Genomic DNA, 144,179 nt, shown 5'->3' on the forward strand with positions numbered 1-144,179 from the left:
TCTCTTGATTAGAGTTGAGTACATTCGGACACAATTTTGGTGAGAGACTGCATTGCCTCAAAGTTTATGCATAATAATTGGAGGGTATATCTCCATTATCATCAGAAATAATATCAATTCTTTAGGCAGAGTCATTAGATACATATACCTAATTCTTGCTTTTAAAAAGCACCTAAAGGATTTTTCATGCTTACTTCTTGCCATCTGCAGACTTAGTGAACTTTTTTTTTCAAAGACGGTTGTTTTTATGTATTTTGGTGTTTTTTCTTCAATTCCATTTGCTAACAACCTTTGACACAGCATTTTCTTATATGGGTTCAAAATCGAAAAAGAAAAAAGTTTATGAATAATAATTGGAGGGTATATCTCCATTATCATCAGAAATAATATCAATTCTTTAGGCAGAGTCATTAGACACATATACCTAATTCTTGCTTTTAAAAAGCACCTAAAGGATTGTTCATGCTTACTTCTTGCCATCTGCAGACTTAGTGAACTTTTTTTTCAAAGGCGGTTGTTTTTTATGTATTTTGGTGGGTTTTTTTTTCAATTCCATTTGCTAACAACCTTTGACACATCATTTTCTTATATGGGTTCAAAATCGAAAAAGAAAACAATCATAGGAAATGTACTTGAAAAAAAAGTATGGCAATTATCTTCCCGCAAAAGAGCTTTAAGTTTTTACAATTATGAGCTTGTTGAGGCGGGAGAAAAAACAAAACAAACAATTTTCATGGATAATTAAAATTTATATATCTTTTCAAATCTATACGAGCTTTTAATAGGTTTTAAAGGAAACAAAATGTAATTTATTACGTAAGCTATAAGAAGGGCCATATTCAGGTGGGGCGAGGGAATAAGGTGGATATCAGGCATGTTCATATGATCCATTTTCTTTTCTTTGGGCTTAATCTTTTGAAGTTAAGAAAAACTGAAGGAGTAAAAACGTAGATGTATAATAAGGAAAATGATAAAATTTTGAGATGATAAGATCTAGGAGAATTTGGAGGAGGCACGCGTCCAACGTCCTTTTGCATATGTACCTGAACTAAATTATCAGCTGGGGAAAGAGAAAGAGTTCAAGGCAAAACAATATTGGTTAAAATAATTTTGCTGCCGGGTATGGTAGATCCATAAAATACCACAGTTATGTATCACCTCTCATAGATACTACTCGGGAAAGAGAGGAAATAATGCGACAGAAACATGAAAGAGGAAAAGTTTGAGATAAGAGGGTGTGTTTTCCAAAAATATTAGCAAATTCTTGGGAATTATGAACCTCCTCTTGATCAGAATGTAGTAGTGGAAGAAGCTAAGATTATGGGTGCCCATCCATTTGCTGTACGCATGCTCGATAGTTTTCTTTTTAAAAGATCTCAGTGTGTCCAATTCCCTGATCATGAACCATCTGGATTTATAGATATTTCTTGCGGTTCACCACAAGGGACTAAATTATACCCACTTCCTTTTCTCATTGTTTTTAATCGTATCTTAGCAACAATTTGCGAGCGTTTAAACTTACTGTCTTTATACTACAACTAAGCCCTCCGACTGCCGGACAGTCTGACTTGACGAGAATCTCTGATGAACTAAAAGCTGAATTAAGACAGGTGAAACTGACGCTCAGTGAAACTAAGAGCTCTTATATGACTTTTTCCATCTTAAAGTTTGACGACCACTCTTCTCTTAATTCTGCTAACAAAGCTTAATACAAAGCTTAATACTGTTAACAAAGAAAGCTGTTAAAATGCTTGAACTACTTTTGGATGAAGGTTAAAGATGGAACTCTCGGGTTGACTATCTGACTAAAAAAGTCGCCTAACTTTCACATTTATTTTCCAACCTAAAGAGATTGGGTATACCAACTAAGGTCTTAAGTCGGTATGCTGCAGCTATGTTAGACCTTCTCTTGAGTATGCATGTCCGGCTTGGCATCTGGGTTTGACAAAAGATCAATCAGGTAGACTTGAAACGATAAGAGCTGTAAAAATCATGCTTGAACACAACTACTCAACATATGATGATGCACTGAAACAACTCAATTTTAGTTCACTTGATAGTCGTAGAAAGAATCGACATATTGATTTGCACTAAATTGTTTGAATTTCCTTAGTCATCGTGGTTGCACTACCCAGCCTTGAGAGCCCCCCTACTGAGTGACCAGTCACTAGACTCCGAAAATACAATAGAATTGTCCACAGTTAATGACTTACCCAGCCTTTAGTTCCGTGAGGTATTTCAAATCATTTATCCCTTACTTTACTCGGTATTTTAATAATATTACCTTGACAAATATTTAATATTTGATACACTCTAGTTCGAGTTTTACCTTTGAGTGCTTTTGAATGTACCAACCATTTATATTTTTTATATTTTTGTTACCTCTGTATAAAAAGGTCACTATTTTAGCCATGAAAATTGACTCTTGACGTTTTTTAAATTTTATTTAATCTTATTTATGACTCATTTTAATTTATTTACCTTGAACCAGCACATACTGCTTTAATACTTTGTGTAGCTATTTATTTGTTTTTGTTTTTGATTCTTGTTTTGTATCTTCATTGTTTTTTTAGTCATGACATGCTCATGTTAGCTCCAGCTATGGTAGTGAATAAATACATTCTATCAAACAGTTCGTGGTAACGAACTGTAGTAAGGAGCGACCCGGCTCAATAGTAAACGAAACTTCAAAAAACGGAATTTCGATGCTAAAAGATAAATCGAAAGAATCGAATTTCCAAAAGTCATAAAAGTCATAGAATCTTAACGAAAATCAAACCACCGCATTCAGCGTATCAGACAACCCTATAGCAAAAATTTCAAGCTCCTATCTACAAAAATGTGGAATTTCGTATTTTTTGCCAGAAGACAAATCACGGGTGCGTGTTTATTTGTTTGTTTTTTTTTTTATCCCAGGGGTCATCGTATCGACCAATTGGTCCTAGAATGTCGCAATAGGGCTCATTCTAACGGAAATGAAAAGTTCTAGTGCCCTTTTTAAGTGACCAAAAAAATTAGAGGGCACCTAGGCCCCCTCCCACTCTCATTTTTTCCCAAATTCAACGGATCAAAATTTGAGATAGCTATTTTGTTCCGCATAGATGAAAACCATAATAACTATGTCTTTGGGGATGAATTACTCCCCCACAGTCCTTGGGGGAGGGGCTGCAAGTTACAAACTTTGACCAGTGTTTACATACAGTAATGGTTATTGGGAAATGTACAGACGTTTTCAGGGGATTTTTTTGGTTCGGGGGTTGGGTTAAGGGGAGGGGGATATGTAGGAGGATCTTTCCTTGGAGGAATATGCCATGGGGGAATAGACATTCAATGAACAGTGCGCGGGATTTTTTAGCATTACTATAAAAAAAACAATGAAAAAACAAACATGAAAAAGTTTTTTTTCTTTTTTTTTTAAGAACTCTCTTTATTAACTACTAATTACAAAAACTATAAATACACACAACCGCCCAGGGGAAGGCTCAAAGAGCCTGATGTTGGACGGCTGCAATCCTCTGATTCTCAACCTAAATTAATAAGAAAAAAAAAAAAAAAAACAGAAACTAAAAAACGGAAACGAAAGAAGGACAAAACACTCTCACTCAATTACTCATTAATACCAGAATATAAATAAATAAAAGCTAACAATAATTAAAAAAAAGAAGAAAAAGAAAAAAAAAGAATTATCTCCCCACTTCCAATAAATGTTTTTTTAAATTTACTTTAAACAACCCAATATGTTCCGCCTCCCTAATGCCAGCTGGGATATCATTCCAAATAGCCGGAGCTAAATACCTAATTCCGAAAGCTGCACGTGTGGTGTCTCGGTACTCAACAATAAAATTATCTGCCTCTCTAGTCTCATACCCATGGAGTGAACGATTTACTCGAAAAAAGCTGGTAAAAACTGGAGGACATACATCATTGCAACATCGATACGCAAAAACAGCAGCTTGATAATCTCGAATCTGACCAATGTTAAGCACTCGTAATTTCTTAAAACATGACGCGGTATCATTCACATTTTCTACATAATTACCAAGAAGACGTACTGTTTTATTTTGTAGGATCTGCACTCTTTTAAAATTTGCATAGAAATTACTAGACCAAAGGACACAACCATAAGAAATATAAGGCGCAACAATGGTGTGGTATAATAATAAAAGAACTGATAATGGTAAAACATGCTTTAATCGACGCAAAATTCCCAAACCTCTAGCAACTTTAGCTGCAACAAGATCACTTTGGTTCTTCCAAGATAGATTACAATCAAGCTGGAACCCCTAATAACGCACTTCATGCAGTTGTGACAGAGGCCTGCCGTTAAAAAATATCTTTTTATCAACACATGGAGGCTTACCAACTCTCCTATAAATCATAAAATTAGTTTTATAACGTTTACTGACAAAAGGCTCAAACTTGTAAATACAAAAAATGCCTTTAATACCCTATTAACTTTCAACAACAAATCATCGACAGATTGACTAGACATAGTTAAAGCTGTATCATCCGCAAAAGTCGTAATACAACACTCAGGTAAGTAGAAACACATTGAGTCAACATACACAAGGTACAGAAGTGGTCCCAAAACAGACCCCTGAGGTACACCACACCTCACTTGAAAAGGAGAAGAAAACACATCATTTAATACAACTTGAATAGATCTACCACTTAAAAAACTATTAAACCACTTTAAACAATTACCACGAACTCCAAGTGATTGTAGACGTTTGAGTAGTATATTAAAATCCACTGTATCGAATGCTTTTCTAAAATCGATGAAAACGGTCAAAGGGATTTCACCACGTTCAAAGCATTTATTTACGGTATCACAAAGGGAATGCACGGCATCCGACGTCGAGTGACCTTTCCTAAAGCCAAACTGGTTTTCACTTAACATCCCCGTTTTCATAAGGTGATCATAAAGCCTTTTATGCACAATTTTTTCAAATATTTTCGAAAACAAGGGTAGGATTGATATGGGTCTATAATTTTCAATTTTTAGCTTAGAGCCACCTTTGTGAAGAGGGGTTACTTTTGCCCTTTTAAGCGCATCAGGGAATATACAAGTTTGGAGGGAAAGATTGATGATATGGACTAGACATGGCATTAAATAACACATCACTGACTTAAAAGTTTTCAGATTAATGCCATCAATCCCTGCTGAATTCGATTTGATTGTTTTCACAACCTTCAGAATTTCATCTCCAGTACAAGGCTGAAATTCAATTTCATTTCCGATTCCTCTATCATCCACAAATTCATCTTTCATTAAATCATTATTAAAGTTCACCAACCCTTGCGCCTGTACGTTTTGCCCAACACTTGAAAAAAACTCAGCAAATTTAGTCGTGATACTTATTTCATCATTAACAAATTCACCTTGAATCAGTAGCGAATTAGGTGGAGCTTCTTTCTCCCCTCCCAATAGGTCATTAATAACTTTCCAAATTCTTTTAGTATTATCCTTATTTAAACTCAATTGGTTGGCAAAGTATTCTTTTTTAGCCTTTCTTCTCATAGAGTTTACTTTGTTGCGTATTATTTTGAATTTTTCCAGTTTAATGGCACATCCACTATTTAAATATTCAACATACGCTTGATTTCTCAAATCTGACACTTTAAGAATTTCAATAGTTATCCAGGGCTTCCTGGGTTCACGCTTACGGGGTTTCAAGAATTTCACTGGGCAAGTCTTATCATAAATTGGCTGTACGACCCCCATCATACGATCAAATGCACCAGAAGCGTTATCTTTCATAACCATAATCTCACTAAAATCAATGGTACTCAACTCTTCACCAAACCTCTGTAAATTCACCTTTTTCAATGACCTAGTCATTACTTTTTTTATTTTATTTCTTTTTATTCGACCACAAGGTACCGCTCCAACAACTGGGAAATGGTCCGAACAAGGGTATAGAACCACATCGGCATAACTACGGTCCAGATACTTAGAACCAACAAAAATATTATCAATAATAGTGGCTGAATGACTCGTAACATTTGTTGGAATACTTACTATGGGGAAAAGATCATGAGCAACCATCAAATTAAGAAAATCAAAATTCGCTCCATTCAATGTAAGCAGATTAAAGTTGAAATCACCCATACAAATAAAATCTAAACCTCTCCGAGACACCTCACAAGCAAGCTGATCAAACCCACGTTCAAAATCTTCCCAGCTAGCACTTGGTGGCTTATACACAACACTAATCAAAAATTTACTACTTCCCATATCTAATTCCAGGCTAAAACTTTCAAATTTACCCTCTATCCAAACATCAATATCATTTCTAACATGGTATGTCAACGACTTAGAAATCAAACACGCAATTCCCCCTCTATAAAGTGACGTCCGGTTTTTAATCTCCAAATTATAATCTGGAAAAGAATACAATGAGACAGAGTGTTCCTGACTCAAAAAACTTTCGCAAATACCAATAAAACTAACTTTACCTTGAGAATCCGAGAGAAATTGCAACACATCCTCATAACACGTGGTTAGGTGGCAATTCCAGGCACATAAACTCAGTAAATCAGATTCCACAGGGTTTATCTGCGAACATTGAACATAAACATTGCCTGTTTAAATTTAACTTGGTTCATACACGGTTCAATATCATTTGCTATTTGTGCCGACAAAACCTGTTCAAGGAGAAAAGGTCGGCTCATTAAATCATTCAGTATAGACGCAGCGAGAGTAAATGAAATCTCATACCAAAACAAATCGCTCTAAATGGAAAAAAAAGCAAGAAAGAAAAAATACACATAAAAAACCTTACAAAAAAATAAACAAATGTAAAAAAAACACTAATCATAACATATGAAACAAAGTAACTAAATACAGTCGGTAATAGAACGGATTTTCATGACTGTTGACCCTGCACTAGGCTTTGCCAAAATTTGACCCTGATCTGACCAGGCATTTCGTTGACCATACTTGTCTTTCGCTGCGTTCAAAATGTCCCGGCGACGTTTAGTTAGAGACTCTGATACAAAAACACCAGTTGAAGCAACTTTAGCTTTTGCTTTAAACACTCTACGGGCCACAACTTTGCGAGAAAATTTAACAACGATCGGAGCAACTCTAATAGACCTTCCTTCATGCTGTGTAGTCGGATTATTCAATCGGAGACGGTATACATTAATCAAATCAGAAGAGGAGACATCTGTCACAGACATTTTGCTATTTATAATGCGAGATATTGTCGTACGAGTGTCTACACCAGGTAACTGCTTTACCCCATGAAAAACAAGACTATCGAGTAAGGATTCTTGATCATAATCATCAAGCTTTTTTTTCTATTCTACTAATCCTCTCCTCCAAATTTTCAATTTGATTTCTCAGACTACTTAGAGTCTGCTCAATTTTTACAAACTTTGGATTAAACTCGAGTGTTACTGAGTCAAAAACCTGGCTGACTATCAGTTCAGTAGCCTCTTTCAGTGACCTTGGGTCTTTAAACTTTTCAGTCACTTTCTTTGTTATATTATGAAGCAGATCACTTTTTGTCTTCTCTAGTTGGGCTTCAGTTGCAACTAATTTGTCATAAATTGGGGCAATACTTGAAGAAACTGAGTTAGACCCTAATTTATCACTTGCTTTCAGGGCTAAAAAAGTCTTAGAAAGAGTTTTATAAACTTCAGGGGTATTATCAAGTTCAACAATGCTTTTTTGACAGCAGGTGTGGATGAATCTATCGTTTTAGGGTTATATTCTTGAAGATTCACTTCTATTAGCCTAAATTCATCATGACTACCGTAACAAAAGACCAGATAAGTGGGCTTTCCGTACGAATCCTTTCCTATTTGCAAAATTCTCACAGGCCATAGGGGGTAGTTCTTGAATTTAGCTAGCGCAACATCAAACTGTTTGAAACGCTGCATCTTTAATAGTATCTTATTTTTAGAAATCGATAAACAGAGCAAAAAGACTTATCTTTATGTGAGGGCCGAGCCTCCCTATTGCATCCAAGTGGATTCAAATCTAACCTGTATAAAGTCGGCCTAAAAGACTTTCCTTCGTATCAGTGAGCAGTGCACTTTCCAAAGAAGGCCCACAATTTGCCAATTCCAAAATAAATAATCCTCCAAAAAATTTCAGTCCCAATTTGCAAAACTTATTTCAGGAATTGCAAGTTACTTCGTAACAGCACATTTAATTCAAAGCAGTAGCTAGCTCAGATTCAATTGAAAGTAAGGAGTAGCATTAAAACTTAAAACGAACAGAGATTATTACGCATGAATGGTTCTAAAAAATACTTTAACATAAAGAGCGAGGTATTTAGGAGGAGATAAATACCTCGCTCTTTATGCTAAAGTATTTCTAGTAATTTCAACTATTTATTCTACGGCCTTTCTGATTCAGGGATCATTCTTAAACAACTGGGACAAAACTTAAGATTTAGTGTAAAGAGCAAGGTATTAACGAGGGGACAAACCCCCTTATATTCATAATAAAAATATAAGAATATAAAAGTCTGTTACGTAAGTTAATTCTTAAGTTACATATATTTTTACTAATAAAAACGTTCGTTAAAAATTAAAAGTTCTAGTTGTCTTTTTAAGTAACCAAAAAATTGGAGGGCAACTAGGCCTCCTTCCCACCCCTTTTTTCTCAAAATTGTCTGATCAAAACTAAGAAAAAGCCATTTAGCCAAAAAAGAGATAATATACAAATTTCATTTGTATAATTTATGTGCGGAGAGCCAAAATCAAACATGCATTAATTCAAAAACGTTCAGAAATTAAATAAAAAACTAGTTTTTTTAACTGAAAAAAAGGTGCGACATTAAAACTTAAAACGAACAGAAATTACTCCTTATATGAAATGGGTTGTCCCCTCCGCAATCCCTCGCTCTTTACGCTAAAGTTTGACTCTTTGCCACAATTCTACTTTTTAAAACAATTAAAAACTTTAGCGTAAAGAGGGAGGAATTGCGGAGGGGACAACCCATTTCATATACGGAGTAATTTCTGTTCGTTTTAAGTTTTAATGTCGCTCCTTACTTTCAGTTAAAAAAACTAGTTTTTTTTATTTAATATTCTAAAAGATACTATGTGCATCCAGGTTGTTAAAATGGTGTGTACAGTATCTCACGAGCCATAAGTGCATTAATTCAAAATTTCAAGGAATGGTGAGAGAAATTCGTAACATATCACAAGAGATTACTTGCATCCATGTTGTAAAAAGGGCATAATTGATATATCTCAAGAATGGCTAGGATACAACTAAAGGAGAGAGAATAATGAGGACTTTTTTTTCCCAAGACAGTGAACCAACAAAACCTATTTGAATATTTCGGCCCTATATCTAAGGGCCGTCTTCAGCAAAGAAAATAATAAACAATAAAACACTTACAATAAAAGTTTTCGGCTAAAAATCCATTCTTTTTTTTAAATAGCCTTGCCATCAATACTTCTTAACGAAAAGTTCAGCCAAGACTGTGTGATAAAACCAAACATTTTACAAGCTAAAAAGGTTCATTCATTGAACTAACTGTATTTATTAAAAAATGGAATAATCTCTTATTGTTGTTCTATTGTAATTCTAAAAAATTAGAAAAAATGAGGTATTTTTGACTTGAGAAAGATTGATCGTATCTGAATGAAATTTCATATTTAGGAGGACCTCGAAACACAGATCTCTTATTTTAAATCCCGACCGGACCCAGTGTCATTAGGGGGGGATATCTAGGAAAACGCTTAAAGCGGAGAGATCAGGATGAAACTTGGTGGAAAGAATAAGCAAAAGTCCAAGATAGGTGACTGACATAACCGGACTGGATAAGCTCTCTTTGGTGGAGTGGGGGGTAATTCGGAAAAATTAGAAAAATTGAGGTATTTGTAACTTACGAACGGGTGATCGGATCTTAATGAATCTTGATATTTAGAAGGACTTCGTGACTCAGAGGTCTTATTTTCCCGACTGGCATTAAGCCTCTGATTTTCCTTTTAAAGCAATCTATTGATTCCTAGAATTTTGCTAGAGCTCATACCATATGAGCTCTTGGCTTTTGGCTCTTTCGACCTCGTCACAAGTGCCTTATGAGCTCTTAGCTCTTGTTATTCTAAACTCTTACACACAAGGATTAGCAAATCTGCAATTATAATAATAAGAAATTGCGATATTTGCCTTCTCTGCAGCTAATCTTGCAGTTCTTTTGGGATTGGGCTTGTTTTTATTCGTTCCTATTTTTGTTTTATTTTGAATTATATTATTTTCTGCAATTAATTTTGTGCATATAGGGTTGAGTGTGTATTCACCCAAGTCTCTATTTAGGGATGTATTATTATTTAAGTTTGGTTTGATTTCGATTGTCTCGCGGACAGTTTGTTTGATTCCTAGGTCATTGCTAATTAGAATCGTTTCGTCAAATAGAAAAATTGTTTGGATTTTCAAAAATATGATTGCTTAAAGCTGAATCGAAAGATATGTTGTTATTTCTAGATTTTAATGCTTTTTCAATACTTTCTTTGTGTTGCTGTAATCTTGTTCCTAAATTTTGGTGGGTTCGGCCAATGTAATAATTTCCACAACTAAATGGTATTTGATACACCCCTCTTAGACGAGTAAGTGGGGTTTTATCCTTACCAGAATTGAGAAGATTCATTATACTTAAATTACTTGTGAATAGAGCACGTAAATTGTTTTTTAAACGAACTTTTTTTTCAGTTTTGAAGTAATTTTCGGAATATAAGATAGGTAAACCGTGCTTGTGGGATTATTTGAATTGTTTTCTGGTGAGGGATTTAAGGCTTTAGAAGGAATACATCTTTAATCTTTGAGCAATAACAGTATTTATGAGAGAAATTGGGTACCCGTTGCCAAAAAGTATGTCTGCAATAAAATTTAATTCTTTTTTAATATATGGCTCTGAACAGATATTAAGTACTCTATCCACAAGAGATATTACCACACCTCTTTTAACCCGTGGAGGATGGTTAGATTTGAAGTGAAGGTATCTATTATTATGCGTAGGTTTTCTGTAAACCGTAAAATCAAGTTTATTCACACTGCGTATTATCAATACATCTAAAAAAGGTATTTTTCCATCTGTTTCGGTCTCCAGAGTAAATTGCAGGTTTCTATCGTAAGTATTTAAATGTTCTAGAAAACCTTTAAGTTCACTTTCGCCATAATTCCAAACTGGAATTACATCGTCCATGAAACGTCCCCAAAACACATGATTAAGAAAATTCGAATCCAGGGCCCAATTTTCAAGATTTTCGACGAAAATATTTGCGAGTAGGCTTGATAGAGGTGCTCCCATAGGAAGGCCCCTTACCTGTTAGTAATATGAATCTCGAAACTGGAAGTGCATGGAATATGTGTTATATAACTTAACCAAATGCATGAGAACATTAATGTCTAGACCTATCGCTGACTCTTCGATTAGGTGATAATTGTTTTCCAGTTTATTTTGTAATAATTGCTCAGATTTTAAAACATCAATATTAGTATACATGGAAACTCTGTCAAAGCTGCTTAATATGGAATTTTCAGAAATGTCTATTTGTTTCAATTTTTCTACAAGATCAACTGAATTATTTGTATAAGATTTTTGGGAGTGAAGCAATGTTTTAAATGCAGTGCACAGCCATTTTCCAATGTTTGAGGCAGGTGATTTTGTACTAGCTACAATGAGTCTTAGAGGAATGCCTTGTTTGTGCAATTTTGGTAATCCATAAACTGTGAGCAAAAAACACCTCGAGGGAGAAATTTATTGTACAATTGTGGAGTGATTCTGCCATTTTCTTTAAGAGTTTTTAGTTCTTTTATAAATTTTTGAGCAAATTGATCAGTCTGGTCATGAGTTGATGTAACATAAGTGTTTGTATCAATTAAAAGTGACTGAATTTTACTATCATAATCTGTTATATTCATTATTACTAAGGAGTTGCTTTTATCGGCTTTAGTGATTATTATTGAGGAATCATTACAGAGTTTGTTCAAAACTTTTGTGTTATATGATTTTTCTATTGCATTATTGGGAAAATTAGGAAGCTTTAATGAAGTGTTGTAAAGAGTATTAATCAAACAAGATCTAACTGTATAGAGTACTACATTTGTGGAGAGAGAATTCTAAAGATGCTACCAAGTCTGCAACTGGAACCTGTTTCGGTAAAAATGAAAGTTTTGGCCCCTGTTCTAAGACATTTTCTTCAACATAGCTAAGCTTTTTAGATGAAATATATACAATCGCAGGTCCACGACTTATCTTAGGATTGTAAACTGGGTTGACCATTCGAGACTCATATTTCAACTTTGTGAACTTATTAGTGAGTCTCTCTTTTGACACACAGAAATCATGGTGGAATAAATTCCTTTCCATCCTAACAATCTGCAAAAAATCATCGGTTGACAAATTCTGGGACAGAAAATTTTCGAGTGATTTTCGTTCTGAGGAAATTACAAGTCTTCTGTGTTTTTGTCCTTAATATATGATTCAACGTTTTTAGCTGTAATTTATGTGTGAACTGTGACTCTCGTAAAAAGTTTAAGTGAAATTTATGCCTTAAGGATTTAGGAATAATTTTATTCCTTCTGTAAGACTCCAGAAACGTTTGTTGATTAATAACGTTCGCGTATTTTTTCCCTAAACTAATAAATGAAAAATATCTTTGGTCACATGCTCCCCATAAGCGTAACGTAAATAATAACGAAGACCACACTGCCTTTCCATAATACAACTACAGAAGAGAGAATAATGAGGACTTTTTTTTCCCAAGACAGTGAACCAACAAAACCTATTTTAATACTGGATTATGTTATTTTCATACCAAAGCAAAGAAGTACTCACGCAAAAGTCACAAATAAAAGAGTTTAAAAGGTCAAGACACAAACAGAGATGGATGATTCCTCTGATATATGTTCATTCGTTCAGTTCATTTTAATTCATATGCAATATTTTGAACATTCTCCCATGATTCAAAATATTAGTTCAATAACCGTTCCAAACCTTCATTTGAAACGAAACTATATAATAATTATTTTGAATACAATCAAAGCCAACGCTCAGGTCACAAATTACAACTCAGAAACTTAAATTAGAATAAGTTATTTTAATTCTTCATTCGAAGACTGGAAAACTGGAGACATTATATTAACCAACAATAAAACTTTAGCAATAAAAATAAACAGAAATTAAATTCGAAAAATTTCTTAAAGAAGTTTTTCAAAAAAAAGTCAAGAACCATACTAAAGTTAAGACGAGCAGAAATAACTGTTCTATAACACTAAAACCTAAAACGGCCAGAAATTACTACCAAAAATAAATTAAACCTAAAACGAACAGGAATTGAAATAAATAATCTAACATTAAGATAACAGCTACTGATATAGATGAATAAATAAATCCTAAAACGAGTAGAAAGTAAATTTAACACTCGAGTCAGACCAAAAACGAACAAAATACTAGTAATATAGTCAACAAAATACAGTAATGGTTATTGGGAAGCGTAGAGACGTTTTCAGTGGGATTATTTTGGTTTGGGGGTGGGGTTGAGGGGAGGGGGCTATGTGGGAGGATTTTTCCTTGGAGGAATATGTCCTGGGGGAATAGAAATTCAATGAAAAGGGCGCGGGATTTTCTAGCATTACTATAAAAAAACAATGAAAAAATAAACATGAAAAAGTTTTTTTCAATTGAAAGTAAGGAGTAGCATTAAGACTTAAAACGAACAGAGATTATTACGCATATGAGGGGTTCTAAAAATACTTTAGCATAAAGAGTGAGGTATTTAGGAGAAGATAAATACCTTGATCTATAAGCTAAAGAATTTTTAGTAATTTAAACTATTTATTCTACGGTCTTTCTGATTCAGGGGTTATTCTTAAAGAATTGCGACAAAACTTGAGATTTAGTGTAAAGAGCGAGGTATTAACGAGGGGACAAACCCCCTCATATACATGATATAAATATAAGAATATAAAAGTTGGTTACGTAAGTTAATTCTCAAGTTACACATTTTTTTTTACTAATAAAAACGTTCGTTAAAAATTAAAAGTTCTAGTTGCCTTTTTAAGTAACCGAAAAATTGGAGGGCAACTAGGCCTCCTTCCTCACCCCTTATTTCTCAAAACCTTCTTATCAAAACTAAGAGAAAGTCATTTAGCCAAAAAAAGAAGTTAATATACGAATTTCATTTTAATAATTTATGCGCGGAGAGCCAAAATCAAACATGCATTAATTCAAAAACGTTCACAAACTAAATAAAAAAAACTAGTTTTTTTACTGAACGTAAGGAGCGACATTAAGACTTAAAACGAACATAAATCACTCCGTATATGAAATGGGTTGTCCCCTCCCGCAATCCCTCGCTCTTTACACTAAAATTTGACTCTTTGCCACAGTTTTACTTTTTAAAACAATTAAAAACTTTAGCGTAAAGAGTGAGGGATTGCGGAGGGGACAACCCATTTCATATACGGAGTAATTTCTGTTCGTTTTAAGTAAAAAACTAAGTTTCTGTTCGTAAAAAACTAGTTTTTTTATTTATTTCTTTGAAAGACCTGTTTTTTATTGCTTTTTTTGTTTATTAGAAATAAATAATAAGATACATGCTAACCATGCAAAAAAAGCGTTTTCCCTGTTTTTCAAGATGAGAATGCCCAAGGCCTCAAGAAGACGACTATAAATCATGAAAAATCAGTGGGCTGTCTTGGGACTAGCTTTTCCCTGCATTTTGAATCTACTTCGGCCGAAATTGGTGTCTTGTGGCAAGATGACACAATCGACACAATTGGTATCAAGATTAGAATGCCCAAGGCCTCAAGAAGACGACTATAAATCATGAAAAATCAATGGTCTGTCTTGAGACTGGTTTTTCCCCGCATTTTGAATCTACTTGGGCCAAAATTGGTTTCCTATGGCACAAAATATCAGGAAAAGCAACTTTCTTGTAGCACGTTTTTATTTTGTTTTTGTTACTTAACAAGGTCAACATCCACTAGGAATTAATTAAAATCTTGGTGATCTCTACGGCATCCATACCATTGTCAGCTAACAATTTATGAATAAGCATATACCTTACCAAGGCATTCTCGTCAAACTTTTCAGCCTGTTTGTTAAGATAGATGACTCAGAATCACCTGCTTAGAGTTTTAGACGAAATTTCCAGTACCTGACATTTTTAACCTTTTTTGGCAGAAATTAATGTTGTGTGGCACAAGACGGAAAATGCCACTTTGTTTTTCATTCGTCAAGATGTGGAGTTCATTATGCCCTCTTTAGGGTTTTAGATGCAAAAACATCCACTGGCTATCTTTCAATTTCCATTATTTGGCAATTTGACCCTCTTTGAACTAAAATTGATCTTTTATGGCACAAAACTACTTTGCTGTGGCCATATCTCTTTTGCTACTTAAGTCTTCATTAGATAAGGTGTTTTTTTTTAATGAACCATCTTTCTAAACATTATTAGACCACTAGTTCGATATGATTACCGCTGAGATAGAAATAAAAGGAGAAACACCAATGCTTTCCATAAAAAAGTGATTTTCCTTGTTGTTCGAGGTGGGAGACTGTAATTGTCCTTTGTAGGAGTTTCAAAGACTGCAACTCCAGTGGTGCACTTTTTTTCATCCAACACTATTTTGACAGTTTTTCTGATCTGTTGCGAAGTTTGCATAAATTCTATCCTTTAAAAGTTTTACTGTTAAGTTTAATCGAAACAATAGCTACTAATCCTGAACCAGCTTCAAGTGACAATATTTTTCACTATACAGTTTATTTTTTTCAAAATACATATTAAAATATCCAGTTGCTACGGCCAATCGTTCACTTCTTGCTAGGTTGCGACTATTTCTGAAATGGAGGACTGTTGTAGTAAATCAATAAAGAAAAAAAATTACCCCTCTTTTAAAAGTAAAAAGACAATGAAATTATAACCTATGAAAATATGAATAATTACATGGTTGCGGAAATACCAAATACCTTCAGTGAAGCCATGAGAACTCAGAACTGGTTCTTTTTTAAAGTTTTTAACATTATTTTTCATCCTCTGAAAGAACTTTTTTGGGGGAATCGTACACGTTTTTTTTTTAAATTTAATATCATCATATTCATGTTCTATCAGTGAATGAATTGTTGCCTATGGAGAAAACTTATTCTCCCAAAAATCTGATAGCCCAGTTATTTTTTATCTGCTAATATATAAGAAGTATTTGCATAAATGTGGCATCAAGTAGCTTGTTTATTTTGATAAGACCCGAAATTTCCTCCAAAAAGTGGCGTTCAGTCTAGGCACGTGACTCAGTTAATAATGTTTTTGGACTAATCAGTCAAGATTCAATCATTTTAGTTTCAGTTTGAGTCCTTCTTCCGAAGTTCAAAGTTTGAACACCGTTTGTGTCCATGACTTTATTTGCCCTTTTCTGACAAAGTCAGAAATGTACCCAAACAAAAGAAGACATTGAAAGTCTTTTCCCTTGTGTTCTTTTACTTGTCCGATGGGATTTCCACTTATCAGGGTTTAACCCCTAAAAGATAACAACAAATACTAATCAGGCCACGTGTCACGTGTAACAGCACAAATAACAACATTTTTCACATGTAAAATAGCCTATATTATTACTTTAATGCTATGTGAAGTTCTGACAAGGAAGAGGCTGGGGCTTCGGGCCTGTTTCTAATTTTACAGGCAAATACACCTTCAGCAATTATTTCAGTGCTGGGTAGCCTAATACAATTTGTGTGGCCAGAAGTTTAATTGTAAGATTGCCAATTGTGGTTGTCATTTGCCTTTTTTTAGTCATTCCATTCAAGATGCTTTGTATATTTTTTATTGTTATAAATTGTCTTAATGCTCTGAAAAGGGAAAAATATTTCAATTGCATAGGACAGGAAAATTTCAGTAGGCTAATCAATTTAAAGTCCTAAATTAGCCAGGGAAGTGTTTTTTCCACTAAACTATCACCACCTTCTTTGAAATCCAATTTTATAGCCCTGTTTTTGGCCCCCTTAAGCCAGTATCCAGTTCCTGATTGTCATTTACACTAAATTTCACTTTTTCTGTTACTCATTTCTTATGTATATATAGCTTTTTTGCTACTTATTCTTCTCTGATTATATACTGCTTGATGTGGTATAAGCCAAGAGAAGGACCTGTAGACCTATAGAAGAAAACCAGTTAAAAAAAGATGATCCTTCATAATTTACATAATAATTATAGCTAACACATTCTGCATGCAGCCCTGCTCTATTTTAGCCCCAACCCTCCTAATATGGAAATCTATAGCTGAAATTACATATTTTCTATTGATTCTGCCAATCTATCCCTCAACCCTAGTAGCCTACCTGTTAATTGAAGCAACTGTGGCAAAACAAGAACTGTAAAAACAAGTAAAAGGTGGCAGAAAACATTGGAAATATATAATTTGGGCTATATATTTGCAAATTAGGCATGTTAGGGATAAATTTTTTGTTGTTCATATTTTGACTTACAAATAAAGTGAATATTATGTTCTTTACAAATATAATAATTGCTTATATTGCTAGTTCAAGTTTAAGCACTTTTTGACCTTACTTAACCTAACAAATTTTGGCAGTGAAAAACATACATTATTTTGTCAAAAATGACCAAAAACACATACTTCAATTGAAAATTTGGCATCAAAGAAGAAGAAAAACAGCATAATATTGTAAAATTTATTAATCCAACTTAATTGTGGAAAATCAGTGCTCATAGATTATACAACATTTAAAAAATGGATTAACAATGAAACAGTAAGTTTGAGACCAATGTTTTAAGCTTTTTTATACCCAAAAACTGTTTGGGTAAATTTTGGTCATTTCAAGAGCTCAAAAACTTGCAATTGAAGCACTTATTATGTTTGTAAAGAACATAAAAAAGGCATCAAGGGGCATGTTCACTTTATTTGTAAATAAAAAATATGAACAACAAAAAATTTACCAATTATTAGTATAGCTGCACGATTTTCCCTTGGGTATGCAGGCTAAGTGGTAGGTCACTTATACCTGATCCTGTTTCTACTGTTTTTACTTGGTTGAAAAAAATCCAAAGAAAGTTCCCATTGAAAAGGAAAGAGACCAAAAGTGAGATTGAATTTGTAATTGCTTGGAGGTTTACCCCTTCAGTCTGTTTAAAGAAAACAGATTCATAATTGAAGCTCTGTTCATTTCAATCTTAGGGATGATCTATATTTGTTACACTTCATTAAATGGTTGTAAAGGGATACTTTTATTTATTTGTCTTGTTTGTTTTCTACATGATTTTTTTAATCTTTAAATTGATATACATTTCTTACAAATTGATTACTCATACCACAGTTCCATTTGCAAGTTTTGACCTACTTCGTAACCCTGGTCTCAAAATTGCATATAAATTTGTTGAAGCTAGGAAACATAGAACTCCTCTCTGTTTAAAAGAAAATGGATGGAGATAAGTAGGTTTTAATACACTAAAGTCCTAGGGCCATGGCAATTAAAACAAAACAATGAAGATTAACTTTAAAATGCTTGACATTACATAAATATAACATTCACAAAGAAAAACCATTCACAAAATTTTGCTTTTGTGCTCAGTTGCCAACCTGAGCAATTGCCCTAAATTTTTAAACCTTGTAAAACATTCACCAGCCACCTCTTATGACCTACACTCTTGTCTGTACATCAAAAATTCATTGAAAAGGAAGGACCACCTTACTGGCATTTCTTCCTTTGTACTTGTATTTAATGGGTTTTCACCCATTAAATCCCCAATTACATTAATGGGTTTTCCCCAATGGGTTTTCAACATTCACCCCAATTACATTCACAAGCTATCTCTCATGACCCACACTCTTGTCCATACATCCACATTTCAGGGAATAGAAGGACCATCATACTGGTATTCTTCATTTTTACTTATATTTAATGGGTTTGAAAGAAAGTTTCTATGGCTGAGTCAGAAGCCCAGTAAAGAACCAGGTGGTCCTTTAGCCAGGAAGTGCAATAGGAAGCTAGGGGCCAGTCATCCTATGCTTTTGCATGCCCTTCCTGCTTACTGACCCCAGATTTCTCTAGATAACCTGTTAAGTTTGGGCCAATTCTGGCTGAACTTACACAGTCACATCACTGACCTTTGTCCCAAAACAAATAAACTGCTAATGCCAGGAATTAAACCTGTGCCCATTGAATAAAGGATTCTCAACCTAGAGTGCCAGCCACTTAGGAAGGAACACAAATGTCACCAGAGAACAAAAATTATTTGGAAAAGGAAAATATTGAAAAAAAACAACTCAAGTCATAGTTACTCCCATTTTTTACTGCTGTCCCACAAACAATATGTATTTTATTTAGACAAATAAATTTTAAGACAGGTATCAACAAAACTCCATCAGGGATTGTATTTACTTAAGATATAATCAGCAATATGAATGCTTAGTTTTGTGATGTTCTAGTCTTAAAATAATAAAAAAAGAGAAATTATATGTTCTGTTTGTTTTCCATTAGAGAAAAATCATTTGTGACAACAATGTACCCATGGTTGGCTCAGAATCTCTCTAAAATGCTTTAAACAGAAGGAATTTTAAAAACAATTAAACTGATCAGCACAAAGAATATTAACATAACTCTCTAAACTTGGCACTGTTTTAGACAATTCTTAGCAAGGAAAATACAAAACTTTAATGATGTCCTATGTCATCTAAAAAAAACAACAAAAAACATTAAAATGTGTCAGATATATTTTGATATAAGATGCCTCAAAGACTTTTAGTTGAATCTATAAAATGAAGGGCCAGGTATTCCTTTACATTTTATACAATATATAAAAAGAAAAACAGTTCATTTTTTTTTTCACAAAAGAAGAAGCTTGATGTAAAAAAATCAATGTAATTTCAACAGAAAGCAATTGACATCAATGAAATCAAATGAAACAAAAATTCATGGAGAATAAATAATATAAGCCATATATTTAACCTATAATGAGGTGGCATAAAAGATTATTTCTAAAATTAGAAAAAAACCAGTGTTATGGCTTAAAGTTCTGTTTAATCAATAGGAATTGTCTTTTCAGAACTAAGGCCAGAGAAAAAGAAACTGATAACCAAAAAATAAGGCACCCAAAAATTTCAGGGCCCTCTAGAGGGAAAAGAAGTAGAAGTAGGTACTTCAAAATACCTTCCTGGGACATACTTTAGCCTGTAGACACATCCCTGAAAGTTTCATTTTCCTAGCCTAACTTCTTTCAAAGATAGCCAAAGTAAAATTTTACCCCTACTTTACCTTAAAAATCCAGTTTAAATAGCAATCTCAACAAATATAGACTATATAAAAGGCTATAGGTATTGGCCTAATAATTCTAAATTTTTTTTCAACTAAAAATTATAGGATGGTTTAGAAACTAGGCCTGTTTGATATAGTAATATTTGACTAACTCACCAATGTGATAGCTGCCTTCCTAAGAACCAACCTTTTTAATAACCAAAAAACTTTTCTTCTGACTCCTTATGAAGCTTAGCCTATGCAAGACGGGCCTAAAACACCAAAAAACCTTTAGACGCTAAGGAATATGCATAAGATTACTTACAGGTCACTAAAGAGCTAAGATAATTTCCACTATTTAGAGTTTCCTTGTCTTTTCTCTAGACTTAATTATTTAGGAATTAACGACGCTTATTGACTACTAAGGTCCCTGCGTCGGCCCTGCAGTGCATTCCTGCACAGGGCTGCCAAATTTTTTTTAAGGATTGTGTCATATTTTTTCCGAAAATGTGCTTTTTGTGTCATCTCAAATTCCATAATGTGTCACAAAATGTGTCATTTTTTTTGCTACAAGTGGTATCATATTTAATTGTCAAATCTTTATTTGGAGTTTTTAATATGTAATCTTTTCCAAATCAGTTTAAAAAGGAGTAAACTTAATCTTAAACTATTATCTTGGGATCGAGACGTTCTTATGACGTCATGAAAGTAATAGGAACAATCGTTTAAATTAATGTTACACACCATGGATTTGTGTTTGGGCGGCCAACAAGGCAAGTTTACATTTATAAAAGTTTTAGGGACAATCATTTCCAACTGTAAATTAAAGACTTTTCGCATGACGTCACAACCGTATTCGGCTAAGCTTTAGTTGACACCTTCGAAAATGGAAAAATATAAGACCACAGTAGGTGCGTTTGAGCTTTTTAGTTTGCGAGCATAAAACTTGTCCAAGACCTGGATTCAATTGGGAAGAAATCCGTAAAAATGAAGTATAATACCTGAACACGCTTCTTCTTGTTTTAACATGCTTTGTGCCTACTCTTATTCTCTTGTACAGTATGTCACTTTGACTCGGCAATCGGAACTTAGTTCCCAGAAAAAAACATTTCCAAATTTCTGTCTATCAATTTGTCTGTGGTTCATTGTGCCCTCATTGAAGCTTAGCTTAAACCAACAATACTACTGAGCCGTCTTCCTGTTTTAATGGTTACAATAGCACATCTAATGGACCTAGAGGTCGAGGAAAAATGTAAGCCAAAATCAATCGTATATTTGTACTAAAAATTACAGACGAATATCAGATATATAAGCACTGAACAACTTGGTAACATCTCACACACAGACCCCCCCCCCCTCCCCAGAACTTCAAGTATATTCGACCCTGGTTATATCTAGGGTTCATTGGTCTCTTCTTCTTTCTCCTTGTACCAGGCCATAAAATTCCTCCGTATATTGGAAGGAATTTCCCAGTCATGGACGGTTCCTGAGGTACGAGAGACCAGCTGCTTTGCATGCATCAGGGAGTCTATGGTGTCGAGAAGTAGACTGTTCCTGAGTTTGGTTTTTATATTTGATAGAACTGAAAATTGACGTTCTGCAGCTGCACTGGAATGTGGGAGAGCACATAGATTTAGCATGAAAAGGGACAGTTCTTTGAACTGTGGCTTGCCTTGAGCATCTTTCATATTCAATAACGTCTTCCAAAAGATCAAAGGAGACAATTCAGTTCCCATGGTTCTGATAATATCATCTCTGTGCTCACTCATCAAGATCCACTGAGTCTCTATTACATTCCTTGACCTTTCCACTTCACCTTCATGTTTCCCAAGTAAGCTGCTGAACCGACCAGTCAGTCCCACTAGAGTGTCAACTTTTCTGCTCAAAGCAGTCACTGGGTCTAAACAAGCCAGAGCTTTTAAAGTGGGATCAGAATGATCAATTCTTTTCCTCATTTGTGTGATAACTTCTACAAGGAGATTTCAAGCAGTTCAGCCTAAACTATTTGAGATCATTCAAGGGAATCACATCCTTGTATTTCAACAAGTGTATTTTGGTATTTGGACCAAAAGAAATGTCGGATATGTCCTTGAAACAGCCTGAGATCATGGGTACGTCAAAAGCATCGTCATTCTCAAAGATGTCAGTTTTGATAAAAGACTTCATGATAGACTTCATGGTTGCCTTTGAGCTGGAAAGGAGTTTGTGAATGCGAGTGTCAGTACTCTGGAACTCCAAATTCAAGCAATTTATCTTGTTGAGCGTAAATGCAAGGAAATGAAAGAATGCCTTAGTCAAGGGCTCCTTCATGTAAGACAAGATTTTTGCAGCTTTATTTCGTGAACTCTTGTCCCCAGCTGCATCTCCAAGACCGTGATTGGTGAAAAACATCACAAGGGCATTCCATTGCTCAAGAACACGAGAAATTGCCTGTTCCATCGAAAGCCACCGAGTATTTGATATTTGAAGCATCCGGTGTACCTTCAGTTCTAGGAATTGTTGAATTTGCTTCAGCTCAACAATACGTTTGGGGCTGTTAGCAACATAGTTGATCAAATCTCTCAGCATAGGCTCAAGGCCTTCTGGCAGTTGCTTGCTTGCATGACTAGCAACTAGGGCAAGAGAATGACTGGTACATCCAAGAACAAATAGCTCAGGTAGTTTATCATCAACCATCCCCCCCGTACTTCCAGCAATAAGCAGTGCCCCAAGTCCAGCTCGAACTCCCGTGTTAAGAGAAGCATTGTCAAAGCCAATACCGATCATCCGATTCAGTGGTATGCCAAGCTTTTTCAAATAGTTCATGATTAAAGTTTTCTGTCCAAGGCTGCTTGAATCTTCAACCTCCAGAATTTCTAAGAATTCTTCTTTGACTGCTTGAGTATTGGGGTGTTTGTACTTCACAATAATCACTAAAGATTTGATAGTCCCTCTATCTGTTGTTTCATCAACGACCAAGGAGTAAAAGCTTCTGCTCAAGTCACGAGAAAGTCTGCTCTGTTCATATGGGGCAAGAACATTCTTCAGAATCCCTGTGATCTTCGTCCATTTCATCTGGACACTCTTCAGCACTGCAGAGTCTGGTGCTCATGCTTTCAAAACAGGGATAAGTGTATTGGCTTTAATGAAAGGTATGTCTTCTGAGGCAAACCATGCTGATAAGCGGATTTCTGCATTGGTTTCCTTCTGCCTAACAGACATCATCACTCTGGATGTAGCTGCAGCTCCTGCTTCTTTGCAACTATCAATGTGACTCTTTGATTTTGTATGCGTCAAAATATTCCTTTTTGACCCCTTCAAAATCCGATGGCAGAACTTGCACCATGGCTTTTCTTTATTGTTGGGGGCTCTAGTTAAAAAATGGCTGAGTTGCTTGTCATCCTCCCAGGCTTTAACAAAACCTTGTTTTGGTTTCTTCTTGGTTTTTCTTCCTATTTTGCTGGCTTTTGCTGTTTTTGTCTCAGTATTGCTGCTTTCACTGTCACTCACACAAGTATTAGCTGGTTCCTTTCCTACACCTTCACTTATAATTCCTACACCTTCACTAATTTGAGACATTTCACTTTCTGAGTAGTTGTCACTCAGTTCTAGATTGTCGGAAGCCATCTTTCTCTTTTTCTTGGTTTTCTGTTCTGTGCTTAGACCTCCACTATTTTCAGGCTCACTGTCAGTACCACTGCTCAGTTGATATGTACGTTTGGACTTATTAATGCTTCCTGCCACATTTTCAGTATCAAGAACAGATCTCTGCTTACTTTTCCCTGACATTACCACTGCAGGACCACCAAAAGGATTGTTGTTTTTAAGCAAAACTGTCTCTCGGTTTCTTAGACTGGTTTCAATAGCACTATGTTCACCAACCATTTTGTCTGAAGTAATAGGAACATCAATGACAACTCTCTTGTCACTTGCCACCTGCTTGCTTTCTTCACTTATTCTTCCCTGTCTTTCAGTGCACTCTATTCCTTCTTCCTTCTTCTTCTTTTTTTTTGAGAAAAAAGTCTAGTATCTGACTCTGCACCCGTTTTTTCGGTAAATTCTTGGTTTCTTCCATACTAGAAGCCAAATAATTTCAATTTTCAGAGAATTTATCTGCATAGTAAATCAGAATCTTTAATATCCTTCTATTGCAGAATCAATGCTTTCTGACTTTACATAGCTTGATTAGTAATCATCTACTAGTTGAGTAACCACAGACAGACAAACTATTAAGTTAGATCATCCAGAGGTTGTAAAAATCATCATCAATTACCTTCCCATGTTTCATTTTAGGGAAGCAAATCATATCATATTCACAACTAGGCCCATATCTCTAAGTTTTAGATTATTTCAGAACATGCTTGAACATTAACACCTACTTAGTAGTAGGTATTAATTAACACCTACTACTAGGCATTAACAGCCTAACATCAAATAGGCATTTGTACCATTTTTATTCAAGTAGAAACAGAACCTAAAACTCAAAGTTCCTTAAAATCAAGATGAAAGATCGTTTTGCATAAGCTTATTGACTATGATTTTAACAAAAATTTAGTAGAAACAGCACCAGAAAATCAATACTATACATTAGAATCAAGAGGAACTACTGTATTGCCTAAACTCATTGCTTGGCTCTCACAGATAATACTGAGTTGTTTTTTGCAGTTTCTATTCCATATCTGTGACACTGTAATTCCTGGGAGAGTATCAGAGGATCAAGCTCTGAGTTTTGGGAAGTAGGACTTCTCCTCTTTTATTTAATACAGCAGAGGTTTGCTATGTGAACATTTGTTGATGGTAAACTTTGCCATTTTCCTGCACTTGTTGTGTCTAAATCGAACTATAAGTTAGGGAAAGTAGGTAATACATGGTATCTGAAAAGATCTTTATAGGTGTTTTGGAACTTCATTTTACCATTTACCCCAAAACTGCCCTGTTCACATTAATGTAATTGTTCACCTCTACCTATACTGCATACAACTCAGAGTATTTGGTTTTCTTTTCAGTGTTTTCAGAAAAATGTTACCAGTTTTCAGGTGTGGCATATCCCTAAAATAGGATGTGGGTACTTTCGAGATTACTCCTAAAAGTGGTAACCTATCTGAAAACAGGGTTTTAGGGACCTATTTTGAGGAGTACATTAGAGGTGTTCTTATTTGAATGTTTGGTCAAATCTAAGCTTTTGAAGATCAGAATGTGATTCTCCTATATTTAAGCTTTGATTTGAGGCCAAAATCATCTCTATCTTGCCTCTAAGAATTTTAAATCTTTTTTAGAAAACAATATCAACTGTTGACTTTAGGGTTTTGTCTATCTAGTAGCCAAATTGGAACTATGTGCTTCAATGAAATTCTCTGACACTGGGTGGTTTTGAGCTGGTTTGGGTGCATGGGGAACCCCAGCAAGTGAGTTAGATGGGAAAGTGTTAATATGATCATCAAGGTTATAGTCTAATAGACCTATTATTGCTGTAGGATGCTGAATTTTCCTCCTTAGTATCAGTAAATTTTTGTAGGCAAGTTCAGTCACTTTTTTAAATTGAAAATTAAGAAATAACATTAAATAGCTAGGTTAGGGGAGTCTGGCATAATAAAACACAATTTTGTCCTGAATACAATGGTATTTTTAAAATGTTTTTTACAGATGTCTTAGACCTGTAAAACTGAAAAGGAAAATTCACAGCAATTCATGCTTCTATTACAAAAAATTGCCAATTTTCGCCACTAGGTGTTTGTGTGGCTACCCTAACAAAAGTCAATTACAAGTTAGCCAAAGTAACTAAAGACAACCCCTGAAAAACCTTGGAATAGACATTTTGGATCTTTATTCTACTATTTGGACAAAAAGAGCAAAAAAAAACAGTGTTCAAATCTAAGTAACTAAGTACATAAATAGCCTAACCATAATAAGCTTATCCCTATCCACAGGAGGGGTACCTGACCTTGTTTTTACACTACCTCAATTTTTGCCATGGAAATGTTAAAATAATATGTACAAGCTGTCCTGACAGTCCAGAGGCAAAATAGCCTATTACTTTTCTCAAAGTCAGGTACCCAAAAATTATTCAAATTCTGTGTCTTTCAATATGTAATACATTCAACTAGCTTCAATCTAGTATTTTAGTCATATTTGTTGGTGCCTTTTTAGCCAGATATATTATTCTGAAGGAGACTTCTCTACAAATTTGTAATCTTGTCCAACGTGGGATATCCCTCCTGTATTCCTAAAAATGGGAGCTGCTATTTATACATACAGCTTTAGTAAACTGCATGCTGTTTACTTTTCACCATTAAATACTTACCAGTTGGTTACATCACATACTCAATCAAAAAGCTAAGATATTAGCGTGCATTTTGATTTGAAATTTATGCCTATGACTGTTTTATTCGCGTGGTTTAAATTGGTGGTGGCATCTGTCCACCGCACTGTTTGTACACTACTGACACCTCTAGGTAGCGCTATTCCTTCCGTTAATTTGTAGCTTTTCTGGTAGAAAACTGAAATTTTACTTTTCTTTTATTACCATTTAAAAAACAAGACTTGGATGACAAAAATGTGTCATTTTTTTTGAAAAATGTGTCGTATTCACCGATTGTGTCATTTTTTATTGAAAAATGTGTCATTTTCGTTGATTGTGTCATAATTTCGACTGAATGTGTCATTGTGTCACGCAACATCAAATTGTGTCATTTTGACACAAAATGTGTCAATTTGGCAGCCCTGTTCCTGCAGCGTGATTCGATCTCTGGGTCCCGTATTACCAAGCTAAGGTCAAATCCACTGCGCCACAACAGGACTTTTCTACAGTGTTGCCAACGCTTCGGAAGAAAAAGTACCACAAAACGCTCCAAAATTGTACCACTGATTAAAAAATTGTACCATATCTATTTTTTTGCGTGTCGTGCTATGGGCAAGACGAAATTTTTTTTTGCGCTACGCACAAAACGTGGACGATCGGAAAATTACATTAGAATAAAGAGAACAAAGTATCACATATCTTCTTTCAAAGATATTTGGGAGACCTCCTTTCCCCTGCAGAGACCATTTTGGTGTCACTCCTCCAAATACCTATTTTATCTCCTCACCTATTTTGTGCTTTCCCTACAGATGGCTCTACTGCTTCACGCTATATTATGACCGCAAGAGGCCAAAAACAGGCACTTAAATAAATGTGTAAAGGAAAACTTAAAACTCTAGAAGAGAAAACAAATAAAAACTACAATTGACTGGGCGTCCTGACGCCCAGTCAAATCTTATTGTACCATATTGTACCACATTTTGTAAAATGTACCAGTAAATTTTTGGTTGTACCAGAATGTACCTTTAGAGGTGAAATGTACCAAAATCGTACAATTGTACCGCTGTTGGCAACACTGCTTCTCTAGACAACGATTTCACGTGTTTATCCATTTAAAAAAATATGTAACATTGACGTCACTTGTCGTCAATAATCTTTTTTTTGGGGTTAGAAAGTGCAAGCTCACGGACAAGTAATCGTGAGCGTTCGAGGACGCTCACGTCGTGTGCGTAAAACGTCGTGTGCGTCTCATAAAATGCTTGGATTAGTCAGATAAGTAATCGGACAAGTAAAAGAAAACGGGGTTCAATTTATTTTACAACCACAGCAGCAGCGAATAGCAAGGAATATTGGAGAGAGGGAAATTAAAATTCACTGGCTAAGTCAAGTTGTTCCCCAGCAATAGCTTACTTTTAATTTTATTCATGGAATCAGATTTAGGAAATGGTGAGATTGAATAAATCAAATTGGTTGCTGCCTGTGTGACTAATTAGTAGCCTAGACATCCTTAGGCTAATGAGCTCAAATTGTTACAGGCTAAACACATTTATGTTGAAAAGTTGGGGTAGAATCCTAGTTTAAGTACTTTCTGCTATCTTGGAAAAGGACTAGGCTAGTAAAAATGGAACTTTCAATAATGAATCCAGGGCCAAAAGCATACTATTAAAAGATATAGCCAAGCTTCTATGTTAACCCTATTCTGATTTCTAATTGTAAGAAATTTGCTTTCTTGTCAGGTCTATATCTATTTATTTTGACAGAACAACATTTTACCTTAATTCTCATTTATCAGTTTATTTTTCTCTGGTTTTAGTTCTGAAAACACTATTTCTGTTATTTTGATAGAATTTTAAGCCATAGGCTATTAATTTGTTTTTTCTAAATTAAAAAAATTGTATGTTTAGATTTTTTAATCTTCATAAATTGTGAATCAAAGTTGTGAAGCTCAAAACAATTTTGGGTAAAATTCTAGTTAATTGACTTTTTACTATATTAGAAAGGGTTTAGGTTAGGAAAATGAAACTTTCAGGGATGGGTCTACAGGCTAAACTATGTCCCGGGAAGGTATTTTAAAGTACCCACCTCCACTCCTCTGGCTAGAGGGCCCTGAAATTTGCCTACATGACAGGTCTATTGAAATTTTGACAAAACAACATTTTACCTTAATTTTCAGTTACTAGTTGCTTTTTCTCTGCCTTTAGTTCTGAAATCGCAATTCCTGTTATTTGAGTAGAATTTTGAGCCATATCAATGTTTTTTTTTTTGAAATTTAGGAAATGTATTTGCATATCTTTAAAACCTTATAAAAAGGAATTGAGCAAAGTTATGAAGCTGAAAACAATTTTGTTGTACTTCAATTAAGCAGAAGATCAATTTTGCAAGGTTTCACTTTTATAACACACATATTTTTCAAGGTCATCAAAGGTCAGGGCCCTCCAGAGGGAGAAGGAGTGGAGGTAGTTGCTTCAAAATACCTTCCCAGGATATACTTTAGTCTGTAGATTCATCTCTGAAAGTTTCATTTTCCTAACCTAAACCCTTTCTGAGATAGCAAGAAGTCAATTAACTAGAATTTTACCCAATTTTCTTGTGCTTCTGTTAAGCAGAAGATAAATTTTACAAGGTTTCACTTTTATAAAACAAAAATTTGGTAATTGTTTAGTTTTATCACAAGCTGTTGAAAATGTGCATTACTGCATATAGCAAGACTCTGATGATTGCATATTGTTTCTTTGTCATTATCAAAGAAGCATGTCCATTTTTTAGCTTTCTAAAATCCCCTTCCAACAAGACTAAAAATGTGTAAAGTGGGCATGGTTTTGAAGCCAAGAGAAATGTTGAGGTTGGGCAATATGAATGAATAATGACATAAAAACAATGTGCAATCATCAGAGTCTAGCTATATTCAGTAATTAAAAGAAATAAAAAAAAATCACAAAAAACTAAAATATCCTGCCATCAAGCCTTTAGCACCACAGATTCTTCCCTTGACTACCCCCAATTTTTGGCAATAGTAGGGTTACAATAATAAAACATCATGAAGATAGCAAACAAGCCTTAACCAATCAGCAAAAAGTAAGTCATAGACATCAACTAACAATTTGACCTATCAGAATACAGACCTTTCCCTTGCCTTCCCAACTTCTCCCTCAGCTTAAAAACCCTGCCCACTTCACACATTTTTAGTTTGCCCCATGGAGAATAAACCAGAAATGGATTTGCTTCTACAGTTAGCATTTCTAAGTACTATAGTATAGAAGCTATACTGCTTGTGCAGCACCCCTTTCAAAGTTAGCAAAAAGTAGCTAAATTAGCCAAAAAAAATTCCAAAGTTGATAGGGCTATAAAAACTTTGCTAGCAGACTTCCAATTTACTGGCCAATATCTTATTGGCATTCTATCTACCACTGGCAAGCTAAGAGAAACAATAACTTAGCACTCATCTCCTTTAGCTTCTGTATCCTTGCCTAATTTGAAGATACTCAAACACTTTAGTACTCATACCCTTGGAATTCAGAAAAAAACAATTGTTTTCTCATAATTTGAATGATTTGAAACAAGGGAATATAATAAGGAAATTTTGTATGATGGAAAGACAGTGTAGCCTAGTTGTTTTCAGTAATGACCTATGGGTTATTTTTGTGTTGGGCACATTCATTTTTAGTTTGTTAAATTTCTCCTACATAAATAACTTTTTTTTTTTTTTGTTACAGAGAACTCCACCAAAACAAAATTTCTGGAACCATATTTGATCAGTTCATTTTGTGAACTACCAATTTATAAAAACTAGTCCTTCACTTCCCTCAAGAACCTCATCTTCATCCTTATTACTCATCCTTTCTTCTTGCTTATGAGGTGTCTTAGCTTTATTTTTATGTGCTGTGATCTTTGGTTTCTTTAAAATTTTACTTTGAGTTTGCACTTCAAACTCATTTTTTGGGGGATTATCTGCAAGGATTCTGGTCCTACCATGTTTTCTAGCACCCCCAACTGACATATAACAGTAGATTTTGGGTATTGTCTTACTGTTTGATCTTTCTTGGGTTGTTGGTCTTATAGCATCCTGTCCCTCTTGTGGCTGAGCTATGTCAGTCATAGATGCTGGGAGGATATCAGACTCAGAAAATACATCTGGATTTAATAACCATATGGCTGTCTTTACAACCCCATGGGTATGTTCTGAGGACTCATCTTTTGAAAGTAGTGAGACTTCATGCACAAATACCCTTTGGACATAGCTTTGTTGATGCTTTGACATGTCTCTTTAAAGACTTGTCAAAGACTCTTTGACAGCTTATTTCAAAGGACTATAAACTGACATGTTCAAGTGAGAAGATGGATCCATTTTTGCTTACAAACATGATGCTTTGGATTGAAACTTTGCTTTCAGAATTGTCAAGCAACAATAGAAAATGATTTTCTAAAGTCGCATTATTTGTTTTTGAAAATATTTAATTAACAAGTAGAAATTTTTTGCTGTCATCCAACCACTCCTATGTGCAAGATCAATATATCCAGGGGTCCATTTTGAAACATTCTTTCAAGGGCTTTAATGCAAGGAAAGACATACACTGGGGAAGCTGTGTGTGCACTTGTGCCTACAAAACACAGTAAGGTGACATTCTTGCCTGTTTTGACTGACACAGTTTGTTGAACATGTTTTGCTCCTTTCTTAGCAACAATACATGGGGCTTTAACAGTAGAAATCCCAAATCAGTGAGAAAAATAAAGTGAACTCAAGTTCTTGAAAAACTGTATGCCAATTGCAGCATTAAATTCAGCCACTTTTGCTTGACTGTTGTTTCTTAGCTTTCTGTGTTGAAAGCTCAGAGATCTGCTGCATAAAGCTTTTAAACCATTCCAAGGCAGCCATCTCATCTTTATCCCAATTTTTGGGGACTATAATGGACAGTATCAGTACCCAATTTTAAACCAACTTTCAGACAGTTATAGGAGTCAGAGTGTGGTTTATTAAACCTCTTAGACTGCTACATCTTGTGCATTGGCTGTTTCAACCCCTTCAGTTTTGATTCCACAAAAATATTTACAGCATTAAACACTTGTCTTTTTTAGGCCAAACTCTTCAGAAGCTTTGCCAAAGGTTAACCTTTTTTGCCAACATAAACTCCAAAGATTTGAATTACCAAAAACATCAAAGTCAGCATATTTTTTATCTACTGGACTGATCTTAGGTCTATTCATATGTAGAAACGGTCATTTTCTTAGATTTTTCTTGTGCTTGTTCCAAAATTATGAGACATGCTCAGAAGAAGAGTTCTTTTAAAAACGAAAATGCCCTTTCCATCCTTATTTCCATTAAGGGCAGGTAATATTATAGAATCAAAAGTAACTCTTTGATTCTGATAAACCAGCAGTTTATTTGGCATAAACAAGCCAATCCATTCTTCAGATTTTGAAACTCTATTCTAGAATCCTATTCCTTGACCACTCGATTTTTGAATGTCCATTCATCAAGCAAGAAGTAGTCAATAATAGGAAGATCCTCAGCAAGGCAAACCTCTAGCCTGACATGAATGTTTTGCTGCTCTCATGCCTACCACTTAACACTGAAAGACAATTATACAGAAGTATCACCAATTTCCAACAGCACAATAATAGTTGCAAGTAGATTAGATGGATAAAAGCAAGACTATTTCTGACCCATTATCATCTGCAGATGAAAAATCGCTGTGAAGCCACAAGGAGACCAAAGTGGAATCTGGAACGCTTGGTATTTCCAGAAAACAAAGTTGAAATTCTTGTAGATGCACTAAATTTTGTCAGAGTTGTCTCCCAGAACAATGAAATAAATATGCTAAACTAATTTATTAAATCTTAGAGTGTTTTTTGATATTAAAATTCAAGTATTATCATTCTGTTCTGTCCCAAAGAAACTCTTGATAGAAACATATAGCCCTAATTATATATTTGTTTGTTGATCTTTCCATTGGTTGATCTGTTGCAATGCTGGCTATGCTGTGTAGATTTGTGGGTAAATATTTTGCGTTTCATATTTTTGATGTATGGATAAAGTGAACATACCACTAGATGTCTTTTTTATGCTCTCTGCAAGTATAATAAATGCTTTTCTTGCAAATCAGCATTAAGCCCTTTTTTGAACTCTTGAAAATAATAATTTCATTCTATATTTTTTGGATATAAAAATGGGTTATAACATTTTTTTGAACTTACTATTTCATTATACAATCCGTTTTGTTAAAGTTATGTTATCTACATGCATTGATTTCTGCTTTTTCTGTCAGTCTTTTTGTTAGACAAAAAAAAATGCTTTTTCTTATTAAAAATCAAACATTATCAATCCACTCTGTCCCAAAGATAACTATTTCCTTCAAAGGACAGGCATTGCTTATCCTTTGCCCATCCTATCCATCGCCTCTTTACCTGTTTGGTGTCACATGCAATTAGCTTGCTTTGTTGATAATTCACTTTTTTTTTTTAATTTAGTGCCAAATACTACCAATCACTGAATAAATGCGCAACTATCTCCTGGTACCTTTTAGAGCTGGTTTGACTCAGACTGAGCTTACAGAGTCATGCCACTTACCCCTGTTCAAACCATCAACACCAGAACTCAAGCCTCTGTCCTTAAAAACAGAGGGTCTCAAGTTTAGCATTCTAACCACTCCCTTGACTATGACTTCCAGCATGTAAAACCTGTGCAGTTGGCAAATAAGATGTGTTGTACACATGAAGATACAGGGAATAGATGTGTTAGGTTGGTTGAAGCAAATGGTTGGTTGGTTGGCAAATGAGTTGTACACATGAAGATGCAGGGCATAGATGTGACAGGTTGGTTGAAGCAAGTGGTTGGTTGGTTTGCAAATGAGATGTGTTGTACACATGAAGATACTGGGAATAGATATGTTAGGTTGGTTGAAGCAAATGGTTGGTTGGTTGGCAAATGAGTTGTACACATGAAGATGCATGGCATAGATGTGATAGGTTGGTTGAAGCAAGTGGTTGGTTGGTTTGGCAAATGAGATGTGTTGTACACATGAAGATACAGGGAATAGATGTGTTCGGTTGGTTGAGGAAAATGGTTGGTTGGTTGGCAAATGAGATGTGTTTTATACATGAAGATACAGGGAATAGATATGTTAGGTTGGTTGGTTGGCAAATGAGATGTGTTGTACACATGAAGATACTGGGAATAGATGTGTTAGTTTGGTTGAGGAAAATGGTTAGTTGGTTGGCAAATGAGATGTGTTGTACACATGAAGATACAGGGAATAGATGTGTTAGGTTGGTTGAGGAAAATGGTTGGTTGGTTGGCAAATGAGATGTGTTTTATACATGAAGATACAGGGAATAGATATGTTAGGTTGGTTGGTTGGCAAATGAGATATGTTGTACACATGAAGATACAGGGAATAGATGTGTTAGGTTGGTTGAAGCAAATGGTTGGTTGGTTGGCAAATGAGATGTGTTCTACACATGAAGATACAGGGAATAGATGTGTTAGGTTGGTTGAAGCAAATGGTTGGTTGGTTGGCAAATGAGATGTGTTCTACACATGAAGATACAGGGAATAGATGTGTTAGGTTGGTTGAAGCAAATGGTTGGTTGGTTTGCAAATGAGATGTGTTCTACAAATGAAGATACAGGGAATAGATGTGTTAGGTTCGTTGAAGCTTAAAGACTTTACAGTTTAAATGACAAAACTTTCCTGAAAATTCGTATCCTAAATACAAGGAAGCACGAAGCCCCCCTTTCAACTCTCCCACTCTTTTCACACTTCAAAGGATAATAATTTGGATTCTCGAACGTGCACTGTTTATCACTGCACTTCGAGAATTGCAGTAGGCTATTGCAATACGAGAATCGCATTAGACTATATTTGTCATATTGTTATAAGTTTTGTGATAAATGTCCCATTGAGAAAAGGCAGGGTATAAAAATCTTTGATTGTTCTGATATTGTAAGATGGCTTGGGGACTCTAATCTGTCATAAGATCCTTCCTATGTCCCTGTACCCTGAAAAGGAACCATGCTTGGATGGTCTCATAATGGTTTTGGGGTTGCTCTTTGTTTTTTTCTTCTGTTAATTCTGCATAATTCAGAATGAAGATATATATGTATTATAGAGTTTATGGTGAGATAGATACTGCTGACAATTCATTTTAATACGTTGGAAAATCCTGAAGCTGAACCCCTTCCCCCTCCAAATCACTACTTAATAATGATTTTTTTTTAATGGTGAATAAAACGTTGAAGATTAAAAGAAAATAACACATTTGATGCTAGAATTAATATCCATTTGTAGCCATTATGGATATTATCTCAACTTCTTATTGCGAAATATTTTTAGATACACCAAAAACAGATGAAAATTCTCCTACAGAGGTAATTGATTCCAAGAAACCAAGTGACATATTAGGAACAATCACAGAAGTGGCCAAGAATGGTGACCCTAAATATGCTTGGTCACATTTGAAGCCAATCCTTAAAGAAAGAATAGAAGGTGTTTTAACTACACTACAGGAGACAACTCCAGAAGTCCCTGCTGTTAGAAATGTAGAACCATTTGTGTTTGAAGAGCTGAAAAGCAAGATTCTTTCTAATTTGGATTCTTTTAACAGGTAAGTGAACATTAACAAGTTCAAGGTCAAACACCCTCAAAGGTTAAACAAGGTCTTACAAGGTTAAACAACCAAAAAATAGTAACTGTTTTATATCTACTTTTAAACAGTAAATTTTTTACTGTTTTATAAAGTAGAATTGAGAAAAAGAGTAAAACTTTAGCGTAAAGAGTGGGGCGTTGAGGAGAGAACAGCCCCTCTCACACTTGGAGTGATTTTTGTTGGTTTTAAGTTTTAATGTTGCTCCTTACTTTTAGTTAAAAAAAACTTGTTTTATTTTATTTAATCAAACAGTTTGTGCTAACAAACTGTAGTAAGGAGCGACCCGGCTCAATAGTAACCAAAACTCTAAAAAATGGAATTTTGATACCAATAGTTACATCAGAAGAATCGCATTTTAATGCTAATTTTAAATATACAAGTTTCATCAAGATCAGTTATACCCGTCAAAAGTTGCGAGCCTGAGAAAATTTGTCTCAGTTTAGAAAATAGGGGGAAACACCCCTACAAGTCATACAATCTTAACGAAAATCACGCCATCAGATTCAGCGTATCAGAGAACCTTATTGTAGAGGTTTCAAGCTCCTATCTACAAAAATGTGGAATTTCGCATTTTTTGCCAGAAGACAGATTACAGATGCGTATTTATTTGTTTTCTTGTTTTTTTGTTTGTTTTTTTTTTCCCCAGGGGTGATCGTATCGACTGAGTGGTCCTAGAATCTTGCGAGAGGGCTCATTCTAATGGAAATTAAAAGTTTTAGTGCCCTTTTTAAGTGACCCAAAAAATTGGAGGGCACCTAGGCCCCCTCCCACGCTCATTTTTTCCCTAAAGTCACCAGATCAAAATTCTGAGACAGCTATTTTATTCATCATAGTCGAAAAACCTAATAACTATGTCTTTAGGGACGACTTACTCCCCTGCATTCCCTGTGGGAGGGGCTGCAAGTTGAAAACTTTGACCTGTGTTTACATATAGTAATGGTTACTGGGAAGTGTACAGACCTTTTCAGGGGGATTTTTTTGGTTTAGGGGGGAGAGTTGAGGGGGGTGGGGTTACGTGGGAGGATATTTCCATTGAGAGACTTCTCATGGTAAAAGAGAATTTCAATGAAGGGAGCGCAGAATTTTCTAGCTTTATAAGAAAAAATAAATATGAAAAGTTTTTTCTACTGAAAGTAAGGAGCAGCATTAAAACGAACAAAAATTATTACGCACATGAGGGGTTTACCTCCTCGTTATACCTCACTCTTTCCGCTAAAGTATTTTTAGTAATTTCAACTATTTATTCTATGGCCTTTGTGATCCAGAGGTCATTCTTAAGGATTTGGGACACAATCTAAACTTTTGAGTGAGGTATCGACGAGGGTTGAATCCCCTCATATACGCAATAAAAACATACGAATATAGAAGTTCATTACGTAAGTTAATTCGTAAGTTACGTATATTTTTACCAATAAAAACGTTTGTAAAAAATTAAAAGTTCTAGTTGCTTTTTCAAGTAATCAAAAACTTGGAGGGCAACTAGGTCTCCTCCTTCGCTTCTTTTTTCTCAAAAATCTTCCGATTAATTGCAATTAATTAATATGCAAATTTTGTTTTAATTATTTATGTGTGGAGAGCCAAGATCAAAACATGCATTAATTCAAAAACGTCCAGAAATTAAATAAAAAAAAACAAGTTTTTTTCAGCTGAAAGTAAGGAGCGACATTAAAACTTAAAACGAACAGAAATTACTTCGTATATGAAAGGGGCTGCTTCCTCCTCAACGCCCCGCTCTTTACGCTAAAGTTTTTTACTGTTTTGAAATACAGAGTTAAGAGAAAGAGTCGAACTTTAGCGTAAAGAGCGAGGCATTGAGGAGGAAGCAGCCCCTTTCATATACGAAGTAATTTCTGTTCGTTTTAAGTTTTAATGTCGCTCCTTACATTCAGCTAAAAAAAACTTGTTTTTTTTTATTTAATTCCTAATAAGAGCAAATAAAAATGGTATATAGAAGTTATGACATGTAGCCTACAAATAATGTTTGAATAAAATGGAATATAAATAGAAAATGATTAAAGTTGACCACAAATGCAAAGTTTCTTTTGAAGTGTTCTTTGGGGAGGGATTGGGTAATATTGTATTTAAAAAACAATCATTGCAAACTATAAGATCCAATTTTGCACCACTGAGTCCAAATTGCACCACTGGTGCAATTTTGCACCACTGAGTCCATTTTTGCACCACTGAGATCCAATTTTGCACCACTGATCAGGTTAACACAGTGCAATATTATTGCTTTCAGAGGTAGAAAGTATGTGCACCTGCAGAGGTAAGAAGCAGTTATTCCTATCAAGAACTATTTTTTTGTCATAAAATATAGAGACATGTAAACTGGAAATGGGTCTGGTGTGGTGAAAGCACAGCTTAGATACCAATATACAGTTATGAAAACTCGATTTATTTTTGGGACACAGTGCGTGGTAGCGATGCTAGCGGCTGGAGACAGGAAACTGCTATTTTTGTCTAATTGATAACAGGAAACTGGTATTGGTATCTAAGCTGTGTATGCAACAAAACAAAATTGCGTTCCCGCCTATGGTGTTATAGTATGATCTGCACGTCGGAGCGTGGGCTTGGAGGAGGTGCCAAGTTGAGAGCTCTCTATCAAAACCTTCTCATGGGCAAGATAGGAGTTTTCATAACTGTATTGGTATCTAAGCTGTGGGTGAAAGAGAAAACAAATCAAGTAGTCAAACAGCTGGTACTAACAAACTGTAAGTACGGAGCTACTCGGCCCAATGATATTCAAAATTCTAAAAAAAGGGATTTTTGATTACAATCAATGTATCAAAAGAATTGGCTTTTTTATGCTGATTCCAAATATGTAAAATTCATTAAGTTCAGTGTTGCCCATTAAAAGCTATTAGCCTGAGAAAATTTGCCTGTTTTTCGAAAAAGGAGGTAACATCCCTAAAAAGTCAGGTGATCATGAAGAAAATCATACTACCAGGTTCATTATATCAGAGAACCCCCAGTGTAGAGGTTTCAATTTCCTATCTACAAAAACGTGAAATTTTCAATTTTTTGCTAGAAGAAAGATTATGTATACATGTTTATTTGTTGTTTTTTTTTCAGGGATGATCACATCAAAATACTTTTCCTTGAAGATTGAGAGAGGGCTCAGCCAAACTAAAAGTTTTAAAATTAAAGTAGTTAGAAAAAACTACTAAAGTTAGAAGGGCAACTAGCCCTCCCCCTCCCAAACTACACTCCTTATTTCTTCAAAGACATTCAATCAAAAGTTTGGGATAGCCATTTGGCTCAGCATAGTTTAAAGGTATAATAAATATGCCTCCGGGGATAACACTACCCCCCAAAACCTCTGTAGAAAAGGCGTAAGTTATGCAGTTTGCCCATTGTTTACATATAGTTTTTGTTATTGCGAAATCTATGGAAATAAATCGGGTGGAATTTTCTGCAGGAGGAGGAAGGATTTTACAGGGAGAATTTTCCTTTGGGAGGGATGTACGCTCGAATATATTTTGTTTGAGGCACACTTTTAAACAATTGATTAAAAAGCAACTCACAAGCTATATAAAAACATATTTAAAATGAAAATCGTGAAATTTTGATATTGTAGAAAAGCGTTGTTCCATAAAAGTTCTGATGCTTGGAGGGATTGTAGACAAGTGTTGGTCCATAAAAGTTCTGATGCTCAGAGGGGTTGGGATTAGCCAATGGTCCTAGAAGATCGGGAGAGATCTCATTCAAACGGAAATCAAAAGTTCTAATGCCCTTTTTAAGTGACTAAAAAGATTGGAGGACACCAAGTCCCCCTCCCACGCCCATTTCCCCCCAAAGACATCCAATCAAAATTTGCTCCTTTCCTCAACCCTCTCTCTTAAAGTGAAAGTTTGACTTTTGTCCTGGTTCCTTAGGAGAAACTACCTAAACACAAGGACTTTAGCGAGGGTTAAGGAAGGGATGGCTCCCCACATTTACGGAATGATGTCTATACAGAATGTTGCTCCTTACTTTCAGTTGAAGAAAAGCCTTCTTTTTTTATTTAATTGTAAACAGAATCTCTTCAATTGTAACTATACAAAACAATTAGTAGTTGGGAATGTTCTTCAGCGTTGTTGGTCAGCCCTGGGTTTGACATCCTCTGCATAAGTAGTTGCAGTAAAGTTAAACGTTTGTGTAGTGATAATTTTTTTTATTTATTAATTAATAGATTTTAATCAAACGTAAATGTAAATGCGAAAACAAGATATTTGAAAAACGAATAAACATATATATCAATGAACAACCAATGAGTTAAGAAGGGTCGTGTTATAAAACAGACAATTAGGCTCAGATTCCTATTTATAGAGAGATCATGAGGTGACTGATTATATTTTGTATCAATTTATGGGGGAGGGGGCGAGCACCAGAAATATTGATAAAAGATGATTTACACGACCAAATATCTTTTGTCTAGAAGAATCACTGTAGTTATTAATCCCCCTTTTAAGACAATAATTAATGGAGGTAATAAGTTAGTTATGATTCATATAATTCTGTTATATAAAAGAGCCCTAGTGTGCCCTCTTCTAAAACCCAAGAATAGGGATACAGTATTAGAGTTTGCTTAATGTTCCCAAACCCGGGCTTGAACTATTTTATTGATATTGTTTTCTTATTTTAGTGCCCCATTCACGATTCAGCGTGTGTGTGAATTGCTTTTACATCCGGAGAAACACTATAAGCGTATAGACAAGTTTATGAGAGGCCTTGAGAAAAATTTGCTTGTTGTTGGTACTGTTGAACCAGGAATAAGGTAATTTATGTAATATGTAATATTACATTTTAATATTTTTACATTTTAATATTAAATTTATGTAATATTTAAGGTAATTTATGTATGCAAACATAAAGGTTTGATAGTATCCCCCTCGTTTGTTACTTTTATTAGAATTTCGAAAGCACCTGCTCAGTATGTTTATTTGTTTTATTTTTTTCTAAAATTGTATATCACTAATGTAAATGTGAAGATTGCTATCTTGCAGTATCGTCTTATTCCACTTTCTGTCGACATTGTATTTTTTAGATAACTTCGAAGACCACACTGCCTTTCCATGACGAAAGTCATGGACCTCACCTCACCTAAGAGCTATGGCCTCTGTCCACGTAATATGTCAGATAAATCTAATGAACCGGAACCGAAAAGGTCAAAGAGATTTGCCTCCGCTGTTGCATTGAAAAAAATAAGAGCAATAAACTATATGTACATTAGTTTAGTAGGTATACATTTTGTTTGTTTTTATTGATGTCTTTTAGTTTTACTGCTGATTATGAACACTGTATATGTGTTCGAAATACCCAGCTAAAAATTGTATATCTGTTCACTGTCAATTAAAAGGTTTCATCTCTATTTTGAACTGTTATAGTTTCGTCAGTGTATTTTTTCTTGTGTTTTGCTACTCCACCATTCTAAGGGGGGTTGTAAATAAATTAATTAAGTAGTAGAAAAGAAAATTAGTTGCTGATTAAGATTGATTTTTTCTTGTTAATTTTTTTTTGATCATTTTCTGATTATTTTCTTTTTATTGAAATCGGTAAAGTGGACAACAGGAAATCATTTCTTTTTTAATATAACAGAAGTAGGCTGGTGAAAATATATTCTTAGAATGGCAACTTTACAGTAAGAACTTCGTACTGAAAACTTTATAGTAAGAAGGTAGGCATGGGGAATCAAGTTGGTGGACTATGATGAAAACGTTAAGAGCCATGGCTAATTGGAGGAAAAGCCAAGACAGAAAGTCTGAGTGAGAGGTAAAGCTGACATATGCCATACGGTTAACTTGTAAAAGACTGGCTAGAGGTAACTGCTAGAGGCTAGAGGTAAAGCTGGCATATGCCGGTTAGAATTGGCACCACACAGGGATTTTCAGTCAGTATTTTTAGAGGTATAAGTCGGGCCTCCAACACTGACCCTAACCTTTTCCTTACTTTTTCTATTCAAAAAGTTGCGCAAGGATTTTCAGTGTATATTATTGTTGGCTTGGAGTGAGTCTGTGGTCCATCCAACAACTAAACATTAAAAATAAACCTAAGTTGCATCAAGATTAAGCATCAATTCAATGTATACATACTCTGGATAATAAAAATATATTCGTAAAGATAACTAGAGAAGTAAAACATGAAAAAAAAAGAGAAAAGGAAAAACACGAAAAGGGTATTATGAATTAGGTGGTTTTATCGACTTCAACCAAAAGTTAACGATAGTTCTCTAGTGTTTTTAACTTTTTTAAAATAGATAATTGATTATTTTTATTTAACAAACATAAAAAAACAAGACGAACAATAGGAAATCATTTTCGTAAGACAGTGGAAATCTAATTTGAATGAATATTTCTGCCCTATGTCCAAGGGCCGTCCTAAGCAAAACATAAATATGTAGAAGAAGAAAAACTTGCAACAGCATACGACCAATAAAACTAAAATGAATTTTTTTTTTAAACAGATGTGAATTGATTTTCTATTAATCTCCCTTTGCTCATCGTCATCACTAGTAATACAAGGTTCAGTTATTGATTCAAGCGACCGAAGACTAAGTGTAAGTGCCCAATTTGAAAAGTCAATGTCTTTGAAACTTTCGTCTCATTACGCTTCAAAGTGGATCAGAGAATTCCGTAATAGTAATTATAAAAACTTTGAGTTTTGTGCGAAACGTATTTTTAATTAACAGAACAACTATATTTATAAAGTATTAGGATATATTTTTGAAATAGGTTGAAACTACAAATATAATTATGATTGTATTATATATAGTTAAGCAAATTTTACCAATTAAGCAACTATTGAGTTTCTAAATGACTCAGTCGGCAAAATTGACAATTTAAAAATTATTGGAAATAATTAATATATTAGAAGCTATTTGATATCATAAATAAGCAGGATGAATTTTGTTAAATTGGGTATTTATACAAGGATACGGGGCTCTGGGCTCGTAATCAGGGTTTTTCCTTTTTTCTAATAATTTCTTTTAAATCCCCAATAGTTCGCCTATTTTTGTGATTTCTCAAAATGCTGCCCCTCCCTTTAAACGTAGTCCCTCCGAAATTTATTGTAATATGTTCACTCACCGCAATAGCTTTCACTAAATAATTAAAAAAAAGTATTACAAAAAGAAGTGCAAAAAACTACAAAACAGCAATTACATAATCGAAAGCAGTAAGTGCTACTTCAAGGTCAACACAATAAGATACAAGGTGGCCTTGAATAGGCTCCTGTGCACTTATTTAAATAGGGTCTTTGCCATGTTAAACCTTTCCTGCCTGAGATTTTGTTGAATTCTGTTCCTTTTGCCACCTCTACTTAGATTGAACTTATTTCCCTGACAGTCTGCCTTACTTAAGTGCTATTAATTGAATGAAAACCATGGTTATCCTTGATATTTCAATTTCTATAACCTCCATTCTTGTCACAACCAAAGAGCTTAGATTTGAGGTATTCATTTATAATGCTAGCCAAGTAAAATTTAATCGAATTTTCTTTTAATTACAAGAAAAACAAAAATCTACATAGACACTCAAATTAGCACAAAATATGGTGATTTTCCCTTGACAGTCATGAACAGTATGAAAATTAGCCTCATTGCTTTACCTATACCTAGTCACCTGAAACTCGGGTTAAATAACCCAGATGAGCAGTGGGCATAATCTTGGAAGATAGGAACAAAAAAAAACTCTTTTTAGCCATCTGCACGTTCCTTTTCTTAGTGGATAAAATGTGGAGAGTTAGTGGGGATATAAATGCGACCCTGGGGAAGGCATATGTTCAAGAAAGGTTTATTGGCAGGCACTTTTCCCAAGTAAGATTAGGGTGGGATTGAAAATACTGACATGGAGTTTTTTCATGATGAGGAGGTATGGTGGGTTAGATATGAGAAATCATCAAGTAAGAATATAAAAGCAATTAAAATGGGTCAAAGCAGAACAAGTCGACATAAAGTGTAATGTTCCATAGTGTGCTTCTTTTTCTTATTGTTAGGTGAATTCTATATTTTTGTTGCATTTGTTATGACAACGATTCATCCGTTTTCCTAGTACAGTGTGACACAAAAATAATAGAAGCTGTTTCTGAATGAAATGGCGAAAATGCGTATAATCATGATTCTCTTTTTCTGATTACTTGGCCTCTTTTTTACTTTCTTTTTTTTTAGGGAAAACGTCTATAATCTTACGAATAAAAGTTCAAGTGGGGATAAGTCCTTTTATTAGACAGTGTTTCGCAAAATCTGGATATGTCTACCACATACACCAGTGGTGGTCATCAGAAGAAAAACTAAAGCATTTTTTTTTGGGGGGGGGAGATTGGACAGCTTAGCTGTCTTATAAAAGTTGTTTAAAGATATATTTAGTAAACTAATGTTTGTTAGGCATCATATAAATGTGACAAGCCGAGCTACTTTCTGTTGAATGATATGGAAAAACCTTCAAAGCAACCAGAGTCACGAGCAGATACTATTTTCCCATTTTCTTTGGACAAGAACGTCCAGGCTCCAGAAATCTCCTTTGATTTGGGACTGCTCAAGGAAAAAGTCCAGCAAGAACTTGAAAAGAAGTTTCCTCATGATTTGGATCGGTTCATTTTTTGATCTTATCCCTTCTTCTAAATTGGACAATATTAATAACAAAGTTATTACTTCATTCAATTCCAAAAATATCAATTCATCAGAATTTTTAGACACATCCTGTTCAAATACTCACCCCCCCCCCCCTCCCTATATGGTTTTTGTTTCCCGGCACTAGTGTAAGTTTCCACTCTTATAAGTTACTTATAGTCTTTGGGATAAACAATACTTATTAAAACTGATGGCTAGACGGGTTGCCCTAATTTTTTAGCAACCCCTGACCTCCTGAAATTTGGATAGCTTAATCAGCTAGAGCTACTTTCATATGAAGTAGAATATGATATGGATACTACTTACGGGTCACAAATAATTCCCAGTTCATTCACTAGATCTGTCTGAGAGAGTTCATTAACAGGGTTTATTCAAAGTCTTGAGTTGTAGATTTTCTTCTTTGATATTGCCTAAATGTAAGTTGAATTCCTAATAAAGGTGGTGCAAACTTCTTTCAATTTAGTTTGGTTTTAAAAAAAATGCCTAATTTAAAGTATTACGTGGAAAATAAGTTAATAGTGTGTTAGTTGTTCCCATATCCTCTTACACCTAATTACAGATCCTCAGCTGTCTACACTTCCAAGATTTATGATTTCTAAGTTATGCTTTCCTAAAATATGACAGAATTCAACATTTTTTTTTTTGTAAAACCATACAATGACTGAATCTTTTATTTTAAATAAAAATATGAGAGCTACTTCAAAGTCTAATAGATGGTTAGTCTTTTTTTTATATATTTTTTAACATTATTATTTGAAGTCTCTCTAGTTCTTGGCTTATGTGTAATTGAATCAAGTAAAATCGCTTGCATATTTCTAGTTACAAGACGGCAGACGAGGAAAAACGTTACGAGCTTATGAATGGCATTAATGATGACAAAATATCTCCAACTCCGTTTGCTTTTCAAGAAGGAAACGTTCATTCCGCTGAGGAGTCTCTGACAGGAGATGTTGTCACTCATTTTCCAGTGGAAAAAGATACAAATGGATCTCTTTCTTCATCTGATACCAGTTCTGACGGTACGTCTTTCTTTATGATTTACCTAAGCATTTACTCCGATTCTTCTTCTCTTAGTCAAGTAATCTGATCGGTTGTAGGAGATGCCCTGAAGAGTCTTTGAATGGAGAAGTTACCACTCATTCTCGGGTAAATGAAGAAACAAATGTATCTCTTTCTTCTTCTGATACCGGTTCTGACGGTATGTCTTTCTTTATGATTTATCTAAGAATTTACTCCGATTTTTCTTCTCTTAGTCAAGTAATCTGATCGATAGTGGGATATACCCTGAAGAATCGCTGAATGGAGAAGTTGTCACTCATTTTCCAGTGGAAAAAGAAACAAATGGATCTCTTTCTTCTTCTGATACCAGTTCTGACGGTATGTCTTTCTTTATGATTTGTCTAAGAATTTACTCCGATTCTTCTTCTCTTAGTCAAGTAATCTGATCGGTAGTAGGAGATGCCCTGAAGAGTCTTTGAATGGAGAAGTTACCACTCATTCTCGGGTAAATGAAGAAACAAATGGATCTCTTTCTTCTTCTGATACCAGTTCTGACTGTATGTCTTTCTTTATGATTTATCTAAGAATTTACTCCGATTTTTCTTCTCTTAGTCAAGTAATCTGATCGGTAGTAGGAGATTCCCTGAAGAGTCTTTGAATGGAGAAGTTACCACTCATTCTCGGGTAAATGAAGATACAAATGGATACCTTTCTTCTTCCGATACCAGTTTCGACGGTATGTCTTTGCATATGACCTATCTAAGACTTCACTCCAATTCTGTTTCTTTTAGTCAAGTACTCGGATCAGCAGTGGGATATACCCTGAAAGTCTCTGAATGGAGATGTTGAAATTCATTCTCAGGTGGATGAAGATACAAATGGATATATTTCCTCCACCAATATCAGTCCCAGGGGTATGTCTTTATTTTGGTTCTTGTATCGACTTTATTGGAAACTGTATCAATGTACTAATCTATAGTAGTATCGTAGCATAGATATACTGGTTGATTAGGCGATACTAATCGATACTACTGCACAAATTTTCGTCATTTCTTAGTTAAGTACTCTAGTTGGAATAAGGAGTCATGCTGAAAAATATTTAACTAGAGATCAAAGAGTATTAAGAACTTAAACGAGTAAAAACGAGTACTAATTCGACAAAAAAAACATAACGCTATCTAGTGTTAGGTGTCTTTGGTCATTTTTTCAAGTGTTGTAATCGTTTTTTCTGTCCGAAACAGAGATCAGACGCTTATCAAGATGCTTATTTTACCAATTTCATCATTTAAATTATCTGGTCTTATTAAGTAATGCCAAGGGCTAGATGACAATAAGTCTTCTGTTAACACTAGTGCCAGTTTCTTCTCTTAAGTTACCCATCCTCTTTGCTGGGAATGAAGAGACTCCATTGTAAAGTCTGACTGGAGATGTGGCAGTGCCGCAGATGCTGTCAGTCATTTTCCAGTGGAGAAAGAAACAAACGGATATCTATCTTCTACTGATACATGTTCTGAGGGCATGGCCTAGTCACTATTGCTGAAAGAATTTACCTAGACTCTGCTACACCAATTTCTCTCTTTTCTTGTTCAAGCACTTTGATTGATCTGGCGTGACAAAGTCTGCCAACGTCTGTAGTTCTGGTATCGATGTTAGTCTAACCTTTGTTAGCTGCATTACAATAATCATGTAACAATAATAAAAATCTTAATATAACAAAAATTTAGTAAATTTTATATTTGCATTGGACTTTGAACGGTGCTTCCAGCTTAACTGTATACCTCCCCCTCCCGCTCCATGGACTGGATATAGCACTGTCACCACAGTTACCTGGAAAGTCGCACATAGAAAGCACAAAACAACAAATAGAAAGCAAAAAACACAAATGATGGTTTTATACAAACAAATGTATAAACATAAGAGACGCACAAATGTAATTAAAGCTTGGTTTTTTTACTTACATTTTGAAGAGAGAGTTATCGAATAATTTGTGTTTTAATAAATCTCTGCAACCTACAACTATTGAGGGGAGCTTGATCCCAGGCCCCTACGCCTCTAAATGAGCATTTGGGCCTACAAGTGAATTTTGGTTGTTGTTCTTGGCTACCAGGTCAATTATTGCTGGCTTTTATGTTAACTTAATGTAGCCTCGGAGAAACTTTAAATTTAAAATCTTGTTCCATTGTGATTAAAAAAAAGATCAAAGGTAACGTAATCCAAACAAACGTAAAAGAAATGTAGACAGTGCTTCTTCTGAGAAGTATAAATAAAGGTAAAGGAAAAAAGTAATGAGAAAAGTAAAAAAAAGAAAAAGTAAAGAAATAAGGCAAAAAACCTAAAAAAAATACGGTTGTTAAACCTTCCGATAGATTTTATTTAGCGATTGCAGTGCTCTACTTCTACATTTTTGTGTTCATAGCAACATGTCTGATAAAAACATTTCTGTTTCAAAAATAATATTTTTGTATTCATGGCTATTACTTGTGCTGTAAACTCTTCTTTTCTTGTTTGTGACAAATAAATACGCTTTGACAAGAACGAGAAGAACAATTGGGAATTTCTCAAGACAGTGGGAAACAAATTAGAATGAATATTTCGGTCCTATGTCCAAGGGCCGTCCTCAGCAATACAAAAATATATAGGAAGAAACAACTTACAACAGGATAAGCTAAATAAAACTAAAATGAAAAAAATTTCAAAACAGTCCCAGCATCCTTACCTCTGCGAAGTTCAAGCAGGACTTCGTCGCTATTGACAAGAACAACGAGAAATCTAAGGCCTTAGTTGGTCTATATTCCACTTGAGCAAGAATGTTGGCTGTTTCAGCTTTGGTATGGCTGTTAGTCTCGGTTGGGGAATAGATAATTATCTACTGGATATCTCGTTATCCAATCTAAAGCACAAGAATTATTAAAGGCTATAAAGGTCTACTTTGTGTAAGTCTGATAAACTCTGCTTTATGAAGCTATTTTGCGAGTATATATATATATATATATACTGGCTGTTGGGGTGGCGCTTCGCGCCACCCCAACACCTAGTTGGTGGGGCGCTTCGCGCCCCCCCAAGCCCCCCCGCGCGCGTAAGTCGTTACGCGCCATATTAGTTATGCGCCATTGTAGTTGTGTCCCTGTGTCCCACCTGTGAATATAGATAGATTTATATATGTGTTTCAAACTACGCAAAAATTGCGAATAAACAACATTCTTGGCTTTCCCATTGTCTGTGCATATGCAAAGCCGTATGTACTAATAATGACGTCATATACAAACGCTCTTTTTACAAACAAACAAACATGCATCCACATAACTCGTTTTTATATAGATAGATACAATACAAATTAACTGCGTAAAACTTGCGAATAAACAACATTCTTCGCTGTCCAATTGTCGCTGCATATAAATACATTGTCTGGTTTACCGACCCTCGAACATGCAACGTACAATTGTCCATGGGAAAAACAATCAGGATTAAGATCTATACCACATTTTTCTAATGATTGACCTTGAGCTTTGTTAATGGTGATTGCAAATACTAATCGAATTGGGAATTGCAATCTTTTAAATTGAAAAAGCAGATCCGTTGGAATCATGGGAATGCGAGGAATAAGAACAGCCTCACCCTCATAAGGCCCTGTCAAGATTGTGGCCTCTATTAGGTTTTCCATTGTTTTTTTTTACGGCAAGTCGCGTGCCATTGCAAAGCTTTGGTGGGTTGATATTTCTTAAAAGTATTATTGGTACGCCTATTTTTAGTTGTAGCACGTGTGGTGGAAACCCTGAAGGATCTATGGAATTTAAAAATTCAGATGGATAATTAACCGCTTCATTTGGTTCCAAAACTGTGTCGACTTTTTGGAATGATATTAAGTATTATTTTTCAGGCCAACTTGAGAAGTTATAAAATTAAATTAAAAAATACTGTTCGTGTCAGAATTAAAAATTGTTGAGAAGTTTCTCCAACATACAAATTGCAACCCATATTATGGATTCTTATAGAAGAAAACTGAAAAGATATACAATACTTATACAATACTTTTTCTTCCATGAAAAAGACTATGTCAATAAAAAACTAACAGGAATTAATTTAAAAAACTTTTTCCACGAGACATGTTTTTTAAAGAAAAGTAAAGAGTACCATTCAGCCAAGAATGAGCAAAAATAAAGTCAAGTAATCTTCCAAGCGTAAAACTATCAATAAATCAATTAAACTCAAAACGAAAACGAGCAAAAATTAACATGAGTAGGACTAATAACCCCTATGCCTTCTCAAGACCAGGACAAAATTGGCGCTCTACTGAAAACAAAATACAATTGAATTGTTTTCACCTTTCTTACTTTCATAAGTTTAAAATTATCAAAACCTTAACGAAGAGATGTCAGTATATGTCAATCCAACTGACAATCTACGGTCATTTGTTTGTTTGTTTTACTTATGCGTAAAATTATCGGAGATTTTCATGCATAAAAAAGTTGATATTAAACTGCTTAAAGAGCAAAAAATAGGGCGATTGCAAATATATTTGTATATATTTTGACAAGGAATTACAACAATTTAAAAGCCTTAAAAAAGAAAACCTAAAGTTTGATGCGTAGTAGAAATCTTTGTTAGAAATCGGACTTGCTTCAATAATCAAATATCTTTCAAAAGAGAGTAGTATGAAAAGACATCAAATTGCGTAAAAAGTAAAAAATTGGTAATTGCAAAAATATTTGTATATATTTTAACAAGGGATTACAATATTTCAAAAACCTTTAAAAAGAAAACTAAAAGTTTGAAGCTTAGTAGAAAATCAGGGTTAGAAAAACATCATTACTGAATTTCTTTTCTTATAAGTATAAGCAATGTCTTTTTAATACATGAAAGAAAGTACAAAAATCCTTTAAGTTCTATTCAGAATCGCTAAAAGTTATTATGTAAACTGCAAAAGTATTTGCGGCGCCTGAGCAATAAGTTTAATCTTTTAATTCAAACTAGAAAAATACCTGAAAATTTTAAAATTACTTTGTTTTTTGTTAGACAAAATCCATTCGCTACGTGATCAAGCTTACAGGTTTGAACGCAACCAGTTCTATAATGTCAGTAGGAAGTGCCAAAAAACGAAAATTTGCAATTATTACAAATGGCGATTCTCTATTTTGACAAGGGATTATAACAATTCGGAAACCTTAAAAAAGAAAACCAAAGCCTTAAACCTTAGTACATTTCGTTGTTAGATATAGGACTAGCTTCAATAATAAAATATTTTTGAAAAGCCTGCAATATCAAATGACATAAAATTAAGTAAAGACCAAATATTTGCTCATATTTTAACAAGGGATCACAAAAATTCAAAACTTTAAAAAAGAAGACCAAAAGTTTGGAGCTTAGCGAACCCACCGTGCTCCCGCGTACTATATATATGTATATACATATAGTTAATCATCTTCATTTATTATTTATATATGTGCCTAATATATAAACCTATTCGCACTAGCCGAGTGGTTGGCGTGCTGGACTAGCAATCCAGTATCCCTAAGGGGAGGGGTTCGAGTCCTGCTGTCGCTGATTGCTCGGATTGGGACGGGGGTCAATGATGAGATTCTGTAAGCTCAGTCAGAATCAATCCAGCTCCGAATCGGTACATGGAGTAATTTGGAGAGGGGATTAATGTAAGAGTTGGATGATTTACCCCCCAACCGAGAATAGTACTCCCGACCAAGGGCAGGGAATCGGTACCCGCGCGATACTTTTTTTTTTGTTCAATCATAGCATAAAAGAATTAGAGGTGTGAGAGAACATTATAATATATTATGTCAATAATTTAGTTTGCTGTAGGTTTTTCCTTAGGTGTTTTACGTAATGCTTACGAAATGTCAATTAGTTTGTATTAGTTCATCCTTTTAGTCTTTATTATAAGAAATTACAAATATTTTAAAGACAAATATGCACAATTTAAAGCATGACAAAAAGAAGAAGCACTTTTTATTAAAGAAAGATGTATTCGTTAAACTCTATATATACATACAGATGAACTATTGAAACCAATGCAACTGGTGATTATATTGAGGAAAATGGGCTCGAAGTACCATATAAATTGGTACTAGACTGGGATATTGTCAAAGACTAGATTTAGAAAGCGGTTGACACCAAGCGATCCACATGCGTCTTTTCTTTCCAATGCGCCTTGTAAAACTAATAGAGGTTTCATATTTATATAATTTTTAGCCAATGTGTATTGCAGAAAACCCTCTTAGCCGAACTTGCATATTCGGCCAGTGTGAAATTTAAATAATCTCAGACTTCTTAACATAATTTTTCCGATATTTGGAGTGTATTAACGGACGCTTTGAGCCTGTAAAAACGAAGTGTAAAGTCCAAATTTATCTTATAGATTCTGCTGCTGAACTTTCTCCCGATGAAAAAGAAGAAGCAGAACCTCACGTTCGTGAAGATTTAGAAAGTGAACCAGACACAGTAATCCAGCAATTAAAGCCTTTAAAATCTATTGAAGAGGGTTTGGAAATACACCCAGAAGAAACCTTGTCCATCGTAACTGAAGTGCACCAGCCTACTGGAGAGCCTGTTCTTTTTGAAAAGGATTTGCCAGCCCCTGGCACAGAAACGCTGTTGCAACCATTACCATCAGATATCGTCGAATCTCCTGTTAATGTACTAGCTGATGAAATCCCTCCTACGATAGAAGCCATCACCACCTCTGTTATAACAGAAGTTAAAGAAGAAGTTTTAATTAAAGTAACTGAAAAGTCTGCAATAAAGGAGGAATTAGTTATGACTGTTGATACTGTGTCATCAGTTAACGAGGTGGTGTCGTCAGTAAGTGAGACGGTGTCGTCAGTAACTGAAATGGTGTCATTGGTAACTGAGACGGTGTCGTCGGAAAATGAAACGGGGTTGTCTGTAGCGGAGACGGATGTGGTTAAAGTTAGTGAGAATATGGTCGAAGAAAGAGGGGTAAAGCGTAGTCTTGAAGAAGGAGAGGAAGGAATAATCAAAGAGAAATTGCCAAGATTAGTAAGCCCGGAAAAGGCAGTTCAGGTTTGTTTTCTTAATTTTAGCTCCTAAATTTGCGTTAATGTCATAGTGGCTCCCAATTAATTTGCAGCAGGATATATAGCCGTCCTGGCCGAGTTGGTTGGTGCGCTGGATTCAGGATCCTTCGTCTGAGAGGACGCGGGTTCGAATCCCAGTGTACCCAATTCTTCAGTTTGGGACGGGGGTCAGTGGCGTGACTCTGTAAACTTAGCCAGAGTCGATCCAGCTTTAAATGGGTACCTGGAGAAATCTGGGGAAGGTAAACAAGAAGGGTGTGCGAAAGCACAGGATGGCTGGCCCCCCACCCCCCATTGCGCTTCCTGGCTGAAGGGCCAAGAAACGGAGATCAGCACCGCCGGTAGGGACTGTAAAGTCTAATGCCGTATCCTTTACCTTTTTACCTTTATTTCCTACCCACTTACAAAAGGGATAAGTGAAGAACAAGGAGAAAAACAAAGAACTACAAATAACACAAATACAAGAAAAAGAAATAACAATTTAGAAAAAGATACGGATAAGATGATTGTTAGGACCAAGACGTATTGGCGCTTCATCAATTAATTTTGAACTTGATTTTCCAATGAGAGAACAATGTCCGTTGCCTGATATTTACTACTTAACCTTTTGAGAGTTAGGAGATATCCCAACTCTCGTGAAAAAAATAAAAAGCAGTTGGAATCAAGCTCGGGCAGGTATTTAATTTCATTTGAATCCTTGAAAAAAACTTTATTCCTGGTTGCTAGATTTGAAAAGACAGATTCCCTCGTGAAGCATCATGTAAGATATCTATCATGAAAAGAGAAATCACCAATGCAACAGCACAAACACATAAAAAAAATAAAAATAAAAAATAAAAAAAAGAGAGAGAAGGAGAAAAGAAAGACTGTTTTCCTAAATTAGTGATTAATATAGACCAGTACTTGAATGAGGCCTTAACCCTACTCATCCATACAATCACATAGGTCAAACAGCATAGCCATACACAATCAACCATAAAGAATAATCCATGGACAGGCAGTCATGTCGTCAATAAGTATAAGTCGTCATTTACCAAACAATAGAAACAATAAAGACAAATAATTCAGAGGCAACAACCCAACACAAGGGCTCATCAGGAGAATACACTTGCCTATAGGGTTTCGGCACTTTAAATTCTCTACCCAGTCAAGTGTTGTGCCTACCACAGAATATCCATGGCATCCCCGTGTCAGGTATCACCCCCAAAATACATGCCTATGAAAAAAAACAGAAAATGTAGAACAACCAAGTAACACCAAAACAAGCTTATGATGTTTATATATTCCTCTTTTTAGCAACAATAGGTAAACTAAATATGATAAATTTTACCAAATCACAAATATTAACACTTTGCAAAAAACCTGAATGAACTAACAATTATAGAATTCATCTTTACCATGTGGCTATTTAAAAAAAAAAATCGCTCTATTAGAAACACAATTCAAAATAAATGGCGCTGCATCATCTATTCGCGAACCTCCGAAATTAGCCGAAAATTTCTTTAAGTATTTCCAGATAATTCTTTTGGTATTTATTTAAAAGTTCGTTATAATGAAAACTAAATTTTTTAAATTGCCAAGTTAATTTATTTGCAGAAAAACCTCTTAATATCAATTTTTGGACTAAGATTTTACATCTATTTTTAAAATCAATATAATTACTACAAATCCTTGCATAACGAAGTAACTGTGAGAAAAACGCCGAATATGTGATATTTGAGTGTATATTACTTTCAGGGAATGGGAAACTAATCACTTCAAAATCAAAATCATCCGTTTTATTATACATTTTAAAACTTAATTTATTATTATCAGAAATATTAATATTTAAATCTAAGAAATGATCTTCATGACCAGCGCCATGACTAGGTTCAAAACTAAGCTCTGATGGATATATATTTTTAGAAATATCAATAAAATCCTTACAATTTAAGACCAAAATATCATCTAAATATCTTTTATTATTTGACAAAACATGTTTTAAATTATTTGGATTATTTTTATCCATCATATATTTATATTCTAGTTGACTTAAAAACAAGTCAGCTATAAATGGGCTGGCATTCCCCCCCCCCCATGGGAATTCCCACGATTAAAAATAAGTTGTCTGTCTGTCTGTCGAGTGACGTCGTGTTTGTCCGCATATGACGTCTGAATTATTTCATCATATACCAATTCAAAAACGAATGTTTCAAGCCGATGTAGCTGAGTTGGTAAGGCGTTATGTTCCAGGTTCTAGGTTCAAGAGGTTCCAGGTTCGAACCTTGGCTTAAAAAAAGGTAAAAACTACAAAAAAAACTAAAAACTAATAAAAAAAGCTAAAAAAACTTAAAAAAATAAAAAAAAGGTAAAAAACTACAAAAACTAAAAAAGGAAAAAAAACTAAAAAATAAAGGAGAAAAAGGAAACTAAAAAAATAAATAAAAATAAAAAAAAACTAAAAAAAGGTAAAAACTAAAAAAAACTAAAAAGAAAAAAACTAAAAAAGCTAAAAAAAAGGTAAAAACCAAAAAAAAAACTAAAAAGAAAAAAAGGAAAAAAAACTAAAAATTTATTTCATCATATACCAATTCAAAAACGAATGTATATACAGACCGGGACACCGGGACACAAATGACGACCGGGACACAGGGATATATATAACCGCATAACGTCTGAATTATTTCATCATATAACATTTCAAAAACGAATGTATTCAAGCCGATGTAGCTGAGTTGGTAAGGCGTTATGTTCCAGGTTCTAGTAAGTAAATAATTATAAAAAGGATGCAAGGTAAATAATTTTAATCTCCAATCCACCAAAATTTTGTGCACGATAAGCTCCTATAGGAATTATAATCTATGTAAAGTACCAAGGTAAATCTAAAGACACCAGATGTTGTGACGGTAAAAAAAATAGTGATTCTGCAATATATGGGGAACGGTTAAGGGTATCAAGTTGAAAATATCAAGGAGTGTTCAGGGGGTGAAAGGGGTAAGGCAAGTGGATGCTGAATGTTGACTTTGAAGGAGAGGTAGGGCTAGATTAAAATACACCGCGTACCCAGGTTATCAAAATACCGTATCTGCATTAGTGACAGATAATGTCGAGGAAGGAAGGAAGTAGTCGCAAGTGAATTCAAATTTTGAGTCTTGGGGAGGGACTAAACAGGTCAAATTTTGTTTTCTCCGATCGGTGTGAAACTCCCAATGTATGTAAACTATGCCAAGGAGACCTTAGCAAGGACAAAAAGATTTGAAAAAATAAAAAATGCTGTTGTATCAATTCTTAGCGAAAAAAGGGATTTTTCAACGTAGATCTGGTTTAAAATTTTTGGCCATATGGGCACCTCAATTAAGATTTGAAGAACAGATCGGGCTAGATTTGAAGCTAAAAAATCAGGTTTTGTTCATTTGTGATTGATTGTTATATTAGACAATTACAGAGTTCTTTAATAAATTACTTTGACATTTATTATTTAAACAGACTAACAATTATAACAAAATATAATGAAGAAATCTTGTAATAAATTAAGTGGATTAAGATGCGTGTATCCTCACGGATAGGTCCACCTACTTGATGGAGGTGAGGATGCCTTCTGTCATGTAGAAAACCAAAAATTATCTAGTCTTAATTCCTGTAAATAAATATCCTCCTTCCTGTCCTCCTGAATTTCTAATAGTATTCTGTAGCAAATTCTAAAAGTAAAGAAATAGCAAATATTGCTATTTTTCATATTTTTACTATATTTAACTCTTAAGCAGAAATTTTAATCTTTATGCAGAAGAACTGAAAAGGGAAAATTTGTAAATTTTTTTTAATATTAAGCAATATTAAAACTATGATCAGTTAAAAGTTAAATAATTGCAAGAATTAATTATTAGTTTTTCAAAGAAAAGTAAAGAGTTACACTAAAACGTAAGAGAAGTGGAATAAAGTCCTATAATAATTCAAGCTTAAAATGAACAGAAATTAGTAGAAATGAAGCCAAAAACTAACTGAAAATAAAATAAATAATGTCATCAAACACAAAGATAACAGTTTCTCCTACAGATGAGTAAATGAATCCTGAAACGAACAGAAATTTTAGTAATTAATCAAGACAAGCTTAAAATGAACAGAAATTAGTAATGAATTAAAACTAACAGAAAATAAAATGAATAATCTCATCAAACATAAAGATAACAAGTTCCACTACAGATGAGTAAATGAATCCTAAAACAAACAGAAATTTCAGTAAATAATCAAGACAAACTTAAATGAACTGATATTAGTTGGAATGATAAAATGAAACCCAAAACTAACAGAAAAATGAATAATCCTATCAAACATTAAGATAACAGGCTCTCCTAAATATGAGTAAGTGAATCCTGAAGCGAACGGAAATTTCAGTAAATAATCAAGACAATCATAAAATGAACAGAACTTAGTAGCAATGAATAAAATGAAACCCAAACGAACAAAAAATAAAATGAATAATCTCACCAAATTTAAATATAACAGGTTTTCCTACAGATGAGTAAGTAAATCCTGGAACGAACAGAAATTATAGTGAATAATCAAGACAAGCTTAAAATGAATAGAAATCACTAGCAATGAATAAAATGATACCCAAAAGGAATAGGAACGATTAGAGTGAAACCCAAAACTAACTGAAAATAAAATGAGTAATCTCATCAAACATAAAGATAACAGGTTCTCCTGTAGATGAGTAAATAATTCCCGAAATGAACAGAAATTACAATAAACTGTCTAGACAATCTTAAAACCAACGGAAATTACCGCAAAGAGAAGTAAGGCTACTACCCTCTAAAGCTTCAGACGGTTATTAAATAAAAAAAACAAGTTTTTTTTAACGGGAAGTAAGGAGCGACATTAAAACTTAAAACGAACAGAAATTACTTCGCACATGAAATGGGCTGCTTCCTCATCAACGCCCCGCTCTTTACGCCAAAGTTTGACTCTTTCTCTTAACTCTAATTTTTAAAACAGTAAAAAACTTTAGCGTAAAGAGCGGGGCGTTGATGAGGAAGCAGCCCATTTCATATATGAAGTAATTTTTGTTCGTTTTAAGTTTTAATGTCGCTCCTTACTTTCTGTTTAAAAAAAATTGTTGTTTTTTTTTTATTTAATTTCTGAACGTTTTTGAATTAATGCATGTTTTGATTTTGGCTCTCCACAGATGAATAATTAAAACGAAATTCGCATATTTATTCTTTTGGCTAAATGGCTTTCTCATAGTTTTGATCGAATGATTTTGTGAAAAAAGGAGCGGAAGAGGAGGCCTAGTTGCCCTCCGATTTTTTGGTTACTTAAAAAGGCAACTAGAACTTTTAATTTTTATGAATGTTTTTATTAGTAAAAGATATACATAACTTACAAATTAGCTTACGTAAGGAACTTCTGTATTCTCATGTTTTTATTACGTATATGAAAGGGTTTACCCCTCGTTGGTACCTCGCTCTTTACATTAAAGCTTAAATTTTGTCCCGATTTCTTAAGAATAACCCCTGACTCACAAAAGCCGGAGAATAAATAGTTGAAATTACTAAAAATACTTTAGCGTAAAGAGCGAGGTATTAGGAGGAGGTGAGCCCATCATATGTGTAATAATTTTTGTTCGTTTTAAGTTTTAATGCTTCTCCTTACTTTCAGTTGCAAAAACTTTTTCATATTTATTTTTTCATTGCTTTTTTTTAATAATGCTAGAAAATCCTGCGCTCCCTTCATTGAAATTGTCTTCCCCCATGACAAATTCCTCCATGGAAAGTTCCCGTAACACATCCCTCTTTTCTCAACCCTCTCCCAACCTACAAGTCCCCTTGAAGACGTCTGTACACTTCCAAATAACCATTACTATATGTAAGCATTGGTCAAAGTTTGTAACTTGTGGCCCCTCCCATGGGGACTTTGGGGGAGTAAGTCGTCCCCAAAGACATAGTTATAAAGTTTTTTGACTACGCTGAATAAAAGGGCTATCTCAGAATTTTGATCCGGTGACTTTGGAAAATAATTAGCTTGGGAGGGTGCCTAGGTGCCCTCCAACTTTTTTGGTCACTTTAAAGGGGCACTAGAACTTTTCATTTCTATTAGAATGAGCCCTCTCGCAAGATTCTAGAAACACTGGGTCGATACGATCACCCCTGGGGAAAAAACAAACAAGTAAACACGCATCCGTGATCTGCCTTCTGGCAAAAAATACAAAATTCCATATTTTTGTAGATAGGAGTTTGAAACTTCTACATTAGGTTTCTCTGATACGCTGAATCTGATGGTGTGCTTTTCGTTACGATTCTAATACTTGTAGGGGTTGTTTCCTCCTATTTTCTAAAATAAGGCACATTTTCTCAGGCTCGTAACTTTTGATGGTAAGACTAAACTTGGTGAAACTTATATATTTAAAATCAGCATTAAAATGCGATTCTTTTGATGTAGCTATTGGTATCAAAATTCCATTTTTTAGAGTTTTGGTTGCTATTGAGCCAGGTCGCACCTTACTACAGTTCGTTGCCACGAACTGTTTGATAGCGTCATTTCCACTTTAAAGAAAACAAAATGCGTTTTAGACCTTTTCTTTTTTATAATTATAACACTAGAAAATCAAAACTGCTGAGATTTCCCGGTAGACCATCATATATCAAACGATTAGTCTACTTTGAACAGTTTTTTTCCAGTAATCACTATTATCATCATAATCTTCTCTTTTTTTCCTGATGATGTTTCGAGAAAAACCAACACTGCTCAGAATACATATAATTTTCACTAAAACGCAAATGACACTCATGCCTTTGACAGGGAGGGGAGGGTTAGCTCGACTTATTTGTAGACATAGATTAGCCTTCTTGTAAAGTTTTTGTTTTATTGTATTTTTGTTTTTTTTTTATTTTTTGTTTTTTGTATGTTATTGTTGATGTGACGATGAATAGAAACACTGCTTGAAATTTTCTCAGTAAAGTGTAAATGACATTCAAGTTCAAACCACCACATGTCTTCATATCTGATTGTCCTAGGTTTTAGACCTCTTAACTTTTCGTTGAAAAATTTCGTTTTCAGAAGACATTTGACTGAAATTAATTAATAAAAGAGAGTATAAAGGCTGAAATATCATAAACTACTTTTTTTCAATGTCTATCATTACTCAGACCCTCTTTTCAGCTTAAAAATGAAAGTAAAAATTCAGGATTGGCTTGACAGTTTTTGAGAAATGATTGAGGGATCTAGCTTACCTAGAAAGCTTACCTAGCTTACCTGCTTTCTATTCCTAGCTTACCTAGGAATCTAGCTTACCTAGAAATAGGCTTTGACTCAGATACACCATGTTGATCAGTTTATCATTTGAGAAGCAGCATTGAGATGGGTGGAGGGGGGGGGTCTACCCTGCAATTAAAGCCATCCATCAATAATGGTAAGGAATTAAGCTGTTTCTGTAGCACTAAAAACTTTTTAGCTGAAATAGTAGCACTGAATTTTCTGTAATTTAAATTCTTGCAAAATATCTGATTGACAGGAAGGTATTTGCGTAGATGGGAGAGTATTAGGATCCAATTCCCACATCAGTCCTCACAGTTCTCGCGATTTTTACGTATTTTATATAAAACTTTCTTCTTTTTTACATTGCCCCCCCCCCAGTATGAATTCCTTGTCTATGTGTCTGCTACGTGGAACTGGATGTAAAGGAGCAATAGCAGCTATATCCACACTCTCGCTGGTTGATGAAGGAAGGTGGGTCAAAATACATGGCCATGTCCCTGAATACATAATACACAATAACCTGCTCCTAGAAAATTAAGCGAGAAACACTTAAAGGATGAAATGATGTTTGAATGTTGACGTTTATGAAGCGTAAGCCACTATCCCTCTGACTCCTCCCATGAAGAAACCCATTCTTGACTCCACTTCTAAAATTTTGTCACTGTTCACCTATGACTGTGAGGTCAATTTAAAACAAAATTTCAGGTAAAGTATCAAAGTATTCAGGCAAAACAAAGTATCAAAAAATACAATTCATGTATTTTATATTTGTCGACTTACTTATTCCTCTTTTTGGGATTTATTTACTCGGTATTTTTATCACAATTACTGAGCCAATTACAAAATTGAACCCTATACACAAAGTAAGGTAAGTTACTTTTATCTACTCTACTAAGGGTGTATCTGCAATATCTCAAGAACGACCGAGGAGGCTTAACTGAAACTTTCAGGGTATATTGAACTACCTCACATGACCACAATAATTCACAAAATTAACACTCCTTGTTGGAATAAACAAAATCTGACGCTTTATAGTGATGGACATATGTTAACCATAAAAAAAAGGAATAATATTAGTATAAACCCTCAAAAGTAAAGTTTGGTTGGGAAAATTGATAATTATTCCTTATTTTTCAACTGTAATGTGCCAATAAGATTTACATTAAGAACAAGTCATGCCTGAATCTATTTCCAGACATAGCATTCTTACTTTAAATTGTACTTAATTTGATCTTACTTTTGCGTTTTTTCAAAATTTAGATGGCGTCTTTTCGAAAATCCTCTGTGTACTTCTTGTATTGTGGCTGTGGCCGTTCTTGCTATGTAGGATTTAGTAGGAAAAAAGGTTTTTCATATTTTTTTTTCCATTATAGGAAATTGATCTCGAAAATATCGTAGACTCACCTCTCGAGCGTTCACTGCAGGAGGAAGAAGTCGCCTCGACTGAAGAACCCACCGTAAAGGAAACAGAAACTTCTTCAGAAGAAAAAGAAGATGATGAAGCTGCAGGAGCTGCCGAAACTGCAGAAGTTCCCGAAACTATAGAATTGGAGCAAAACCAACAGTGTTTAGAAGATTCAGCAGCTTAGAAAGTCTTTCGTTTAGTTAATTGCTTATTATTTCATGTGGCCCTCGTGATGACTCCGTGTGCAAGGGAAGTGAATATGACTGCATAGTAGTATATGTACTTTGCTGCGAAGATAAAATGAGAAAGGTACAAAAATATATTCAAAAAGAGTGTTATGAAGAACAAACGCATGAATAGCACTGACTACATGGTCTATAATCATCACTTTTTTAATTGTTTTGAGAGATGCAAAAATATTGCGGCATATTTTATACAAATCTTTATATCTTTGTCGATAAAACCGATCAAACAAGTATCAAGTAAGCCAGTTTCCATTTTTTTGCTAACTCCTTTTGAAACTTGGAATTAGAGTCGACGATAATTTTGATGAAAAGGAATCCTACTGCATAGTTATGGGAAGATACCGAAAAAATTACAAATTTTGATTTCAATCTCGACTCCACTTTGGTTTTTCGGTCCTGATACTATTCCTGATTCGGTCTATTCTTTTCTGTTCCAGATTCTGTTCCCACTGACATTTAGCTTTTTGGATTTGTTTTTTTCTTTTTTTTTTTTTTTTTTTTTTTTCGGTATCAATCAAAGAAAACATCAACGCCATCTAGCGGTCGACGAGACTTGGCATTTGTTTCCGGCTTTGTAATCGCTTTTCTGTCAGCAACTGAGTCTCACTTATATATATTAAATTATATTATTATATATTATATTATTTTATAATATTATTTGATATTATTATTAATTATAATTATTATTATTAATATTATTATTATTAATAATTATTATATATTATATTATTCAAATTTCACCACTATACAGATAAAATTATTCTTATTATTACACTGGCAAAAAGAATGTCAAGTGTTGCCAAATGCTAGATGGCGTTAAGAATTCTTTCGTCAACGCTAGTGCCAGTTCCCCCTTTTATAAGTTATTCGTACTCTTTTGTATCGATAACAATTACACAACGTTAGGTAGTTCCATACCTAATAAAGCTTGGTATTAGACATGTATCTAATGCAGGAAGACTTACAAGTTCTATCAGAGCATATATACCAAAAAATATAACTCCCATAATGAATCCTTATTCTACTACTATTAGTATAATGACATGAACAAAGATTATATTTTGCTAGCTAATCAGAGACATATGAAGGGGGGGGGAGCAGAAAGTTTAGGTGTTTTTTTCTACAGTTACTTATATTGTATAATTCACCTTTTTTCGGAGCTGTGTTCCCCTCAGAGGTAATTTCTGTGTACGAGTCGGGTCATATAATTTCCAAAGGGGGATAAAAAAAATCTTTCAGCATAGCTGAAATTACAGCAAACTGAATAAAGAAATAACTCAAAACTTCGTTCATGGATTGAGAAAGGGGCCAATTTTAGCTAAGCAAAGAAAAAAATTCTAGAAATGATTCTGGTGTTCAGCATAAGAAATAGAAAATGTTTCTTCTGTTCAAATCAACAATATACTGAACACTGAATGTCAAAGTAGGAATGAATTTTTATGAAATACTAAAAAATAAATGATCAAAAAATAAGTATTACATAGCGCTATTGATCATTTCTTATGGTCTGTTTTTTCAATAAGGTGGCTAATTAAGTAGTACTACTGCATGAAATTCAATTTTCTAGTTTCAGAGTTAAAATTATAGCTTAATTGTATAGAAAAAAAATCTACATTTAAGATTCTGAATTACACAGTGGAATCGTTTCAAGAATGGTGAAAGTTAACTGATTCTGATTCCTATGCCCATCCTTTGCAAAACTGGTTGTCCCGATTCTGTTTCATTGTCCCATCGCTATTGTTCTAAAGCAAGCTAATTTTTAATATCTTAGTCGTACATTTAAACAGCCTGATGAATGCTCAAAATTTTATTAGCTGAAAAAAAACTTCGAGGGATGATTCTCAGTTTCCCGTAAAATATGCACTCTTGGTTGTGAGAAAGAATATTTGAATACACAAATAATGGTAAGGTAAGGTAAAGGTAAAGGATACGGCATTAGACTTAACAGTCCCTACCGGCGGTGCTGATCTCCGTTTCTTGGCCCTTCAGCCAGGAAGTGCAATGGGGGGTTGGGGGCCAACCATCCTGTGCTTTCGCACACCCTTCCTGTTTACCTTCCCCAGATTTCTCCAGGTACCCATTTAAAGCTGGGTCGACTCTGGCTAAGCTTACAGAGTCACGCCACTGACTCCCGTCCCAAACTGAACAATTGGGTAAACTGGGATTCGAACCCACGTCCTTTCAGACAAAGGATCCCAAATCCAGCGCACCAACCGACTCGGCTAGTTATTCACAAATAATGGAGTAAGTTTATAATCTGATAATCCGTAATATCTTGCCTCCACCTTTCACCACCCCTGAAAAACTCAACATTTGCCTTTCGCTTATAAAAGAAAGCACCTCGTCAGTACCTCTTTTCTTTTTATCTTTGCTTTTGTCTGGTAGTTTAAAATGTATTTGATTCCGAAATGTAAACTGATCACAAGCCATGTGCGGATGTTGGGGTCGGGGCGCGGTGGGGGTGAATGTCTCCCCCCCCCCTCACAGACTATAAAAAGTACCTTATACATTGTCTCTCTATAGACCACTCCGTATAATATCAACTAAACCATAATACACAACAGTATTTTTTGTGCTCTTTAATATGGATAAACTTGTCAGAAGAAACAAATTAGTGAAAAAATAGTTCGTAGTATGCAAAATTCAGACCTTCCGTGACAAATCTTAATTGGCCCTATGCCTGTCACAAGGGATTTTTCATACGCAAATTTCGAGACTGTGTCTGAAAGAGATAGAATATTTTCTTAATTTTGTAGTCGTGTCTGTATTTTGGTTCTTATTCCTATAATGTTGTAAGGTTAATGGTAAAAAAAAAAGAGTATGGTGCATTTTAATTTACTAGTATCGATTATAGTTTTTACATATTTTGTAACCTATCAAAAGAATTTTCTATTGAAATGCCAATGGCAATCAAGTGTTTTTTTGTATATCCGTTTGTGAGTATAGTGTAGACTTTGCTCTTTGTGTAGACTTCGACTTAGTCAACATTAAGTTACTTTCACATTAGACAGGAACTGAGTTCATTGAGTGTTTGGGGGGATTCGGGGAAGGGGCTGATGAATTTGCCTCTCCTCTTTGTGTTGATGACAGAAGTGAGCAAGCCCGTACCTAGGGGGCTACGGGACTTGAACTCCCCTCCACCTTCTTAAGTTTTTGTCTAACTGGTAAAAACGTAAAAAAATGCTTATAGACAAATTTTTAAACGTTTTAAAGGTTTATTTTGTAAAAAAAAACGCCCTTGGAAGAGATTAACGTCAAACTAATTTAAATGGTTGTTTGAGAGGGTTGTAATTATCGTTTATTCAAAGAGCTTTGTACTTCAACTTTGCTTTTAGTTTGGTATTGAATACCATTCCTACCGGTAATTATGCTTACCTGAGTCGCTCAGATAACCTGAGAATTGGGGAAAGCGGTGTATGGTCCTTGTGTCTCTTCCTGTTTGCAGCAATGACGAAAGTAATTAGTACTTAACTAGTTAAAATGACTATTTGAGGTGGTACAACAACCATCCAGTTTACTCGATGAGCTTTGAACTTACATTATTTTATTCTTTTGATTTGTTTTGCATCTTATTCTAGTATTTCAGTGAATGGTTACACTTGCTACACTCGCTAAAGAAGTTTTCTTCAAAACCAGTTTTTGCTATACTCTGAGAAGCTATCTTCATTCAGAATCTAGTACTAGCATCATTATTGTGGGGCTAGCTGAGGACCGAATTTTCGAAACACGTTTTTGCAATGCTCTGTCTTCCTTCAGAATCTAGTACTAGCATCATTATTGTGGTGCTAGCTGAGGACCGAATTTTCGAAACATGTTTTTGCAATGCTCTGTGAAGCTATCTTTCTTCAGAATCTAGTACTAGCATCATTATTGTGGTGCTAGCTGAGGACCGAATTTTCGAAACACGTTTTTGCAATGCTCTGTGAAGCTATCTTCATTCAGAATCTAGTACTAGCATCATTATTGTGGTGCTAGCTGAGGACCGAATTTTCGAAACATGTTTTTGCATTGCTCTGAGAAGCTATCTTCATTCAGAATCTAGTACTAGCATCATTATTGTGGTGCTAGCTGAGGACCGAATTTTCGAAACACGTTTTTGCAATGCTCTGTGAAGCTATCTTCATTCAGAATCTAGTACTAGCATCATTATTGTGGTGCTAGCTGAGGACCGAATTTTCGAAACACGTTTTTGCAATGCTCTGTGAAGCTATCTTCATTCAGAATCTAGTACTAGCATCATTATTGTGGTGCTAGCTGAGGACCGAATTTTCGAAACATGTTTTTGCAATGCTCTGTGAAGCTATCTTCATTCAGAATCTAGTACTAGCATCATTATTGTGGTGCTAGCTGAGGACCGAATTTTCGAAACATGTTTTTGCAATGCTCTGTGAAGCTATCTTTCTTCAGAATCTAGTACTAGCATCATTATTGTGGTGCTAGCTGAGGACCGAATTTTCGAAACACGTTTTTGCAATGCTCTGTGAAGCTATCTTCATTCAGAATCTAGTACTAGCATCATTATTGTGGTGCTAGCTGAGGACCGAATTTTCGAAACATGTTTTTGCAATGCTCTGAGAAGCTATCTTCATTCAGAATCTAGTACTAGCATCATTATTGTGGTGCTAGCTGAGGACCGAATTTTCGAAACACGTTTTTGCAATGCTCTGTGAAGCTATCTTCATTCAGAATCTAGTACTAGCATCATTATTGTGGTGCTAGCTGAGGACCGAATTTTCGAAACATGTTTTTGCAATGCTCTGTGAAGCTATCTTTCTTCAGAATCTAGTACTAGCATCATTATTGTGGTGCTAGCTGAGGACCGAATTTTCGAAACACGTTTTTGCAATGCTCTGTGAAGCTATCTTCATTCAGAATCTAGTACTAGCATCATTATTGTGGTGCTAGCTGAGGACCGAATTTTCGAAACACGTTTTTGCAATGCTCTGTGAAGCTATCTTCATTCAGAATCTAGTACTAGCATCATTATTGTGGTGCTAGCTGAGGACCGAATTTTCGAAACACGTTTTTGCAATGCTCTGTGAAGCTATCTTCATTCAGAATCTAGTACTAGCATCATTATTGTGGTGCTAGCTGAGGACCGAACTTTCGAAACACGTTTTTGCAATGCTCTGTGAAGCTATCTTCCTTCAGAATCTAGTACTAGCATCATTATTGTGGTGCTAGCTGAGGGCCGAATTTTCGAAACACGTTTTTGCAATGCTCTGTGAAGCTATCTTCATTCAGAATCTAGTACTAGCATCATTATTGTGGTGCTAGCTGAGGACCGAATTTTCGAAACACGTTTTTGCAATGCTCTGTGAAGCTATCTTCCTTCAGAATCTAGTACTAGCATCATTATCGTGAGTGCTAGCTGAGGACCGATTTTTCATGTGAACAATATTATATGGTGGTTCTTTAAAGGCTCATATACCATGGTATCATTCATATTGTTGACCTATATTAACATTTGATGCCGATTTTGCTGTTGTTGTGACTTAGCTGCCCTTAGAAGCTTGGTAGTAGTCCCCATCTCTTTCGCCTTTTTTTTCTGGAAACCGTTCCTAGTTTTTCTGTACAAATTATAAATCTAAAATTTCTGAAGATTTTTTTTTCTGCTCGTAATATTTTTTCCAAACACAGCTGGAGGGAGTCAATACTTTGGGGGAGATGAGGCTAAGGGAGGGGAATGTTTGAAAAGAACATTTTAGGCCAATTATCCGTAATATCATTTATTTTAGTCTTAACTCACGGAAGTATTCGACGGGGGTTGGGGTCTTTGAACGAATTATAGGGGATTCTTCAATCCTTCTTTCAACTCAGATTGCAGGTATAAATTCCAAGTAAATGGGGTAAATTAAGAATGAGTCCCTGAAAAATTGTGTAGACTGACGTAAATGTCGATTTATAATTTCAATATATTTATTTTCCGTGGTAGCCACCCTATAACCTGTCATGCTCGACACCAAAGAACCTTGGCATTAATTCTCACGACGATGTTAACCTATCAGCTACAGCTTTCTGGGCAAACGTTAGCTAGTCTTTATCCCATCTATGACAGTGTCTTTTAAACGCTTCCCTAGGTTCTAGATCTTCTTTAAGGTTTTTCTAGATATTTTTCTATTCCTGGTTTTTGTTCCAAGGAGGCTAACAGATTTAAAACCAAGAGGTATCGACGTTTCGTTCGTTCGGGTGGCCACTAAGTGCGATCAAGGAGTTTAAGGTGACACATTTTGGTGGTGCGTGATAGCTCTTCTCATAGGCTGCAACAACTCCTTATTCTGTTATTTGAACTCCTGCTAATGTGCAGAATATAACGAAAATAGCGAAGGTCAAACACGTATAATGCTCTTGTCTTCTCTGCTTTGACTTGCTATGACTCACAAGCGTACACTAGTACGGCTCGGGCAGTTGCTAAAAAAAAAAATTTTTCTATTGAGATCTCGTATCTTGTCTAGAGATTTTTCATGTCCTTTGAAGCTTTTCTTGACATTATCACTATTAGCCCAACCCTAATACCTTTTAATGTTGCGATAAATACATCGAGCACTACAAGTTCTCTGTTGAATCACTGCAAATTTTGAATTCATTAAGAAAATTCTTAATGAGAAATTCCATTAAGAAAATTCCACATTTCCAAATGGCCATAGCCAAGGAATAGCTTAAAATATGCAAGTCAAAAATATATAGTTTGTAAAAAATTTTATACTAATAAATAAACTGTTCCTAGAAATGGGTTTAGAACTTTTAGGGTAGAAAATATTGCAAAATTGGATTTTATTTTGTCAGTCTTAAAATATGCAAGTCAAAAATATATAGTTTGGTAAAAAAAAAATGGCATAGTTATTTAAAATGGGTCTAAAAGAGACAGTGAATGGTACTCCCCTCCCTTTATCCCCTAAACATAATGTGGCCTCGCCTGTCTTTTCATTTGAAAAAATCTTACCGCCGTATTTTCGTTTTAAGAATTTAAAAGCCTTTACTTTCCTTTTATTTTTGTTTTAATAGTATTTTGCAGTCGATTAAGCTTTGGTTGCAATCAGCAATTAAGTTTTAAGCATGTACACATACTGGGACCCCCCATGACGTAGAGAAAATAGTCTTGGTTTTTTAGGATTTATACAGATTGTATTGAATGTTTTGGCTGTTTTTTCTTAGAAATTCACCGCATTTTATACTTATAAATAAAGTGTTCCTAGAAATGGGTTTATAACTTTTAGGGTAGAAAGTCAGGTGATACTTCGGCAAATATTTATTGGTTGGGCTCTTCAGAAGGAAATATTTTAATAAAAAAAAATTTGCTTCACAATATACACAAAAACTGTAGTCAACAGATTTTTTGACAGATTTTGCACTTTTATTTGCATTTCCCCACTTTTTTATTTTGTATAAATACATTGTTTTACTTTGTTCTGTTTATTTCATGCCTTTGTTTTTTAAATATTAATGAAAAATTGCATCTATGTTTCAAGTCGCCAAGGTGGTGTTATAAAAACTTCGAAGATTAAATTTGAAACTTTAGAATGTTGTAAACAAGAAAAATTGTCAAGATTTTTAAAACACTGCCTATATAGCATGAAAACATCGATGCATTTTATTGCCAGTACTTAAAATACGAATACACGCAAAAAAAAGATAAGGAAAAATATAAATAGTATTAATCAAAATCGCAATTAGCCATATCAACGAAATTATATCTAGGTATATAAATATGGCCTCGAGACCCCTCTGTCCGCCCAAATCCAAACTGATTCCTGAAAAAAAAAAGTTTTGTATAGGGTGCCCCATTAATGGTCGTGGGCCCTGCTTTATTGATTAGCTGCTTTATCTCTTAGAAGTCACTACATGCCCACTTGTTATGGAACTCTAGAACTGGAACAAGAGTGAACTTCGCTTTACTTAGCTTTTTTCATACAGGAAATGAAAAAATAGTACATTTAAAAGACAATATAAAAAAAACATGCCCGTGCCCAATGCCTATTGTGGGCATCAAGTCATGGCTAATTGTAGAAAAAGCCAAGACAGACAGTTCAATTGAGTGAGAGGCACTTCTGGCAATAAACCTCCCTTATTAGGATTGTATAAAATGATGTTTGTTCGATTTCTGAATTAAAATCGGATAGTGATGGGCATAAAGTCATGGCTAATTGCCGATTAATAAATATTTACCGATAAATTAATTCCACTTAAACCGTAGTGGAATTAAATATGGACAGTCAAACGTTTCAGTTATAATTTCAGATGTTATGATTTGACTAATTTACTTGGATACACTTCCAAGAACCCGTTTGATTATGATAAATAAAATGACAACATCATTGTAATACTCTATAGGCTAGCTCTTACGACTCGCGGAATTTACGAAGCAAAATGGCTAAAGATGTATAGTCCCTGTACAGCTTTTGATTCTCCTATTTCTTTGTTTTCCTACAGTTTAATGTTTCAAAGTGACATGACTATTTATGGCACTAGGTATTTACCAAGTGCCATATAGTGATCGCAATTTCTGTCGGTCGGTCTGTTTGTCTGTCCCGATTTTGCTAGTTTGGGCACTTCCAGATAAGCTGGGACGATGGAATTTGGCAGGCGTATCAGGGACCAGTAGACAATAAATTAGAAATAGTCTGTCCCTCTATTTGACCATCTGCGGGGGAGTGGGGGACGGTTAATTCGGAAAAATTAGAAAAAAATGAGGTATTTTTAACTTACGAACGGGTGATTGGATCTTAATGAAATTTTATATTTAGAGGGATATCGTGTCTCAGAGCTCTTATTTTGAATCTCGACCGGATCCGGTGACATTGGGGGAGTTGGAGGGGAAACCTGAAATCTCGGAAAACGCTTAGAGTGGAGAGATCGGGATGAAACTTGGTGGGGAAAATAAACACAAGTCCTAGATACGTGATTCATATAACCGGAATGGATCCGCTCTCTTTGGGGGGGGGGGGGTAATTAGGAAAAAGTTAGAAAAAAATAGGTATTTTTAACTTACGAACGAGTGATCGGATCCTAATGAAATTTCATATTTAGAAGGAACACGTAACTCAGACTTCTTATTTTAAATCCCGGCCGGATCCGGTGACACTGGGGGGAGTTGGAAGGGAGACCAGAAGTCTTGGAAAACGGTTAGAGTGGAGAGATCGGGATGGTCGGAAAAATTAGAAAAAAATGAGGTATTTTTAACTTACGAACGGGTGATTGGATCTTAAAGAAATTTAATATATTGAAGGACCTAGTGTCTCAGAGCTCTTATGTTAAATTCGGACCGGATCTGGAGATATTGGGGGGAGTTGGAGGAGGAAACCGGAAATCCTGGAAAACGCTTAGAGTGGAGAGGTCGTGATGATAATTTGTGGGAAGAATAAGCATAATTCTGAGATACATGATTGACATAACCAGACTGGATTTAATTTCTTTGGGGAGTTGGAGGGGGGGTGTTAATTCGGAGAAGTTTGAAAAGATGAGGTATGTTTAACTTATGAACAGGTGATCAGATCTTAATGAAATTTGATATTTAAAAGGGCCTCGTGTGCCAGAACTCTATTTTAAATCTCGACCGGATCTGGTGACATTGACGAGAGTTGGAGGGGGAAACCGGAAATCTTGGAAAAGGCTTAGAGTGTAGAGATTGGGATGAAACTTAGTGGGAAGAATAAGTCCATGATCTAGATACATTGTTCACATAACCGGACCGGATCCACTCTCTTCGGGGAGGTTGGGGGGAGGCTTAATAAAAAATTAGGTATTTTTAACTTACGGACGGTTGATCGGATCTTAATGAAATTTGTTATTTAGAAGGACCTCGTGTCTCAGAGCTCTTATTTTATATCCCAACCGGATCCGGTGAAATTGGGGGGGAGGTGTATCGGAAATCTGGGAAAACGCTTAGAGTGGAGGGTTTGGGATGAAACTTGGTAGAAAAAATAAGCACAAGTCCTAGAGTCCTAGATCGCAATATAGTCACTTTCCTGATTTGACCATCTTGTGGGGATTGGAAGGACCGTTAATTCGAAAAAACTAGAAAAAAATGAGGTGTTTTTAACTTATGTACGGGTTATCCGATCTTAATGAAATTTAATATTTAGAAGAACCTCGTGTCTCAGAGCTCTTATTTTAAATTCCAACCGGATCCGGTGACATAGGAAGGGGGGAGTTGGAGAAGAAACCGAAAATCTTGGAAAACGCTTAGAGTGGAGGAATTGTAATGAAGTTTGGTGGGAAGAAGCTCTTGACTCTTCCGACCTCGTCACAAGTGCCATATGAGCTCTCGGCTCTTCTTTTTTTTGCATTCGGTAGCTGGCATTCCACTTTATCTATCATCTGAATTACGTTTTAAAGATTTTTTGTTGAGGTTTAATGTAAATATATGCTCTTCTTGGTATGTTTTTTCGTCTTTTATATTAAATTTACATTAATTTCGTCATGATAAAATCGGCAATAAATTTTCCGAAATGTGATATAACAGACTATGTGCAATTAGAAAGGAAACCTTAAAACAAAATATTCAAATAAGCGTTTTTTGCTAGGGGTTCTCTGGGAGTCTTGAGTTCCCAGGTGGTTCTATGAAACGCGGCAAGATAAAGTGATTAATAAACTAATACACAATTATTAATTCCTTTTTTGCTTGCACTTACAGCAAATTTATTTTACCAGACAGATTCCTTGATTTTCTTCAACTTTCTGAAAACTAATTAATTAGATAAACGTAGCAACTGCTAGAAGATTGAATGTCCCAGGTTGATTAATAATAACCAGTTCACTCATTAGAAGAATATCGAAACGGCTTAATTACAAAAATGTTAACATTTAAGATTTAGGAAGCATTCAATTAATTGATAAAATTTGCTTTCATAACTTTGCTAAAAAAAAAAAAAAATCAAAATAAGTGTGATCGAAGGCTGTGAATTTTCTACATTGTAGCTTCTGTAAGGGGTTGGCACAGTATTTGGGCATGGATTAATGCATGAAGCGGTATTAAACATAATAGGTCTTAGTAGACACCATTATCCGCAACACTAAAAAAGTATCACTATTTTAAATAGTATCACTATTTTAAAAAGCCCTATTTTACCTACTGCTTTTTCTTTTCAAATATATAGACAAATCAGTTAATTAAAGAAAACTTTCCATTAAACCACTCTATTTAGTTTTCAGTAAAGCACAATGATACTATAGCCCTCTGGGGGTGCTGATGAATTGGCAACTCCACATTACCTTTTCATAGTTTCATTTTGTTTTAAGTTTGAATGCTTTACAAAATCCGTTTATTTCAGGCTCCGTGTATTCAATCTTCATTGTTTGGGTATTCCATGAATTTCAAGATTAATACATAAATTGGCTCAAGTTCTAAGCGTCATTAATTTACTTAAAAAAAAATAGAATAAGGCCTTCAGGCATTTCACGTCACCATTTTATTGAAATAATTTTTAGCTGTAGCAATATGGCTCTATTTCATTCTTTGGTACCTAAAATCCTTGTCAAGCAAAGTCCAAACCTTCATCTTCGTGTACTTCTTTGAGGAAGAAGTACAAAACTATTCTTTCTACTGCCGTCTGTCAATTATGAACTATCTCTTCTAGCATTTATAATGTAAACACGCTTTTATCGGGTTTCATGGGAAACAGTACCAGAGTACCTAGGAAGATGGCAACTTAATGTCTGAAAAAACGTTTTGTGGTAACCCTAAACCCATTACCGGAATTCCGAACGTGCCTTGCTGTTCACAATTTAGATTCACTGCACATAATGTCATTCCTGCCTCACATTCTTCATAAAAAAAAGAGCAAGGAAGGTCTTTTTAAAAGCGCACTAACTGTGCAGGTAAGTATGCACAGTTTCCATCAGTCTTACGCTTTGGCTCATAACTAAGACAAATAATAAAAGCAATATTTTAAAAGTAAATAATTTACAAATGAGTTACAAACATAGAAATTATACTCAAATTTTCTTAGAAAGTATCTGTCATAGTTTATAATATTTCTTTTTTTTTTGCCTACTTGCTTGCTAGTCTCAAACGAATGATTAGAATCAAACCCCAGCACTAGTGTTTCTTTGAATTTTACCGAACTTTTGTCATGTCTCTAAGATAATTTATTCTTTTGTTGAGTTTAACACTCAGAGCTACCATTTTTTTTTAGTAGGTTATGATAGACCAGATAGGCTAACCTGCTGGCTACAAGCTATCCGTTTTGATTATTGTCTTCAGCCTGGGATATTACACTTGTTTAAGATGTAGTGGCCAAAGCGATTAAAACAAATGTATTAAAATACAACTTTTTCGTATCCCTATTTTCATGATTAACCAACTTCAAGTACATTTTTGAATCATCAGTACTCTTTAAGCTTCAGAATCAAAAATAGACTATTTTAGCACTTATGCAACAATAGAGCAGTTTTTTAATTTGGAAGAACTGATATAAAATGTTTCTAGTGCTTACATCTGCGAAACCGAGATTCAAACAAAAAATACCCTGACACTAGATACCGGACACTAGACGCTAACCTGTAACACCATGTGTAAACGCTCAAATTGAGGTCCATTTGAAAAGGCTAACTGAAATAGTGGAGAAACAAACGCCACACAGGAAAATGTATATTTTTATTCATTTATATTTGTATGTATTTTCATTTTTAATTTCTAGTGTCATGGATTTCATCACAGTGTACTATTATCAGTGCATTATCGCGTATTTAGTATATTATTTATCTTTGCATGGAAGAATAAGAGTAACGAATTATGTAATATCAAAGTATTATAGGTAAAAATGGCACATTGGGCTTAAATTTTCTACTCCTACTAAAATCTATAGTGAATTTAAGTCAGCGGGACAATTTCACATGTGACTCATAGAGTTATGACGAATTTTCAAAATAGCACAAAAATCGTTTGGGTTTACTACCCCCGTGGTAGATGAGTTTTAATTCAAAAAATTTTTCAACGGTCCGGGAAAGGAATTTTAAATTTTGGAGCTTATGAAATCCTTGGGGGAGTGTGGTCATTTTTCAAGTATACCCTCTGGTTTTATGCACATCTATAGTTGAAGATTTCTCGAAGAGCATTGAAAAAGGGTATATTTTAGTTTTGTTTTATTTTGTGATTTCTAAAATCAATTAATGCATGATTCTTTTGACACGCTGTCCAATTTTTTTTTTAGGTTGACGTATTTGGACCTAGAAAAAAAAACAAACAATGGGTCGCCATTTGAACTGTACATTTTTTTTTACCGTCGAAATTTTTGTTTTGATTTTTAATATTTACGGTTAATGAGATTTTTTAAAAAATATGGTGGAATTATTCTGACAATTGTTTTCTAATTGCGTTTTTAAGCGCTTACGACAAATAGTCGACGAAAAATCCGTAATACTTGAGAAATAAGATTTTTCTTCCACGTATGATGAACTAGAAGAAAATATTTATAATAGAATCATCCATAAACAGAGTGGTAATATCAATGTGGACTTTCCACCTTTTCGTCGTCTTGTAAGATTTTGATAAAGCGAAAAATCGCTTCTAAATGACTTGTTTCAAGCACCGAAATACTTCTTATTTTTTCTGCTAATACTTTGGCAATTCTTCGAAAAATTTCATAGCATAAACACGTGCTCGACAAAAACGATGAGAGAACAAGGAAAAACTGTCAAGAAAAATCAGTACAAAAAACCGAACTTAATATCAAGGCAACAGAAAGGATCCAGTGTAAGTATATTTGGGAATAATTTACTGGCTGGCCTGTCCAAAAGGAAACATGGTAATAAAACAATTTTGGTAGTCTTAAAATTTACATTAACTGACAATTCTGATAGCCTAGCTAAGAAACAGACATAGCTTTAATATCAGAATTTCATCTTGAATATCTAATTTAACGTCCATTTGGGAATAAAGGTAAAACTCTAGTTAATTGACTTCTTGCTATCTCAGAAACAGTTTAGGTTAGGAAAATGAAACTTTCAGGGATGAATCTACAGACTAAAGTATGTCCCAGGAAGGTATTTTGAAGTACCCACCTCCACTCCGCCCTCTAGAAGGCCCTGAAATTCGCCTACATGACAGGTCTATACCTATTGAAATTTTGACAAAACAAAATTTTACCTTAATTTTCAGTTACTAGTTGCTTTTTCTCTGCCTTTAGTTCTGAAAATGCAATTACTGATATTTGAGTAGAATTTTGAGCCATATCAATGTTTTTTTCAAAATTTAGGAAATGTATTTGCATATCTTTAAAACCTTATAAAATGGAATTGAAGAAAGTTATGAAGCTGAAAACAATTTTGTTGTACTTCAATTAAGCAGAAGATCTATTTTGCAAGGTTTAACTTTTATAGCACACATATTCTTAAAGGTCATCAAAGGTCAGGGCCCTCTAGAGGGAGAAGGAGTAGAGGTAGTTACTTCAAAATAGCCTACCTTCCTGGGACATACTTTAGTCTATAGATTTATCCCTGAAAGTTTCATTTTCCTAACCTAAACCCTTTCTGAGATAGCAAGAAGTCAATTAACTAGAATTTTACTAGAATAAATATTGAGCAGTCCACATCTCTGACCTACAACTAAAGTAAATATAGCCTAGATATGCAAATGGGGCTTTTGAGGAAATTTTAAGTTTCATTTAGTGTAATATTATGCATGTTAAATAATGATATGCCTGCTTGCTTTGCTTTTGCTTATTTGATATTAACTGCTTGCTGTTGCTATATAATGACTTTTGTTCTAGATGCCTGGGTTTAAATAAATCATATAATTGGTAAAACGCTACATGGTGTCAGAAGATGGAAGCAAAGCCACCAAGTATTGATTGGGATTCAGCTTCCCTTGGTGATGAATGGAAACGCTTTGAGGAGCATGCCAAACTGATGTTTCTGGGACCCCTGTCTGGAAAGACGGCAGAAAGCAAATGTGCTTACCTTCTCATCTGGGCAGGAGAAAAAGGGCGCCAGATATTCAACACCTTCCCACTCACTGCTGCAGAAACAAACAATGTAGAAACTTACCTGCAGAAATTCCGCAAATATGCTGCACCAGTCACCAACAGTGTATTTGCTTGATATATATTCCAGAAACATGACCAGTGTGAAGGAGAAAGTGTAGAGAAATACATCACAGAACTGAAAATCCTGGTGAAGGCTTGCAACTATGATAGCGCTGATGAAATGGTTTGGGACAAAATAGTTAATGGCATCAGAGACCCTAAAATTAGAGAAAGACTTCTTCTGGAAGGTGAGACCCTAACTTTGGCACTAGCTGTTGACAAATGCCGTTCTTACCAAACAACCCAGGCACAGCTAAGAACATTTGAAGTACAAGAACTACAACAAATCAAGAAAGAAATTGATGCTGTCCAGAAGTACAAATATCCAGTCAGAAAATACAAAGATGCATCTGTGTCATCTAGAAAAACAAAGGAATGCTATTTCTGTGGAGGAGTATACTCACCTAGCCACACTTGTCCTGCAAAGGGAAAAATCTGTGCAAAGTGCAAAAAGCCAAATCATTTTGCACACGTGTGCAAAAGCAACAAATCAGTGAATGCGGTGATTGAATACAAGGAGAGCCTAGCCGACAATAGTGACAAAGATGAGGATGTCTTCTTATATGCCATAGAGAACAACACCAATAAGAGCAGAGATGAAGCCCTTATTACACTGGAGGTGAACCACTCCTTACCTGTCAAATTCAAGGTCAATACAGGGGCACAAGCTAACATTCTACCTGCCAAGTATTTTGACGCCTTACCACATCCGCCATCACTGAAACAAAGTTCTCAGAAACTCACAAGCTACTGTGGATCCAAAATTCCTGTGAGAGGTGTATGCAAGCTGAGCTGCAAGCACAAATCAAGCAAGGCTGAAACCCTACCATTCTTTATTGTTGAAATGGATTCAGTGCCAATTCTCCGATTCCGGTCAAGCATTGACCTGAATATTGTAAAACTTGTACTGAATGTCAGTAAAGTTGAGAAAAGCACATGCATGCAATCGACAAGACAAAAACGGATGACATAATCAGTAGCTACAATGATGTCTTCCAAGGAATAGGAAAATTGGATGGAGGGTGCCATCTGTATCTGAAGGACGATGCAGTCCCTACAGCATACCCAGCAAGAAGAATTCCCTCATCACTTCGAGGAAAGTTAGAAGCAGAACTTAAACGGATGGAAGAACAAGGAATAATTGAAAAAGTCTCTAAACCAACTGACTGGGTGAATTTGATGGTTGCCGTAGAAAAAAAGGATGGCAGTTTAAGAATTTGCATTGACCCTGTAGATTTGAACAAGTCAATCAGAAGACCATTCTACCCTATTCCCTCCCTGGAAGACTTAACATCCAGACTCCATGGGGTAAAATACTTGAGCAAACTGGATGCAAGGTCAGGGTATTGGTCGCTAGTCTTGGATGATGAATCTGCAGACTTAACAACATTCAATACCATCTTTGGCAGATACCATTTTAAACAGATGCCGTTTGGCATCATCTCTGCCCAGGATGAATTCCAAAGAAGAATGGAAGAGGCTCTCGAGGGATTAGACGGGTTTGCTGTCATCATTGATGATCTTCTGGTTTTTGGTTCAACCCTTGAGGAACACAATAAGCGATTAGTAGATGTACTTTAGAGAGCCAGAGCAAAAGGTATCAAGTTCAACAAAGCGAAATGCAGCTTTTGTGTGACAAGTGTGACATATTTCGGACATGTGATTAGTGAACAAGGAATGCAGCCAGATCCTGACAAACTCAAAGCTATTAACAACATACCTACACCATCAAACTCAGAAGAACTTGCAACTCTGTTGGGTATGTTAAACTATCTTGCAAAACACATCCCAAACTTATCAACACAGAATAAAACCCTGCATGACCTCAGTAAAGCCACCGAGTTCAAGTGGGCCAAGGAGCATGATGAAGCCCTCCAAAACATCAAACACTCAACAGTCTCAAACTTAGCATACTTTGACCACTCATGCAAGTCCATCAACCTCACTGTGGACACATCATCACACGGTCTAGGAGCATACATCTTGTCAAACGGCAACGTTGTCGCATATGCATCACGCTCCCTTAGCAAAGCTGAACAGAAATACTCACAGCTTGAAAAGGAATTATACGCAATAGTCTTTGGTTGCAAGTACTTCCATCATTTCATATATGGCAGGCATGTAAAAGTAACCACAGACCACCGCCCACTTGAAACCATCCTACGAAATCCACTTCAAAAAGCACCTACCAGAGCTCAACAAATGATGCTTCAGATTCAACCCTATGACCTAGAGTTCAGTTACAGACCAGGGACAGAAATCGCAGTTGCAGACACTTTATCAAGGCTGCACCTACCTGACATTGACAAGAAGCTCCATAGAGAAATTGAGGTGTATGTCCACCAGATTGCACGCGTACTTCCTGTTAGCGATGCAAGGCTCGAGGAAATACGACTTCATACCAAGGAAGATGAGCACCTGATTCATCTCAGAGAAGCCATACAAGGTGGTTGGCCCAACACCAGAAAGTAATGTGCCACGGATCTCCTTGCATACTGGAACCTTCAACACGAGCTGTCATACATGAATGGCATCATATTTAAAGGCGAAAGGATCGTTATCCCAAGGAAGATGCGACCCCAAATCCTCAAGCAACTTCACGTCTCCCACCTTGGTATGGAAAAGACAAAGCAACGCGGCAGGATGCTCGTCTACTGGCCAAAGATGAATGGTGATATCGAAACGCTAATCACAAACTGTCCCACTTGCCAGAAACATAGCCGTAACAACCAGAAAGAGCCTCTCATGAACTCCCAGATCCCATTAGTACCATGGCAGCAGGTAGCCTCAGACATATTTGATTGGAATGAAGCAAAATATCTTATAACAGTCGATTACCACAGCTGCTTCTTTGAAGTCGACCTGTTGAAAAACGTGACATCCAAAGAAGTCATCAGTAAACTAAAAGCACATTTTGCTCGACATGGGATCCCCCACACCATCATCTCAGACAACAGAACACAATACTCATCTGCAGAGTTTGAACGGTTCATCAAAGAATGGGGCATAAGGCACAAGACCTCCAGCCCTATCTACCCGCAATCCAATGGACTGGTAGAAAAGGCTGTCCACACTTGCAAGGACATCTTCACCAAGGCAAGTGAAGGCAGAGATGACCTGTATCTGGGTTTACTGGAATACAGAAATACACCCGTAGACAACTACGCCGCCCCTGCACAACTGCTAATGAGCCGCCAATTACGCTCCACCTTACCTTGCACAGAAAAGCACCTGCGGAAGCAGGTGGTTCCAACTAAAAAGTATCTGCTGAAGCGGGAAGAGGCCCAGTCAAGACAGAAACGATACTTCGACAAACAAGCCAAGTCTAGGCCTACACTCCACTTGGGGGACACAGTGACCTTCCAGAAACAAACTGATGGCCAGTGGAGCACCGCCAGCATCATAGCACCAGCAGCACGCCCTAGATTGTACCATATCGAAACTGAAGCTGGAACAATTCTACAGAGGAATCGGAAACACATATCAAATGCACAGCCATCAACACCAGTACAGAACAGACGTAGTCCAGTAAAATGCACTGGAAGCGATGCAGTTACTCCTACTGCGATCCCCCCAGCGTCGGACCTAACTCGTGCAGACGAAACACTGTTTACCGCATCATCAGACATTCCCTCACTTGACAGAACAGCCCTGCTCCGTACTACCAGTAGCCCAAGCCCACCCAAGGAGGGAGTACCAGTGGTTATACCAGTAACTAAATCAAGGTACAGGAGGCAGAGTAAGCCACCAATCAAACTGAACTTGTGAACTTACCAACAAAAATCTCAAAAGAAGAGAAGTTGAAGTCTGTACATAGTGTATATAATACCTGGTGAGAAGTGAGCCAAGCGCCTTCTCTCGAGTGTGTGTTAAGTCAGTGCTATATGAGGAGTTCTCTAGTTTGTTTTGTGTCTGTACAAAGTGAAGAGAAGTGAGCCTAGCGCCTTCTCTTGGAGACGTTAGTAATAGTACTAACAGTTAGGTCTCCACTGCCAGTAAGTGATTAGAATCTTCTTCTAGGGAAGAAGGAGGATGTAATATTATGCATGTTAAATAATGATATGCCTGCTTGCTTTGCTTTTGCTTATTTGATATTAACTGCTTGCTGTTGCTATATAATGACTTTTGTTCTAGATGCCTGGGTTTAAATAAATCATATAATTGGTAAAACGCTACATTTAGGTTATTTGAAATGCAATGAAAATTAAGTATAATCTTCAAGTCAAACTTAAAACAAATAAAAATCAGGTAAAAATAGCCTACTGCAATCAGGAGTTTGGCTACTATTCCCCTCACCTAACACAGAAGTCCAAAGTCTATTGCTTCATTTTTGCTGTACTATTATTGTTAATGGTAAAATTCTAGATAATTGATTTCTTGGTATCTCAGAAAGGGTTTAGGTTAGGAAAATGAAACTTTCAGGGATGAATCTACAGGCTAAAGTATGTCCCGGTAAGGTATTTTGAAGTACCTACCTCCACTCCTTCTCCCTCCAGAGGGCCTTGACCTTTGATGACCTTTAAAAATATGTGTTATAAAAATAAAACCTTGCAAAATAGATATTCTGCTTAATTGAAGTACAACAAAATTGTTTTCAGCTTCATAACTTTGCTCAATCCCATTTTATAAGGTTTTAAAGATATGTAAATACACTTACTAAATTTTGAAAAAAAAGCATAGATATGGCTCCAAATTCTACTCAAATAACAGGAATTGCATTTTCAGAACTAAAGGCAGCAAAAAAGGAACTAGTAACTGAAAATTAAGGTAAAATGATGTTTTGTCAAAATTTCAATAGGTATAGACCTGTCATGTAGGCAAATTTCAGGGCCCTCTAGAAAGAGAAGGAGTGGAGGTGGGTACTTTAAAATACCTTCCCAGGACATACTTTAGCCTGTAGACCCATCCCTGGAAGTTTCATTTTCCTAACTTAAACCCTTTCCGAGATAGCAAGAGGTCAATTAACTAGAATTTTACCTTGTTAAGACTAATAGAAATCATAATTATCAATCTGAATCAGCTACAAATGACAAAAAAAAACTGTATTTTCATGTCCAAGCTTAATGATGTCATAATTGTAGGTTGTAACTATATATGATGTAATATTATTGTTAAGACTAATAAAAATAATAATTATCATTCTGAATCAGCTACAAATGACAATTTCTTACACCTATCCAGCCTTTTATAAAATATAATGTTTAGCTTTCTGGCTACTTTTGGTGGTTTTGAACACCTTTTAGTTCCTTTAATTCCTTGTCCTGTGACAAGGAATATTAATGACCAATGACCTTGTCCTAAATGACCCTTTTAGTTCATTTTAATTCCTCATCCTGGCCAAGTGGATTGGTGTGCTGGATTCAGGATCCTTTGTCTGAGAGGATGTGGGTTCGAATCCAAGTGTACCCAATTGTTCAGTTTTGGATGGGGGTCAGTGGTGTGACTCTGTAAGCTTAGCCAGAGTCGACCCAGCTCTAAATGGGTACCTGGAGGAATCTGGGGAAGGTAAACAGGAAGGGTTTGCAAAAGCACAGGATGGTTGGCCCCCAACCCCCCATTGCACTTCCTGGCTGAAGGGCCAAGAACCAGAGATCAGCACCACCAGTACAGACTGTAAAGTCTAATGCTGTATCCTTTACCTTTTAGTTCCTTTAAGGGCTTAAAATCTAATTTCGCCATGGTAATGCATTGAGCATTTTCCCAGGATATCCAGGAGCATAAAAAAGGCATCAAGTGATGTAGTCACTTTCATCCTAGCTAAATTATAGGAAAAAGCTCATATTTACCTTTCTGATTATTTTAAGTTTATTATCATAAGAATTTATTTCTACTGGTCTTAAGTCTAATGTGGCTATTTACTTTTCTTTGAAAAACTTCTTTTTCAGAATTTTTTTTTTTAATCAATATGTTTATAAAGCAACTTAGATTAGTTAGGTCAAGATATCTAGTAGCCAAACAGCTAATCACCACTTTAACAGTTAAATATTTATTTATACCATCTAAAAACTTAATTACTTCACCATTGAATTTGTCTTAAAGTTTTTAAATGAGAATATGATTAGCTTCAATGTTTTAGCCATATACAATGCCAAATATTGAAAGCTGAATATTAAAATATTGCTGAAATAAGTTGAAAAATTGAATAAAAAGTTGAAAGTTGAAAGGATATTATACTACACAAAAAGCACAATGTGCATCCAGGTTATCAAAAGGTTTAACCTTCAGGCTCTCAGAAGCAGGTGAGGTTTTTGAAATGAAACATTCAGGGAATGCTTTCAAAACATGATTGGAGGGGAACAAATTCCCTCCCTTCCTCTTTTTTCGATCTGCCTTCTGCTTGTAATCTCCAAAGGCATTTGATCAACACTTTCAGATAGCCATTTTGTTCAAAATAGTTTAAATGTCCAATAAAATTGATTGACATCACTCCCCCAGACCCAGGAACAAGGACCATAAATAACGTAAATAAGATTTTTTTTATATGGGAAAGGAGGGATTTGTACAATATTTCAGAAACAAATCAGTGTATTAAGGTGGAACTTTCAAGGAATGCTGAGGAGGATTTTGAACAAAATCAAAAAGCACTGTATGGTTCTTGACTGTCAAGAGTATATATGTGCAAAGTCTGAGAAATAGCTTAGTGTATTAGTTTGAAACTTTTAGGGAATGCTGAGGAGGAGATTGAATTAATCAAACGACACTATATGCATCCAGGTTGTCAATAGAGTGTATCAGTAATATCTCTGGAACAGCTAAGGGTAACTAGTAGAAAATGTCAGGAAATGTTAAGGGAATGTTGAACTAAGTGGAAGCATACTTTGCACATCAAGGCTGTTTAAAGATCATACATACAATATTTCAGAACCAATTAAGGATATTAAGATAAAATTTTCAGAGAATGCTGAGGGAGACAATGAACTAAATGAAATGTCAAAATGTGCCTCCAGGTTGGCATAAGGGTTTATGACTACAACACTTAAAAACAACTCAGGGTGTTAAGTTAAAACTTCCAGTGAATGTTGAACTAAATTAAAAGATACCTGTATCCATATTGTCGAATTGCGTATTTACAAAATCTCAGGAACTGTTAAGGGTGGTAAGTTAAAACATACAGGGTATGTTGAATCTAATCAAAAAATAATATTTGCGTCCAGGTTGTCAAAAGGGCGAGTTTCTAATATGGTAGGAACAGCTCAGGGTATTAAGTTGGAACTGTTAATGAATGTTGAGCTAAATCTAAAGACACCATGTACTTCCAGGTTTTGAAAAGGGTATTTCTGCAATATATCAGTAACAGCTGAGAGTGTTGAGTTGAAGCTATTAGGGAATGTTTTGGAGTCTTCAAACTAAATCAAAAGAAGCAATGTTCATCCTGGTTGTCAATAATAGCTAATGCATGGTTTAGTGCACAAAACTTTCAGCGATTTTTAAGGGGGACGCACTGAATCAAAAGATACTGTGTGCATCCTGGTTGTCTAAAGTGCTTATATGCAATAATTCAGGAACAGCCAAGTGTATTAGGTTGATTTTTTCAGCAAATATTTAACAAAATATTGAACTTAGTCAACTAACACTATGTTCATTTTGGGTGTCAAAATAGTATGTCTACAAAATCTCAGGAACAGCTAAGGGTTGTAGTTTCTACCAAAACGCTGCTACAAATACCACACAGCTGCTGCTCCAAAAAAGTAAACAACTATCTATAGGGTAGACATATAACATACCTGAAGCCCAAATTACTTTTTTTTTTATAAAACCAACTGCTTCTGGTTATTCAGGTTTGTGCAAAAATCCTCATTCTCTATAGTGCAAGGTTTGCACATTTACTAAACAAACTTTAATTTAATTTGGCAGTTGCTTTGTAGCAAGAAAAGAAAAAAAACAGACAATGTTAGGCTATGACTTAAAATGAACAATAACTAAAAAATCAAAACCCTTAACAATACTTAAAACATAAAAAACTCTGACTTAAAATACTGGAATTGTTATTAAAAAGGGTTCAGTCATCTGCTGTGCTGTTGGACATTTTCTTAGTAAATGCAAATATTTTTATTCCAGGCGCGAATTATATTCACATTGATATGTGTATCTTGCACCTTGCACCTTTACTAAACAAACTTTAATGTAATTTCGCAGTTGCTTGGTAGCAGAAAAAAAAACAGACAATGTCAAGCTATGACTTAAAACAAACAATAACTGAAAAATTAAAACCCTTAACAATACTTAAAAAAAAAACTCTGACTTAAAGTACTGGAATTGTTGTTAAAAAGGGTTCAGTCATCTGCTGAACTGTTGGACATTTTCTTAGTAAATGCAAATGTTTTTTTTCCAGGTTCGAATTATTTTCACATTGATATGTGTATCTTTTGGATTCTTCCTTGTTGTGCTTAGTACAAGTAGCCAGGATAACTCGAAACAGCCCAAGGATACTGGACTAGATCCTTTTGGAATGGAAGGCGTTGAAGAAACTGTGGAGGACTGTGGAACTTTCCTAAATGAGGTAATAAAACCTATAGAAATACATTCTTAAAATCTGATTTTATCACCAACCGCATGCTATGACATAATAAACATTAGATGTTATCTAACACAGTGATGATAAAATCCACTTGTAGAATGAGACATCTAATTTGTTTGCATAATATGCTTCTACCACTGACAAATTATTGCAGCTCCAACCGCATTGAAGAAATGGCACAAAAATAGCCATTTTATTTTATAGATTTAAAAGAGAAAATTGCATGAGAGTTTCTCCAAGTTTCTCCAATTGCATGAGAGTTTCTTACAAAGTTTGAAAATGAAAGCAAATAGGCCTTTTCATTGCTCTAGCATTGCAATAGAAATTAAATTTTGTTTTTGATTTGGTCTTGATTTTTAAGATTGGTCTTGGAGAGACTCCACAAAGTTCGAAAATGAAATCAAGTTGGCTCTTTTATCTATTAAGCATTGCCATAGAAATTTATAAATTTTATTGATTTGTTCTTGGTTTTTAAGAATGGTCTGTGGGAGACTCCACAAAGATTGAAATGAAAGTATATAGGCCCTTTCATTGCTCTAGCATTGCAATAGAAATTTACAAATTTTTTTGATTTGGTCTTGATTTTTAAGATTGGTCTTGGGGAGACTCCACAAAGTTCGAAAATGAAATCAAGTTGGCTCTTTTATTTATCAAGCATTGCAATATAAATTTGTAAATTTTATTGATTTGGTCTTGATTTTTAAGATTGGTCTGTGGGAGACTCCACAAAGTTTGACAATGAAAGTAAATAGACCCTTTCATCACTCAAGCAGTGCAATAGAAATTTACAAAGTTTATTGATTTGGTCTTGATTTTGAAGATTGGTCTAGGGGAGACTCCCCAAAGTTTGAAAATGAAAGTAGATTGATCCTTTCATCGCTCAAGCATTGCAATAGAAATTTACCAAGTTTATTGATTTGGTGTTGATTTTTAAGATTAGTCTGGGGGAGACTCCACAAATCTTGAAAATGAAATTGAAAAGGCCCTTTCGTTGCTCAAGCATGACAATAGACATCTACAAATTTTATTAATTTGGTCTTAATTTTTAATATTCGTCTGGTGGATACTCCACAAAGTTTAAAAATGGAAGTAAATAGGGCTTTTCATTGATCAAGCATTGCAATAGACATTTATAGATTTTATTAATATGTTTTTGATTTTTAAGATTCGTCTTGGGGAGACTCCACAAAGTTTGAAAATGAAAGTAAATAGGCCCTTTCATTGCTCTAGCATTGCAATAGAAATGTACACATTTTTTTATTTGGTCTTGATTTTTAAGATTGGTCTTGGTGAGACTCCACAAAGTTCGAAAATGCAATCAAGTTGGTTCTTTTATTTATCAAGCATTGCAATAGAAATTTATAAATTTTATTGATTTGGTCTTGATTTTTAAGATTGGTCTGTGGGAGACTCCACAAAGATTGAAAATGAAAGTATATAGACCCTGTCATTGCTCTAGCATTGCAATAGAAATTTACAATTTTTTTTGATTTGGTCTTGATTTTTAAGATTGGTCTGTGGGAGACTCCACGAAGATTGAAAAATGAAAGTATATAGGCCCTTTCATTGCTCTAGCATTGCAATAGAAATTTACAAATTTTTTTATTTGGTCTTGATTTTTAAGATTGGTCTTGGTGAGACTCCACAAAGTCCGAAAATGAAATCAAGTTGGCTCTTTTATTTATCAAGCATTGCAATAGAAATTTATAAATTTTATTGATTTGGTCTTGATTTTTAAGATTGGTCTGTGGGAGACTCCCCAAAGATTGAAAATGAAAGTATATAGACCCTTTCATTGCTCTAGCATTGCAATAGAAATTTACAAATTTTTTTGATTTGGTCTTGATTTCGAAGATTGGTCTAGGGGAGACTCCACAAAGTTTGAAAATGAAAGTAAATTTATCGTTTCATCGCTCAAGCATTGCAATAGAAATTTACCAAGTTTATTGATTTGGTGTTGATTTTTAAGATTAGTCTGGGGGAGACTCCACAAATCTTGAAAATGAAATTGAAAAGGCCCTTTCTTTGCTCAAGCATGACAATAGACATCTACAAATTTATTAATTTGGTCTTAATTTTTAATCTTCGTCTGGGGGATACTCCACAAAGTTTAAAAATGGAAGTAAATAGGGCTTTTCATTGATCAAGCATTGCAATAGACATTTATACATTTTTATTGATTTGGTCTTGATTTTTAAGACTGATCTGGGTGAGACTCCACAAAGTTCGAAAATGAAAGTAAGTAGGCCCTTTATCGCTGAAGCATTGCAATAGAAATTTATAAATTTTATTGGTTTGGTCTAGATTTTTAAGATTTATCTGGGAGAGACTCTTGAAATCTTGAAAATGAAAGTAAATAGGCCCTTTCATCGCTCAAGCATTGCAATAGAAATTTACTAGTTTCATTGATTTGGTCTTGATTTTTAGGATTGGTCTAGGGGAGACTCCAAGTAGTTTTGAAAATGAAAGTAAATAGGCCCTTTCATTGCTCAAGCATTGCAATAGACATTTACAAATTTTATTGATTTGGTCTTGATTTTTAATATTGGTCTGGGGGAGACTCTACAAAGTAGTTTGAAAATGAAATTAAATAGGCCCTTTCACTGCTCAATTATTACAATAGCAATTTACCAATTTTATCACGTTGCTTTTTTGTTGTTTGTGTGTTAGGCCCCTCTCTTTTGGAAAGATCCTCTGATACCAATAAAGAATAGCGTTTGGGATGATGTGTTTGTCACGTTTTATCATATACGTTCATGGTAACTGGGTGAAACTCCCCATGGTAAGGCAAATTGTCTTTTTTAGGGTGACCATGGGCAGTGAAAATACCATATCTTAACTTACCATGGACAGTGAAAATGAAATCTGATTGTTTAAAGTGGTTGAGTAGCTTTCCGTTCAAGTCATAGTTGTCTTCGGGAATAAATAGATTGTTAATTTGTGATCTTTACTGAGAAAAGCGTTGTAAAATTTAATTAATTGTTTTGCCTATTTATTTTCAGGTCTTAATTCATTTGGTATGTTAATAGGCTAGCCAGTAAATGGGTTGGCGTTGAATGGATATTAGAAAGACTCCCGAAATAACGCTTTGCCTAATCTCTGTGCTTTTTTTTATAGTGACCTTAAGTGATAGTTTATAAAACAACATTGTATAACATTGTAGATCGTTCGGGCTTTTGGACTCGATAGTCTACACTTATCTGTGGTTTTATTGCATTCAGGATCTGTCCAAGTTCTTGAGTAGAAAGCATAGTTTAATCATTTTTATTTAAAACATTTTCTGCATCGTTTTTCTTTGAAAAGAAAATATTTTATGATAAAAGAAGTAAGAGATTTATTTTTTTTGTTTTTTTTATCTGATTTAGAAGTCCACATCAATAAAGTCTTCCAGAACTACCCGCCATTTCGGAAATGTTTTCACTCAAATAAATAACCTTTTAATTATCCAAAATAGCCTAAAGAATCACCATAACATGGGATTGTCAATTACCTATTAATATACGTATTTACAATAAACTTAAAGCAACCTCAGAAATTAGAATTATGCACAAAATAAAGAAAAAATGAAGACAAGTATAGATCAGTCGAATTAACGGATGTCATGCTTAGTTTTTGGATACCAACTGATCAAGTATATTTTCTGTTACAGGGCTCCAGTTGTTTATCTGACACAAAGAAATAGAAGAAATGAAAAAAAAAGTTGTTTTTTTTTTAATTCCAATGAAAATCCTCGACAAACAAAGTAAATATTTTGGAGGACATCCACCTCTCTTCTTTAGTGCTATCAGGGAAATTAGAAGAAAATGCAAAAAAAATATGGACAAGACAACTTGGATAAAACTAAACGAAATGGAAGCAGAAAAAATTAGAAGAAGTAAAAATATAAAACAAAATAACATGGAAAACAAGTAGAATGGAAAAACAAATAAAGTCCAAAATTAGCAGATTTAAAAATTTAAAACCCAAAAAATTAACAAAAATTATTTTATAAAAATCTGAAACATAATCTGACGACAGATATTTGAAGCCAAATTTGTCAGGTCATTTCCTCTTTCTTTAAGGGTCGGTAGACATAATACCCTGAAACTCTGCTCGGAAGCAACATAAATGAACTAACGTCTTATAGGGTTCATTAGCCAAAGGGACACCTGTCATATATTTTGTTACTCCGACATATCATAGACCAGTTCAGGTGCCAGAGCTACTGAGAATTGGTCAAACACTACTGCTTTCAACAAATATCCATTGGATAGTTGTCGAAGATTCTAGTAAATGCTCCGATGTGGTTCGTAAGACTCTCAAAGATATAGGTAAGTAGTTTGATAGCGTTATCATTGTTTTCTTGTGTATGTTGCGCAAAGATATCCCAAGAGAATAAAATAGTTCTTGTGCCATTCATTAGGAAAATTTTAACTAATATAATAATAAAAAATAATAATAAAAATAATAATAAATATAATTTAAAAAAAAATAAAAATAATAATAAAAATAATAAAAAAATAATAAAAATAATAATAAAAATGAAAATAAAAATAATAATAGTTAATAAAAATAAAAAATAATGATAGTTGAGGAAAATCTACAGTAGTAACTATAGAGTTCATAAATTGTCCAGTTTACCTTATGCTGACGCTGGTATGGCTTCTGCTCTTTCTTCCTCTTTTTTTGCGTTTCTCTTTTGTCTTTACCATTTTCTTTTCCTCTTTTTTCTCTCTTTTGCTTCTTGTTTTATTTTATTTTTGTCTGAAGATATTTGTCTTACTTTGTGTTAACAGTTTTAGTGACAATCTATTAAAAACAAGTAAATTTTTTTTAATAAGACAGTGGAAAATAAAATTAAAAATGTTTATTAGAAAAAAAAAAATAGAAGCAGTCTTTATAAAAAGTTAAAAAAATTTATTATTGTTCACCGTTTTATTAATTAGTTTTATCTGTATTCAAAGTATTTTCGTCAGAATTATAAGTAGAAATGTAGTGTGGTTTATGAAATTAGTTACTGGGTGTTTCTGTCCAGTCATGTGTGTATTAAACTGACGCATTGAGCTCTATTCTCCGCTGGATAGAGTTGAAATTCTGGTATAACTATTTGTGTTTATAAAGAATACCTTAGCTGAAAATATAAATGTTCGAAACGATTTAGGCCTGACAAACTGGTGTCCTATGAACCAAATTAAGATTTTCTTTCTTGTGACAAAATTACACTAAATCTTTGAAAACAAAGTAGGCTAAGCATCACTTCGTTTGTTATATTAAACGTTATATAATTCGTTTGTTAATTAAAAGTTCTGAAGAACTAAAATCCACACTTAGTAAAAAGGATTTCTTTTATTTTGAAAAAAGAAACATCACTATAATTTTTTAAACTCTGATCAAGATTATTTCAACTTCTAATCTCCTAGTCCTGTGGTGGCGCAGTGGATTTGACCTTAGCTTGGTAATACGGGACCCAGAGATCGAATCACGCTGCAGGAATGCACTACAGGGCCGACACAAGGACCTTAGTAGTCAAGAAGCGTCGTAAATTCTTAAAAAAAAACAAAAAAAAACTTCTAATCCCCCTATGAAGCACAGAAAACGTCGGCTGTGTGGAAACAGTCAATGGAATATTAATCTCCCCAGAAGATCGATTATCATAATTGTGGATGGATCTCAAATTAACTAAACTGTCAAAACATGAAATATTTGTACCCTGATGTAGCCTAAAAATAAACAAAAGTGTATATAACTCTTGTAGTCCTGAGGCTGGTCGTATTCTTATTCGCTCGTAGACGAAAATAAAGTTGGCGAAGCATTAATTCGCTTGTTTCAATGGGTGGATTCCATGGTCGATTTGAAAATGTACTTGCCAGTTCTTATAATCTGTACTTTAGTTCTTTCTTAGAGCAGATGAAAAGTTCTGAACAGTGCCATCTATTTCGTATTTTTTCACAAACATTTTTGGAATAGATGGCTACAATGAATATTAAATGATTTTTCTGAAAGATTAAAAAATTATTGTTTTCTGTAATGGTAAGAGTACATTATATGGCCAATGCAACTTATCTATATATGAAACAATTTTAGTATCAGTGTAGCTATTGTAATCTTGTTAAGTCTTTCAGTTTAGTTGTTCAGTTTCAGTTTACATTTTCATTTCAGTTTTCCAGTTTAGTTTTATCAGTTTCGTTAGCTCTCCCAATATTTACACAATAATAAGACCAAACTGCATATTTGATTTTTTTTTGTATAATTTTTATAAATTTTCTTATTTCATTATTTCGTTATTTAGGATTTCAATTTTAAAGTACCTATAAAATTGGGAACTGTTATGCAATTGGCACCATTGAGAGTGAGGAAAATTGTAATTTTGTATCTTAGCAAAAATCGTCATTAGAGTCCTTTTCCACTACCAAACCAAATTGTAAAATTAGAACCTGAATTGTAAATTTACCGTTCAGTCGATGATCTAAAATATGAAAATTCTGTTCCATTGACTAATAATAATAAAATAATAATAAAAATAATGATAATAAAATATATAATAATAAAATATATTGAAAGTTCATAATCTAGATTGTGAAATCAACAACTACGCCTGAAAAGAAGAATGTGGATTTGGATCGTTGATTTTGCGCAGTCGTGAGTTGAGTCTATAGCTGTTACTCCACAGGCTGCGATTTGACATATTTTATAAACTTCTTTGTTTAACCTAGTAACTGTCAGTCTTGCTTTAAGAATCTGGTGTGTCAAGGGAAAACGCCTTAGAATAGCATAGCGTGACTATAAGATTCTACTTTCATTTAATGCTATATCGTTATTTCACTGCACGAAAAGAAGAAGAAGACAATTGCACCGAAGCTAAGAAGAAAAAAAAATAGGCAAATGATATAAGAGTAAAACTAGGCTGACTCCCCCGCTCCTTTTTTATCTCGAAATTGTCCGATCAAAACCATGAGAAAGCCATTTAGCCAAAAACATAAATTAATATGCAAATTTTCGTTTTAGTTATGCATGTGCGGAGAGCCAAAATCAAAACATGCATTAATTCAAAAACTTCAGAAATTAAATAAAAAAAAGTTTTTCTAACTGAAAGTAAGGAGCGACATCAAAACTTAAAACAAACAGAAATTAGATCTACGTTGCATGGGCAACGTGAGGTGTTGCGGCAACGTTTGTTCGGCTTCGCCGAGTAAAGTGTTGCGAGAGCAACACTTTGGTTTTGTTTCCTCGCTTAGATTAAAGGCTGAAGTTGTTAATCTGTAAGGATCTTAAAATAAATACTATAGACACCTGCATCATAAAGTTATCCGTGAGTTTGTAGAGTGAAGAAAACATAGCTGCGACTACTGAATTGTTTCCATCTGTATTGGTTGCGTAAATAGTTGGTTTCTCCGAATAAGGATTAAAGTCAACTGCAGTATTTGCTACTGGGATTCATCTTATCCCTATTTGATATTAATCTTATCTCCGTCGAGATAAAAATAGTTCCAGTAGCAAATACTGCAGTTGACTTTCAGGGAAAATCTATAACAGGAAAACAGATAAAATGAAGAGGAGGTCAACATTCGAATAAAGAAGTCGGTATCTAGCATACCTTGGTAGAAATACTAAAACTGAATGAGCTCTAAAACAAAGAAATGCGGTTTCGGCTAATTTGTCTCTAGTGCTACGATGACTGAAACAAAAAATAGGTACACCAACTAGTAAGAGTTGCGAACCCCTCATTGCCGAGGATGATTATGAGCTATCAGCCGACTGTTGCTTACAACTCCCCTATATGTCTCACAATTGGTATCGGCCTATTTTTCGTTTCAGTGTGTACCTTACTACTGAAGTTGTCAACCCCTTTAAACTTTCAAACTGGTATATCTCATGAAGGAATTTTTGTACAAAAAATGGATGACATATACTTTAATCAGCTCATCAAAAGCTATCGACTGCCGTCGAAAAAAAAATCTATCTGTCTTAGTTCAAAAGTTGACTTTTTTGCCGTAGGCCAACTTTCTAACGTCATCACTTAGAAAGGAGCAAAGGATAAACTCTAATTTCTTTAGCAATGAGAGAACTTTTAAAGTTTAAGAGGCACATCTGATACCATTTCTCTACCGCAATCCCAAGTGCGAAAAACCGAATGATAAACTCAGCCGAAATCACGGCAGCACTTTCGGACCCGTGGGAAAATGCCGCTTTTTTGCTTCTCTAAATTTTTCTATTTATCACTCAAAGAAGATATATTGGCTGTGGGGCAGGGTAACTGTCGCATATATTTAACACTTATAGATTTTAGTCCATCTTCAATTTGAAACTGGTGCCTGCCTGCTTGCCTGCTAGAACGGAGCTTTCCACTCGAAAGCAGAAACATGGTTTGATGAAACGAAAGCTTGGCTGCATAACTTCAGATAGTCCTCTCTGACATAGGCTATACAACTCCTCTTCACTTCACACACTATAGGCTCTGGCTCAAGGACAAGCAAAAACCATCCTTTTTGGCCCCAGGCAAGAGTTCTACGAAGCTTTCCAAAATGTAAAGTCATATTCATCAATCCGGCCTAAGGTCCACACTTTCCGTAAAAACCGCAGAGGTTAGACCCTTACCACTTTCTAGGAATAAGCTGAAATCGGGGTGCTAGGAACAAAAAAAAAAAAAAACACGACAAAACCAAAGTGTTGCTCTCGCAACACAATCATAAGAATTTATTTCTGATATTAAAAAGGATAAAAATACTCCAGAGCCAATCGAATTGACGTTTCGGCTGCTAAGTGTTTCTACAGGAGCAGGTAGCAAGCTTGTCGCCCAACTGTGGCGGGGATCGAACCCTGGGCCCCGTATTGCCGAGCTGAGTATCTCATCTGTGCTACAAGTGGTTCCTTTTGATGTGCTACTTCAAAATACTATTAATTTCAAATCTAAGTCAGAATTATCAAGTTGACTTGGTATAATTTTGGTAAAAATTACATCCTTAAATCCAAGACGCTCGAGAACTCAAGGATAGATTCTTCATTGCTGCATCTTAATAAATAGGAAATTATGGCTTTTTCTGCAAAGATACAATTACAAATATTTTCTTTTTTTCTTCTTTTTTTTTCAAGTATGATCGTACCAAACTCGGTCTTTCGCCTAATTTATCGCAATTAAAGGAAAATACGTATATATTAAGAAAAAAAAGTCAACATGAATTCAACAAACAAAGCCTCTAAAAGAAATTCCACGGAATTTCATGATCTCTCTGTTATTTGTGTTTGTCTCTAGTAATACTTGTCTTCTTAAGATAAAAAGATAAAACAGAATAAAAATTCAGTAAAAAGAGAAGAAAAAGATAAAAAGAATGGGATAAAAAAGATAAAAGATAAAAAGAGGAGACAAAAAGATAAAGCAGAATGAAAAAGTCTTTAAAAAGAGAAGGAAAAAGAAATTATAGTTGATGAGACTATTTCTTCTTCTTCTTTTTTCGCCTATTATTTGCTACTTCATCATAAAGTCTGACTCTTTGGACATTGATGTGAATATCGAGTATGAAGTTTTTTGTTTCATTTATAGGTCAAACAACAGCTAGACCAGGTCCCTATTGGTTGCTTTTCGGCCAAAATGAAGTCCCCATTTTAGACTCCTAGAACCTGTGGCAGCCTCGTAGTTGAATTATTTGTCCAATAAAGTGCTTATTTGTCCTTTTCAAGGCACAATAACCAAAGATGTTACTTTGGTTATGTAATAATAATAAAATAATAATAAAAATGATAATAAAAAAAAATAATAAAAATCAAAATGATAATAAAAATAATAATAAAAATAATAATAAAATAATAATAAAATAATAATAAAAATAATGATAAAAATAAAATAATGATAAAATTAATAATCAAAAATAATAATAAAGTTAATAATAAAAATAATAACTTGACTCTGGAGGCGTCGAGATTAGGGTCTGATAGGCTGCTGTCCAAAGTGAGTTTGATTTTTTTTGGTTGGGTTTTGTTGCTTAGGGTTTTTTACTTCTGAATGTATTGCTAGTGCTAGGCTTAGAATATGTGCACGTTGTAACAGGCTCTGTGCACTATATGTGAGCCTATATGTGCAATACGCTCTTTGATCATTGTCTCAATTTCTTCGAAGTTAATATTTCTCCCAGGCTTTATGGGTAACTTTTTTCTTTTTTGTTACTTTGGTCTGTAGACCCTGCCGTGTTTTGTTCATCATTTCAACATTGTTTTGCTTGAGTTGCTACAACCGCTCAATTGTTTATTTTGGTCTGGAGGTATATTTAATGGAATGGATGGGACGGGATTGGGCAGTTTCATTGACATCAGTTCTGGATTGACAGGGTTAATACCAGCTGCTTCAACACTTGGCTTTTTTTTCCAATTTCAAGTGCAAGCTTCGGAAAAGTCTTTTGAAAGGGAATCTATTTTCGTTCCTGATGTGAATTGACGCTGCATCAAAATTTCTTCGTAGGTTCATGAAAGGTAACATCCAGTGGCTGTGTTAGGTATTTGGTGTTTCCAGGCGAACAAACAAACAACATATTGATGTCCACACTTTCAATACTTCTACACAGGAATTTGAAAATTGATTTCCTCAAAAACTAATTTTATCCCCTCCCTGTATTTTGACCTGGGGAGGATGATTTTAAAGAAACAAATTCCTCTTCGAAAATGCGTAAAATTCACCTTTAAAGTGAATTTTAAATTTTATTCAACATTTTGGATGTGTATGGTCTGCAATCTTCGGTTTTAATGAGTCAACAAAAGACAGCAATTTTGCTACCATTCAGTAGCTGAGATTCTGTCTCATCCATGTACTAAGTTACATTTTTTGAAAATTAGTGTATAAAGTTACTTAGATTAAAAATGCATGGAAATTTGTTGAAAATTGTTGTAAAAAGAACAGTTTTCCTATTTTGAGCAAGTTTGGAAAAACTTTCCTATTCTAAGCAATTTTTCAAGAAAAATTGTAAGCAAAATTAAATTCTGGATCCATGAATAAATAGATTTAAGGCTATCAACATAAGAATATTTGCTTAATTTTAGAAAAAAGAAATCATTCCTAAAAAGGAGTGGACTTTTTAATGGAAATTTCACAATCAAATTTAACTTTTCCGAGAACCCTAGATTACAAGCTTCAATTCTTACATGCACTAATATTATATTTCCAAAGAAGGATGACATGGAAGTGTGTTGTTTTTTTTTTTGGGGGGGGGGGGCGGGGTGAGGGTGTTGCTGTTTTTCCCCTCTGTAATTGTATGTAATTGTATAAGAGGGTTAATTCGAACGAAAATAAACATTTTTAAGCAATAAAAAAGTTATCTTTAGCGTAGTGTTGATATCTGCTATTTTGGGCTAATGTGACTCGGAATAGGACCAAAACTTTTTCAGAAGAATTCAATGATAGTCAATCGGTTTAGATTAGCTGAAACGCCTTTCATGCATTCTTTCACTTTCCGAAGCTACACTGTTATATTCTGGACATTTAAAAAAAATAGAAGCTATTCAGGGGAGGGCAGAGGAGGTTTGAAAAGACGTGAACACCTTTTCAAGGGATTGGTATAAAGATTTAAAAACTGCTGTTTCGCAGCAAAATTTAATTCCCTAGTCCATATATATTATAGAGAAGGGGGAGGGACTTCGAAAATGCGTAAAGTACGTGAATTAATCTCGGAAACTGTTGGAGGAAATTGTAAAAATACATTATCCTAGAACTATAGGAAGAAATTGTAAAAATGTATGGTCATAAACCTATAGGAGGAAATTGTAAAAATGCATGGTCCTAAACCTATAGGAGGAAATCGTAAAAATGCATGGTCATAAACCTATAGGAGGAAATTGTAAAAATGCATGGTCCTAAACCTATAGGAGGAAATTGTAAAAATGCATGGTCTGAAAGCTATAGGAGGAAATTGTAAAATGCATGGTCATAAACCTATAGGAGGAAATTGTAAAAATGCATGGTCATAAACCTATAGAAGGAAATTGTGAAAATGCATGGTCCTAAACCTATAGGAGGAAATTGTAAAAATGTATGGTCCTAAACCTATAGGAGGAAATTGTAAAAATGCATGGTCCTAAACCTATAGGAGGAAATTGTAAAAATGCATGGTCATAAACCTATAGGAGGAAATTGTAAAAAATGTATGGTGTTAAACCTTCTGGAAAGTCTGATACAGTCGTATGCCCATGAGATGGTTTTATTGTAGTAATTTCTTTTTCTTGTTTATCTTTTGAGTAAAACTACGTTTAATCAACCGAAAATGTTGTTTACCTTTTTCATTCTTCTTTCATTCTGTTATCTATTTCATTCTATTATATTACTCTTCAAGGTATTCCACATACTCATTTAAGCGCACCGTTGCCAAGTGCGTATAAATCAGCGAATATAAAACCTCGAGGGGTTTCTGGAAGAAGGGCAGCACTGAAGTGGATAAGGAAGAATGCAAAAGCAGATGGCATTGTTTACTTCGGAGATGATGACAACACTTACCATCGTCGAATTTTTGCTGAAATCCGGTCTACTGTCAATATTTCGATATTTCCTGTTGGACTAGTTCCTGATTACCTTTTGAGTAGTCCTATCGTAAAAGAGGTATTGGTTCATTACAGTTATTATTCTTTCTTTTGTAGAAGCTATAGATCCATATTGTGTTTTTATTTATTACTTGATAAAAGGAAAGAATTTGTAAAGAGTAGAAAACTCTTCACGAATTCGTCATAGAAAGGCAGTGTTGTCTTCAAAAAAATACCTAAGACAACACTCCTCAGGATAAAGTAAAAACAAAATGAGGACCGTTGAGCGGAGTTCAGCCAGTGGAAAAATGAAGAATAGTGAATGAAGAAAAAATGAAGAATGGGAAACATTACAATTATTATTCTTTCTTTTGTAGAAGCTATAGATCCTTATTCTGATTTTATTTGTTACTTGATAAAAAGAAATAATTTGTAAAGAGTAGAAAATGAAGGTAAGTTAAGCCAGTGGAAAAATGAAGAATAGTATGCAGATTGAATAATCCGAATAGTACGAAAATAAGAATAGTAAGTAATAGTAAATAGTAAAGTAATATAAAATAATAGTAAAAAGGATAGTAAGTAATAGTAAAAGAAGAATAGTATGCAGAGTTTGCTCGCAAACTCCGTTCAACGGTCCTCATTTTGTTTTTATTTTATATTGAGTGTTGTCTCAGGCATTTTTTTGATAAAAAGAGACAACATTTTTTTGATTCATAGAAAGACAGCACTGCCTTTCTATGACGAACAAATAAAAGTTCAAATGGGGGCAAGTCCTTTTATTAGACAGTGAAACAGATGCAAAAAGTTCTGTATATTTCGATCGCATGTACAGTGACCGTTATCAGCAGTTACACTAAAGAGCTACAATTAAAACAAAAGAAATCTATACTGAAAAAATAATAATTTGCGGGTTGTAAATAGTTTCCGGCTCATTGACTGAGAGGGTTCATTAACAGGGTTCACTACAAGTCTCTAGTTGTAGACTTTTCTCTTTAATATTGCCTTAATTGAAGTTGAATTTTTAATGAAGTTGGCACAATCTACTTCTTCTTCCAGTTACAAAAGAAATGTTGCAAAAAGAAAAAGAAATTGCAAAACAAATGTACAGGATGGCTAGACCACAGAAATTTGGATAATTATGAAAGTGGAATTTCCGTTTTTCACTTTAGAAGTTGTACCTTTATAAATTGGCTAATGGGGTCTGAGATGTTACCACAATAGATGCCTGCAAAACTGTTCTGCCTTAAAGGTTTCTGCTCGTTTAATGAAACTTAGCTCTTTCAGCCCGACATACTTTTTCACTGTTGGTAAATACGGAAACTAATTTAAAGCGGTATATCTCTTCTTACTACTACTACTAACAACTAACAACTCACCGTATTCATAAATATATATATATATATATATATATATATATATATATATATATATATATATATATATATATATACTAGCTGTTGGTGGGGCGCTTCGTGCCCCCCCAAGCCCCCCCCCCCGCGCGCGTAAATCGTTACGCGCTATTGTAGTTGTGTCCCTGTGTCCCACCTGTTATATATATATATATATATATATATATATATATATATATATATATATATATATATATATATATATCTTATTTTATGTTTTTAACCACGTAAAATATGCGAATATACAACATTCTTCGCTGTCCCATTGTCTGTGCATATAAATAGATTGTCAGGTTTACTGACTCTTGAACATACAACATATAATTGTCCATGGGAAAAACAATCAGTATTCAGATCTATGCCTCATTATTCTAATGATGTGTCCCTGTGTCCCGGTCTTCATTTATATTCCCTGTGTCCCGGTCTTCATTTTTGTCCCGGTGTCCCAGTTTGTAAATTCTCTTTGAGTGTCCCGGTCTCATTTATATTCCCGGTGTCCCGGTCGTCATTTGTGTCCCGGTGTCCCGGTCTGTAATTTCTATTCGAACAATCCCTGTGTCCCGGTCGTCATTTATATATCACGCCTGTGCCCCTGGCGTCCCCGTTGTAGTTTTGTCCCTGTGTCCCGGTCGTCATTTATATTCCCTGTGTCCCGGTCGTGATTTGTGTCTGGGTGTCCCAGTCTGTAATTACTCTTTGAGGTTCCCGGTCGTCATTTATATTCCCTGTGTCCTGGTCGTCATTTGTGTCCCGGTATGTAATTTCATCAGTTGACAAACATGACGTCAGTCGACAAACAACTTAATGACGCATACAGCTCAATCCTTATAATGACGTCAGTCGACAAACATGACGTCAGTCACACACACACACAGACAACTTATTTTTATATATATATATATAGATATATACTAGCTGACCCCTGCCACGCGTTGCTGTGGCGCTGCGGGCCACAGCAACACATGGGGTGTCAGCTAGGCGTATTTATTACAAAATTGTATTTATTACAAAATTTTATTACAAAATAAGGTATTTATTACAAAATTATTTTTTAGGTTGCAAATACAAACGATAATTGTTTTTTTTTCTAATTCTGCTTAATCTGCGCCAATAATTCAGGTACTTGCTCGGGATGCAGTTTCGGGGGGGGGGCATTGGGCAAGAGGGCTATGAAAGGGGAATGATATAGAAATAGAAGAAATTATAAACAAGTTGCACAACCCTTAACATTCAGAATCTGGAACTTATAAAACATTATGTACAACACAATCGAAAATGTCTTCCAACTTTAAATTAGAATGCGCCTACTATTTATACAATTTCATTATTATACCATTGCTTACCTTATGTTCCCATTCGTTCAGTATTTGTATGTCTCTCGTTTATTTATTTTTGTATTCATTTTAGTCTTGTGTGTTTGTATTTATACGTCTCTTGTTTGTTTTATTTTTGTTAGTTTTTTTTTGGTTCTTATATATATATTACTCCGCTTGTAACCTCTTGTCTTTTTAGTGGGATATAAGATTCTTTCATTCATTCGTACATAGGAGGCTCTTGTTTAATTTAAAAAGAATGAGAAACATATATAGGCCACATGTTTTTTTTTCCAAAGATGCCTCAGATGAGGGCGCTTTGAAAAAATAAGATCATTTGGGAATATTAGCACACTTTATTTTGTTATGTCTGACTTCCTGATAATTTGCCTTCAATGATTCTCTTAATGTTTGTCCGCTTGTTTTACATCAATATTAGAAACATTTGTATCATTTTACTAGTCACTTATAGTCACAACAATTTATTAGTCATAACAATGTATTAGTCATAATAATTTATTTGTCACTTGTAAACAACGAAATAGTGAAGACTGATAAGAAAAAAAAATGAATTAACAAATAAATTTAACATGAAACACTGCACTGTTATTGTTACAAACACTACAAAAAATCATACTGATCAACAGAAGGAACTAAGGGACGAAGAAGAAGAAGAATTAGGACCAAGAACCACTAGACTTTAAACTTTGTTATGATTTATGCATCGTCCTCTACAGGTGGTTAGGCGGTTAATATATCAATAATTGAGTAATTATTAATGAGATATCGATTAAGGGTTTTTTTTGTGGGAGGCGCGTAAGAAACTTTGCATATCTGAAGAAATGAATCTTTAACCTCTGTTGCTCAATTTTTCTAAAATTTAAAATCTTTTAAAATCTAAAATCTTTTTTTGAGAAATTTAATCCCTAACAAACACTAGAGAAGTAGTAAGGGCAGTATAAAGATGATTTAGTACCTAGCATTAGGTCGGCTTGGATTAGGAGTAAATCGGCTATATGTAATAAATTCACAAGGCTTATTTTCCCTGTTTATGTTTTTAGTAGGCTTGGTTGCTACTGTTGGGTTGTTTTTGGTGTGTTATTTGTTGGCAATCTAACGGTTTCAGTGTTTTGTTATGAGACGAAAATTGTGCTACCGTTCGACAGCTGAAATTCTGCTCTATCCCTTTACTACTTTTGATGGACATTTTAAAATTTGCTGTGATGACTATTTGTTTTTAGATTGAAAACCTGTCGAAAATTGGCAGAAATTCGTTGAAAAAAGGAACTTTTCCAATTTCTTAGGCATGTTTAAATCATTCTTTGAGAAGAAGTCTGATCTATGTCGCAATTCTGGCTGAATGAATCGATCTGGCTTGATAAATCTGAAACTTGAATTTGTTGATATAAGTATCCTATCCTTTCTTTGCAAATTTCAACTATTGGTTTGTTCTGAAATTGAACATTTCAGGGGAACATTTACCTTAATGCGTTAAGATTAAATGAGATATTCATAATTGAGCCCTAAAAGCATTCATTAAGGACTAAAATTTAAGGAGCAGATAGCAAATTGAACTGGTGAGTGAGATCCCCAACCACTTGACCTTCTTTTTGCGTTTGAGCACTATTGAATGCAGAGAAAAGGGAGATCAGACCTATTATTGAAATACCAAGGACATAAAGAACATTTTTTTTGCCCCTTTAATTCATTTTAGGTCTATTCGTACCTGAAAATCGGGATTGTCTACGTTTTTATTTTCGTTGTTGTACGCCTAATAAGACTTTTGGTTGTGTAAACCCTTCCATTGTTACCGCACCGAATCACAAAGGGAAGCAATCGGAAAATTTTCTTGATTACAAACAAGCCTATACAAAGGATTGTAACACCCACTTTTTCTGCATCTCATCGTCGAGCAATACAACAAACAATAGGCTGGTACAACTGTTAGCTTCAATAGGGCTATTGGACAAGTATAGGCTAGTGGGAATATGTAAGAATTAAGTAATTAATTTGATTATTCTTGAATCAGAAGGAATAAGGATTCTATTGGTATGTCAGTAGTTAAGTAAATGGAAAAATGTAACAGCCTAATTAGTCTTTCTAAAGATGCTTTTGTTGCTAAGTCAATTAGCTAATAATTTGAAGCGTCTAATCTGTAATAATTTAAACAACCGCCCCCACTAGTGTATTGCTTAAATTTATGGCAGTGTTTGTCTTTTGGCATACTACTACTAACAACTCACCGCAGCACCAAGCCGCCTCAGTCTAACACAGCTACGCACGTCCCTCTTCCATCCTAATCCATTCAAACCCTCCCTCTCTACACCGTCCCAGGAAGTTCTCATTTCCCTTGCATCTTTCTTTATGACACCCTCCCATCCCAACTGCAGACGACTTACTTTCCATTTAGCCTACCGTTTGAAATACGACACCTTTTAATCTTAATATTAGGTTAGAGAGCAAGGGTAACCTTCACTAATCATCTGTTCATTCTATTTTAGGGACATGTTATTGGGTTTTATGACCCATGGATTGTTGATAGACTCTTTCCAGTAGATATGGCAGGGTTTGCCGTAAGTGTAAGGCTAATAAGAGACCACCCCGAAGCTAACATACCCTATGTTGCTGGATACGAGGAAGATCGTTTCATACAGTCGTTAGACGTAACTTACAAGGACCTTGAGCCAAAAGCATCGAATTGTACTGAGGTTCGTACTTAGAACTTTATTATTTTTGGTACTTCATTCCTTCTCTCTATTTTTACAAAACGGAAATATCACAAAGAAGAGAGAAACGAGGATAATAACTACCAGTGAAAAACAGAAGAATAAATTATGCAAATATTTAGGTCGAGACCTCTGCTCAACTGTTATGTCCAAGAGGACGGTTGAGTGGAGGTCTCGACCGAGATATTTGTACAGTTTTCATCTGTTTTTTACCGGCTGTTATTATTCTTGCTCTTTCATCTTCATTTTCTCTCTTCTTTGCGACTTTTTCGTTAAATTAGGATTAGCCTGTTAAATTATGAGTAAACAGATTTGTTCGTTAAATTATGTGGTCTCAGAAATTATTTACTCCATTGTTTGTTCGTACTTTATTATTCGTTTTCTTTTTTGAAGTAAAAAATACAGAGCAACATTAGACCTAAAAAGGAACAGAAAGTGATATATGCATGAGGGGGCGTCTATCTTCTCAAGCCCCCCCCCCCGTATTTACGCTAAATTTTAACTGCTGCTTTTCCTATTGTACTCAAAAGTGCTTTTATCAAATTTTTTGTACTCAGCCTGCAATCAAAAAACATGGAATTTACCAGAGCAACATTCGACCTTAAAACGGACAGAAAGTGATATGTGCATGAGGGGGCATCTATCTTCTCGAGCCCCCCCCCCCGTATATACGCTAAATTTTAACTGCTGGTTTTCTGAAAGCATCTTAACGCACAGTATGTACTGAATAAAAATCCATAATAATTGTTTAGTTTGTGTAGATTACGTGTAGTTCTAGGAACAAATTTGCCAACGTTCAGCCACTTTGTCCTTTGAAACCAAGAGGTTATAAAGTTAGCTTCTTGATATTCATAAGCTGATTAGTCTATTGCACAAAGTGAAATCAATTGTCACATTGCTGTTGCGTAACCCCTCTAGTTATTGAAAAAACATGCTAGAACTTTCATTAGAATTAACTCTCTATCGATATTACACAGCCACTGATTTTATTTGATGATATATGCAAAAAAACAGAAAAAAATGAACACACGCAGCTTCTCAGAAAAAAATTTCATAAATAATTTTTCTTCTCGGAAAAATTTTACATGATAAAATGGGCTTTTCCTGACTAAGAAAGATATGTTAATTAGATTGTATTTTCTAAGACAAATTTAGGCTTAGGAGTGTTTCTCTAGGATAAAGACCTGTATTTAAAAAAAAGCTTAGTTATGTGACCGTATTTCAAACAGTAGGTTGTACGAAAAATGTGGTTCAATCCCGCTTTCTAGGGCTATATGAAAGAAAGGTTGAGATGGCTAGGCCACGTTCTGTGGATGAAGGATGACAGATTACCGAAGATTGTCCTTTTTGGCCAACCGTCTAGGGCTACATGGAAAGCGGGTCGTCCTCGTCTGGGTTAGGAGGATGTCATAAATAAAGATTAAAAGAAAACGGGAACTTCTTGGGAGGGTGTAAAGAGGGAGGCATTGAATAGATTAGGTTGGAGGAGGAGCGTGCGTAGCTGTGTTGGCCTCAGGTGGCTTGGTGGTGCAGTGAGTTATTAGTAGTAGTTGTTAGTTATATGCAAATTGATTGTGGCGAAGACAACATTTTAGTCAGCCTATTATTCAACAATTAAATAACAATAGAAATTACATTAATTAGTGATTATCTTATAGGTTAATCAAATTTGATAGTCATCAAGTTTTTTTAAGTTATCTATCTATATATATATATATAAATAAGTTGTATGCATGTTTGTTTTTTTATTTGTTTTTTTTTTTTGTAAAAAAAGGGTTTTTATATGACGTCATTGTAAGTATATAAGGCTTTTTATATGAGGTCATTATAAGATGACGTTACAGACCGGGACACCGGGACGCAAATGACGACCGGGACACAGGGAATATAAATGACGACCGGGACACAGGGACACAACTACAACGGGGACGCCGGGGGGGCACAGGGGGGATATATAAATGACGACGGAGACACAGGGAATATTCGATTAGCAATCACCATCGACAAAGCTCAAGGGCAATTATTAGAAAAATGCGGTATAGATCTGAATACGGATTGTTTTTCCCATGGACAATTATATGTTGTATGTTCAAGAGTCGGTAAACCTGACAATCTATTACACAACTACAATGACGCGTAACTAATACGGCGCGTAACGACTTACGTGTGCGGAGAGGCTTGGGGGGGGGCTGCTAAGCGCCACACCAACAGCTAGTACTGAATAATTTTTAGAGTTAATTTAATAAAGTCAAATTTAATAATATGCTGTTAAACTACTGTAAGTTCAACTAGATTTGCGTTGCCTAGGTAACGTGAAGTGTTGCAGAAATTTCTTGTCGGTTTTGACAGCCAAAGTGTTTCGGAAGCAACCCTTCGGTCAGGATTTAAAAATGTTATATTCAATTTGCGTCGTTAATCTGATACAATACAATACAGCCAATTGAGCCTTTAATGTATGTAATTTACCCTTGAATAATTCGGAAACAAGTGAAATATAGACAAATTGGTAGAAGAGTCTAAGCCCTCTTTGTTTCTTCTCTATCGATTGCCTATTGTAAAAATCGCAGAAGAATTTGATGAAAGAATTCGAGAAAATGGCCTTTTTTGCTTTGTTATCGTAATTTTGTACCATTTCGTGAGTTATCATTTTTCATTTAAACAGTAATCTCGATCTTTATAACGTTTCTCAGGCAAAAAAAAATTAATGAAGATTTTCTTAAGCTCTTTAGACCCTAGGCTTGGAGGAGAATATTTTTATAGTTTTGATAGTAACAGATTAAATTATGTATGCAGAGAGGAGGAGGGCTTGGGGTCTTGTGGGGGGGGGGTTACACACTTCATAGCTTCAATATTTGCAGCACTTGTCGGATGTTTTAACCATGATGTATCTGTTGATGTATAAGTTGAGATTTTTTACGGTTTAGTCCACATTGGCAGAAACTGTCTGAATCTAGTGTCATTTTTTGTGTTTTCCTTTTTTGTGTTTAATGACGTTCTTTATGACATTCTAACGTGAATGAAGCGTCTCAATAAATATTCTAACGTCCAATGACATCAGATCAGCCTTTGCCTTACATGTTCTACCATGACCACATTCTGCTAACTTTTGTTTTGTAAACAATTATAATTTTTCTTTAGTTTTTTCTATATATATATATATATATATATATATATATATATATATATATATATATATATATATATATATATATATATATATATATACTAGCGGTGGGGGGGCTTCGCGCCCCCCAAGCCCCCCCGCACGCTTAAGTCGTTACGCGCCATTGTAGTTGTGTCCCTGTGTCCCACCTGTGAATATAGATATATATATATATATATATATATATATATATATATATATATATATATATATATATATATATATATATATATATATATATATATATATATATATATATATATATATATATATATATATATGTATATATATATATGTTTTTAACTACGTAAAACTTGCGAATATACAATATTCTTCGCTGTCCCATTGTCTGTACATATAAATAGATTGTCAGGTTTACCGACTCTTGAACATGCAACATATAATTGTCCATGGGAAAAACAATCCGTATTCAGATCCATACCTTATTATTCTAATGATTGCCCTTGAGCTTTGTTGATGGTGATTGCTAATCAAATATTCCCTGTGTCCCCATCGTCATTTATATATCCCCCCCCTGTGCCCCCCGGCGTCCCCGTTGTAGTTGTGTCCCAGTCGTGTCCCGGTCTGTATATACATTCGTTTTTGAATTGGTATATGATGAAATAAATTTTTTGTTTTTTTCTTTTTTTTTTCTTTTTAGTTTTTTTTTTGGTTTTTACCTTTTTTTTAGCTTTTTTAGTTTTTTTCTTTTTTCTTTTTAGTTTTTTTGTAGTTTTTACCTTTTTTATTTTATTTATTTTTTTTTTGTTTTCTTTTTCTCCTTTATTTTTCAGTTTTTTTTTCCTTTTTTTAGTTTAATTTTATTTTTCAGTTTTTAGTTTTTTTTAGTTTTTTTATTAGTTTTTAGTTTTTTTACCTTTTTTTTTAGTTTTTTGTTAGTTTTTTTCTTTTTTAGTTTTTTTTGTAGTTTTTACCTTTTTTTAGTTTTTTTCTTCTTTTGTATTAATGCTAAAGCCAAGGTTCGATCCTGGAAGCTCATATAAAAATAAGTTGTCTGTCTGTCGAGTGACGTCACTGTCCACATATGACGTCTGAATTATTTCATGATATACCAATTCAAAAACGAATGTATTCAAGCCGAAGTAGCTCAGTTGGTAAAGCGTTATGTTCCAGGTTCTAGGTCCGAGAGGTTCCAGGTTCGAACCTTGGCTTTAGCATTAATACAAAAGAAGAAAAAAACTAAAAAAGGTAAAAACTACAAAAAAAACTAAAAAAAAGGTAAAAAACTAAAAAGAAAAAAACTAAAAAAAAACTAAAAAAGGGTAAAAACTACAAAAATAAAAAGAACAAAAAATACTAAAAACTAATAAAAAAACTAAAAGAAGGAAAAAACTGGAAAAATAAAGGAGAAAAAGAAAACTAAAAAGAAATAAAAATTAAAATAAAAAAAAAACTAAAAAAGGTAGATGTATTCAAGCCGATATGTTGGTAAAGCGTTATGTTCCAGGTTCTAGGTCCGCGAGGTTCCAGGATCGAACCTTGGCTTTAGCATTAATACAAAAGAAGAAAAAAAACTAAACAATGTAAAAACTACAAAAAAAACTAAAAAAGAAAAAAAAACTAAAAAAACTAAAAAAAAGTAAAAAGAAAAATAAGTACAAACTAATAAAAAAACTAAAAACTGAAGAAGAAAAAAACTAAAAAAAAGAAAAAAACTGAAAAATAAAGGAGAAAAAGAAAACTAAAAAAAAAATAAAAATAAAAAAGGTAAAAACTACAATAAAAACTAAAAAGAAAAAAAAATCTAAAAAAGCTAAAAAAAGGTAAAAACCAAAAAAAACTGAAAAGAAAAAAAGGAAAAAAATAAAAATTTATTTTCATCATATACCAATTCAAAAACGAATGTATATACAGACCGGGACACGACTGGGACACAGGGACACAACTACAACGGGGACGCCGGGGGGCACAGGGGGGATATATAAATGACGATGGGGACACAGGGAATGTTTGATTAGCAATCACCATCAACAAAGCTCAAGGGCAATCATTAGAATAATGAGGTATAGATCTGAATACAGATTGTTTTTCCCATGGACAATTATATGTTGCATGTTCAAGAGTCGGTAAACCTAACAATCTATTTATATGTACAGACAATGGGACAGCGAAGAATGTTGTATATTCGCAAGTTTTACGTAGTTAAAAATAATAATACATTTCTCTTTCTGCTTAGATTTTTGTATGGCACACAAAAACCGTGCAAGTTAATCCCGTCGATTTGAAGAAAGGAGAGAATTTGGAGGTTTATAACTTGAAAGAACTTTTAAAAGAACTGAATTCTGTTGGAGACGTTGGCTGGTCGTCTAAAGGTAATGTATGCTTCTTTTGAGTACTTTTTCTAAGACAGAGCTGTGAAAATATAAAATTGTCTTAAAAAGACGCGATCTTGAACAATCTGATGATAAATCTTCAAACAAGATTTAAAATAGAATCTTAAATGCAATTGTGGTATTATCAGAGGTTCAATGGCCCAGGCATGGCTGATAAAAGTAAAGTGGAAACACAATAGACAAAGTTGACCATCTGCTGGGTGCGGTACAGCAATACCGGTTGGTAACTAATATTACCATATTGGTTACCTTATATCAGAAACCATGTGGGGAAGCAACACAAGTTAATTACCGTTTTAAAGATACAAAATTCATTTATTACGCGCCGTATTTTATTACGCGAGCCTCAACTAAATTGTGCTTTTTCTTACAATACATTCTTACAATTATTGAAAAACACTTGGAAAACAAAACTCTAAGCATCATTAATGACACAAAACAGTATAAAAGAATTGCTTTCCGGCGATTGCTGAAGAAAATTGCCGAACATCTACATCTAGACGTTTGCTTTAAGCAGGCATTGTCATCTCTGCTTCTGAGTAGATGGGCTTTGAGTTTAGTAAATATAGATGGCACCGCAACCTAGCAAAATGAATTAGCCTTGTGTAATGCGGCCTTTTCGATAGTAAAACTACTGATGATGGGTATACAGCCCACTCGAGGAGATACTAGGGGGTAACTCTAAAATTTAAATGCTATCTCCAGTGAATGGATACATCAGTTCCTTGCAAGCTTATAGGGAAAGAGAGTCTTCCAGCACACAGAGAACTGGTAACATTAGATTTGAATCGACGATGTTTTGTCACTGCAGCTTAATTAATCGCCAATGTTGTAGGATTAAGCCAAAAAGTGATTATAATAAGTATTTTTGTCAAATTCAGTCAAAATATAATTTGTAAAAAGTAGGCGTAGGTTAGCTTGGAAAAATCTTGGGCAGCTATTTAAGCCATTGACTTGAATCCAATATGGCTACTGTTTCAGTATCTAAAAATATGAATATGTAGTTATTTATGCCGGCCAAAAAATGAAGAAACTGGAAAGTTCCGGCGGTTTTTGCAGTTTTCGGTCTTTTAATTTTTCATATCCTTTTACCCTTCCGAGTTACCCATTCGTCATTGCTTTGAGAGGGGCATTATTTTAGTTTCATTGTTAATTTGAGGTTCGATTTTATATTGTCCTTTTGACTTTTATCTGTTTTTGTTATTATTATTTTGTACTGAGGACGGTTTATCTGAGGTGTCATCCGAAATATTTGTATATTTATTTTTTCTGTTTTTCACTGGCTGTCTTTGTTTCTCTCGTCTTTGCAATTTTTGTTTTGTCATGATTAGCCAGTGTGGTCTCAGAAATTATTATTTTTTATGGGATATAAGTAATATGTTTGGGAATTGTCCCTATCATAAGTTATAAGTATCACAACCTTAAATAATTAGTAGGGGAATTGACATCATTTATATGGAATGCCCTTTGCAGTTTTGAAGTTGTTCCCTGAAAGGGAAGTGGGCATCAGTCCCGTTGAAGGATCACAAAGAATTTCTGATCATTTACATCTTCGTGGAGATATTCTTTTGGCTTTATTTTTATATAACTAACTATTATTTTTTCTTAAATTGTCTGTTGGAGTGCTCAAGCATCCCCTTAGCCCCTGGCAATGTCTGGCAACAGTGGCATCAAATAGGTGTTTGGATTGCAAAATTTAATTACACGTGTTTCCTCAAGATTCTCGATAAGAGAGAGAAAGATAGGTTTATTAATATAAATATACAAAACAAGCAAATGGCTCGAAGCAAAAATTGTTTGGGCTTACAACCCTAGTACACATACGAATAAAAACAATACGAATAATGAGAGGAAAATGAAAAAAAGAAAAGAAAAAGGAGAAAAGAAAAAGAAAAAAAATATTCAATTACCCTGCAGCTGCAAACTAGCCAAGAGCTAGTTTGCAGAGAGCCAAGAGCTCTCTCTCTCTCTCTCTCTCTCTCTCTCTCTCTCTCTCTCTCTCTCTCTCTCTCTCTCTCTCTCTCTCTCTCTCTCTCTCTCCTCTCTCTCTCTCTCTCTCTCTCTCTCTCTCTCTCTCTCTCTCTCTCTCTCTCTCTCTCTCTCTCTCTCTCTCTCTCTCTCTCTTTCTCTCTCTCTCTTTAACAAATTATTTAGAGGCTATGATAATACATACAGTTTTATCCCAGTTTTGACTGTTAAATAGTGGACTTGTCACCTTTTTGAATCCTCATTTGTTACCCTTTACTGTTAAAATAAGACAATGTACGTGAGTTTTATTCGAGAAGCTTTTTCGTTAGGGGATTTGTTCAAAGAAGATTCTAATTTTAAAGCTGGAAAAGGGGGTTCCGATCTACTTAATTTGTTAACATTCTTTGTTTAGAGATTTTTACTGTTTTATTAGCGTAATTTTTTATTTCATAAGAGCTTTGCTGTTTTGAAATATATTTTGACAAAGTTTGTCTGTCTTCCAAAATACGGTCGATGTAAAGTCAAAAATTTCTATGATTAACGCCCTATATGGTTAGCTGTATTTCAGTGACCTGGTGGTAACTTCTGGTTCATGGGCCATATATTTTTGCCTTTGAAGAATTTAAACTAACAAGTTTTATTTCATTGTAGGTAAAAAGGCCACAATATTTTGGACTGCTGGTTTAAATGGTGATGAAAATGAAGTAAAACATTGTAATTTCTTTCGTTGTGTTTGAAGCTTCTGGACCCCTGCCAAATCTGTGATATAGCAATGAATTTAGTCTGTTTTACTACTTTAGAAATTATGCAGTCCTTAATTATGTAAACTCTTTCACGACTAGTCACCTAAAGGCTCATTCACAGTTTAATTTAGCTAATAGCGGACCCATGGAGATTTAGATTAGGCTTAACTCTGAAACTAGCTAGAGTTAGTTCCGACATTAATTTATTTTTACTTTTTTGGAATTTATCCAAGGTCAGTCAATTAGAGAGCCTCATTAAGCCTTAGCTTCATAGAACGAAAAATCTATATCAGCTACGTTTTCTATCACCCTGTGGCGCCACAGTGAATGGATCTCTGCCTGGCAACAATGGATGTGGGGCTCGATCCAAGCTGTCACAGGGCCCGAAATTTTTATAGGGGTTATCTCGAAATAATCGATGAGGAAGAAGCTATTTGCCCTCATAGCTTTAACTAGCCATTCAAATCAATTTTATAGGAAGCTGGTCTCATGTTAATCAGAATCTCAATAATAGTTAAACCTCAGCGTTAATCAATCTCGTCCTGAATGAGTCTTAAGGAACAACTATTCTGGTTTTTAAGAAATACCCGTCGGAAATTAGTTTTTACTTAAGACCCTTGGTAAAGTATTTAATCCAATAGGTTATAGATCCATTATTTTTTTAATTGAAGATTTTTGTAAGCACTTTTTTGCTTTTGTTTTGCTGGCTGTAAGTTAGTCAGCATAATTTTCGTATCTGGGGAAAGAGTAATCAACTACTTGAAGGGAAAAGATCAAAAAACACAAAAAAGAACTTGGGCAGACTGTACAGTCGTGATTTTGATTGTTTTGATTTTTCTTTGTTCTTCTTTCTTTTCACCGGTGTTTTTACAAATTTTCTTGTTTATTTAGTTTTTTGTTATTTTTTTTTGCTACTTACCTATCTATTACGATTTTGTATATTTTGCAATTACTTCACGTGTTTTTGCGTATTTTCACGTATTTTGTAATTACTTCGCGCAATTACTTCACATATTTCGAAATTACTCCTCGTAAGTAACACAGGGTTTCGGAGCTTGTTGATTACAATGTTGTGTCTCTTTGGACTCACGACCATTCGAGGTTACTTTGTTCTACGCTGAGTGTGATTCAACCGCAACCCGCTTTTGTCAATAATCCGTGTTATTCATCTCTAAGCCCTACTGGTTAACGATGGACTCCTCGTCTCTGACTCCCTTTGGTCAATAATGCGTATGTTCTGTGTGGCTCCCATTTGTCAACACTGCATGTGCCCGACCTAACACAGTCTTTGGTTAACAGTGCATACGACCCATCTCTAACTCCTCTTATCAACAGTGCATTAACCCCCTTTAATCGGGGTTGGGAGCATCTTCGACCCCCTATAATCGATAGGGAAGACTGTTACAGTATAAATAGTTGAAACAAATCTCTGAGTTCCCAAAACCTTTAGACGGTTTTCATCAGTATTCGAAAATAAATCTCCAAGCCCTCCTCCCACTCGACTACCTCCGTCACTCAGCCCTTTCAAAATCTTGGCATGGTTAAGGGTTATAACACCGCATAGCAGGCCACCTATAACATAAAACATTGAACCAATGTCTTTGGGCCCACCCTCCCCCTCCTACCATCCTTCATCCCCTTCTTGACCTTCTACCATAGAGGGTCATACGTATTATAAGCACTTGAAACTAAGAACGATATTTTAGTTTAACTTCCTCTAATCCTCCGCCCTTACTGATGCCCATAGCCCCCCTCCCTTTGGTTATCTCCGTCAATCAGCCCATTCGAAACCTTGGCATGGTTAAGGGCTATAATATCGTATAGAAGGTTAGGTATAAAATAAAAAATTAACCAAACTGTTCGAGCCCGCCCTCCCCCTCCTCCATCCCCTTCTTGACCTTCTACCATAGAGGGGCATGCCCATTATAAGGACTTGAAACTAAGCACGATGTTTTAACATAACTCCCTCTAATCTTCTGCCCTTACTGATGTTTTATGCTAAAGAATATCACATGTGCCACGTTTTAGCCCAATTGCTCCATTTGTTGAGGATTTGGTAGCAAACAGACAAACAACAAGACCAAAAAAAACAGTTGTCATCTTGGACAAGTATGGTTAAAAACAAACGAAATAACTATCAATAAATAAATAAAACCAAAAAGTGAACAAAAATTAGGATAAATAATCAAATTAAATTTGAAATGAAGCGAAATTGGGCTAACGCTCCTTAAGCCTTCTAAAAACCAGACCTTCATTTATTTGACAAGACTTTTTTTTTATCTGTCATAATACCAATAAAGAAAAAGAAGAAAGAAAATCATCGTAATAGTCATGATTACTGAAAAGAATTAATGAAGTTTAATATTTGCTGATAATCATTCTTAAAAGTTGCTGCAATTTTAGGGTTTAACCTTGCATAAGTGAAGACGTTACTGAAAACGTTTACTGAAAACGTTTACTGAAAACGTTTGTTTTCAGTAAAGCACAACTGACGTCCTGATCTTTTGAAGGCTTTGAGGGCATTAGCCCTACTCATGTTTGTTGTAATTTCTGTTAGGTTTAAGTTTGACTTAATAATCTATTGTAATTTCTATTCTTTTTGGGTTTCATCTAATTATTGATCGCTATTCCATTTCATCTTAAGCTTGAATAACTATTTGACTTTATTTCTGTCTTGGGTTTAATATAGCTATTTACCTTTCTTTGAAAAAAAAAAATTGCGAAAATTTTTAAAATTGATTTTCATTGGTTTACAGAAGAGATATTTGTAAAGCTATTAAAGAGTTTTTCTTATCGACAATTTTGACTTGCTATGTATATTTCAGACAAACTTTTGCAATAAGTTTTAACAATAGAACTTTGGATAGATGGGTATGAGGGAATATCATCCGAATAAATGAATTGACACATTTGCATAATTATCTGCATAATTTTTGCGGTTTCATAGGTTTGAAGCCATTTTTAATCTCATCGTGTTACAACCTTGAGAATCGTAATATATCCTGTATTAATTGCTTTTGTTCCAATAAACGCGTTTTGAGCTTATTTATTACAGAGTTGTGATTTGTTGTTAAAAAGAAAAATGATTTGTGCTATCAGATTTCTTTCCATTTGAAGCTCTTTCCTTTTGTTTAAAATAAACGCTTTTTGAGGTTCTTTACTGAAAAGAGTTGGGATTTGCTGTTAAAAAGAGAAAAGAGAGAAAAATGGAAAGAAAAAAGAAAAAGGACTTGTGGTATCAGATTTTTTTTCCATTTGAAGCTCTTTTGCTTCTCAAGCTTTAATTGATGTATATGTCTAATATTTTCTTGTCATATTAATTTTTTGTTTCTATATTTTGGTTGTATTTTTCATTTAGTGTCTTATTTTCTTTTTATGGTTTATTTTTATTATTTTTTCTATCTGGTTATATACAAAAATAATGGTTTGCAAAACTCTTTGGTGGTGATTTAATTTTTACTTGTTAAGTGTAGATTTTTTTGATAGGTTTGTAATTCTCGTATTCCCTGATTTTCAGCGGTAGGTTTTCTCATATTTAGATGAAATCCCTTTGCTTCTGTCTCTTCTTTTTCTTTTTTTTTTCTCTGTGTTTTTTTCTTTTCCTTTGAGTAAATGTTTTACATATGTGTTTTTAAATGTTTAATAGTTTAATGTTTAAATGTTTTGTTTCACGACCCCTCACGCCTCTTCTACAGGTCATGAAGCCTTTGTTTGGATTTGTGATTGTATTATTGACTAATTTCTGTTATTCTTTGGTTGAAATATATCCTGTCTTTATCTTATCTTACAGTTTCAGTTAGATGAAAGTCATTATTTTATACTCTTAGCTTTGCGTGCGATATACGCTTTTGACAACTTCGATGCACATAACTTGTTTTGATTTATTTCAATCTTCCTTTCAATTTATAGTCCGTTTGGACGTCATGACACCAAGAAAAGGCTCAATGTAGAGGCTTGCCGCGTGCTACCGGTATACCTATATATATAATGAAAAGAGAAATCACCAATGCAACAGCACAAACACATTAAAAAAAAATGAAGGAAGACAGAAGGAGAAAAGGAAGACTGTTTTCCTACATTAGTAATAAATATAGACCAGCACTTGAATGAGGCCTTAACCCTACTCATCCATACAATCACATAGGTCAAACAGCATAGCCATACACAATCAACCATAAAGAATAATCCATGGACAGGCAGTCGTGTCGTCAATAAGTATAAGTCGTCATTTACCAAACAATAAAAACAGTAAAGACAAATAATTATACATACATATATATATATATATATATATATATATATATATATATATATGTGTGTGTGTGTGTGTGTGTGTGTATGCATTGAACTTTTAATTCTGTGCCGGAGCTGTGGGGAATGTTCACCCTGATATTGTAAAAACTGGTGCCGATTTATTTAGCAATGATTTGCAATTGGAAGCAAAGCAAATATTGTGGAATTTGCAATCACATAGGTCAAACAACATGCCATACACAATCAACCATAAATAATAATCCATGGACAGGCAGTCGTGTCGTCAATAAGTATAAGTCTTCAATTACCAAACAATAAAAACAGTAAAGACAAATAATTATACATATATAAAAAAGAGAAAACTCCAAACGAGACGACGGCCAGTAGAATTAAAAGACTAAAACAACGCGGATATTTCGCCTGTATAAAACAAGGCGCCTTCAGCACAAGATAGAAAATTAAAAGAAAACTAATCTAAAAACAAATAAAAACCACCAACAAATATAATAAATACAATTGTCGCTACTTATCCACATAGGGAAAAGCAGCTATGCGAGTTACTTCAATGAGAATCAAAGAGCAACTGAGGAGAATTTATGAAAATTGAAACTTAGTTAATTATTCTGTTGCGAAATAATCCTTTTGTAAGCTAACATTGAAGCAACTCTTTTTGGTCTAGTGGGTAATCTTGTCCCCTGGTGATTGTGTAAAATTTTAATTCCCCCATCGACTATTGGTTCATTTTTTAAAAGAATATCATATATTGGGTCAATATTTAAATTCCCTGTGTCTCTGTTTATTGAAATATTAGCAAATATATGTTTTTTAATTTCTATAGCCTCCCTCGCCCACTGAGAAAAACCTCTATCATTAGAAATAGCTGTAGCCTCATCAAATTGTATAAAATGTTCAGGATAAAAGAATGTGTGTTCAGCTAGAGCCGAAACAAAAGTTTCGGGAGGCTTTCTTAGTTGTAGGGTTTTTTCTATTGAGTAGCGATGCTCAATAAATCTTTCAGTAAATTGTTGGTGAGTTCTACCAATATAAAACTTTCCACAGGAACAAGGAATTTTATATACCCCACTAACTAAATCCCCCCGGGTTAAATCCTTCCCAGAATTAAGAAAACTACCTAATGGTCTCACTGACTGGAAACGAGTATCAATGTTATGTTTACCCAAAATTCTTTTAAGCATCTCCCCCAAAGTAGGTACATAAGGTAAAGAAATGAAACGTTTCGGTAAGTCCAATATCTTGTGCTGAAGACGCCTTGTTTTATACAGGCGAAATATCCGCGTTGTTTTAGTCTTTTAATTCTACTGGCCGTCGTCTCGTTTGGAGTTTTCTCTTTTTTCATTTCTTCACCTTATGTACCTACTTTGGGGAAGATGCTTAAAAGAATTTTGGGTAAACATAACATTGATACTTGTTATATATATATATATATATATATATATATATATATATATATATATATATATATATATATATATATATATATATATATATATGTGTGTGTGTGTGTGTGTGTATGTATTGAACTTTTAATTCTGTGCCAGGGCTGTGGGGAATGTTCACCCTGATATTGTGAAAACTGGTGCCGATTTATTTAGCAATGATTTGCAATTGGAAGCAAAGCAAATATTGTTTAATTTGCAAACTGCAAAAATCGCGCATGTGACCGACAGAAAGCTACAGATAACTGTCAGGACATGCTTAAAATTCTTGAAAAGTGGGATGGAATGTAAATAGCACTACCACGTTTTGTGCTGTACGTGCCTGACCAAGTACCATTTGTCGCAGAGGAATCAAGTACTAAATTTATTTGTAAAGCTAATGAACTATGTCTTGAATTTGATAATTATGTCTATTCGAAACGCAACTCGTTACCTTCTTTGTCTCGAGCCCCCACACAGTCATCCAAACCCTCTTTTACCGTTATATTAAAGAATCCACCTAAAGAGCTGGACGATCCAAGGACCGCAAAACTTCTATTGATAGCTTGTGTGGTAGCTAAAAGTCGGTGATAACTGAGCTTTGACCGGGAAAAGATACTTGGCACCTCGCAGTAAGTGATAAAAATGAAGCTACTGCTGTAGCTGATGCTACCAAATCTAAAGACGAATCGCTAAAAGTTCCAGTGTATTATCGAATTGCTTGTTTCATTCCTGACAGTGTTACTGAGGGTCAATTACAGAACACGATAACTAACTGTACCAAAGTTTCCCGTATCGGCACAACTAGGTCCTGCAATATTAGGTTTTCTCGTTTCGAAGACTTATTAGCAGCCATTTCTTCGTCAGTGATAATCGAGTATGAGCATATCTGTACTGCAAAGTTCTTCCTCGATGTTCTCGCTGAGCGTGGAATGGAAATTCGAATAGGCTGGACCCCCCCTCAAAATAAAATGCAGTGTGCGCTTTGCAACCTGACTGACCACCCTTGTGCCAGTTGCAAATGCCCTGTCACACGGAAGCTTGTTAATCCCCTAAAATGAACTCTGATCTACGCGTTACGTCATGGAATATTAATGTAGGCCTCTCAGTGAAATTATCCATAGTCCAAACTCAATGTGACAAGTTTGTTAAGCACGATTGCTTCTACTGCCGTAATAAGTCAGGCCGATAGGCACCCCGGGGTGGTCGGTCGAGTGAAGACACTCCTGCTCTTGCTGCAAGTGTCCTCATGCCCGAAGACTTGCGACTGTGATTATCTTTCGGCAGTCAAAATTCAGAATCACGTGGTGGTCTCAGTGTATTTACCCACCGATTACCATTATGCTACATCAGAAAGACAATTTGATCAAGCTTGCTCCTTAGTCAGTTTCTTTGGGTCTAATTGTGAAATGCAAAACCTAGTATCAGTCCTTGCTGGTAATATGAACTGTAATCTTTTTGACGACAGTAGCAGTCGTGCAAACATTCTGAATAGTATGTGCCCTCAGCTAGTGGTGGTCAAAAATGTTCAAGGTTTTACATATATCCACAACTCTTGCAGTACCTCTTCTCTGGACTTTTCCATGTGCTCTTCGAATGTAAAAAAAAACTGCGGATCCTCACTTATATTCACTTTTGAAAACTCAGAACATATGCCTATCAGTAACATATTCCCTGTTCAACTTATTCCACCGAGTGATCCAAGTTCAGACAATGATAGTAAATGGCATGAAACCACTGCCTGGGCTTGTTTAGTTTTTTTTAGGTTCCGGGCTGTTGGGGTTTTTTCTTTGGAAAATATCAAAGTGCCGTTTCATCTACTTTCAAAAAAAATTATTAATCTTGGCCGGGAAGCAAACATTACTGAATATTTACTGTGCTGAGATCGTTCACGCTCTACGCGCTGCCGAACGTGCTAGTGTACCCATACGAAAAGTACGTCTCGAAACTGAGAAAGATGGTTGGTCAGGTAACCCTGATCTCGTTGATTCTTGTGCTATATCGAAATTGTGGTTTCGTATCTGGAAGGAGTTTGGTATGCCACTACAAGGTTTGGTAAGTGAAATTTGTCTGAAAATAATGCGACGTTTTGCGAAAGTGCTTAGGCATCACCAGGCTAAATCAGTAGCTGAACCATCAAGTAAAACCAGAAGTGATCCTAATTTCGTTTGGAAAGTACTAAAAAGGGATAATTCAAAAGCCTATAATGCTGTCAAAACTGCCAGTGACCAGCCATATGGTTACTTTAAAAGTGAGTTTTCAGAGCCTGATCAATTATTATCAAATAAATATGAAACGGAGCTTGATGGTTGCTTAGGCCAATCAATTGATAATATCAGTTTTATTTTTTCTAGATCTGAGGTTACTGAGTGCATTCCTAAGCTACGAAACAAAATCTTTCATGCTATTCATTGCTTATGTGCAAAGCATCTAAGATATGGGTCCCCACCCCTGATTGAGCACCTGAACTTTACTCTGAAAATGAATATTTTCAGATTGGTTGTTTTGAGTAGAATTGTTCGTAGCAATTATGTTCCACATTTACATCAACATTTTCTGCATTGAAGAGATTTAAAGATGAAGTGATTGATGAATGGGGTTCCTTGTGTAGTAGATATGCCATTTCAGTCTAGAAAAAGAAATATTTTTTGAAAACAATTTTTATTGCTTGGTTTCTTCTTCTTTGACAGGAGGGATGTTTTTAATTTCTGACCTGAGTAGAAACTGATGAGTGATACAAGGTTTCTAGACCTTTTAAAACTTTTCCCCATTTGTCAAGATTTCAATCTTTAGCCAAGGGTTGGTGTGCTAGACCTAAGATTTTCCGAAACACTTCTCTAAAAATCCTCGCTAAAGCCCCAAATCTTGTAGTGTAGAGGTTGCAAAACCCGTCGCAGCCGATACAGTATATTTTTTAGCCAAGAGTAGTGCAGAGCGAAACAACTTAGAAAACCAACTGCCAAGACCATAGCCCGACATTGATCAAAGATCTTTCTAACAGTCCATTCCAAAGTCCTTTTGTCTTGAGCCAAGAGTAGCAAAATAACAATCAACATCAGGATTAACGAATGCAATTTTTCTATCATACATCTTGTTAGTGAATTGGTAAAAAATGACATTTAGTTAAAGGCAAACCCGTGTAGCTTTTATAATATGTAACACACACACGTGTGTGTGTGTGTGTGTGTATGTGTGTGTGTGTGTACGTGTGTGTGTGTGTGTGTGTGTGTGTGTGTGTGTGTGTGTGTGTGTGTGTGTGTGTGTGTGTGTGTGTGTGTGTGTGTGTGTGTGTGTGTGTGTGTGTGTGTGTGTGCGTGTGTGTGTGGGTGTGTACATGTGTATGTGTGTGTGTGTGTGTGAGTGTGTGTGTGTGTGTGTTTGTGTGTGTGTGTGTGTGTGTGTGTGTGTATGTGTGTGTAGGTGTGTGTAAGTGTGTGGGTGTGTACGTGTGTGTGTGTGTGTGTGTGCGTGTGTTTGTGTGTGTGTGTGTGAAACTTAAAACAAACGCGTACGTAAAACGCGTTTACGTAGCCTGCCTAAGACCGTAGGTAGGCTTGCCTTGTTTACTTCGAATTCCAGTTAATCTAATGGTTCTATGTCAATTTTAAATCCTTGGTCAACCTGCCTTAGACTCTAGGCGGGCGTGTCATACTAAAAGATAACAATCAAGTATTGGTCCAATAAGAGGGGCATACTTACTCCCGCCCTTTACCCGTGTCCTTTTACCAAACAATTGGAAAACTATAGATTCTAGCCATGACTTGATGCTCACAGTTATTCGATTTTAAATCAAACTTCACAAAAAAATAACTGAAAAAATTAACTTTAGATCGGAATTAATCTCTAGCGAGAATTTCTCGGTAGCCACAGTGGCCAAGTAAAAAAAAACTAGATAAACCTAATTATATTGAGTTTGCTGCATTAGAGTTATCTAAGTTACTGATATATGAATATAATTGTGAACACTTGAGACCAAAATATAGTGAAAGCATTTACTTATATTGTATGAATACGGATAGATTTATTTATGATATTCTGACTCAGGATTTTTATGAAGAAATTAAAACCAACCTCCACAAAAAATTTTATACTTCAGATTATAAAAAAGACAATACCTATTTCCTTCTCTAAAGTCAATAAAAAAGTGACAGTGTGCCACGGTGGCGTGAATTGACATGGTGCATCAAGTTGGGAGTATCTTGTAGAAAAACAAACAAATGCATTTAAAGCATATTTTTAACAAGAAAATATCTGAAAAATGCCTTAGGAATGACAGTTTGTGCCAGAGGCTACTATGTGTCAGCCAGTTTTAATTAAATCACTGGAAATAAAGGGAAAGTTCATTCAAGAAATGTTTTTAAATTTTTGTTCTTTTTCTACGATAAAAAAATATAAAATTAAACGCGAAACATACTGCAAGAGATCAAATGTTTTGCTAAGGATAAGGAGTGACGTTAAAACTGAAAAGCAATATCTGAAATCCAAAAAGGGGGTTGTTCTGTTTTTAGAAGCTAATTTTTGCATGTTTTCAAAGTTTTTCAATTTTTCAGGGGAAAATGTATGAAACCACTACTTGAAAGGAGTAAGAAAAAGGGTCACTGATGCAATTTATGCATCTTGCAGCCAATGTAAATAGGTATGGTTGTTCAAGATTTCCCCCAGTAGATGTGTGAAATTCTGTCTAGTAAAGAGGAAAAGCTAAGCTTTTGACCGTATATAAAGGTCTACCATAATCTAGCCATGAGGATACTCTTGGTTTTATTTCACCTGTTAACGCATTAAAGGTCCAATATAGTAAAAGAATCTGTTACTAAAGAAATGTACTAAGAACAATCTACAATACTCCCTGATAATACCTTCTAAGCCATAACTTAACAAACAGGTGTGACCAACGTAACCATATAACCAATTTTCCGTAATTAATTTTCTCCCGCATGTAAATTATCCCGGTAGTAAGAAACATGCAATCCATAGCTTCATCGAATCATATTCACCAGAAATTATTTCCTAAATCAAAAAATTTGGAAGGTTTTCTTGGCACAAGTGATTAGGCATCATTCTATTGGAAAATCTTTGGTCTTTCATTGGATCCCTACAATGGACAAAATTTTTGATGACGAAATAATGAAACTCTTTAAAAAAATATATTTGAAGAAAACAAAAACATCTCCTAAAGTATTACGTAATATCTCACGTTTGCGCCGTCCTCAGCTAACCGGGGATTTTCCTCATAACCTAGTGGGTACTGAGTTCTGGCACGCTACGCAAGATTACGTCATTCTCAGTTCCACACAGGATATCCTCATCCTCATTTGACCAGCGACCCCAACTGCAATTGGTTGCTAGGGTCCCAATCCAATTGCTCGTTAGGGTCCCCGTTGCGATTGGTTACTAGGACCCTCGTTAAAATTGGATGCTAGGGCCTCGGTCGAATTGCTCGTTAGTGCTCCTGTCGGAATGGGTTCCTAGAATCCGTTGATTTGCTTGCTAGTACCCGCATTGGAAGTGGTTACTAGGGCCCGTCCGAATTGGCTGATGGGCCACAACGCCTTGAAGGCTCCCCACTGGTGAGTCCTGGAGGTTTTTAAGTAACTAGCAATCAAAGAAAAAAATATTACGTACCGCTTGCGTTTGTATCTTAATTGGTGGGCCCTGAAGGTTTTTTCCCTACATCCTTAGATTGTTAAATACTTATCAAAAAAAAAAGAAAAAATATTCCCCATAACTTAACAAGCCCCTGCAATAGGAAGAAAACATCCCTTATTACGTAACTTGTATCTGCATCTTGAAGAAAATTAGCAACACCTGTGTCTCGAGGGAATCGCCTTTACACTTCTTAATGATCAAAGGCATGGACGAGAAGAGTAGTGGCTATGTGTGTCATAATAGTACTATTTCCCTTGCTACTTAAAACCCGCCTCAAAGTCATGGCAATTCATGAAAATACTTGTGGGACGGTGGTAAAATCTCCCCACGCGTGCAGGGGGTTATCAGTAAAAATATTTAACAAAGAGTTTTTTAAATCTAGGGAGGGGGAGTCAAGGACCCCAATAGCTCCCCCACAAATTGGTGCCACTCAAACAAAAATAATGTCTATTTTGAAGTTGAATTTCTTCTTTACTATCTTTTTTGGCTCTCAAAATATGTAGGATTTTTTTCAATTTCCTAAGTAAGTCAAATTCTCTTTTCCTAGTTTACATAAATAGGTGGGAAAGAGAACTTCCAGTATCAGAGTCAATTTTGCCGTAACTGAAACCCCTAAAAATTCTCAGTTGTCCGCTATCCTGTCAAATCTTTGATGTGCAACATACTGCCTTTGAAGCTACTAAGACTATATTGTAATGAAGCATTGAGCTATTTAATAGAATCTTTTGCCACAATTAATGATTAAAAAGGAATTTTGAAAATTAGAATATTTTTTTGAGTCTCGGTATTGAGGATCTGTAAAAAAAAAAAAAAAATTTCCTGCAATAGAGTTGCCCTGAGTTTTTCCAAGGACTAGTTTCATGCAACTACAACTGTATAACAATCACATTATTGTACTATGCATTCAAAAGAAAAGAAATACTATGAAAATAAAAAAAAAGAAATACAAAGAAACAAATACATGAATGAAATACGAAGAAAAGAATAAAAAGAAAAGGCAGAAGATCAACGAAACATTCGATCAGCTTATCATCGGTAATACCCCGTCATTAGGCAGCTAGATTTTCCTCTCTTAACTAAAAGTGACATATTATACCAGTTTGTTGCAAAGACATACGAGGATTTACAAGAATAAGTACTTGTGTGACTAAAATTTACATTTTATTTATTCAATCATTGATTAACACACTGTCAAATAATAGAAAAAATAATCGAAAAAGGTAGAGGTTCTTTTTTTAGTACTGTGAGCGATGGAATTAATCACAAAAGCACTAAAATTGAAATTGGGCTTAAAATTAAAAAAAAACGACATTATTAGCTATTCTTCTTTTATCTGTCCAGATTTGGACGCTTCTCTGAGCAGGCCACATACACCACACTATGCTACCGATTGCACAAGTAACCTATTAAATAAGTAAGCATTTTAAATTCAACTTCTCTGAACAAGCCACATACACCACACTACGCAACTGATTGCACAAGAAACCTGTCTAATTATTCTCCATTTTAAATTAAACTTCTCTGAACAGGCCACATACACCACACACTACGCAACTGATTGCACAAGTAACCTATTAAATAAGTAAGTATTTTAAATTCAACTTCTCTGGACAGGCCATATACACCACACTACGCAACTGATTGCACAAGTAACCTATTAAATAAGTAAGTATTTTAAGTTCAACTTCTCTGAACAGGCCACATACATCACACTACGCAACTGATTGCACAAGTAACCTATCTAATAATTGATTATTTTAAATTAAACTTCTCTGAACAGGCCACATACACCACACTACGCCACTGATTGCACAAGTAACCTATTAAATAAGTAAGTATTTTAAATTCAACTTCTCTGAACAAGCCACATACACCACACTACACAACTTATTGCACAAGTAACCTATTAAATAAGTAAGTATTTTAAATTCAACTTCTCTGAACAGGCCACATACATCACACTACGCAACTGATTGCACAAGAAACCTATCTAATAATTGAGTATTTTAAATTAAACTTCTCTGAACAGGCCATATACACCACACTACGCAACTGATTGCACAAGTAACCTATCTAATAATTGAGTATTTTAAATTAAACTTCTCCGAACAGGCCGCATACACCACACTACACAACTTATTGCACAAGTAACCTATTAAATAAGTAAGTATTTTAAATTCAACTTCTCTGAACAGGCCACATACACCACACTACGCAACTGATTGCAAGAGTAACCTATTTAATAATTGAGTATTTTAAATTAAACTTCTCTGAACAGGCCACATACACCACACTATGCAACTGATTGCACAAGTAACCTATTAAATAAGTAAGTATTTTAAATTCAACTTCTCTGAACAGGCCACATACACCACACTACGCAACTGATTGCACAAGTAACCTATTTAATAATTAAGTATTTTAAATTCAAGCTAGTGATTTTTTTCCAAGGACAAAATTATCATCTTGTTAAGATTAATACTGTCAAGGATATTTTAAGAGATGATATAAGAATGACTGGTTTAAGAGATAAGATTTTAGCTTGATAATATTTTATCTTGCTGTTCTAAATTGATAATACTTTTGTTTTCTATGCAATAGTTATAGCACTATTCACAGAACACTGTAATAATTTAGTGTTTGATGATGTATTACATAATTTTTCTCTTCCTTGTTTTGGTACATTCAAACCCAATTTTTCGAGATTATGAAGGCTCCGGTTCCCCCGTACCGCCAGTAATCGATATATCAGAGTTATTTGATAATGGCCCAGGGGAACATTTCACTACCAGCACAGACATAGACCTTTACAAGGGATATTGGAGTTGGCAACCAGAGAGTGAAACTATCGAAGTACGGCAAGGAGTCCTAACTGCTCAAAAGCGCTTCTCTGAACCAAGTGGCGACGCCCACTTACACACCGTCATGGACTATGATTTTACAACAGTCTCCTATGTAACTGCTGAGATTAATGGTTTTAAGCAGGGATCACCGAGTCTTTTTGTTTCTTATGTTGATGAGGAAGGTAACCATGCCGACCCTGGGTTTGAACAGGAGGTTGTGTTTCCGATTTCTGAAATGTGGCTAAGAGGCAAGGCTACTGTGATCGCAACCAACCTGGACCAAAGCTATGGAAAGGTAGGTTTTAAAATCTTAGATTAATGTATCTTAATTTGTGTGGTTTTTCGTATTATAATATATTACTATTCTTTGTAAATAGTAATATTTTGTTAGGAAATGACAATACTTCATCTTGAGGATTCTTGTTTGAATTTAATTTGAACTTAGAGGTCTTATTTGAATTTGGTGGTCTTAAAAAGGCTAACTCAAATAATAGAAGGCATTTTCAAACCTGACATTGTCACCCAGGGATAAAAATATGATCACTTTTGTCATTGGAAGGTATTATCCCTGTCCTTCCGAAATATAGGTGATGAACGAGCCATGTATAAAGGCGGGTTTTTGCTATAAATATAGGGACAAGTGTTTTTTCTTCAAGCTTTACAACCTTCTTCTTGTCCTCCTCCTCCCATCCCCGAAACAAATGAAACATTCCCTGTTTATGTTTGTCATTTACTACATTTGTATATTTGTAGACATTTTGTATATATTTGTCATTTACGTCATTTACTTGCTCAAATACCAAGTGGATTATTTCTACAAAAGAAACATATAAAAAAATAAGGAAAAAGACATAGTAGGATTTTATTACTTTATACTAAAGTTTTAATTAAGTAGTATAAACATTTTATGTGTGTTTGTGCTCGTGATTAGGAAATTCTTACAATTCTGCAAATATTGGAAAACATCACGAGTTCCATTATTCAACTAGTTTTTCAGATAATCCTGCAAAACCTGCAAAACAATAATTTTTGCTTGTTTTAAGTTTCAAGTTCACCGCTTACTTCCTTAAAAAACTTTGTTTTATTGAAATTAACTTTAGCTATTTCTTTTATGTTGCTGTTGTCTAAATATGCACAATAAACCTTGCACGAAAATCTTTGTCGAACTTAGCCAAAGAATCTAAAGAATTCAATATGATTTTTATTAAAGTTAATTTGAAAAAAATATTTCACAACACAAGTTTTTCAAAGAAAGTAAAGAGTTCCATTAAGCCTAGAATGAGCCAAAATAAAGTCAGATAATCTTCCAACCGTAAAAATACCACAAATTGCTATAGATAAAAAAAGAAAATTCAAGCAAACAGATATTAGAATCATTAGCCGAGTCAAAGTCAAAACGAGCAAAAATTAAAAGGAGTAGGGCTAATAACCCATATGTATTCTTAAGACCAGAATACAATTTGCGCATTGCTGAAAAAAAAAAAATGACCATGGATTGTCATTCAAATTGACAAATGTCTGTCAAATGACAGACATTTCATCGTTAAGGTTTTGATAATTTTTCATTTTTGAAAGTAAAAAAGGTGAAAATATTTCAAACGTATTTTGTTTTCAGTAAAGCACAAATTGTGTTCTGGTCTTAGAAAGGCTTAGGGGTTCGAATCCCTACTCATTTTAATTTTTGCTCGTTTTTGAGTTTGAGTCGGCTTTTTATTGTAATTTCTGTTCGTTTTGAGTTTCATTTATTTATTTATTGTAATTTGTGGTAGTTTTACGCTTGGAAGATTATTTGACTTTATTTTTGCTCATTCCAGGCTTAATGGAGGTCTACTTCTCTTTGAAAAACTTCTCTTGTGGAAAAAGTCTTTTTAAAATTTGTTTCTGTTCGTTTTTTATTGAAATAGTCTTTTTCATGACAAAAATGCAAATCTTTACAGCTTTCTTCTATAACAATCCATAGTACAGGTTGCTATTTGTATGTTGAAGAAACTTTTTCAGCAATTTTTAATCCTGAAACAAATACTATTTTTTTTTTCAATTTTATAGCTTCTGAAGTTTACCTGAAAAACAAAACTTAATAGCATTCCCAAAAGATTTTACCTATGCTCTTTGACAACCTAGAATATCTTAAACCCTCTTTATTTAATTAAACTTTACGAGCAGAAATAGTAGTAGTAGTATCCCCAAAAGTTTCAACTTAATACCCCCAGTCGTTCTCGATATATTGCTGAGGTGTCTTATTGGCAACCATTTAACGCAATGCATTTTGATTTATTTTAAAGCAACATTTAGTTTTAAAGCATACTGGGTCAATTGCATAATTGTAGGGGCTGACATGAATGATATCCCTAAAGATATACTTGCAGGACCGTCCTACTATGCTGAACAAAATGCCTGTTCGGGCTTAAGTTTCGACTTGATGCGTTTGGAAAATGAATGGGTTTGAGAGGAGGGCTGCTTGCCCTCCAATCTCTTGTTACTCTTAAGATGGGCAACAGAATCTCGCGCTGTAATTGGAGTACAATGGACTTCTCCTTTCAAATATCTAGTTAAAACATTATAAACACGTAAAAACAAAGTGAAAACATTTTATATGTTTTTTTTCTAAAAAGTGCAAATTGTGTCCTGGTCTTGAGAAAGGCATAGGGGTTGTCAGCCCTACTCATATTAATGTTTGCTCGTTTTGAGTTTAAATCGGTTATTTATTGTGTGATTCAAATAAACAAAATACGTTTAAAGTGTTTTAATTTTTTTTACTTTCATAAATTAAAATTATTAAAGCTTTAAACTATATATTTTAGACTTAACATTTTTAATTAGGTATTGTTTGCTTAGACCACACTGTCGTTTTGTGACAATTGAATAAACCTTCAAATGGGATAAATCCGTTTATCAAGACAGTGAAAAAATATGTACAAATATCCGGATATTTGGATTACACATACAGCGACCGTCTTCAGTAGATATACTAAACTAATAAAAATGAAACTAGCATATTTATACACAACAACATAAATAACTTTTCAGGTTATTCACAAAATAATGAACTTCTAGATTAGTCGCTAGATTATTTTCAGAGTTCATTGACAAAATTTATTCAATGTCTTGATGTAAATTTCCTTCTTTAATTTTGCCCAAATGTAAAAGAAATTTCCAAAGAAGTTGGAAAAGACTTCCGTGTCTTCTAATTGCAAACCAAATGTTGAGTTTATAGTTTTTTACTGGGTTGGTCTCATTTCCCCATATAAACGACATATTTTTGACGCAACACTTTAATATGCTATAAATGTGCTGTGTAAAATTTGTATAAATATGTATTAATAGTAAATAAATAAATAGTATTTATTCCATTAGAGAGTGTTTTTGTTTGTCATTGAACGGGAGGGTGGTCTAAGAAAACAACACTTAACGAAAGGTGTTACGTCGAAAATATGTCAATGAACTCTCTCTGGAAATAATGTAGTGAATAATCCAAAAGTTCATTGTTTTTTTAATGTCCCAAAAAGCTATTTATTTTGTTGTGCATAAATATGCTAGTTTCAATTTTACTATTTCAACTGAAAACGGGAGCTGTATATATGACCAAAATATCTGGACTTTTGTACCTATTTTTTTCACTGTCTAAATAAATAGATTTATCCATTTATTTTAAAAATTGGCTATCTTAAGATTTTATTAAATCTGTTTGGGGAAATTGCGGGCGTGGAAGGAGGGCTAATTGCCCTCCAATCATTTTCGACTGTTAAAAAGAGCACTGGTCCCTTCAATTTCCAATCTAAGGAGCTATTTTCGAAGTTTCTACGACAAAAAAATGGCCATCTCGAAATTAAAATTGGATGCATTTCGGAAAAATACAAAGGTCTGGGAGGGAGATATCTGCCCTCCGATCAATCTGAATTTTAAAAAGAGCACTAGAACTTCTGATTACCAATCAAATGTGCCTCCTCAGACGTTTATAAGATCATCTTTTCTATATATACCTTATATGCCCCTGGGCATAACTTACAACCTTTGCCCTAAGAGCCGTAAGGGAGTTGTCACCTTCCTTAGACATAATTTCCGAACCTTTCAATTACGTTTAACAAAATAGCTATCGAAAATTTTTTATTGAATGTGTTTGAGGAAATGGTGGGTATGGAAGAGGGCTAGTTGCCCTCTAATCACTTTCAACTATTAAAAAGAGCACTATCCCTTTCAATTCCCAATCGAATGAGCTCTTTTAAAAGTTTATTCGATAACAAACGACCACATCAAAATTCCTATCTGATGCATTTACAGAAAATACGAGGTGTTTGTGCACGGGGGGGGGGCATCCACCGTCTGATCCCTCTGAATCTTTAAAAGGACATAGAACTTCTGATTACCAATTCAACAAGGCCCCTCCGAAGTTTATACGATCACCCTTTCTATATATACTTATAGTTGCCCTCCAATCAAATCGATTATCATAAAGGGCACTGTCTCTTTCAATTTCCAATCAAATGAGCTGTTTTCAAAGTTTCTCTTACAACAAACGGCCAATTTCTATCAGATACATTTTGGGAAAATATGAGGTGTATGGGTAAGGGATATTCACCTTCTTATCACTTTGAATCTTAAAAAATGCACCAGAACTTCTTATTACCAATCAAATGAGTCCCATCCAATGTTTATACGATCACACTTACTATATATACGTTATATGTCCCTATGGCATAACTTATAACCCTTGCCCTTAGGGCTGTAAGGGGAGGGTTGTCATCCTCAAAGACATCATTTCCGGACCTTTCAATTACGTTTAACAAAATTACTATCTCAAAATTTTGATTGAATGTGTTTGGGGAAATGTTGGAATTGGGAGGGGATTTAGTTGCCCTCCAATCCATTTTGATTAACTTATAAAAAGGGCACCACCTCTTTTAATTTTCAATAGAATGAGCTCTTTTTGATGTTTCTACGACAACGAATGATACATTTTGGGAAAATACAAGGTATGTGTATGCGTATGTGTGTGTGTGTGTGGGGGGGGGGGGTATTCACCTCTGATCACTCTGAATTTCAAAAATAGCACTAGAAATTCTGATTAGCAATCTAATAAACTCTTTCTGAAGCTTATCCGATCACCCTTTCTGTATAAACTTTTCACCCAGGACATAAATTACAACCCTTGCCCTGTGGTCTGTGGGGGTGTCATCCTCAAAGACATAATTTCTGGATAATTTAACTACGCTGAATAAAATGGTTATCTAAAAATTTTGATTGAATGTGTTTGGTGAAATGATAGGTGTGGAAGGGGGGTTACTTGCACTCCAATCAATTTCGACTATTAAAAAGGGCACTAGTCCTTTAATTTTCCAGTCAAATGAGCCCTTTTCGAAGTTTTGTGCTTGCGACTGCAACTGCTTCCAACTGGGGCTGCAAATGCTACCACTATTTCTACTACTACTAATGCTACTTTTACTACCACAACTATTGAACTAAACCAAAAGATTTACGCAGCATTCTTGTTATCAACATAGAATAGAGGAATATCTCAGAAACTGAAGAGAGCTCTTTCTAACTGCGACCGCAAATAATGCTGCGACTGCAAATGGTACTACTACTTTTACAACTACTGATGATACTGCTACTGCTACAACTATCGAACGAGACCAAAAGACTTTAAATCCATTTTTGTTATCTAAATGGCATAGATGGAGAATCTCAGGAAAGGATGAGAGTATTGTGTTGAAACCTTCAGGGAAAGTTGAGGGGGATATACAACTAAATCAAAATATATAGTGTTTGTCCAGATTGTCAGCTAAGGGTACTACGCTGAAATTTTTTGGGTATGCTACTGGAAACATCTAAAAAAACCAATAGGCACTGTGTGCATTCAAGGGTGTCAGAAGGGCGTACCTACAGTGTCTCAAAAACCACTTAGGTTACTATGTAGAATTTTTCAAGGCATCGTGGGTGGATGTTGAGCCAAAGTTTTAAATTAACTATGCACACACAGGCTGTCAAAAGGGCATATCGGCAATATCTTAGCAATGGTTAAGGATATTAAGCTAAAAATTTCTAAGGGTTTTAGAATTTCTAAAACCCTAAGGAAGAATATTATCTTCCATCACAAAATGACAGAAAATGCCAATTGGCTTTCACTCGGTCTCTTTTGTTACTGAAAATAGCACTAGATTTTGTGACTTCCGTTCAATTGAGCCTATTTCCAATATTTTACGAACACTGGCTCGACTTTATACTCCCTGGGAATAAAAAAGGGGGAAGGAGTCACATCAAATCTTTACATACACAAAGGTGATTATTTGTTGTTCAAAATCGGAGCTTCTAAGTGTCTCGTTCTGGTTTTTTGACTTTTTCTGGCTTTTCTAATGGCGTATTTTTGTTTCAGACACAAAAACAAATCGTAAGACACACATAAAAAAACAGACAGAGTCAGACACACAAAAAAGGACAGACACAGAGACATGCAAAGAGACGCCCAATCTCACAGGCGCAGTGGGAGAGAGAAGAAAAACCCACAAAGCATTAAAACATAGAGTAAGACAAACAAAAACACCAAGACAGACAAACGGACATGCAAACATATGCTAACCTACACAAGTGCGGAAGAAAAAATGAGCACAAAAACAGGAACTCACACGCACAAACAAAAAACGCACAGAATCAGACACATAAAAAATACAAAGACGGCCACAGGGAGATGCAAACAGACGCTCAGTCACGCAGACACGGTGAGAGAGAGAGATAAAAAACACACTAAAACAAAAAGTAGACACACAAAAATACAAAGACAGACACAGAGACATCCCATCAGACGCTCAGTCAGACAGCCAAGGTGGAAGAGAGAAAAAAAAACACATAAAAACACAAAGCCAGCCATACCAACACACAGAGTCAGACTGAAAAAAACACAAAGACAAACACAGAGACATGCAAACAGACACTCATTCAGACAGTCACGGTGGGACAGAGACAAAAAACACACAAAATCAAAAAGTCAAACACAAAAACAACAAACAAACAAAAACACAAAGAAAGACACAAATACATGCAAACATATGCTAACCTACATAAGTACGGTGGGAGAAAGACAAAAACATGCACATAAAAACAAGTTCAGACACATAAACACATAGGTTTAGACACGAAAAAAAACAAAGGACAGACACAAAGACATGAAAACAGACGCTCACTAACACATAGACGGTGTGAGAGAAGCAAAAACACACACACAAAACCACAAAGTCAGACACAATTACACACAAAGACATACACAGAGTTAAGTAAATAAACGCCCAGTCACACATGCACGGTGAAAGAGAGGCAAAAAACGAAAACAAAAAATAGGAGGTCAGACGCACAAGCACACAGAGTCAGACACATAAACAAAGACGGACACAAAGATATGCAAACAGACGCTCAGTCGCGCAGACACGGCGCGAGAGAGAGACAAAAAACCGTAAAAACACAAAGTGGCACACAAACACTCAAAACACCGAGTCAGACACACATAAGCACAAGGACAGACATAGAGCCATACAAACAGACGCTCAGTTAGACAGGCATGGCTGAAGGGAGAGAATAAACACAAAATTATAAATTCAAACAAAAAAAACAACACAAAAAAAACACAAATACAGACACAGAGACATGCAAACAGACGCAGACAGCATGGTGGGAGGGAGACGAAAAACACATGAAAGTACAGTTTCAAAACAAAAACCAGAAAAAACAGTCCGGCACACAAAAACACAAAGACAGACACAGAGATCTGAAAACATGCGCTCAGGCACACAGGCATGGGGGGGGGGACAAAAAAATACACAAAAATACAGAAACTAAGAACACAAACACACAGAGTCAGACATATAAAACATAAAAAAGGCGCAGATACACGCAAACACACGATCAACCACACAAGCACGGTGGAAGAGAGACAAAAAACACACGCAAAAATACAAAGTCAGACACAGAAACAAACAGAATCAGATTTAAAACAAAACATAAATACAGACACAGAGACATGCTAACAGACACTCAGTCACACAGGCACGGTGAGAGAGAGAATAAAACACGAACAAAAACACAAAGTCAGACACCCCAACGCACAGAGTCAGACGCACAAAAAAAAACAAAGACAGACACAGAAACATTCTAACTCTAACTGACTCTCATTCATACAGGTACGGTGGGAGAAAGACAAAAAACACACAAAAACACAACTAGATATATCAGATTTGTGTACACCCTCATACCAATTTTTTCCCCATACCATAGCAAAGCCTTCCTTTTATTATTTCTGTTATTATTATATTTATTACTATATTATTATCATTTTTTATTTCTAAAGAAATTTTCCCGTATTATGCTCCTAAACTTAAATTATTCAAATATGCGCACCCCCTTATGCCAATTTCTGATATACTTTTCGAAAGGTTTACTTTTATATATTTCAAACCACTTTTTTCCATACGTTCATAAACTTTGATAATTTACATTTGACTACACTCCCATACCAATTTTTTACCGCTTTACTTTCCAAAAGCCTTCCTTTTATTAATTTCAAAGCATTTTTTCCGTATTCCGCTCCTTAACTTAAATTATTCAGATTTTTAAGCACACCTACCTTTCAAATTACTATCACCATACTTTCTGAAAGTCTTCTATTGATTGGTTTCAAACCACTTTTTTCAATACTGCGTTTCTAAACTTAGATAATTTAGTTTTGCGTACTCCTTCATACCTATTTTTACCACTATACTTTTCAAAAGCCTTCTTTTTATTAATTTCCAAGTACTTTTTTCCGTATTAGGCTCCTAAATTTAAATTATTCAGATTTGTGCACAACCCTAGGCCAACCTCTTATAGCAATAATTTTCGAAAGGTTTCCATTTATTGATTTCAAATCATTTTTTTTCATGCTACGTTCCTAAGCCTTGATAATTTAAATTTGTGCACACCCCCATACCAATTTTTTACCACTATACCTTTCAAAACCTGCCTTTTATTAATTTCAAATCACATTTTCCTGTATAATGCTCCTTAACTTGAATTATTCAGATTTGACCACACCCCTATGCCAACTTCTTATCTCCATACGTTTCGAGGAGCTTCCTTTTATTGACTTCAAACCCTTTTTTCTATACTACGTTCCTAACCCTAGATAATACACACCCTCCCAATTTCTTACCACCATACTATTCAAACACCATGAAATAGTTTCAGCAATAATTTCACAGGTTTTGTTCCCACATCTAGGTCATTCAAATTTTCCTAAAACCCCTATCGATTCACATTTTGTTTTCTGTTTGTTCAGTTTTAATTACTTTTTATGTGATTTCATAGTTTAATTTTTTTTATAGTAGAACATTTATGAACAATAAAAGTTTGTATTTATTAGATTTGTTGTTCCAGGATTAATCTTCAATACTTAATAATCTACGTAATGAAATATCTAAGGGCAATACTATGTATCGTCTGCTACGCAAGATAACTTGTCTAGGTCACGTTCGATAATTAATAATATTGTAAGGAGCAGATGTGCGTTAAATTTACCCAATTATTCAATACTTGATTTTCTCCCTGTACGTGGATTATTATGGGGCTAGGTATACAATCTCCTATTGCATAACATGCAGGCATACGTGCATAACACCCTATGTTTTTACTACCCCAATTTACAACCAGGGATTCCCGACTTGACCGGTGGACCATGACCTCTAACATATCATGTGAGAATAAGTCATCCTTAACATTGTAAACTCTTATTTTATAACCAGCAAAGAAATCTTGAAAAAAAAACTTCTTGAAGAAAAAGGTTCTTAAAAACATCTTGAAATGTCTTGAAACGTCTTAACAAAGGTCTGGAAGAAAAAGGAGAAATCCTTTGTTTTGCAGAAAGCAAAGGGCTATATGCGTGTGAATCATGAGAATATTGGGTTACGATAAAAAAAATTTATAACTGGGACTTTTGAGCTTGACTAGAGTACTCTAACAACAACTATTACGTAACAACCAAAGAAATCATGATTTAGAGGGTGCTTTTGATAAGCCATCTTATGGGTGCCTTTAAAAGTATTCCAAAAGGTGTCTTTAAAAACCTTCCTAGGGCTGTCTTTAGAAACCTTCCTATGGGTCGGTTTAAAAACCCTCCCATATGTGTCTTTAAAAACCATCCTATGGCTACATTTAAAAGTATTGCTGTATGTGTTCTTGAAAACCTTCCTATGGCTGCCTTTGAAACCTTCCAATGGCTGCCTTTGAAAACTTTAAGGTGGGCTGGTTTGAAAACATTCCTGTGGTTGCCTTTGAAAACCTTCTATGGCTGCCTTTAAAAACATCCTATGAGCCGGGTCAAAAACGCTCCTATGTGTGTTTTGAAAAACTTCCCATTGCTGCCTTTAAAAACATCCTGTGGGCCGGCTTAAAACCCTCCTATGGGCCGGTTTAAAAACTTTGCTATGGCTGCCTTTAAAAAAATTCCTTTGGCTGCCTTTAAAAACCTCCTATAGGCCAGTTTAAAAGGCCTCCTATCTGTGTCTCTAAAAGCCTTATTATGGCTGCCTTGAAAAACTTCCTATGGAACGCAACATACAGGTGTTTTATACAGATATAGGTGCACTATAGTATTGTGTGAGACCCAAGTGCGCGTAATAACGTCTTGAGGGAATAGTAACTCCAATATTTTGTCCCCTATGACTGGCGCAGAAACCATGGAGGGGATGCTACTTTCCCCAAAGTGTGCTACAATTTCTTTTCATTTATATTTTTCTAGTTTTGGTTATATTGTAGACCCCCAGAGGTAAACTGATGGGCATATGATTTATCACAGCTCTTGATATAGTTGGTGAAACCTCTTATGTTTCAGATTTGTGTACAGGGACGTAACATAACACAGGAGAACAGAATCACAATTGACAGCATTGTTGTGTACGATTCTTCCATAGTCCCCACAGAGCCACCTAAACCTACTGAACCGTAAGTTATGTCTTCTTCGTTTTCTTCCCTAAATAAAGCATAAATTTATATGATAATGTATAAACGTGTCGACCAATCCAATTTTTGGTGACGCACCTGTGGAGGGGCCTAGAACCAAAAGTAGATTACATTTAGGTAGTAATTTTATTACCTTACCATTCTTTTGTTCCAAACTTTTTTTCTGTTTCTTTAAGGTTTTCTTCAATTGTTTTCTTAAGCAACACTTCTTTTTTCATTTTTGTTTTTGTTTGGTAGTTTATGATGATCAGTTGTCCGCACTTCGGTAATAACAGAGAACTTTTTGCTAGAAAGAAGTCAATATCATAATTCTGAAAAACGGAGAAAAGAAGCTTTAAAGCTGATGAATTTTCTGATTATTATGGAAAGAACATACATTTTTGTCCTATGAAATGTCATAAACAAGTAGCAATCCGAATTCCAAAAGCAAACTTCTTTAGGATTATACAACGACGTAGATGTGTATCTAAAAAAAACCATTTCCTCGAGGTTTGAGATTGAAAATTGTGTGCACTGTAAATTTTAAAGAAATTATTCTAGAGAATTCAGTGTAACCGTTCCTAATTCTGATCTTAGTTTAACGAATTTTTTGATTATCATCAGACTTTCTAAAATGCCAAAGGCCTAAAAATAGACTAACTTAAGTTCAGCTGTTATATTACTCATAGATAGTGGGAGGAAGAAGGTTTTCTAGAAAATTCTAATTTTTGTGCATTTACAAAAATGGTGTTTTTATTTCAACCAAACTTGATAGATAGTTAAAACCTATACTTTAGTCGTGTTTTAGGCGTCTGGGCGCAATCCAACCTCTTATTGGAAGTGGATGAGATTCTAAAAATCTTTTCATTACAGATTTGCAGAAAGAATTGTCAGATGTTGACCAAACTTGGTAGTAACTGCAAAGAGCTGCATTTTGCTTGCAAAATTGTATATTGAGGTGGAGTTCCGAGCTTAAACTTCAGTTTTGAGCAAATTAATGTTAGGCTTGAATTTGAATTTTGAGCAAATCAATGTTAGGTTTCAACTGCAGTTTCGAGCAAATCAATGTTAGGCTTCAACTTCACTTTCGAGTAAATCAATGTTAGGCTTCAACTTCAGTTTCAAGCAAATCAATGCTAGGCTTCAACTTCAGTTTCAAGAAAATCAATGTTAGGCTTCTACTTCAGTTTCCAACATAATCAAAGTTAGGCTTCAACTTCAGTTTCGAGCAAATCAATGTTAGGAGGCAATTAAAGTCCCTCTTTTATCCGACATTGCAAGGTGACTCAGTCTTTTTATTCAAGTCTTTTGAGGCCCCTACGCCCTCGACGCCTCTTTTTCTAATTATATTTTACCGCTAAAGCTTCAAAGAGGGTAATCGCTAATTTCCCCGAGTCTTGCGATTTTTTTATTCCTTTCTCATGAGTAAAATTTTATTTATCATCATGTAATTTATCATTTATTTATTTATTATCATTCATTATCATTCATTATCAGTAATTATCATTCATTTATTTATTTATCATGTAATGTATCCACTCTGTTGACTTATGGTTTTCCAATTCACTTCTAAAAAGAAATTTCTTCTTTATTTCTTTGATTTTAGTGCATACTTTTCTATACCTTTTAATACCTATATCTGTTCTTTATCTTATCTTTTTATCTGTATCTTTTAATATGTTTCTTTCTACAACTCTTCGAAATATCAACTATTATCATTCTAGTAACGAAAGGAGATTTTTGGCCATTTTAAATTGAATTGTACACCTATATCTATCTTTGCAAATACTTCCAAGCTCTTAGAGAGCAATGACAAAGAAATTTGTTTCGTATATTTCTACTCTAAGGTCTTCTACCAGATATTCTCTTTTATATCCTCTGATTTATCTCATTCTTTTTCCTTCTTGAAATTCTCATTTCACCTCCGAGGCTGCTATCAACGAGTTTTATTCTTTTGTTAGCGACCATTCCCCGCTTGTTATCATTGAAGTGACGATTCCAACCATCATTAACAAAAAAAAGGGTATCTTAGGACTTCTGGTTTTCTTGTTATTCATTTACAAAAATTCCTCTATAAAATAAGCTTTAAAAGAAAAGAAAATAGCTTCATTAAACCAAAAGCGATTAAAAATAAAGTCAGAAAAATTTTCCATGTGTAAAACTGCCACCAATCACCAGTAAATAAATAAATAAAACCTAAAACGAACAAAAATTACAATAGTGAAACTCAAAATGAGTAGAAATTAATAGATAATAGAGAAATTAAATGAATAAAAAATGAATAGAGTAGGGCTGAAAATCCCATGCCTTTTGAAGACCAGAACATAATTTACAGTTTACCGAAAAAAGAATATAAATGAATGTGCAGTGTCAGTTTGATATACCTCTGCTGATATTTATTGCTTAAATTGTGAATACTTTTTTGGTTTATTAAAGTAAACTATAGAATTTTTAAAATGTTTTTTTTTCAGCAAAGTGCAAATTATTTTCTGGTCTTCAAAAGGCATAGGGGCGTCAGCCCTACCCATACTTATTTCTGCTTGTTTTGGGTTAGAGTTGGTTTTTTTTCTATTTAAAATCATTTTTTTTATTAAGACTGGTATGAATACTGCACTTAACAGAGTCAAAAGTGTCAATTCTTTAATTTCTTACATTGCCAAGGCAAGAAACTAAGAACACTAGCACTAACAAGCTAAACCATGCATGGGGTGAAGCAACTATTCAGTGGTTGCTATGTCATCTAACCTAACCAATATTTGGCTCTTCAAAAGGGTACTAGAACTCTAGATTTCTAATCGAATTAGTTTCGTTAAAAATTTATATGACACTGCTATCTATGATAGCACTGCGCTATCTATGATACTAATTATACATCCTTTTGAAAACCTACATGCATATAGCTTTTTCGTTTAATTAAAACTATTCCTAAACGCTACCTAAAAGTTTCCACTTAATCCTCCTTTGCTATTGTATTGCTAATGATACTCCTTAGCTAATGACGTGCATCATTAGCTATTGTAATCGTAGTAGCGGTATGAGTAGTATGCACTTAGTGCCTTCTTGCTAGTTTAAAATCAGCCACAACTAGCCATGAAAGGTTCAACTTAATAATGTAAGCCGTTTTTGAGATACTACTGTGTCGACTTTTGACGATCTACAGGCTCATCGGTAATTAGGATCTAGTTCAACATCTGCTTTAATATTCCTTGAAAGCTTCACCTTAATACCCTTAGCCTGCGTAGTGGCAAAAGTAGCAGTACTTCAAAATTTGCCTGATATCATCTCTTTCGCAGTTTTCTTTCAGATCATTCTAAAAGACTTCACTTAGTAATGGATACGTGTTACAGATTTCGGTAAAGAAAAAATTTACTTCTTGTGCTGATATCAGTCCCATCTGTTTTCATTATCCGCAGCTCACTACTAAAAATTTTTTGTTACTACTAACAGTGTTTGGTAATAGTATTAGGAGCAGTATCAATAGCATTAGTAGCATCTACATGTTGCCTTTTGGCCAGTTGAACATCCCCCTCACGATGTCCTGGAAGTTTCTTCTAGATGTGGTAAGCTGTTCCAAAAATATTGCTTATACGCCCTTCTGACATTTAGTATGCCCATAGTACATTTTAAGCTTAGTTCAAGATTCCCCTCGACATGTTCCTTGGGTGTTCATTTAATATTCTTAGCCTTGGTAGTGCTCGCAACAGAAGCAGTGGTTTTAGTGGTAGTAGTAGTTGTAGCGTGCAAATATTGCCTTTTTGTCAATTGATTATCTTCCTTATGATTTCCTTAACGTCCCAAATTAATATACTCTGTCATTCCTGAGTTACGTCATTTTGACAATCCGTATACATATAAGTTTTTTTTCATTTAGTTCAACATTCCAATCAACATTCTCTGAAAGACTCGCCTAAATGCCTTTCGTCTTTGTGGGAAGTAAAGGTCAAACATACTCACCTTTCAGAGACAACGCTGCAATGTTGCCTATGGTACACACAATAAGGCTGCAATGTTTTATTCTTTATTTATTTTTTCCCATGAGGCACTTCATAAGGACGGTATGTTCGTATAAACTTCGGAGAGGGATTATTTGGCTAAAAATTTGACGTTCTAGTGCCCTTTTTAAGAGTCACAAGTGATCGGAGGGCAGTTAGCCCCCCTTCCCCAATACGCTTTTCCCCAAATACATCTGATAAATATTTGAGATTGCTGTTTTGTCAAAAATTGCTAAAAAATCCGATACCTGAAACTCCGAGGTCATCACAACTCCCCAAAGCCTGGGGGTAGTGGTTGTATTTTTTGCCCTGGGGCATATTTTGTTCTAATGGAAGGGTTGCTCTTATAAACTTCAGTGTGGGTTCAAATGATTGGAAAGTGAAGGTTCTAGTTCATTTTTTTAAGAGTAAAAAGGGATCAGAGGGTATCTCCCCCTCTCCAAACCCACTCTCTTTTCCCCAAATACATCTGATCAAAATTTTACGATTGTCATTTTGTTCGAAATAGTGCGACGATCAGATAACAAAAACTTCGGGAAAATATATGTACTTCAACTTGAAAATACTCATTTAGGAGGAATAATAAGAAAAGAACTTAAGGAATATTATGTTCTGAAATAATATAATAAAGCCCCTTGAAAAGTATTGCTTGCTGTTTGGGTTTGCATAAAGTCAAAAAGTAATGTCACGAGTGAGAAAAAGATATGTACTCTAACTTGAAAAAATAGTTCTAGTAGGAATATTAAGAAAAGAAATTTTTGTGAACTGATGTAATAAAGCCTTACGAAAAAGTATTACCTGATGTTGGGGTATGCATAAGGTCGACAAGTAATGTTGGGAGTGAAAAACATGTGTACTCCAACTTGAAAAAACGGCTTTAGGAGGAATATTAAGAACAGAGCTTATTCTCAAATGACACAATAGAACCTTTTGAAAAATATTACAGTTAATTACATTTAAGTTAGGCTAGTTTAGGTTAGGTTAGCATGGCCCCACACTAACCTGACATAAACGAACGTAACTTAAGAGTAGGTTTCTTAATGTAACCCATCCTAACTAATTATGGTATCATCTATAACAAAGTTGGAAGATTTTTGATTTTCCCCCGATTGTTTGTTTTAATTTGACTCTCACACTGTTGATTACTCAGACTGTTGTAAACACTAACACACAAAAATAATCTTTTCACCTCTAACAAAGAGAAAAATAATGACCAGAACACATATACCTCTTTCAATTTCTCATCCAAAAATCCGTTTGCGAGCTTAAAAGTCAATTATATTTTGAATAAGTGTAGAATGGAAGTTGAACCTTTCTCTTCTTTGGAAAATTCCGAACTGAAGCTCTACTTTCTTTCTGTTCTTTAAAAGAATTCTGAACTTAGAAGCTAAACATTTGATGTATCAGACTCCTTATCTTAGTTCTTTTGTTAGACATGTTGACAATTCAATGACTATTCAATAAGCGATAAGATGGTCATAAAGCTCTCCAGATGGTCAGGGCTCTGCTCAGATTCATAGTGCTATTTCATCGACAGCATGCTTAGAAAGCATGTCAATGTGATAAGGCTGTCATTGGAATGTTGCCAACCAAACCAAGAAATTGTAGGAAACAAACTATGAAATTCTCAGAAACAAACCATGAAATTTTCAGAAGCAGTGACTTGTCAGAATGGTGCCAAGAAAGTCCCCGGTAACAAAAATCACTGAAAAAAACCTTTTTGATGAATTTCTTGCTATTGAAAATTCCCATCGACATGTCATTGACTTTGAGCACGCATTAATAATTTATCAGATTATATTTTTAATATTTGATTACTTAAGAAACTTGGATTTTAGTTTTTATGAAAACAATGTACATGGTTTGGCACACCTACTAAACCCAAATTTCGGATCATACACAATTTTAATGATGTTTTATGCACTATTACGCATTATTAATAACATTGAAAACCTTGGACACTTTGAATCTGTCTAAAAAAAAATAATAAAAAATTGAAGAAAATTGTTTGGAATCCAAACGAAAAATCATATTCCATTATCTTGAAAAAAATGTCAAAGAATCATAACCTCAAAATACAAAGAAATATTTTTAGTTAAGTACTATTAAATACAATATTAAAAATTATTAATATTATTGAACATCTTTGTGCATTTTAAACTTTTTCCATATAATAATTCATCATGTTCTCTCTTGAAAGGGTAGTTATTACCTTTTCTTAGCTCGTAACCAGTAGAATAATCATTAATCCATTTGAGGTCATCCATAATATTTCGGTTGACGTCACCTACAGGGTCAATATGTACTTTGTCATTAATATTGCTGGGTGTATTGACAGTATCTCTAGTACACGATTAATGGTACTAGTAGCGTTCACATTAGCATTGCTGTTAAAACAATTGCCTTTGATTTCATTGGTGACATTTTCTGCTAATACCATTTTTACTTTATTTGTAATTTCACTGTTTATTATTACATTATTCTTACATAAGTAACAGTTTCGGCATGTACACAAGATATGGCTTATGATATTGGTGCAGTGGAGTGCCTGTCTTCTTTTTACCTTCTGTTGAATGCTAGTACCTGAAGGATGGTGATAGGATTATCAATGTCTAACATATTACCAGAACCATAGACAAGAAGCTGGCCATCTTCACCAATCATTAGTTTTATGTTTGAGTTTCTTGGAGTGCTATCATCTCTGGAAATGTTACTCTCCCATATCCACCATCAGTAAATTTAGATTTTTTTGATATTCTAGAGAAATTTGATCTCTCACTATCATGACAATGCATGCATACATCTCCAAGACTAGTGTCACAACTAGTACTTTTTTCATAGTTCAAACATTTGTCGATGTCAGCATTCAATACTGCGACAACTCTACCTTATGTACACACTTTCTTGAAATATTTCACTCTTTTTAACTAATATATAAGTGATTTTCCTTCTAGTGCACCATTAATACAGATGGAAAACATGTAATTATCTAAGTAATGCTAATGAACAGCCATAGAGTACCACGGAGGCAGTTGAATAAAAAACATGTTCGCCAACGATGACATGATGTTATCCGTCAAATGCCAAGCAAAAGCTCACCTTTTAAAAAATTCAAAATCTCAGGTCACCTTTGACAGTTGGAGGGGGAAGAGATATCTCTAAAAATACTGGGAACTTAGAAAAGTAATTCAATTAATTATTCTTGTTGCAATAATGCTGTATAAAATAGTACATGTTATAAATATCATGATAAAAAATGTAAATGCTTTGAATTTACTCAAAAATTAATTCATCATGTTTTATCTTGAAGTGATAATTATTTCATTATAGGGGTCAGTCAGAACTTTTAACAGGGTTGCAAGTACAAGTTCATCACATATTTCATCATTGCTAATATTCTGTTATACGATGGTACCTTCAGGTAAACTACCAATGACACTACTAACGTTCACTGATGCTATGCTTTTTCTTGCACTTAATATTACTCTCAAACCGGTTTTATTAAAGTTGGAGGATATATCTATTTTTACTCCAGACATTACTTTTCGACTTCACTCATATCTAATACTGTGCAATAATTTTCAAAAGGCTTTATTGTATCATTTTCCTATCTCGATATTCCTCCTAGACACTTTTTTAAAGTTGCAGTGCATGTGTTTTTTCATTCCCTGCATTACTTATTGACTTTATGCATACCCCAACACCAAGCAATACTTATTATGAGGCTTTAATGTAACTTCGACACAAGTTCTTTTCATAACACTCCTACTAGAACTTCAAGTGGGAGTATGCACCTATTTTCACTCCCATCATTACATTTCTATTTTATAGATACCACACTACTAAGCAATACTTTCCTAAAGGTTTTGTTGCATCATTCCAGAATACGTTCTTTTATTAGTGTTCCTCCCAAACCCGTTTTTTCAAGTTGGGGTACACATTTTTTTTTCATTCCCAACATTACTTGTTGACCCTATCCATACCCCAACATCAAGTAAAATTTTTCACAAGGCTTTATTGTATCATTTCAATGCAAGTTCTTTTCTTTGTATTCCTGCTAAAACGATTTTTTCAAATTGGAGATACATCTTTTTTCACTGTAATCATTAATTTTCGACTTTATGTAAACCCTAACAGCAATAAATACTTTTCATGGTATATCATTTCAGAACAAAGTTTTTTTTAATATTCCTCCTAAACCTTTTTTTTAAGTTAAAGCACAAATCTTTCTTCACTTACTTTTCTACTTTATGCATACCCCAAAAACAAGCAATACTTCTGAAAAAGGTTTAATTGTACCATTTCCGAACAACTACTTTTCTTAATTTTCCTCCTAAACCCATTTTTCAAGTTGGAGTACATTTCATTTTTTATATCATTTCAGAACAAAGTTTTTCTTAATATTCCTCCTAAACCTTTTTTTTAAGTTAAAGCACAAATCTTTTTTCACTTATTTTTCGACTTTATGCATACCCCAACAACAAGCAATACTTTTGAAAAAGGTTTTATTGTACCATTTCCGAACAACTACTTTTCTTAATTTTCCTCCTAAACCCATTTTTTCAAGTTGGAGTACAATTCTTTTACTCCCAACATTAATTTTCAACTTTATCCGTACCCCAACACCAAATAAAAGTTTACAGAAGACTTTATTGTTTCAGAATAAGTTCTTTTCTTAATATTTTTCCTAAATCCT

General features: G+C 34.7%; 3 protein-coding genes and 1 long non-coding RNA gene across 5 annotated transcripts in view; 3 read left to right on the forward strand and 1 right to left on the reverse strand.

Moving 5' to 3' along the window:
* Positions 1-14,901: 14,901 nt before the first annotated feature.
* LOC136037666 (uncharacterized) lies at positions 14,902-26,610 on the reverse strand. 2 transcript variants are annotated; one of them, XR_010620007.1, is made up of 2 exons: positions 26,494-26,610; positions 14,902-15,646 (listed from the first exon to the last, which is right to left on the reverse strand). It is a non-coding gene; the product is annotated as an uncharacterized LOC136037666 (long non-coding RNA). The 2 variants fall into 2 exon arrangements; XR_010620008.1 differs by lacking the exon at positions 26,494-26,610 and adding an exon at positions 20,539-20,654.
* Positions 26,611-27,786: 1,176 nt separating this feature from the next.
* LOC136037667 (serine/threonine-protein phosphatase 4 regulatory subunit 2-like) lies at positions 27,787-67,864 on the forward strand. Its single transcript, XM_065720395.1, has 6 exons — positions 27,787-27,936; positions 34,820-35,090; positions 39,760-39,891; positions 44,560-44,759; positions 51,107-51,771; positions 60,389-67,864. The coding sequence occupies exons 1-6, from the start codon at positions 27,915-27,917 to the stop codon at positions 60,602-60,604; spliced, it is 1,506 nt and encodes a 501-aa protein (XP_065576467.1). The 5' UTR covers positions 27,787-27,914; the 3' UTR covers positions 60,605-67,864.
* Positions 67,865-74,233: 6,369 nt separating this feature from the next.
* LOC136037668 (galactosylgalactosylxylosylprotein 3-beta-glucuronosyltransferase S-like) lies at positions 74,234-114,138 on the forward strand. The gene is made up of 7 exons (XM_065720396.1): positions 74,234-74,358; positions 84,021-84,188; positions 88,333-88,516; positions 96,497-96,759; positions 101,904-102,110; positions 107,489-107,624; positions 110,265-114,138. The coding sequence occupies exons 1-7, from the start codon at positions 74,278-74,280 to the stop codon at positions 110,348-110,350; spliced, it is 1,125 nt and encodes a 374-aa protein (XP_065576468.1). The 5' UTR covers positions 74,234-74,277; the 3' UTR covers positions 110,351-114,138.
* A 10,132-nt stretch (positions 114,139-124,270) lies between these two features.
* Positions 124,271-144,179, forward strand: part of LOC136037675 (uncharacterized) — a 35,214-nt gene continuing 15,305 nt past the window's right edge. The window contains exons 1-2 of the mRNA XM_065720416.1: positions 124,271-124,830; positions 135,385-135,494. Coding sequence (XP_065576488.1) covers positions 124,336-124,830; positions 135,385-135,494 — 605 coding nt within the window. The 5' untranslated portion in view covers positions 124,271-124,335. The remainder of the gene's footprint in view (positions 124,831-135,384; positions 135,495-144,179) is intronic.

This window comes from Artemia franciscana, chromosome 17 (assembly GCF_032884065.1).
Source record: "Artemia franciscana chromosome 17, ASM3288406v1, whole genome shotgun sequence".
NCBI classification, from domain to species: Eukaryota; Metazoa; Arthropoda; class Branchiopoda; order Anostraca; family Artemiidae; genus Artemia; species Artemia franciscana.

Excerpts from the sequence above, each read along its gene's own strand:
- LOC136037667 (XM_065720395.1), top strand. The coding sequence starts at position 27,915 with ATGGAATCAGATTTAGGAAATG. Across the intron at positions 35,091-39,759 it reads AATTTGGATTCTTTTAACAG|TGCCCCATTCACGATTCAGC; the intron begins GTAAGTGAACAT and ends TTCTTATTTTAG. Across the intron at positions 39,892-44,559 it reads ACTGTTGAACCAGGAATAAG|TTACAAGACGGCAGACGAGG; the intron begins GTAATTTATGTA and ends GCATATTTCTAG.
- LOC136037668 (XM_065720396.1), top strand. The coding sequence starts at position 74,278 with ATGAGAGAACAAGGAAAAACTGTCAAGAAAAATCAGTACAAAAAACCG. Across the intron at positions 84,189-88,332 it reads GTGGAACTTTCCTAAATGAG|GGTTCATTAGCCAAAGGGAC; the intron begins GTAATAAAACCT and ends AACGTCTTATAG. Across the intron at positions 107,625-110,264 it reads CGTTGGCTGGTCGTCTAAAG|GTAAAAAGGCCACAATATTT; the intron begins GTAATGTATGCT and ends ATTTCATTGTAG.